The sequence below is a fragment of the Neofelis nebulosa genome, chromosome 12 (genome assembly GCF_028018385.1).
Source record: "Neofelis nebulosa isolate mNeoNeb1 chromosome 12, mNeoNeb1.pri, whole genome shotgun sequence".
NCBI lineage: Eukaryota > Metazoa > Chordata > Mammalia > Carnivora > Felidae > Neofelis > Neofelis nebulosa.
The window spans coordinates 70599197-70714020 of record NC_080793.1 but is presented as its reverse complement, the minus strand read 5'-3'; the positions used below and the strand labels follow the sequence as shown (position 1 = coordinate 70714020).

Genomic DNA, 114824 nt, shown 5'->3' with positions numbered 1-114824 from the left:
ATGGTGTAAGAAAGTTGTCCAGGGTCATTCTTCTGCATGTCGCGGTCCAGTTTTCCCAGCACCACTTGCTGAAAAGACTGTCTTTATTCCATTGGATATTCTTTCCTGTTTTGTCAAAGATTAGTTGTCAAAGATTAGTTGTCAAAGATTAGTTTGTGGGTCCATTTCTGGGTTCCCTATTTTGTTCCATTGACCTGAGTGTCTGTTTTTGTGCCAGTACCATACTGTCTTGATGATTAGAGCTTTGTAATACAGCTTGAAGTCCATCACTCCATACACTTCTAGCATGAGAAGAACATGCCCCAAAGAAACAGTGCCCTTTCAGCCTGAGCCCCAGAACAAACATATGTGGAGCAGGCCTAAACCCAACACACAGCCTGGCACCATGCCCAGCCAACCTATAGCCTTACTTAGAGTCTGAGACTAGCTTAGATCAGCTGAACAACAGCCAACATGCAGATTTGTGAGTGAGGATAAATGCTTTTGTAAATGCTACTAGGGTTTAGGAGTGGTTTGTTACATGGCATTATCATAGCAATAGCTGACTCACACACATATCAATACCACTATTGCTGGACACATGGCTAGCTCACTAGACTATTGTCATATGTCTACCTAACTGCAAGGGATGTAATTTCTTACCAATTAAATATAAACAGAAGTGTTAGATACCACTTTCAGATTAGAGCAAGACTATGAACGTACTTCCCCCTCTCTCTTCCCCCTGGTTAGAATCTAGATATGAAAGCCACTCAGCTTTGATAATTCATATGATGACAATGCCCTATATATAATGGAACAGTGACTTGTAGGATTCTGGGTCCCTGGATGACCACCAACCTAGACTGCTCACCTTGGAACTGTTACATGAAAGAGAAGTTCTATATTCCTTAAGCTATTGTATTTTGAGTGTCTTTGTCACAGTCATTTATTTTTACTGTTACTAATAGAGTCGGGAAATGCTGCCTTCTGAGAAATACTGTGGTGTTCTTCCTGGAAACTTAGCCCCAAGTCTGCTTCTCTTGCCCTCCCCTCCCCGCCCCCCCCGATGATTTTGTGAGCTACCCAGTATCCTTTCAATATCACTTCTTTTCTGGCTCATCAGTAGAGTTAGCTTCCAAAGCTTGCATGTGACAAAAAGAAGACCTAGAGAGAAACAAAAGCACTGTGATCCTTTCCTGTCAAGTTCATCTAGAAAAGTTCATGGCCAAGCTTCTGCTGAACTTCTTTGCAAAAGGCCTTCCAGACCCCACTGAACCTCTCTTCCTCACTCCCATTCTTCCTCACTCAGCATCTCATTCATGATGAACTTTTATGGAGTGGCTACTGTGCACCAGACACCAGGGTACAAAGACAAAAGTGTATCAGTCAGAATTTACTAGGTTAAGTCACACCATCAAATGACCCTGAAACCTTAATAGCTTTAAACAGCAATTTATATCTTGCTCATTCTGCATGACCATCACAGGTAATCGCCACTTCAAGACCCAGACTGACAGAACAAGGCGAAATACATGCTAGTCACCATGGCAAAGGGCAAAAGGAAAGAACAAGGCAGACCGCATTCTGGCTTTTACAGCTTCTGACTCCAAATGGTACACACCATTGAATTGGCCAAAGCAAGTCCCATTCCAAGCCTGACATTAACAGAGGCAAGTATAACAATAGTAGGGGAGTCATCTTTGCTGCAGACAAGAAGAGTGTATATTTGCAAAGAACAACACAGTCTACCACAAAGAGCTCGGTCTGTCCTCTTTTCCTGTGCTTCTGCTATATCTCTTACTTCTCTGTCTGCACTTACTGGGCTGTAGCACGATTAATTGTATATGTGTCCATCCCTTCTCCAGTATTGAGTTTCACAAGACGAGGATCACATCTTATGCATCATCCCAGCCTAGCACATTGCTGAGTACCAGGCAACTATTACTTATTTGGAGATTAAGGGAGTGGATGGGATTAAGTGCTCCTGGTCTACAGAAGGTATGAGATAGGCAAGTGGACACTCCCAGAATGGTCTAATACTTAGCAAGCATGAATGGAATGGCAGTGGCTTCTCCAATTCAATAGGCTTCTTCACCCAGAAAGGTAGGAAGAACATGCATAAGCAGAGATGAGAGTAGGCAGGTAGTTAGCATTTATGACAAGCAGGTCCTTAGATGCGTCATCCTTTACTACTTGAATTTGCTGTCATTCTTTTTTTTTTTTTTTTTTTTTTAATTTTTTTTTTTCAACGTTTTTTAATTTATTTTTGGGACAGAGAGAGACAGAGCATGAACGGGGGAGGGGCAGAGAGAGAGGGAGACACAGAATCGGAAACAGGCTCCAGGCTCCGAGCCATCAGCCCAGAGCCTGACGCGGGGCTCGAACTCACGGACCGCGAGATCGTGACCTGGCTGAAGTCGGACGCTTAACCGACTGCGCCACCCAGGCGCCCCGAATTTGCTGTCATTCTTTGAAGGAAGGTGGGGGAGGGGGAAGGAGGATGAAACCGCACCAACGCGAGCAAAGGCAGGGCAGCTGATGACGAAGCAGGCCACCACAATGACCTCCCTGATGGAGGCCACCCACACGAGCAGCTGGGAGGCTGGCACTCAGGCGTCAGCAAGCTGCACTCCAGGGACAGGACGTGAAACCTTCACAAAACCACAACCCGGGCAGACCACCACAGGGCATTCAAAAGCCATGCTCAAGGGGACATCAGCCAGAAATAAACACAGGAACGTAACACTCCACAGCTGAGCCACCTGGAGCTTGGTTCTTTTCTGTGTCTTAGTTGCCTTTTCCACCTCAAGTGGCTCCAAATAACTTTTAGCCATTTCCAAGTATTGAAAGCAATTTCTCAAGGCAAGAATTTGCTGTCATTGAGCCACAGGCTCAATGAAAAAAAAAAGGGGGGGTTTTCCTTTGTTTCTTTTTTGCAGGGGTGGAGGGTGGAAGACAAGATATCATGTCAAACTTGCTGTAATAATAGAACTACAGAACATCAGAATTGCCAGGAGCTTAGAGACCAATCACTTATACCGCCTCATTTGGGAGCTCTGGGCTGGAAGTTTCTAGATGACAGAGCCCATGTCCGTGTATATCCAGTGGCCAGCACAGGGTTTTGCCTATGAATGGTGCTCAATATAGGTGAAGAGTATGTAAATACCTGTCACATGAAAAATATTTTCATTAAAAAGTAAAGTCTGACAGGGTGAATGAATGCATACAACGTGGGAACTGTGACCCAAAGGGATGCAGCCTTCTGCCCAAGGTTACATGGTGACTTAGAAGCAGAGTCCTGATTATGAGCTAGGCGCCCCAGCACTCCAGGACCTCATACACCAGAACAAGACTGTGTTAACTGTCCCCACTGGGTGGGTGGGGGAGGTTCCCTGATGGTTTCCTTCACTCCCACCCCTACGCTTCCCAGGAGCTTCCCTCCACCCTCTGGGTGTCTAGAGCCCTACCTCCACCACTGTTGGGTTCACAGGTGTCACGAGGGAGTGCCAGGGTAAAGGGCTGACAGTCAGCACAGCCTAACAGTCCTGCTATGTAGCCTCTCATTAAAGTGCTGGTGGCTGTGGAAGTAAAGGCTTTAGAGACCCTGACAAAAAGCTGGGTGAGCCTGGCCCTCCTAGATAGAGGACATGCTCACTCAGGTGCCTGCCGACTTGGTTCCCAGCTGGCTCAAACCAAACCCACAAGGCCCCTCCCGGTGGCCTCCAATGGGCACTTCCCTGCTTGGTCTGTTCTCTCCAATGGATACCTCCCTCCTGGGTCTGATCTCTGGGCCACCCCCACCCAACCCCAGCCAGTTCCCAGCGGGAACCTCTCCTGGGCTTCCCGACAGCCACACCCCAATCCCCTCCAGCCAGAGAGAGCATGGGCTTTTGAAGAGCAAAGCCAGGAAGAAGCCTGTTTATCTCTGCTTCCAGCTAAAGCGGGGAAACCGAGGCTGGGGACAGGTCAGGATCACAAACATTATCCTGCACGAAGTGCTTGAGGGTCTTCAGAGCGCTTTCACTGCATTATTTTATTAGAATAAAAACAGATCTTCAGAAGGGGACTACTTGAGGGGGCGCCTGGGTGGCTCAGTCGGTTAAGCGTCGGACTCTTGATTTCTCCTCAGGTCAGGTTGCCGAGAGCCCTGGTTGGTGAGAGCCCCAGGCTGGGCTCTGTGCCAACAGCACGGATCCTACTCGGGATTCTCTCTCTCTCTCTCTCCCTCTCTCTGCCCCTCCCCCGATGGTGTTGTGTGGTCTCTCTCTCTCTCTCTCTCTCTCAAAATAAATTAAAAAAATAAAAAAGAAGGGGACTACTTGAAACAATAACGTGTTTCCTTGTATATATTCCAACACGTGTACTTAAAATTGCTCTCCTGGCAGTATTCCTCCTTAGCAGTGGCAGCTCAGTGTGCCTCCCTCTGGGGGAACTTCCCCGCCAGGGGCCCTTCCTTGGTCTTTACCAGTTTAAACTCACGGTTGGGATATTGAAAGGCTCTTGCCAGGGGTCTCAAGGCTGAGTCTCTGTCCGAGTCAGTCTTCAGAAATCTGGAAGTAGGGAGGCCACATCTAAAGTGGAGACCATGATCGAAGGCTTGTTAACTGACTTACTGTGAACGTTGCAAGCCATCCAAGTTTTTTAAAAAGCCACCTCCACTGTTGTATAGACCTCTAACTATCTCTACTTGCCGCCTAAATATTCCTCTCCAGGTTTACTTCCTGTAAGTATGAGGAAAGGGAAAGAGGGAGAGAAGAGTTTCTAAATCCCCAGTAAATGCCAAGCTCTGAATGGTCCCAGGGAAGACAGCAGGGGCAGGCCAGCAGTCTGTGTCTCCTTCTGCTTGCACATTTGCATGACTATGAAGTCTCTTGCAACCAGACTGTCTAAAACCTGACAGCTTAATGAAGCCCGATGGAGAGCGGTATGTGAATGCAAGGGCTGGTTTTCCTAACTAATGCACAGTAGAAGACGGACTTTACCCCCCTCTACCCCCACATTCTGGGAAAGCACATCTCTGATCTACCTCAGTTGCTTCAAATCTGCCTGTGGCCTGGTCTGTGTTGAACTGGCCAATGTTGGACCATTTATAAAGAGAGAAGCACACCCGCTGTCTGTGCTCAAGAGCTTTCACTTAAGTCATCAGGTAGCTCGGCTTGCTGGGACAAAATACACAGCTTTCTTTAAAAACTTCTGCTTCGCTTACCAAAGGGGGAGTTGGGGGATCTGAAGGAGGTACAGCTCAGAAACCACGCGGACCTGATTATTTGCTTTTTAACGCCAGGCCGGCCAACCCCGGGGGCACCGAGTGAGCCAAAGTTGGAAAATAATCACCTCAGAAGGCAGACGCAGATGTTGGAAACATGTTCTATTTAAGGCTTTGTGGCTTCCCAGGTGGTGCTGGCTGGTAGTCCGGCCACGGACACCAAGAACATTCAACTTCACTTTCCCCGCTGTAAACGCCGTGTGAACTCGCTAATTCCCCCCCCCCCCGCCCCATTTCCTAGGAACGTAATAATAATGAGACTGAATCGGGCACACAAGCGTTCTAGTTGCCTTCCTTACTCCACTATTCTGACATATTCCACAGACCAATGATGCTATTTTTGCAAAGGGAGCAGCAGGCAGAGACCACTGCCCATCACATAGGCAGCCGGCTCCTGCTCCTTCGATGTGCCAGGGCCCCACTAGAGCAGGGCATCACAAATAGATGGGAAAGTGCCCAAGATTGGAGATTGATTCTGATGTCACTTTGGATTACTAAAAGCACATGCAGAATACGATAATGAGGAACAGCAAGAGGAAGTTTTCTACGCAGAGGTCACCCCCAGGTCAAGACTCTTCTTCTTCTCGGAGCCTCACTGCTGGACATGGGGCTCCCCTGTCTGAAATACAGTCGCCCCTGCAGAAATACAGTCCACAACCCCATGAAAAACTTGACTGTCCCCAATCCCACAGCTGTCACATCTGGCACATCTGAGTGGTGGGTTGATCCACTATATTAGCTGGTGTCCAAGGAGTGATAGATGTTGATGTTTGTGCTGTCCCTCCAGATACAATAGCATGCATTTAACTGAAGCTTAAGCTTCAACCTGACTTTTGCTAATGATGGGGATTTCAGCCAATACAGCAGGTTAAGAGAGAAACGTTTGGAAATGAGTTGGGGAAAGGTCTCATTTCATATCAAATAAGCCACCAATTTATTCAGCTGACACGTGGAGCCAGCTCTGCACACCCCACCTGTGAGAGGAACAGAGGCTTTTAGGTGGGGTGCTACAACGCTATTTACAGCAAACAGTCCAACAGAAAAAATTATGTAGAAATATGCCAACATTCATTTTAAATTAGAATAATCGAGGGGCGCCTTGGTGGCTCAGTTGGTTGAACATCCGACTTCAGCTCAGGTCATGACCTCACTGCTCGTGAGCTTGAACCCCACGTCAGGCTCTGTGCTGACAGCTCGGAGCCTGGAGACCGCTTTGGATTCTGTGTCTCCCTCTCTCTCTGCCCCTCCCTTGCTCATGCTCTCTCTCTCTCTCTCTCTCTGTCTCTCTCTCAAAAATAAACAAACATGGGGCACCTGGGTGGCCCAGTCAGTTAAGCGGCCAACTTCGGCACAGGTCATGATCTAATGGTTCATGGGTTCAAGCCCCGCGTCAGACTCTGTGCTGACAGCTCAGAGGCTGGAGCCTGCTTTGGATTCTGTGTCTCCCTCTCTCTCTCTCTCTGCCCCTCTGCTGCTTGTGCTCTATCTCTCAAAAATAAATAAACATTAAAAAAATTTTTTTAATTAATAAATAAACATTAAAATTTTTTTAATTAAAATAAGTGAAAAAACTCAAAATAGTATCTCTACTATAATTGTACCCCTTTTTAAAGCACATAAATATGGATAACATTTGACACAGTGTCAGAAAATGTAAACAGCCCTATATGAGCAAGGGGTAGGATCATAGAACCAGTTTTGTTTTCTTAAAGTTATCCAGGTAACTTTTGTTACAAAGATAATAATCTAAGAAAAGGGAAGATACAGTAAAAAAAAAAAAAAAAAAAAAAAAAAAAAACTTCTAGCCTGTATGTTCCAGAGGCTCTCTGATGGTAGATCAAAGAGATATATATGCTCAGGTACTGAACTGTGCTGATGAAACAAATAGATATTTAATGCCATGTTTAAAGATTCGTACCACCTTTTTTTTTTTTTTTTTTAATTTATTTTTGGGACAGAGAGAGACAGAGCATGAACGGGGGAGGGGCAGAGAGAGAGGGAGACACAGAATCGGAAACAGGCTCCAGGCTCCGAGCCATCAGCCCAGAGCCTGACGCGGGGCTCGAACTCACGGACCGCGAGATCGTGACCTGGCTGAAGTCGGACGCTCAACCGACTGCGCCACCCAGGCGCCCCTCGTACCACCTTTTTAATGAAGCACGTTTACCTTAGATGGACTAACACTAGAAGAGAATGTTCTCTGGCACAAGAACAAACACTCAGATCAATGGAACAGAATAGAGAACCCAGAAATGGACCCACAAATGTATGGCCAACTAATCTTCGACAAAGCAGGAAAGAATATCTAATGGAATAAAGACAGTCTCTTCAGCAAGTGGTGCTGGGAAAACTGGACAGCAACATGCAGAAAAATGAACCTGGACCACTTTCTTACACCATACACAAAAATAAACTCAAAATGGATGAACGACCTAAACGTAAGACAGGAAGCCATCAAAATCCTCGAGGAGAAAGCAGGCAAAAACCTCTTTGGCTTTGGCTGCAGCAACTTCTTACTCAACCTGTCTCTGGAAGCAAGGGAAACAAAAGCAAAAATGAACTACTGGGCCTCATGAAAATAAAAACTTGTGCACAGCAAAGGAAACAATCAACAAAACTAAAAGGCAACCAACAGAATGGGAGAAGATATTTGCAAACGACGTATCAGATAAAGGGTTAGTATCCAAAATTGATAAAGAACTTATCAAACTCAACACCCAAAAAACAAAGAATACAATGAAGAAATGGACAAAAGACATGAACAGATACTTCTCCAAAGAAGACACCCAGATGGCCAACCAACACAGGAAAAAATGCTCAACACCACTCATCATCAGGGAAATACAAATCAAAACCACAATGAGATACCACCTCACACCTGTCAGAATGGCTAACATTAACAACTCAGGCAACAACAGATGTTGGCAAGGATGCAGAGAAAGAGGATCTCCTTTGCATTGTTGGTGAGAATGCAAGCTGGTGCAGCCACTCTGGAAAACAGTATGGAGGTTCCTCAAAAAACTAAAAATAGAACTACCCTACAACCCAGCAATGGCACTACTGGGTATCTATCCAAGGGATACAGGTATGCTGTTTCGAAGGGACACATGCACCCCAATGTTTATAGCAGTGCTATTGATAATAGCCAAAGTATGGAAAGAGCCCAAATGTCCATCAATGGATGAATGGATAAAGAAGAGGTGTTTTATATATATAATGGAGTATTACTCGACAATCAAAAAGAATGGAATCTTACCACTTGCAACCACGTGGATGGAACTGGAGGATATTATGCTAAATGAAATTAGGCAGTCAGAGAAAGACAAATATCATATGACTTCACTTATATGAGGACTTTAAGATACAAAACAGATGAACACAAGGGAAGGGGAGCAAACATAACATAAAAGCAGGGAGGGGGACAAAACATAAGAGACTCTTAAATATGGAGAACAAACAGAGGGTTGCTGGAGGGGTTGTGGGAGGCTAAATGGGGAAGGGGCATTAAGCAATCCACTCCTGAAATCATTGTTGCACTATATGCTAACTAACTTGGAGGTAAATTAAAAAATAAATAAATTATAAAAATAAAAAATAAAAGGAAAAAAATAAAGAAGAGAGCTCTCTCCTCTTGCAGATGGAACTTTCTAGATAAATAGTCTCTCCACCTCAGTCTAAAGGGCCCTCATCCATCCACAGGCATCCACCTGTCCTGGGGGCAGAGGGGAGAGCGGCTGCCAAGTGCCCAGCCTCTCCTCAGAAGCCTGTCGTGTTTCTTCCCTGGGTCCCACATTAGCCTCAAATGGAGGAATTGAGGAAAATGGCCATTTGATTGCTGTTGTTTCCCTTTCTAATTTTCTAAATTTGGCTAGATTTTCTGACCTGGTCATCTGAGAGTAAAATCCCTTAAGGGTATTCCATGCCAGTTTTTATTTTCATTTGTTTTGTGTTAAATCAAAAACATTTCAACACAGAAACTAAAATTCCCTAGAGTGCCAGTTTCTGGAAATGCCACAGTTCAAGGGCAGGTGCAGAACTCCTGGGTTTGTTGTTATTATTGTTTTATTTCCCACCAGATTTTTCAGCTTGAGGTTTTTGTCCAGCAAAGTGGTTTATGTTAATTCCCACTTCCTCCACCTACCTCCTCTGACATTTTACAAACATTTACTGAGTTTCTACTATTTGCCACACATCCCCATAAGCTTGGGAATATACAACATGAATGAAACACGTTAAGGTGTCTGGCCGTCTTCTAGTGAGAAATCACAAGTGAACAGAAAAACATGGTAAAATAGATGGTGATACATTCTTTGTGGGAAAATAAGCAGGGAAAGAAAACTGGGGCTTTCAGAGTAAGGACGGATGGCACAATAGGTAGAACTATAAGAAACGGTCAATGTGAAGGCCAACTGTGGCTGATTACCAGCAATTTCATATCATTCCATTTGCATCGGTTTTCTGTTGTTGCAAAACAAATTACCATAAACTTAGCATTCCTGGCAAAAAGTGCAGTGAGTGCAAAGATCCTAAGGTACCCTTGGTGTCACCGGAATGGAATGAGAGAGCAGGAGATTCATAGGATCCCAAGTCAGGATGCACTGTGGGGTACATAGATCATGTAGAAGCTTCTACGTAATTGAAAGGATTTTGACTCTTAGAGAGTTGGGAAAATGAAGGATTTTGAGCAAAGAGTAGGCATGATCTGACTTACATATTAATAGGATCACTTGTTAATATGTGGAGAACGGACTGAGAAAGTCAGTGGAAGAAGCAAGGAGACCAGTTACAAATGTTTCTGTAATCTAGATGAGACACTGGTGATTTGGAGTTAGTGGTAGCCATGAAGGTGGGGAGCAGTGACTGGATTCTGCATATATTTTGAAAGTAGAGCTGAATTTTTCTAATGAACTAAATGTGAGGTAAGAGAAAAAGAGAAAAGTCAAAGAGGACTCCAAAGTTTTGACCTGAGCAACCAAAAGGAGGAAGTTGCCATCATGAAAATAGGGAAGCCTATAGGAAGAGCAGGTTTGTGTGGGGGAGACCAGGAGCTCAGTTTGGGTCAAGGTGAATTTTAACTGCTTGCTGACATCCAACTGAGAGGTCATGTAGACAGCTGTATATATAACCTGGGGTCAGAGAAGAGGCCTAGCTAAGATAGAAATTTGGGGTCTGGAGGCAACACTTAAAGCCATGAAACTGGATGAAATCACCAGGAGTGATCTCCCCACAGAAAAAGTCCAAAAACTGAGCCCTGGGACATTCCGATGTTTAGAAATCAGAGAGATGAGAAAGTATCAGCAAAGGAGGTTAAGGACAATTAGCCAGTGAGATGAAAAGAGAAACCAGGATCCGTGATGTCCTGGACTAAAACTTTTCTTCTTTTCTTTTTTTCTGTCTTTTTTTTTCCTTTCTTTCCTTTCCTTCTTTCTTTCTTTCCTTTCCTTCTTTCTTTCTTTCCTTTCCTTCTTTCTTTCTTTCCTTTCTTTCTTTTTCTTTCCTTTCCTTCTTTCTTTCTTTCCTTTCCTTCTTTCTTTCTTCCCTTTCCTTCTTTCTTTCTTCCCTTTCCTTCCTTTCCTTCCTTTCCTTCCTTTCCTTCTTTCTTTCTTTCCTTCTTTCTTTCTTTCCTTCTTTCTTTCTTTCCTTCTTTCTTTCTTTCCTTCTTTCTTTCTTTCCTTCTTTCTTTCTTTCCTTCTTTCTTTCTTTCCTTCTTTCTTTTCTTTCCTTCTTTCTTTCTTTCCTTCTTTCTTTCTTTCCTTCTTTCTTTTCTTTCCTTCTTTCTTTTCTTTCCTTCTTTCTTTTCTTTCCTTCTTTCTTTTCTTTCCTTCTTTCTTTTCTTTCCTTCTTTCTTTTCTTTCCTTCTTTCTTTCTTTTTTTTTAAGCATTTGCTACTTTCTGGTACTACAAGATGCTATAGCTCACCTTGTATTTTCCTCACCCCAGCCCTAAAATCAGCCACTTCTTCAAGGGGTCCTGGTTTCCTCTATCGGGGAATGGTATTAGAAATCAAATCTAGACCTTGACTGTGCTCACTGCTACTGGGGTGCTCACTACTGCTTAGCCCCCTCAGCAGACAGGGCTAGTAATACAGGTAGCTCATACATGTATACACGTGTATCTATAGTTGTTTCTGTGTCTATCTGTCTATATGTGCACATGTTATGTTAAGCCAAGCCTAAGTCCATACTGCTGTCTCTTGACTCTACTCCAGCACCGTGGGGTCCACTGTAGTCTTCCTGTCTTGCTTCTCCCCAACTTTCCTCCTTGACAACAGCAATGTGGCTCCTAGTGGTGGAAGTCACTCTTGACCTTTTTGGAGCAATTTCTGTGGAATGCAGGGTTTTAAACCTTGCCTGGAATGTGTTTAAGAGAAAATGAGACGAGAGAAATTGGAGTCAGCAACTCTCAGTTAAACCATGGTTCTCAACTCTTAGCCTGCATCAAAATTACTTGGAAGGTTTGTTAAAGCACAAATTGCCAGGCCCGCCGCCAGAATTTTTATTCATTAGTTCTGAGGTGGGGCCCAAGAATTCGCATTTCTAGCAAGATCCCAGGTGATGCTGATGCTACATCTCAAAGTACTCTTTGGGAATCAAGGGACTCAAAGAATTCTGCTTGAAAAGGAAGGTAAGAAATGGAGCAGTAGGTAGGGGATGAAGTAGATCAAGAGAAGCTTTTAGGGTGTAGGTGCATGCGTGGGTGTGCACACACACGTTTATGGAAAGAAGTAAGACACATCTGTAGCCTAATGAGAAGAGTCCAGTAAAGAAGAAAATAATAGTGATGCAAGAGATGAAGGTGATAGGGGCGGCAGGGAATTGCTCGAGCAAAATCCTTGAGCTGGTGAGAGAGGAGAGAACCAGTGCCAGGAAAGAGCTAGTTTTCAAGAAGCACATGTTAAGTTCACTCATAGTAGCAGGAGGAGAGGCAGGTACGTTGGAAAAACGGAAGAAGATAAAGAGAGGCAGCAGGGGAGTCTTGTAAACTCTCTTCCGGTCGCCTCTCATTGCTCAGTGAAAGCAAAGGGGAGGTCATCCGCTCAGACAGAGGCTGGGGGAGACGGTGGTAGAGGCTGCAGGGCCAAGAACGAAACGATCACCTAGGAGAATGGGAACAGGAGCCCTTTCAGGAAATCCAGAATGACTGTTGCATAACATCAAGGGCCCTCACTGGGGCAGTGGTCAGGAATGAACCTGAGACCAGACAGCGTGGCTGGGTTTTTTTCTCCTGCCACATTCAGAAGCGCAGGCACGAGGCTGGTGTAGGAGAAAAGCTGGATTTGAGCAGGACGTGTTTAGGCAACGCAGCAGGAGAAGAGCAGGTTTGCCTTGTGGGCCAAGATGAAAGTGCTTCCCACTTCTGTCTGCCTTATGAAATATTCAGTTGTAGACACTTTCTAAATTTATCTTTTCCCATTATTGAAGGAATAATAGCAGTTTTGAAGGATGTGAACATCATGGGAACATATTTATAATACACTGTTTTTGAAAAAAAAACAATACAAAAGTAGGTCTGTCCTGGGATTAGACTTAAAAATGACGAAAGAATGTGGACGAATAGGAGTCCAGATGGAAGTGAAAAAGGTTTGATTCACTTAGTGGTGTGGTGGAATTTGGGGGGAATTCCTTTCTTACTTTCCTTTCTATTTATGTTCAATTCAGGTCATTAGACATTAATTGCATATCTATTTTTTTATATTTATTTATTTTTGAGAGAGAGAGAGAGACTGAGCACAAGCGGGGGAGGGGAAGAGAGAGCCAGAGACAGAATCAGAAGCAGGCTCCAGGCTCCGAGCTGTCAGCACAGAGCCCAAAGCAGGGTATGAACTCATGAGCCATGAGATCATGACCTGAGCCAAAGCAGAATGCTTAACCAACTGAGCCACCCCGGTGCCCGTTACTGCGTATCTATTGATATTAGGCACTGTGCTAGGCTCCAAGAGCACAAAAAAAGAAGGAAGATGCAAAAAAAAAAGGAAGGTGAAGATGAAGAAAAGGTGGAGAAATTATAGTTTTTTCACTGAAGAAGCTTAAAGGCTGAGAAAGATATTGCTATGTTTTTGTTTGTATAGCAAGTCAATATATTAAAAGTATTAATATAAGGGTGCCTGGGCAGCTCAGTCAGTTAAATGTCTGACTTCAGCTCAGGTCATGATCTCTCGGTTCCTGGGTTCAAGTCCCACATCAGGCTCTGTGCTGACAGCTCAGAGCCTGGAATCTGCTTCAGGTTCTGTGTCTCCCTCTCTCTCTGCCCCTCTCCCACTCATGCTCACACGCTTGCTCTCTCTCAAAAATAAACATTAAAAAATTTTTTTAAGTATTAATATCAACGTAGGCTCCTGAACACAATGCATTAGATAATATTCTCCTGGTTGAAAGTAAAAGAAACCTACTAAGATTAACTAAAGCAAAAAACCAGATCTGCACAGCATGGTGCCTACAGTTAATACTGTATTGCAGGTTTGAAAATTGCAAAGGGGTGCAGCCTGATTTCGATAATATGAACAAAAACCAGGGGTTTCATCCTAATCAAACCTCTGCCTCCAGTCAGCTTCACCAACACCTCTTACTGGTTTTCTCTCTTTTTCACGCAATGGGATGGCAAACATGACTGCCAGGAGCTTCGGGGCTTACATGTTACTGGTCTGTGTAACTAGAGGGAAAAATAGTTCTTCTTCATCTCTGGTCAGATGGACCAATCAAGGGTAACTGGGTAGTCTGGCTCACACCATCTAAGTGTGGCTAGGGAACTCTGTCACTATAACCGGAGAATGGGAGTGGGCATGTTCCCAGTTAAAAGGGGAATATATTTGGTCAACAAACACAACTGTATTCCAACACATTTAGATAACTTCAATGAAATAAAATCCTTGAAAGATACAAACTATCAAACTGACTCAAGAAGAAATAGAAAATGTGAATAAACCTGTAACAGATAAAGAAATTGAGTTAATAATTTGAAAACATCCCACAAAGAAAAGCTCAGGCCCAGATGGCTTCACTCATGAATTCTTCCAAGTGTTTAAGGAAAAAATTGACAATTGTTCACAAACTCTTCCAAAAACATAAATGATAAGGGGACATTTTCCAAAGCCAGACAAAGACATTATAAGAAAATTACAGACCAATAGACCTTACAAATATAGACATAAAAATTCTGAACAAAATACTAGCAAACCAAATCCAGCAACATATAAAAAGAATTAATCACTGCAACCAAGTAGGATTTAACCCAGAATGCAAGATTGGTTTAACAGCCAAAAATTAACATACAATATCATATCAATAGAATGAAGGACAAAACCACATAATAATCTTAACAGATGCAGAAAAAGTATTGGACAAACTAACACCTTATCAGAATAAAAATATTCAACAAACTAAGAGGGAACCTCTTATACTTGATAAAATATATCCACAAAAAACAAACAAAAAAAACAAACAAACCATTGTTAACAACATACTTTGGGAATGCAAGCTGGTGCAGCCACTCTGGAAAACAGTATGGAGGTTCCTCAAAAAACTAAGAATAGAACTACCCTATGACCCAGCAATTGCACTACTAGGTATTTATCCAAGGGATACAGGTGTGCTGTTTCGAAGGGGCACATGCACCCCAATGTTTATAGCAGCGCTATCGACAATAGCCAAAGTATGGAAAGAGCCCAGATGTCTATTGATGGAAGAATGGATAAAGAAGATGTAGTATATATATACAATGGAGTATTACTCAGCAATCAAAAAGAATGAAATCTTGCCATGCGCAACTACGTGGATGGAACTGGAGGGTATTATGCTAAGTGAAATTAGTCAGAGAAAGACAAAAACCATATGACTTCACTCGTATGAGGACTTTATGAGACAAAACAGATGAACATAAGGGAAGGGAAACAAAAATAATATAAAAACAGGGAGGGGGACAAAGCAGAAGAGACTCATAAATATGGAGAACAAACAGAGGATTACTGGAGGGGTTGTGGGAGGGGGGGTGAGCTAAATGGATAAGGGGCACTAAGGAATCTACTCCTGAAATCATTGTTGCACTATATGCTAATTTGGATGTAAATTTAAAATAATTAATTAAAATAAAAGCAAAAAAAAAACATATTTAATGGTCAAAGACTGACTGCTCTCTCTGTAAGATCAGGAAAGAACAAGACAAGGATGTCCCTTCTCACCATTGCTATTCAACATTGTGCAGGATATTATAGCCAAGGCAATAAACAAGGGAAAGAAAGAAAGGAAAGAGAGGAAAGGAAAGGAAAGGAAAGGAAAGGAAAGGAAAGGAAAGGAAAGGAAAGGAAAGGAAAGGAAAGGAAAGAAAGAAAGAAAGAAAGAAAGAAAGAAAGAAAGAAAGAAAGAAAAGCCATCCAGACTGGAAAGGAGGAAATGAAATGATCTCTGTTTTTGACATAATTTGATATAGAGAAAATATGATGAATCCACCAAAAAGCTATTAGAACTTATTTACAAGTTCAGCAAGGTTGCAGGGCATAAGAACAATATTTAAAAATCAACTGTATTTCCATATGCTAGCAATGAACAATCTGAAAAATTGTAAGAATAACTCGATGTGCAATATTATCACATAAAATATCTAGGAATAAATTGTTAGAAAGGGATACAATCTCTGGAAGTGTAACACATTGTTGAAAGAAATTCACCTAAGTGAATGCAAAGACATCCCATCCCATGTTGATGATTAGGAAGAACATGGTTAAAATGGCGATATTGACCTACATATTTACTTGCAATCCCAATCAAAATCCCAACTTGGTTTTTTTGGGGGGATGTGGGGGTTGGAAGGGAGAGGGGTAGAGAAACTGATGAGCCTATCCTTAAATTCATTATTCAGAATAGCCCAACCATCATGAAAAAGAACAAAGGACCCAGACTTTCCAATTTCAAAAAATACTACAAGTCGACAGTAATGAAAACAGTGTGGTAGGGACAAAGGAGGACCTATATAGGTCAACAGAATAGAATCAGAGTCCACACACCAACCCTCACATTTATGGTCAATTGATTTTCAACAAGGATGTCAACACAATTCAATGAGGGAAAGAATAACCTTTCAACAAATGGTGCTGGGACAAATGGCTATTTGTCAGTTCCTCAAAGATTAAACATAAACACTGTGTCAACGATCCTCAATTTTTTTTAATCTTTAAAAGATTAAACATAAAGGTACCATAGGATTCAGCAATTTTACTCCTAGGTGTTAACCCAACAGAAATAGACATATGTCCCTGTAAAAACTTATACACAAATGGTCATAGAAGCATTATTCAAAATAGCCAAAAAGTGGAAACAATCTAAATGCACATCAGCTGATGAACAGATAAAAGACAGTATGTTTAGGGGCGCCTGGGTGGCTCAGTCAGTTGAGCGTCCGACATTGGCTCAGGTCATGATCTCATGGTCCGTGAGTTTGAGCCCCGCGTCAGGCTCTGTGCTGACAGCTCAGAGCCTGGAGCCTGTTTCAGATTCTGTGTCTCCCTCTCTCTCTGACCCTCCCCCGTTCATGCTCTGTCTCTCTCTGTCTCAAAAATAAATAAACGTTAAAAAAAAAATTAAAAAAAAAAGACAGTATGTTTATATAATGGAATATTATTTGGCAATAAAAATAATGAACTGCTGATACATGCTAATGAATGAATCTTGAAAACACTGCACTAAGTGAAAGAAACTCATCACAAAAGACCACATATTGTAAGAACCCATTTATAGGAAATAACCATAATGGGTTGGAGAGAAATGGAAAAGACTGCTAACGGATACAGAATTTCATTTTGGGGTGATGGAAATGTTCTAAACTTGATTTTGGCAGTGATTGCACAATTCTGTGAAAAACCATTGAATTGTACATTTTTAATTGTATGGTATGTGAATTATAGCTCAATAAAGTGGTTATAAAATTAAAAAAAAAAAAGTATCCTAATCAAATCTTGAGACAAGAGCCAGACCAGAACAAGTTGAAACTGGGAGCATTCCAGGCTTAGTGAAAGGATATCCAGTGGCATTCAGGAAACTTTCCAATTCTTAAATTCAATTACAATGATACTGCATAGTTTATTTTCTCTTAAACTTGCTTTATTAAGAAACTTAGCATTGGTTTAAGTTTGAATATTTTAATAAAGAGTTGTATTTTTATTTTAAAATTTCAGGATGAGGGGGTGCCTGGGTGGCTCAGTCTGTTGAGTGTCCAACTCTGGATTTTGGTTCGAGTCATGATCCCAGAGCTGTGGGATCGAGCCCCATGTCAGGCTGTCCACACTGAGCATTTAGCCTGCTTAAGATCTCTCTCCCTCTCTCTCTGCCCCTCTGCTCTCACACACGTACACTCACTCTCTCTCTCAAAAATAAAACAAAACATAAAATAAAACTTTAGAATAAAATTTCAGGATAGGAAAAGATGTTAACTCTCCTTACACTAGGACACCCTCACATCACCAACTTTCACATAGGTGCTCTAACTATAAACTTGGATGAACTACAGAACTCTCCAGAATGGAACCTACTAACCTAAACGAACAAAAACACCAAAGTTACCCACGTTATAGGTCACTGATAATACACTTCATGTGAATTAAGTAGTTAAATGAAATGTTGGGGGGAGGCTATGTTTTAATTTCAAGGCCCTGGAACTGGTAGCATTTGGAGGGGTTCCAAACTTGATTTTACAGTGTCAGTGAGTCAGTTCTCCAACTTCAGCTCCTTTTGTGACTGAGAGCTGACATTAGGTACAATTAGTAAAAAAAAAAAAAAAAAAAAAAAAAAAAAAAAAAAAAAAAAAAAAAAATTCTGGAAGACATCCAGAAATCACTCTCAAATTATAAGAGAAATCACAATTAAGGTCAATAAGCCTGTAGCCTCTTTGCCCACAAAAGTTTTGAATGGGGAACTCATCCTGAGTCTTAACGAAGCAATGGGTTTTAAAAACTGAAATTGTTCCACTAAACACTATGCCCTTTTCAGGTGATACTTAGAGTCATCAGTGGCCATGACTTAGAGGATTCATTTCCAAAGCAAGAGTAATTATTCTCCATCGTAAATATTCTGTGACTTTCAAATCTCCTCCATTTTTGAGAAGTCATTTTAGCGAAAGTTTTCTTTCCTATTTGTACTGCCTTTTTTGTCCTTGTAAAAATTTCGTTTGCTTATATTATTCTTCTCCAAAAAAGAATATGCTGGCTAACTTTCACTTTGGAAAACTTCAATGTTAAGGACTCAACCCTACATCATCCAACTCAGTCTTGGTTTCCCTAAACATAGAACCAGCAATGCCTGATCCCAGCCACTAGAGGGAGAAGTAGAGGTCCTTTCTAGCCACACTGTCAGCAGTTTCAAAATGCAAAAGCTCTTTCTTCTTTTTCTTCAATTTTCCCACAATACTGAGCATATTTCTACCATATCTTTTCCAAAGGGAAAATACATTTTTATCATTTTTCTCAAAGAATAATTTAAATTGTGTTACCCGATCCACCGGACACGCTTCAGTCCACACCTGAGAAAGTTGGCAGCTCCCTTTGAAAGCTTTCTCTTTTTCTCCCACCTCTCTGGCCACGCCTCCTCCTTTGATAAAGACTCTTCTACCCGATTCTTGGAATTCCACAGGCTCTGTGCAAGATGGAGCTCTTGACCTTCCCCGTGCTCACCTTCCTCCTCCATTCTAACATTTCTCAGTAAATAGCATCTCCAAGCACCTGGTTTCTTAAACCAGAAACTGGGGTGTCATTCTTAACTCCTCTCTTTCCCTTACGGTCTCCACTTCCAAACCAATCACCCAATGCTATCTATCAACCTACCACCTAAATGCATCCGAAATGCATAAATTCTCTCCCCCTTCCCCTCCAACACCCAGGCAAACATCATGAGCATCCCAGAATCCCCCAACCCCAATCCTCCTTCACAGGGGCTCCTCTCCTCCTTCAGGCATCACATTCTCAACATCTTAAACTTTGAGTCGCCAACTTTAGTTTGCCTCTCTTTTACCCAATTGCTAATTATTCATTAATAAGTACGTAAATAGTTTCTGGTACCAATTCCAGTGGGGGGAGGGGGGTCCTCACACCAACAGCAAGCAATTCTCAGACGCCAGCAGGGTGTCAGAGAGTTCAGCCCAATTCTGACACAATCTACCTGGAGACAGCATCAGATTCCACGGGCTAGCTCAGTTAAGGGCTCAGTCCTACAAGATTGCCCACAGTCCACCCCCCCCCTCCCCACCTCCCACACCTCACCCAACTTCAGATACCAATTGCAAGCCCAAGCTGTCACCTGTGTTGTGACCAACTCTAAATCAAAGGTTTCCATGACCTCCTCCTCTGGTACAATTAATATGCTAGAACAGCTCACAGAACTCAGACATGTTACTTACTGCATCACTGGTTCCTAAAAAGATAGAACACGGAAATAGCCAGATGCACAGAGCAAGGTGGGGGAAAGGGGAGCAGAGCTTCCATGCCCCCCTTGGCACACCGCTCTCCCCACCTCCACGTATTCACCAACCCAGAAGCTCTCCCAGCGCCAGCCTTTGGGGTTTTTATAGAGGCTTCATTACACAGGCATGACTGATTAAACCATTGACAGCTGATGATTGAACTCAATCTCCGGCCCCTCACCCCCCACTTTGGTGCTTTCCAAAGGTCACTCACTAAGGAAAGACATTTTACCATTCTCACCACTTAGAAAATTCCAACAGTTTGGGGAGCTGGGAGTCAGAAACGGGGAGGGAGACCAAATACATATTTCTTATTATAAGCCATAATAAAACAAGGTGCTTTTTTTTTTTTTTTTGGTTTGATGATTGCGTTTTTCCCTATACTAGTGCTATCCAAGAGAAACAGAATGTGAGCCACGTGTGTGATTTAAAGTGCCTTAGGAGCCATGGGTAAAATTAATTTTAATACCTTTTGTTTAACTCACTAAATTCAAAACACCATTCTAAACTTGTAACCAGTGTGAAAATTATTAATGGAATTCTGTAAGTCTGTTTTTGTACGACATCTTCAAAATCTTTTGTACGTTTTACATCCATAGCCCTTCTCAATGTGAATGAGACAAATTTAAAGTTTTCAAATAGCCACTCGTGCCTAGTGGCCGCAATATTGGAAACTCACCTGTAACCTCCCTAATGATGGGAGAAAAAACTCTCTGAAGGCCCGAGCTAGGAGGGAAGCCATCTTAGAATTCTAAGTCAGCATGACTGTTCATAAACTTCGTTTAAGCCAAAATTCTGATTGATGGCCCACCACGCATGCATTCTACACTTGCTTTGTGAATGCGTAGCCTAAAGGAAAACCATCTTGTCCTAAGATACCGATCGATGCTTCTACTCCATGCATTCCTTCATGGTAAAACTCGTGATTCCTGTCTATCTGTAGGTCTATAATCTTTTGAGCTTTTAGAAGATCTAGAGGGGCACCTGTGTGGCTCAGTTAGTTAAGTGTCTGACTTTGGCTCAGGTCATGATCTCACGGTCCATGAGTTAGGGCCGCATGTCGGGCTCTGTGCTGACAGCTCAGAGCCTGGAGCCTGCTTCAGATTCTGTCTCCCTCTCTCCCTGCCCTCCCCTGTTCACGCTCTCTCTCTCTCTCAAAAAAAACAAAAAAAAGAATAAATATTTTTACAATTTTTTAATAAACTAAAAGAAGATGTAGAAAAGCATGTAACCCTGTAAAAACTGTTCATTCTTGGGGCACCTGAGTGGCTCAGTTGGCTAAGTGGCTGATTTCAGCTCAGGTCATGATCTCACGAGTTTGTGGGTTCAAGCCCCATGTCGGGCTCTATGCTGACAGCTCAGAGCCTGGAATCTGCCTCAGATTCTGTGTCTCCCTCTCTCTCTGCCCCTCTCCAGCTCATACTCTGTCTCTCTCTCTCTCTCTCAAAAAATAAATTCAAAACAAAACTATTCTTTTTTTTAACATTTATTTATTTTTGAGACAGAGAGAGACAAAGCATGAACAGGGGAGGGTCAGAGAGAGAGGGAGACACAGAATCTGAAACAGGCTCCAGGCTCTGAGCTGTCAACACAGAACCCGACACGGGGCTCGAACTCACAGACCTCGAGATCATGACCTGAGCTGAAGTCGGCCACTTTACCATCTGAGCCACCCAGGTGCCCCGAAACTACTCATTCTCCCAAGTACTTTCTTCCCTGTGCAGAGCGTGTTTCCCAGGCAGCTGTCCTAACTTGGGCTTGAATAAAACACTTTCTTACTCTTCGAAATTCTAAAAGGTTTGTTTGTTTCCGTGTCAACACTGAGAACAAAGACTGCGTCAGCTTTGCTCACCATTGTGGCGCCTGCACTTAGCAAGTGCCTGAATATAGCAAGTACGTGATAAGCGCTTATTAAATGAATGAATGAAATCTCCACGTACTTCTCCACAGGATTGCTTTCAGAGGAGTGCACGCTAATGTGATGTCTTTGCCCTTTCACTGGAATCACTCCCAGAAAGAATCATGTTTAATCTCCCCTCTGTATGTTAAAAGGCTGTCAAAGATACTGTCTGTTATCATGTCAGTATTTCTTGCAGGGGGGGAAAAGTCTATTAAGCTTTTCTAAAACTTCATTTTAACAATTGCTATGACTCACCCTGTTGTTGATAGCAACAACTCTACAATCTTCCTTCTATGAGGAACTTCAAGAAAGGGATGCCCAGTCATATCAAATGTATTAACCGTTTTGCTACGTTTTATTCCTCATTTCAAGGATCTTGGTTTTTCTAAATTTTTTTTTTAACGTTTATTTATTTTTGAGACAGAGAGAGACAGAGCATGAACAGGGGAGGGGCAGAGAGAGAGGGAGACACAGAATCTGAAACAGGCTCCAGGCTCTGAGCTGTCAGCACAGAGCCTGACGCGGGGCTCGAACTCACGGACCGTGAGATCATGACCTGAGCCAAAGTCGGATGCTTAACCGACCAAGCCACCCAGGCACCCCAAGGCTCTTGGTTTTTCTGCTTTTGCGTAACTGTGTTCCTTCTTGTAAACCATCCCAAATCTCTTTTTAAAAATTGTTTAGGGGGGCGCCTGGGTGGCGCAGTCGGTTAAGCGTCCGACTTCAGCCAGGTCACGATCTCGCGGTCCGTGAGTTCGAGCCCCGCGTCAGGCTCTGGGCTGATGGCTCGGAGCCTGGAGCCTGTTTCCGATTCTGTGTCTCCCTCTCTCTCTGCCCCTCCCCCGTTCATGCTCTGTCTCTCTCTGTCCAAAAATAAATAAAAAACGTTGAAAAAAAAAAAAAATTTAAAAATTGTTTAGGTAGGGGTGCCTGGGTGGCTCCAACTCTCGATTTTGGCTCAGGTCGTGATCTCACAGTTCATGAGATTGAGCCCGACATCAGGCTCTGTGCTGACAGTGCGAAGCCTGCTGGGGATTCTCTCTCTCCTTCTCTCTCTCTCTCTCTCTCAAAAGTAAATAAGTAAACATTTAAAAAATTAAGTTTAAAAATAAATAAATAAAAATTTAAAAATTAAAAATAAAATGTTTAGGTATAAATTTTTTTAAATAAACAATTACAAAAATTAAGTCACATGCTGGGGTTGTTTGGTTGATTTGCTCATCATTCCTTCTCCCATTTTACAGTAACAGCATCTGTTTGCTCTCAGGAACTAGTCTCTTCCTTATGGGTTCACTAGGGTATCTTGTCCCACCTGAGCCAAAGGGTGGGCACCCGACCGAAGTCAGGCCAATCAGACATCTTGTCCTTGGAGTCAGACGAGACCGACAAGGATGGGATCCATTTTCTCTAAGCCCTGCCTGAATTTTCCAGTGGTTCCTGCCCCCAGAGCCTTCTGGTTCCTCTGTTTCCCAGTTGTTCTCTGGCTGCCTGTGGATACTGTGGATTTCCAGCCACCCTTCCAGATTTCCTCTGAGTTCACAAAAAACTTCCAACTTAAATGTGTGCCCTGCAGTGTGAAACCTGGAGGACAGAGCCCTGGGGAAGGTGGGGGGTGGGAGTGCATTGGTCAGGCAGACGCTGCTTACCAGCGCTCACAGAAGCATTTCAGGACTTCGGTACCTGGTAAGCCCTGCAGTTGGAACCAGCCAGGTGTCAGCCCTGAATATATGCTCAAAGATAGATCCAAAGGAAACACCTTTAGATCTTAGCAGCAGATGCCTTGGGGAGAAACGGAGACTCATTATGTTCCGTACGGACCCATACCACTTGAATTTTTTACAACACACATATTCTACGTTGTGTGATTTTTCTTTTTTAACCCAGCAAAAATAGCAAAGATTTGCCGCTCTCCGTAAGCTTCCGGAAGACTATCCCAGGATCCCAGTAAATGACTAACCCGACATTGTTGTATAAAATAAGACATCCACACTTTCTTTGCTCTAGACCATGATGAGAGAGTACTTCAACTACCTACCTCTGTTTTGAGCTCAGTCTGTACTTTCTAATTAAAGTTCTTCTGCCCAGCTTATCTCTGAACTCAGGCAAATGACCCTGCGGGCAAAGCATCCCCTGATGGGAACCGAAGCTACCCCCTCGAGCGACAGGGACTGCCCTGATCCTGCATGATTGACCCCAAGACAATGATCCACCTGACCTTTGCCACCCACCTGCACGTACCCACCGACCTTTGTCCCACATTCTGCTTATATAAACCTTCAAGTATTTTTGGCACTTTGGACACCATCTTTGAGACGTTACTCATTAGTTCACTGCCTTCCCGGGGTTGGCCTCACTGACATAAACTCCTTTCTTGTTTTGCCACCACTGGTCTCTTGGCCTTTGGATTTTGTCCATGGTGAGTGGCCAAACTTGGTGTTTGGGGGACCCCTGGAACCGGGCGCTCTTGCATGCTTGGGCCCCAGTTACAATAGTACTAATAATGAAGACAAAAAGTGCAAGGAAAGTGCGGGGACAGGTAAGCACCGAATCCGTGTAACTTAAGCCAAGAAGCAAGATGTGGCAAAAGACTCTTGAAAACCGTCATCCTGACTCCTTTTCCTCCCTTCCCTCCGACGGAGGGATGAACAAGGGCAAATACTCGAAGAGTATGCCCACGGGGCTGGGCAATACTTGTAGTATTCCTTGGTCTCCTTGGAGACAATAGGGACAGGGGGCTCAACCCACAGGCCTGGCCACGCTTGGAAGGTCCGCCACAGCCTCGGGAAGCCAGGGCGGCCGCCGTTAGAGCAGTGCTGTGCTAAGTGTGGCCCCTGGACCCGGTACAGCAGCCTCACCTTCAGCTTACTAGGCTTGGGAATCCGCAGACCCCACACCAGCAGAATGGGCGAGCCAGAGGGGTGGGGCCCAGCACGCTGTGTTTTAACCAGCTCTCCAGGGCACTCTGATCCTTGTCAAGTTTGAGAATCTCCACCTGTCTGCTCTTAAGGGAAGCCTTTGCTGGAGGTCACTTGAATGGGAAGAGCCCTCTGTGGGAGGCAGGGAGCTCTTGACTCTTGAAGGGAAGAGAGTCTTCTCTACCTTCAGGGTCTCCCAGCTGGACTAAGAATTAAATTTACATGTGACAGATTACCAGAAGAAAAAAGTGTTATTACATGTTCACGGGAGGCCCAATAACACAACTGACCTAAAAAAATGACCAAGGGAGGCAGTTTTTATATTTCTTAGGTAAAGAGACAATAAGTCTGTGAGGAATTAACAGGACAAAGAAAAGTTAACTCTGGGAGCTTCCATTAGTAAGGAATCTTGAACAGAATTTCGGCTGGGGTGGTACATCAGGAAAAAGCAACAGGGCTGTTTATACAGCCTTCTGGGCTCTAAATCTCCCTTATCTGGTGATGAGAACGTCTCTGTCTCCTGGTACAGGGAGGGCACCTTCCGTAGGGAGAGATCTTTCCTGTTTTCAGGGGAACGGGGTGGAGGGAGGGCCTTAGTATCTCTTGAGTAACTCTTAAAATAACTACTATGCAAAGTGACACATTTTGGGGCAGCCTGCCCTTGGCCCCTACCCTAAGAGTAAATGAGCTTCCTCCTTGAAACCTGGCTGAGAAAGGGTATATCCTGGCTGCTGTTTGTTTGGGTATTCCATAATAACTGAAATCTCAGGGACTTTGAAGCTCTATCATTATTATTATATACAATAAAGAAAAATACAGATATTGTTTTGTTGTTGTTGTTTTTTTTAATCAGAGAACAATGTGGCTAGAGAAGGGCAAGAGAGAAGGCTGGATCCGGGATTGCAGCCAGGGCCCAAGGACGCAAAAGCGCTTGGCTCCAGGGGTCCCAAAAAGAACAGGTTTGACCCCTCACCACGAACAAAATCCAGACAAAATCCAAAGGCCAAGAGACTAGTGACAGCAAAACAAGAAAGGAGTTTATGTCAGTGAGGCCAGTGAGGCCCCGGGAAGGCAGTGAACTAACGTCTCAAAGACGGTCCCAAGTGCCGAAAATACTTGTAGGTTTATATAAGCAGAATGTGGGACAAAGGTCGGTGGGTACGTGCAGGTGGGTGGCAAAGGCCAGGCGGATCATCGTCTTGGAGTCAGTCATGCAGGATCTTGCTGGCATCTGGGCAGTCCCTGTCGCTCGAGGGGGTAGCTTCGGTTCCCATCAGGGGGTGCTCTGCCTGCAGGACCATTTGCCTGAGTTAAGAGATATGCTGGACAGAAGAACTTAATTAGAAAATGCAGACAAAGGTCAAAATGGAGGTAGTTGAAGTCCTCTTTCAGGATGACTTAGGAAGAGACTTTCTGAAGACACAACTCCCACCTGCAAACATTTCATCCACGCCTAAAATTCTATGGCCAGATCCCTGCTGCTTGGGCACCACCTCAGGGATCACCAGCTTATCAGTGTGGCAGCCTCAGTGATTGTCACCGATAGGCATGGCTGCCTTGGAGAGTGTCAGCCAATGGGGGTGTCCACCTCAGTGATTGCCAGCCAATGGGCGTGTCCGCCTCAGTGGTTGCCAGCCAATGGGCGCGTCCGCCTCAGTGATTGCCAGCCAATGGGCGTGTCCGCCTCAGTGATTGTCAGCTGACACCTCAGTGATGATGAGCTGGCATCTCAGAGCCCAGAGCAAGGTCCTCGGAGGAAGAAGGCGGGGCTGAGCTGTTGAAAGGGAAGGTGAGGCACGAGACGATAAGTGAAGTGCTTCTTCACTTCCCTTCGCTGTTCTTCCTAACTCTAACCCCTCATGGGCACGAAAGAGTGAACACTAGCAAGGAAGCTACAAAGTTATGTTGCTTGGAACCAGTGTCTTGGGAGACTTCGAGCAAGTTTCACTTTGCTTTCAAAATTGTGCCGTAACTCTTCCAATTTTCCTCAAGAGGCAATATGAAGGAGGACTAGTGATTCTCCCAGGACATGAGCTCAGGATCCTGCCACTTACTGGCTGTGTGACCTCGGGAAGTTACTTAACTTCTCTGGGCATCAGTTGTCTGGTGCGTGAAATGGGGCAACAAGGGTACAAGACACCCAGCATGTAGTGTTAGCTGTTATCATTATATCAAGACTTCTGGGGACGCCTGGGTGGCTCAGTCAGTTGAACATCTGACTTCAGCTCAGGTCATGATCTCACGGTTTGTGAGTTCGAGCCCTGCATCGGGCTCTGTGCTGACAGCTCAGAGCCTGGAGCCTGCTCCAGATTCTGTGTCTCCCTCTCTCTCTGCCCCTCCCCTGCTCTCTCTCTCTCTCAAAAATAAATAAACATTACAATTTTTTTCTAAAAAAAGACTTCTGTTATTGAATTAAGTAAATAAAGACTTCATAGCAAGTGACTGAAAGATAACAAGGGCAGCCTGGGAACAAGAATAATGCATTTCAATTCACCTTGTATTTATGTCTGAGTTTTCTTAAATTAAAACCACATAAAAACCCTGAAAAGCTCTACTTTTCTCATCTGGAGCCTCTCAGGGGGACTGGCAATATCCCATGTCCTCTCATGTTGTGTTTGTGAACTTTGCAGGGGGGTGGTGGGTGGCCTCACTGGCAGCACTGTCATTGGTAGGTGAAGGAAATGCAAGTTGGGAAATCTACGAGGTGGCCACAGGTCAGCCTCATGCTATACAAATTGCAGACTTCTCCCAACCAGGAGGAGTGAAGTGGTCCCTTCAATACAGCAAGACAAGTAAGTGGCCCAGGGTGGAAGACCTGAGGGCCAAAAGAACCCAGTAAGAAAGGGGGCAGTCTTGGAAGAAATACCTAATATAACACAGTAATAGAAACTGTTATATATATGCCCATATACAAATATTACAGTTCCCAGGATCCTTTGAGGTTGGGTGTGGCTATGCATCTAAAATTTGACCAATGGCATGTAAGCAGAAGTGAACTTACACTCTTATTCCCTGCTGCCTGGAACGTAGATATGATGGCTGGAGCTCCAAGCAGCCATATTGGACAAGGAGGTGATCTTACATCTAGAAGCCTCTGCTAATAGACATGAGCCTGAGTCCCTGACAATTGTGTGAAACTACTAGCCTGTCCTGAGCGGCCTACTTCCAGATTTGTTTTAAGATAAGAGAGAAATAAAATGACTATTTAATCCACTGTTATTTTTGGCCTTTCTGATACATGCAGACAAATGTAATTCTGACTATACAGAAATTTGACACAAGTAAGTTATCTAATTAAGATTTTAAAATTTATTTATTTATTTTGAGAGAAAGAGAGCAAGCGAAGAAGGGGCAGAGAGAGAGGGAGAGAGAGAATCCCAAGCAGGCTCCGTGCTGTCAGCACAGAGCCCAATACAGGGCTTGATCTCACAAACGGTGATCACGATCTGAGCCAAAATCAAGAATAGGTCACTTAACCGACTGAGTCACCCAGGTACCTCTCTAATTAAGATGTTTTAAGTTTATGTGATCAAAAAGAATGAAATCTTGCCATTGGCAACAATGTGGATGGACCTATACTGTATTATGCTAAGCGAAACAAGTCAGAGAAAGACAAAATATCATGACTTCACTCTCATATGTAGAATTTATTTTTTTTATTTTTATTTATTTTTATTTTTTTTTTAATGTTTATTTATTTTTGAGACAGAGAGAGACAGAGCATGAACGGGGGAGGGTCAGAGAGAGGGAGACACAGAATCCGAAGCAGGCTTCAGGCTCTGAGCTATCAGCACAGAGCCTGACGTGGGGCTTGAACCTACAGACCGTGAGATCATGACCTGAGCGAAGGTCGGATGCTCAACCCACTGAGCCACCCAGGCGCCCCTCATATGTAGAATTTAAGAAACACAGATGAACAAAGGGGAAGGGAAGGAGAAATCTAAAAACAGAGGGAAGCAAATGATAAGAGACTTCAAATACAGAGAACAATCTGAGGGTTGCTGGAGGGGTGTGGGTGGGGAATGGGCTAAATGGGTAATGGGCATTAAGGAGCCACTCATTATGATGAGCACTGGGTGTTAGATGTAGGTGATGAATCACTGGGTTCTACTCCTGAAACCAATACTACACTGTGTGTTAACTAACTTGAATTTGAAATAAATAAATTATGTACTATTAAAAAAAAAAAAAAAAAGATTGGAGCACCTGGGTGGGGCTCAGTCGGTTGAGCGTCCTACTTTGGCTCAGGTCATGATCTCACGGTTTGTGGGTTCGAGCCCCACGTCAGGCTCTGTGCTGACAGCTCAGAGCCTGGAGCCTGCTCCCGATTCTGTGTCTCCCTCTCTCTCTGCCCCTCCCCCGCTCTCTCTTCCTCTCTCCCTCTCTCTGTCTCTCTCAAAATAAATAAACATTAAAATTTTTGTAAATAAAATAAATAAATAATAAAATAAAAAGATTTTTTAAAGTTTATGTATAAACAACATAAGCAGGGAAACTAGATATTGACACTGATTTCTACAGAAAGGATAGAGAGTAACCCAAATGGCAAATGAGAGGTAAAGGGGGGGGGGACTTCTTTTCTTTCTTTTTAAAGTCCTGACCGCTAAGGAGCCTACAGCCACAGCAACTGGACAGGACCTTAGAAATGCACCTGTGTGCTCACCCCCCTGTGAGCCTCACCTTCCTTTCCTCGTTTTACTTCCCTTTACCCCATTTTCTCAGCGATTTCATTTTATCATCTCATACATATCTTTGGAGGCTGCCATAACTCCTCTTTGAAGGGTGTAGGTGGGGCATCAATAAATAGGAAAGGAGATGGACGAGGAAGAGGGGCAGTCCACTCAGATGGAGAAAGAGTGCAAAAAGTAAAGGCTGAATAGACATTACTCCAAAGATGATACACAACGGCCAGCAAGCATATAAAATGAAGCCTAATGTCATTAATTCATTTGGTAAATGCAGGTCAGAACCATAATGAGAGATCACCTCATACCCATTAGGATGGTTTCTATCAAAAAAGAAAGGAAGGAAGGAAGGAAGGAAGGAAGGAAGGAAGGAAGGAAAGAAAGAAGGAAAGAAGGAAAGAAAGGAGGGAGGGAGAAAGGAAGGGAGGGAGGAAGGAAGGAAAGAAGGGAGGGACGAAGGGAGGGAGGAAATAAATATTACCAAGGATGTGGAGAGAAAGGAACCTTTGTGCAGTGTGGGTGGGAATGTAAACTGGTGCAGGCACTGTGGAAAATAGTATGGAGGTTCCTCAAAAACTTAAAAATAGGGGTGCCTGGGTGGCTCAGTCGGTTGAGCATCCGGCTTCAGCTCAGGTCATGATCTCATGGTTTGTGAGTTCAAGCCCTGCATCGGGCTCTGTGCTGACAGCTCAGAGCCTAGACCCTGCTTCAGATTCCGTGTCTCTCTCTCTGTCTCTGCCCCTCCCCTGCTCACACTCTCTCTCTCTAAAAAAAAGAAAACCTTAAAAATAGAATTTCCATACTATCCAGCAATGCCACTTCTGGGTATATTTCAGAGGAAATGAAAGGTGGATTTTGAAGATATTTGCATGCCCCTGTTTATAGTAGTTTTATTCATAAGCTCCAAGAGGGGGAAGCAACCCAAAAGTCCATAAACAGATGAATGGATAAACAAATGTGATATATCTATGCAATGGAATATTATTCAACCCTAAAAAGTCACATGGATGAACCTTGAGGACATGATGCTAAGTAGAATAAGCCAGTCACAAAAAGACAAATACTGTATGATTCCACTTATATCAGGTGCCTAAAGGTATCAAATTCACAGAGACAGAAAGTAGATGGTTGTCCCCAGGGGAGGCGGGGAGGGGAGCTGTGTTCATTGGGTACAGAGTTTCAGCTTCACAAGATCGGAAGTTCTGGAGATCAGTTGCACAGCAGTGTGAATGTACCCAATACTGCTGAACTGTACACTTAGAAAGGGTTAAGATGGTCAATTTTATGTTGTGTGAATATTTTTTAATTATGTGTAATTTGTTGTTAAAGTAAAGACAAGAAAGACTAGCTTATCTTTTCACAAATTTGCTCAGTGTGCTTCCTGATCTCAAGTTGAAAGAAACTGGTGGTTTCATTTCATTTGGAATCTGTCCCATACCATTCCTCCCACTCAGGAGAGAGAGCAGGTATTTACATCCAGCCAGGGAGGGCAAGAGGAAATTCAATCACCTGGCTTGGATGTCCATAAATATTCAGGACTGGAGTGATCATTCTTCTTAGGTTTCCTTTCTTCCTAAGTAAGATTGGCAAAACTTTTTTATATATATTTTTAAAGTTTATTTATTTATTTTGAGAGAGAGCAAGTTGAGAGGGGCAGAGAGAGGTGGAGGGAGATCACAAGCAGGCTCCGCACGGTCAGTGCAGAGCCCAAGGTGGGGCTCGAACCCATGAACTGTGAGATCATGTCCTGAGCGGAAGTCATACCTTTACCTGACTGAACCACCCAGAGAGACAGAATGGGAGAGGGGCAGAGAGCAAGCGAGACACAGAATCCAAAGCAGGCTCTGGGCTCTAGGCTCTAGGCTCTGAGCTGTTAGCACAGAGCCTAACACTGGGCTCGAACTCATGAGCTGTGAGATCATGACCTGAGCCAAGGTGGGATGCTTAACCGACTGAACCACCCAGGTGCCCCTGCCAGAAACTTTTTAACTGCTCTCCTTGAATCATCAGAATCACATTTATGAGACGGGATTTTTTTTCCTTTCTACTTCACTCTCAACATCTACACCCTTATTCTTTCTTTTTTTTATGCTTACTTATTTTTGAAATAGAGAGAGAGCAAGAGGGGGAGAAGCAGCGAGAGAGGCAGACACAGAATCTGAAGAAGGCTCCAGGCTCTGAGCTGTCAGCACAGAGCCCAACGCGGGGCTCAAACTCCCGAGCTGCGAGATGGTGACCTAAGCCAAAGTGGAACGCTTAACCGACTGAGCACCCAGGCGCCCCAGTCTATCCCCTTGTTTTTATGTGCTTATGACAATGTACCTCCCACACACAACTAAAGAAGCACAAATTTTAAATGAAGTGTTTTTATACGCAAGATCCAGGTTACTTAACATGCTATGTAACTAATGCCGGCTAATGAGCTAAGCAGGGAATATGGGTTACTGAATCAACACTATGCTAGTTCATCTGAGGCCGAGCAGTCTTTTCAGATGATTCATGTTCCACTCACTTTTACTCAGTCACAGATGCTTTACTCTTCCTTTCAACCTGAAGGTCATGCTAGTGGCAATTTCCCATTCCATGGCTTTTTGCCATTTTGTGTAAGGTTAAAACATGAGAAGTTTGGTTCAGATGTCTGGTTTTACCGTCAAATGATAAAGGCCAGAAATCCAGAGACAAAACCAAGAAAGAACATGTAAAATAAACTGAGTTCCCTGTAAATTTAAAAAGGGAAAAGCCGCTTGTTCCACCTGACACACATCACTCCACACCCAAGTATAGGAACCAAGTTCAACCGACGTGGGGATCACACTTGCTCTGTGATCTTGGGAATGTCTTCACCTTTCATCTAATTTCTTCCAGCCATAAAATGATAATTAACACTATTAATACTATAATGCTTCTGACTTGAAACATCCAACTCTGTTTAAAAGAGAGAAGGGGACACCGGGGTGGCTGAGTCAGTTGAGCATCCAACTCGGCTCAGGTCATGATCCCAGGGTAGGGGGATCGAGCTCCAAGTTGGGCTCCTCGTTGAGTGTGGAGCCTGCTTAAGATTCTCTCTCTCTCTCTCTCTCTCTCTCTCTGCCCCTCCCCTCTGCTCATACACTCTCTCTCTCAAATAAAAAAATAAATTAAAAAAATAAAAGAGAGAGGATGTACCGAGGTTACCAGAAGCATGGAAAATGCTGTGTGGTAGACTGATGGGCTAGTAGAAGTCTTATTACCCAGGTTGACAATCAGGGCAGTCAAGAAGTCTCCCATTTTGTGTCCACACTGGAGACAGCTTCCATTCCATTTCCGTGGGGTTGCAAATACCATCCACATGCATAGGTGATCTCTGAAGTTCTACCAAGTGGTCTTTGATAGTGTGGTCGTTTCAGAAGACAATGTGATCCAAGCATTTTGTTTACATAGACTTCAGAAACTTGAAATGTAATATTAAACCACAATTCTCACAGGCATCCTATTACATTTTTTTCAGGCTTTAAAACTTTTTATTTGCATAGTAAAAATTATGCATTCCAATAATTAAGATCATTTGAACAACAACAAAATGGCAGTGAGGAAACTGCATTTTGCAGCCAGCAGGACACCTTGGACCGTTTTTACTTTACTTTTTTTTTTTGGTTTTTACTTTAAACTTCACTGTGGTGCCACCAACTTCTTGCTTCACCGACGTGCAGGCTCTCTTCCTTCCCCACCAGCCAGCTGGCAGATGGGAGAGCCGGGGGTGGCTTGCTGTCAGTGGTTCTCGATTCTTCCGTGTGGAAAGGGGTAGCACAGTCACACTCGATCCAAACTCTTTGCATCTTACAAAGTTAAACAGCTACAAGAAGTACACACAATGCCTGTGGAAGGTACTGTGCATGTTGGTGGCGCTCGCCTCATTATGATCCACCTGCTTGCTTCTCCTATTCGCTGGTTTCTTTGGAAGGCGGTGGGCTTCTCTCTTGCATTTCTGTTGCCTTCAATTTCGATTTGATGAATTTCTCAATCTCAGCCGTATTGGGTTTGTGAAACAAGGTTGCAGAGGAAGCAGAACACGGTGCCGAAGCAAGTGGAGTCCAATCTGTGCACCGGCCGCCACAGGGCGCCCATCCTCTTATATTCTTCATAGTAATATTTTTTAGAAAGTTCCACATACACTTCAAAGATTCTGTTTAATCTTGGAGTATTTTCACCTCAGTAGCATGTTATTCTTGATGAGTCAATAGTAATATGTACTATGGTAATATATAGTAATATAATATAGTAGTGTATACTACCGTAATATATAGTGTATATTACTATAAGTAACATGGCAATAGGTAATATAGTAGCTAAGATAGGAATAGACTTAACAATCGAACAATTTTCTTCTAAATCAGTAACTAATATATGCCTTCCTTTCAGCGTTTCTATAGCATTTTGCAATTTACAAATGCTTTCTGCTTCAACAACACTGGGCAGTAGATTGAACAAGTATTCTCCCATTAGTTAGAAGGAACTAAGCTCCCCAAATTTAAGTGGTGTGTCCAAGGTTGAGATAGTTCTTATTGTTTTTAATTTTTTTAATCTTTATTTACTTTTGAGAGAGACAGAGCATGACAGGGAGAGGGGCAGAGAGAGAGAGAGGGAGACATAGAATTGGACGCAGGCTCCAGGCTCTGAGCTCTCAGCACAGAGCCCAACACGGAACTCGAAATCACGAACCTCGAGTTCATGACCTGAGCTGAAGTTGGACGCTCAACCGGCTAAGCCACCCACCCAGGTGCCCCGAGATCGTTCTTCATCCATTCATGGTAGCTCCGTGAATGACATATCCTGCAAGAGAACAGAGAAACTAACATTTTTCTTACTGAGATGCATGATTTAGAAAACTTGGTTTTGGTTTTCTTTCAGGTCACTTTGTGGACTGAGGATGAGGAACCAATTTCATTTGAAGTGCCATCAAAAACTGATTTTGTATTTCATTATACCGATTATACTGTTAATGAATTAACTGAGGCATAACACTTTTCAAAAACAAACATCATTTTATGATACCAATAATGCAAAGTAAGGATTGTTTTTATCATTTCAATTGGCCTGTTTAATAGTCCTCAGGTTTATTGTCTTACCCATTCCTTCAGGGCTAAAATTTCTCAACTTTCAATGCAAAAAAAAAAAAAAAAATGCTATTGGAATATCTTAAGAATAAGGGACACACGTGCAAACAACGAATTGTGAAGTTGGGCTCTGTCGCCACAGTTAATGTTTCTTCATTTGTTTCAGAATAAAATCAATGGCATGTTGTTGGGCATATTGTCACACCACATGCAGATGCTTGTCGAACATGAAGAATAACTTTCCAGAACTGAATGAAGCTGGACTGGAGTAGGAATCCTTCTCCATGGCACCAAATATGGACCAGCTGGTTGGGCTGGCATCTGAATGCAGTCACCAGTGAGCTCCGTCCGCCAATTCTGTGCGATCCAGAACCATCTGACAGAACCCACAGCACCGGCCACCACCCTGACTCTTCGCTGTGAATCTGTATTTTCTAAATCCACAGAAGTCAAGTCTGAGGAAATAAACCAACCAGGTATTGAACTTGACCTAGAACCTAAGCTTTTCACAGAGTTGTATATAGATACCTCATGAAAGATATCAAAAGATGCCATCCCTCCCATCAATATGAAACCATTAACATTAATTTTTAAGGATTCAGCTTTATGTTTATTATTTTACATTTTGTGACAAATATATGTTTTAATTATCTGAAAATTTTGGCTTCATATGTTTCTTGGATACTCGTTAGAGGCCCTACAAAGAGAAAAAATTTAGAATTATGACATAGAGTTTTGCAAACGATGTTCACAAGAAATACTCATTTTCCCATAAGATGGGCCAACTAAAATCATACACTGGCAATTCACATTTCACCAATCCACAGAATTAAAGTTTATGAATGGAATTTTCTCAAGATTTTCTCCCACACATTTTCTTTCACTTTTTTTTTTTTTCAACTTTTTTTTTTTTTTTTTTTTTTTTAATTTTTGGGACAGAGAGAGACAGAGCATGAACGGGGGAGGGGCAGAGAGAGAGGGAGACACAGAATCGGAAACAGGCTCCAGGCTCCGAGCCATCAGCCCAGAGCCCGACGCGGGGCTCGAACTCACGGACCGCGAGATCGTGACCTGGCTGAAGTCGGACGCTTAACCGACTGCGCCACCCAGGCGCCCCTTCTTTCACTTTTTGATACATGCTAATCTTGTCTGTAAACTAGCAGTAAATGATTAAAATGATAAACTGACAACACAATATTCACTAAATCTTAATTGTGCAAGTTTTTTAAATGCTTATTTATTTTTGAGAGAGAGAGAGGGAGACAGAGGATCCAAAGCAGGCTCTGAGCTGACAGCAGAGAGCCCAAAGTGGGGCTCCAACTCATGAACGGTGAGATCATGACCTAAATCAACATCAAGAGCCCAACACTCAACCGACTGAGTCACTCAGGCACCCCAATTGTGTAACTTTTCTGATATGCATAAAACATTTTTCTGCTGGTAAAGTGATTCCTAGTTGATATGACAGAGATAAATATCAAAATATTGGAGCATATTATATAAAAGTGCCATGATTTCTAGTTTCACTCAAAAAAAAAAAACATTTCAGAAAATACGTTAGATAAAAATCTTAAGCTCCACCAGGTCAAAAAGAAAATACTATAAATAAAACAATAAAAGGCAAATTGGAAAACATATTACAAATAATACACAAAGAGGCTTTTACAACACAGTAAGAAAACGAAACAACCAATGGAAAATGGAGGAAGGGCATGAAGACGAGCTACAAATACACAGTCTCCAGTGATTCCGCACAGGAAATAGTGCACAATACAGAGTAACCAACTAGGGCTCATTAGACTCTTCACAGCTTGTGGTAAATATCTACTCAGCCCCTTCAATACTTTTTCGTTCTGAATCCATGCCCACCAAGCAATCTTCTGATTAATAATGGGTTTTGTCAGGTTTGGGGAACCTGACTAGAATGAGCTGAATTGTAAATCACAAATACATAAATTAGCTCTGGGACCTATACATCAGTCTCAGAGTAACAGAAACTAACAAGCCAGGGAACTGGGGAGATGTTAAAGTGTGCCTACTTGCAACTAGTAGATAAATAAGTCCTGGAGATCGAATGCACAGCACCGTGCTCACAGACAACAATACTGTATTATAAATTTCAAAGTTGCTAAGAGACTAGATCTTAATTGTTCCCACCACAAAAAAGAGATGGTAATTATGTGACATGATGGAGGTGTTAGCTAAGGCTATAATGGTAATTGTAATATATAAATGTATTTTATACACACACACACACACACACACACACAATGTTATATGTCGATTGTATTTCAATTTTTTAAAATTTATTCATTTATTTATTTAGAGAGAGAGAGAGAGAGAGAGAAAACAGGAGGGGCAGAGGGAGAAACGGAGAGAGAGAGAATGCCAATCAGGCTCCACACTGTCAGGGCAGAGCCCAATGCAGGGCTCCAACTCATCTACTGTGAGATCATGACCTGAGCCAAAACAGTCAGATGCACAAAGGCCTGAGCCACCCAGGTGCTCCAAGAAACTAACACTTTGTAACAGAAACGTATAGGTAACAAAATACTTTCACATTTGTTACCTATTGTGAGTTTCACCAAAATTACGTCTCCTGGACTAATCGACCCTGAAGAGACCAATAGAAATCAATATTATGGACTTATAAAGCCAGGAATCAAATCCTTTATTAGGAGAGTGTTGATTCCACGACGAGTAGGAATGCTATGGGATGTGCTCAGAATTTCACACAGGGACAGAGAAAAACAAGCTAACAGAATGGACTTGAGGGGGTCGAGGTGAGGAATAATAAAATTGCTTTGTTTGCAACCTTCTCAGTCGGGCTCATCCAATAAACCAGTTCCACTAGGGGTCAGGCTTTACTTGAAGTCTGTGTCTGTCCCTGTCAGTGAGGGATCAGCGCTGGGATCCCTTCCCCCTTCCTCCCACTCCCCCTTCCTCCTTCCAGCGTTCCTACCTTCTTTCCTCCTAGCTGGTCATTCAGCATGTGTATTTTGAGCCCTTGCTATAGTATCATATGTTAAAGATACAGGTAAGGCTCCCACGGTCATATAGATAAGAGTAGCATCGGACTTTAACAAAGTAAATTGTGGAAATAAAATTACAAACCCCATATTCTTGAATTCAACCTTGTTTAGAAAAGGTAATTAGAACAGAAGCTAACCACCTCATCAGTAGTTAATAATCAGCTCTTAGAATAGCAGTTCTCAAAGTGAGCCTCACAAAACCCTGGAGTACCTTGGGAGTTTGAGAGCATCCCAAGACTTAACGACTTTTCTAAATAAACAAACATTTTTCTAATGAGATCAATGGTGATCTTACAAAGGTAATTTTTAAATATATTTTATAGTGAAGTGTGTCAACATCTGGACAATTTGCATTCGTGAACTAATATTTTCTAAATAATCAGCGCATAATGTTATAAAACCATTGCATGGGTAAAAGATCCATTGAAAGGGTAAGACGGGTGGGGCCCCTGGGCGGCTCAGTTGATTAAGGTCCGACTTCAACTCAGGTCTTGATCTCTCTTGGTCCGTGAGTTCGAGGACCGCGTCTGGCTCTGTGCTGACAGCTCAGAGCCTGGGGCCTGTTTCAGATTCTGTGTCTCCCTCTCTCTCTGACCCTCCCCCGTTCATGCTCTGTCTCTCCCTGTCTCAAAAATAAATAAACGTTAAAAAAATATTTAAAAAAAGAAAGTGTAAGACGGGTGAAGGGATTTTAATGTAAGAGAATACAAAAAGCTCATTTGTATGGTTTCAGATTCCACATTGCTACTAGACTTTAAGAAACTCCCACTTATCAAGTTTCAATATGTTAAAGAAGAATATGGACAGCTCTCTTAAAAGATTGCAAAATAGCCCCACCTCCACCCCACCCACCATTTCTAATGCATTTCCATGTGAGGCCATATTTTCTTCATATACTTCAAACAAGAACAACATATTGATTGAATACAGAAGCAGGTATTCTATTGAACAGTCATCTGTGAAGCCAGACATGAAAGAGGTTTGCAAAAATATAAAATAATGTCATCCTTGTCATTGATAATTTTAGTTTCAGAAAACATATTTTTCTTAAAATTTATGTTAGCATGTAATGGGCTTATTATTTTCATTTTCATTTTTTTAATTTTTTAAAAATGTTTACTCATTTCTGAGAGAGTGTGTGTGTGTGAGCAGGAGAGGGGCAGAGAAAGTGGGGACAGAGGACCCGAAGCAGGCTCTGAGCTGACAGCAGTGAGCCCCATGTGAGGCTTGAACTCACAAACCGTGAGATCATGCCCTGAGCCGAAGTCTGATGCTCAACCGACTGAGCCACCCAGGTGCCCCAAATTATTTTCATTTTTAAACAAATTAATAAATATTTTTAAATTTCTCAGTGGTAATTTTTAATGCAGTTAATATCAATAGATACCATCCTTACATACAAAAGCTCTTTGGAGTCCTCAATAATTTCTAAGAGTGAGGGGCACCTGGGTGGCTCAGTGGGTTGAGCATCTGATCTCGGCTCAGGTCATGATCTCACAGTTCGTGGGTTCAAGCCCTACACTGGGCTCTGTGCTGACAGCTCAGAGCCTGGAACCTGTTTTGGATTCTGTCTCCATCTCTCTCTGTCCCTCCCCTGCTCACACACTTTCTCTTTCTCTCTCTCTGTCAAATGTAAATAAACATTAAAAAGTTTTTTTTTTTAAATAATAATTTCTAAGAGTGAAAGAGCCCTAAGACCAAATACTTTGTTGCAACACCATCTTAATGCAATGGTGGAGGGGGTGGGGGGAGCAGAGGTTTCTTCAGTCTCTGACTATAGGGAAAATAATTCAGTCATCTGTAGACAGCGGAGGAGGCTGTGGGTGGAGGGCGGTCTGATATTAGAGTAGAGACCAGAAAGTTTGAGACAGTTGCTACAGAAAAACAGGAGGGTGCTCTCAGGCTCCTCTTAAGTGCCTCCTTTGGCTGTTTCTGAGGCCAGTGGCCATGTATGCAGGGGCTTTCTGGTCTGGAGAGCTGTTTCCAGATGACCCAACACTGCTGGCCCTCACTGTTCTCACAAACCCAGAGCCAAATCTGCTGAGAGTCAAGCAGGGGTAGGCTGTCTGCTGGGCATGTCCTTTTCTTTTTCTTTTCTTTTTTTTTTAATATTTATTTATTTTCGAGAAAGACATACACACACAGAGCGTGAGCAGTGGAGGGGCAGAGAGAGAGGGAGACGCAGAATCTGAAACAGGCTCTAGGCTCTGAGCTGTCATCGCAGAGCCCGATGCAGGGCTCAAACTCATGAACCATGAGATCATGACCTCAGCCAAAGTCAGATGCTTAACCCACTGAGCCACTCAGGCGCCCCATCAGTCTTGATTATAGTCATGCTAGTGGGCATGAAGTGATATCTTAATGTCATTTTAATTTGCATTTCCTTTGTGGCTAATATGTGGAGCTTATTTTCATGTGTTTATTTTCCATTCGTATATCTTTTTTGGAGAAAGGTCTATTAAGATCTTTTGTCCACTTTTTAATGGGGTTATTTGTCTTTTTATTGTTGAATTGTAAGTTTTCTTCTTATCTTCTAAATCCAAGCCTCTATTCAGATATGTGACTTGGAAAAAGTTTCTGTCATTCTGTGTGTTGTCTTTTCACTTCCCTAATGGTGCCATTTGCAGCACAAAGCTTTTAATTTTGATGAAGTCCAACTTATCTTTTTTTTCTTTTATTTCTTGTGTTTTAGGGGCCAGATCTAAGAAACCATTCCCTCTTCCAAGTTCACGAAGATTTATGCTTATTGTTTTTTTCTAACAGCTTTTGGAGTTTTAGCTTTTACATTTAAGTCTCTGATCTATTTTGAGTACATTTTGTATACGGTTGAGGTAGGGGTTCAACTTCATTCTTATTCATGTGGATATCCAGTTGTCCCAGCATCATTGTTGAGAAGACTATTCTTTCCACATTGCATTGTCCTGGCACCCTTGCTAGAAATCAGTTTACAACGAGTATATGGATTTATTCCTAGACTGTCAGATCTAGTCCACTGGTCTATGTGAGTATCCTTATGCCAGTACCACATTGGTTTTTATGAGTATATAGCTATAGCATGTTTTGTAAATGGAAAGTGTGAGTTCTCCAACTTTGTTCTTCCTTTTCAAGATTGTTTCTATCTATATCCTTTGAGTGTCCATATGAATTTTAGGATCAGGTTGTCAATTTCTGCAAGAAGTCAGCTGGGATTTTGATGGAGATGCGCTGAATTGGTAGATCAGTTTGGGGAGTACTGCCATCTCAAAAATATGACATCTTCTGGGGCGCCTGGGTGGCGCAGTCGGTTAAGCGTCCGACTTCAGCCAGGTCACGATCTCGCGGTCCGTGAGTTCGAGCCCCGCGTCAGGCTCTGGGCCGATGGCTCGGAGCCTGGAGCCTGTTTCCGATTCTGTGTCTCCCTCTCTCTCTGCCCCTCCCCCGTTCGTGCTCTGTCTCTCTCTGTCCCAAAAATAAATAAAAAATGTTGAAAAAAAAAAATATGACATCTTCAAAACCATGAAAAGGAGATGCCTCCTCTCCAAGTCTCGATTTCTTCATCTATACAACGCCTATCCAGGAACACCCACTCTAGCTAAGTAGGAATGAAACAAAGTTAGTGCAGGGCTATTGAAACACTCATTAGATAAGCGCTCTATTGCCAGCGTTATTGTTTCGAGGAGGCGGAGCCATGTGGCGGGGGCGGGGCGGGGCGGAGGAGGGGCGGGGCAAGGCAGAGCCACTTGGCGAGGGCGAGGGCCAGGGCGAGGGCGAGGGCGAGGGCGAGGGCGAGGGCGAGGGCGGGGGCGGGGGCGGGGGCGAGGGCGGGGGCGGGGGCGAGGGCGAGGGCGGGGGCGGGGGCGAGGGCGGGGCACAGAGCCGGGCGGTGGGAGAGGCGGGGCCGTGCGGCGGGGGCGGGGGACAGGGTTCCCCGGCCCGCGGGCCGCTCGGTTCTAAGTGGCCGGGGAGGCCGGGCGGACGGGCCCCGGAAGGCGGCGGGAAGGAGCCGGCATCCGGGTCATGGCCGCGCCGGGCGCGCTGCTGGTGATGGGCGTGAGTGGCTCGGGGAAGTAGGTCCGGGAGGGCCGGGGGCGCGGGGGGCGCACTGGAGGAGGCGGCGCGCGCGGCGAAGGCCAGAGCCTGAGTCACCGTGCCGGACCCGCGGGGGACGCAGGCTTCTGGGGAGCCCTCCTCTTCCTTTTGCCGATGAGGAAGCGGAGGCCCGGGACACCAGCTCCCTGTCCCCACCCTCCAACCTGCCCGCCCCCGGGGGGTGGGCGGGTGGTGCTGGCCGGGGACCACATCCGAGACCCGGGTTCTCCGCCTATAAATCGAGAGGCTCTTGGCGAAAGCCCTTTGTAAAGAGGCACCTGCTGGGGCGCCACCCGCAGTGGCTCCTGCAGTCACAAGTGCCCGAGTTTGGGAGCCTCCGGTCAGAACAAGGCCCAAAGCACAAGGACAAACCTCTCCCTAAACAGGGTCCCAGTCTCCCACAGATCTTGGTCAGATCTGGAGCAGCAGCTCCCTCCTGAGAGGTGCTGGACTTTTGTGATTGGATTTTAGGAAGAGAATTTCACCTCCTAAACTGGAAGGAGTCGGTGTTAATAAGGAGTCACAAAACCCCCAAGGGTTTGCAAGGAGGTACACCGGATGCCACAAAGCCTCTGCCTAGCCCCGTCTGGCCAACGTGGGGACTGTGAGCTAGACTTTGGCTTCCTGATTAGACCAAACTCTACCTTGCTTTTTACCGGAAAAGGCAGCTACAGCAGCATTCCGCCCCAGGCAGCAGAAGACAGATCTTAATCAAGTGAATTATCATAGCTTCAAAGGCCTTATAATACCCTCCTAGAATTTTCTGAACCAGGAACTGCTTGTGTGGTCAAGTATATATTAAAGACTCTTTCTTGCTCCAGGTAGGAAAGTTTAGGTTTTCAAAATTATTGTGGCGTTTTTAGCCTGGTATCCTGAGAAATTAATTTGGGGGTTCTTGAAATAAAATAAAACAGGGAGTCAGAAAGTCCTTAGCTGTTGTATGATTTGAAGAAGAATGTAAGACTGCTTCTGTGGTGTGACGAAGTGGGTGTCTAGAGCCAGAGATCACACAGCTGCCTGGTTGTGTGAGCTTGGGCAATTCATGTACCCCTCTCTGCCTTGGATTAGATTGGGGAGGCTGGTGGCTGAACCATCTGACTTATGTGGTTATGATATTCATGCATTCAGTAAATATTTATAGAGCTCAATCCTGACTCTGTGTCACTGATATATATTGAATAGGACAGATAAAATCCCTGCCCTCAAAGAGTTCACATTCTAGTATGGGAAACAGACAGTAACTGAATAAATACATGTACATAGCGTGCCAGCAGTGGTCAGTGGGCCAGGGGAAAATAGACAGTAGAACAAAGAACAGCAGGCAGGATAGTGAGGGAAGGCTCCTCTGAGGCAGTGGTATTTTGCACAAGACCCACAAGAAGTGGGAGACTAAGCCTGATGGACAGCTAGGGAAAGATCATTATAGGCAGGCAGAATGGCAAGCACAAAGCCCAGGAGACTTGGTTTCTTGGTGGACTACCAGGGAAGCCATTGCATCTGAATGATGGGAGATGAGGTCACAGAAACAACGAAGGTGAAGAGAAGTGATCATATGCTGGAGATATTCTGAAGGTAGAACCAGAAGGATGTGTTGATGGACTGGATGTGGGGTATGAGAGAGGAAGAGAGGTGTTAAGGATGACTTCAAGATTTTTGGCTTGCGTAATTGGAAGGAAGGGGATTGCTATTGACTGATGGGGAAGCAGTAAGCAGAGCAGGTTTAGGGAAAAATATATCAGGAGCTCAATGTGGGATGTGGTGAACTGCCTATCAGTCATCCAAGTGGATTTGTCAAGTGGTTGATTGGGTATAAAGTCCAGAGTTCAGGAGAAGAACTTTAGAAATAAATGTAGGGATCCTTGGTACACAGATGTATTTAAAGACATAGATGTTGAGATCACCAAGGGAGTGAGTAAAGATAAAGATGCTGGCCAAGGCCTGAACCCTGAGTCCTCTGATGGTGATACACCAAGTAATAAAACGAGATGAGAATTGATTATGTTGATCAATGGATATAGCAACATTGAGTTCTTTGGTGACTTTTCTGAGCCCCTGATAGGGCCTTGCAGAATTTTAAATTACACTCTATAACATTTACAAGGAAAAAAATGGCTCAAGAAAACAATAGTCTCAAGCCAGAAAGATTGCAGTTAAGCCATTGTTAAAACAAAGTAATGTCAAATAATAATTTTACTTATTTACTATGTTTATTGCCTCTCCCTCCCCTATCTGGATGTAAGGGATCTGTTTTTTCCTTTTTGTTTACTGACTTATGTGTCTATAACAATGCCTGGCGTGTAGTAGATGCTTAGTAAATATTTGCTGACCTAATGCATGAATGAATGAACAAATGAATGAACGGAACTATTTGAGTAGGTGGCAATGTTAGTTTTGTTTATATGTTAACAGCCTTTGTGAAGCCACCCTCTGCTTCTTTCCAGGTTTCCTTCTGTTGATGACATGAGCTCAGGCCCTCTGAATATCTTTTGCATTTAATCTGTGCCCCCACCTACCGCCACGGTCCTACTGGTTTTTGTTTTGTTTTCAGTCTCCTTAATCCTGATGTACACCAACTCGCTTGGAGACCTTTGGGTCCCAGCCTGAGTTGTAATGCTTATTCCCGTGAGTCTTAGCTCTGAGCCGAGCACTGTGACTTATTCCTGCTGGGGAGTCCCTGTCCCTGACCGCTTTGAGTCCAGCTGTTCTCTGGTTTAGATTTGGATAGAGCAGTAGACAGTAGACTTTTCCTTTTCCTCCTATCTCCTCCCTACCAGTCTACACCCAAATCTAGTTAGCTCTTCTTTTAAATTGTGAGTGGTGGCCGACGTGTTCATTCCTGGCTAATCTTAGTCCTAAGTGTGACTTCCGTTATGCACAGTTCGGGCTTCTCTGGCTGTGGAGTTAGTCGCCAGTAGGCTGCAATGTCACCCTGTGCGGGCTTCAGCACAGTGAACCTAGTGGGACAAGTCCCAGTTCTCATCAATCCTTTGGTTACATCGGGGAGCAGGTCTCAGTTGGGCACACATGTATCTCTAACACCTCCCTGATACCTTCGTAACAAGAGACAGAACCCTGGAATCCAGCTAGAATGTGAGCAGGGTCTTATTTTAATTGTATACATCTTTTTGGTTACCTTCCATTTAAGGCAAGTAATGATGGCTTCTGGTAGGAAGGAAAAAAGTTTCCTTCTTTAACACATTCACTTAACTTTAAAAAAATGAAGCAATTAAATAAAACAAACAAACAAACAAAAAAAAACATCAAGTAGGGGCACCTGGCTGGTTCAGTCCAAAGAGCATACAACTCTTGACCCTAGGGTCATGAGTTGAAGCCCCATGTTGTGTTGTGGAGATTACGTAAATAAACAAAACTTTAAACAAACCAAGTAAATAACTGTAGAGAAGGGATGCAAAACTTCGGAGAGAGGGCATGAGGAAACAGTAGGAGGATAAAATCAAAATTCTGAAGGTGGTCCTACAATGACTGGCATTTGGGCAGCGGATTAGAAATTGAGGGAGGGGCGCCTGGGTGGCTCAGTCGGTTAAGCGTCCGACTTCGGCTCAGGTCACGATCTCGCGGTCTGTGAGTTCGAGCCCTGCATCAGGCTCTGGGCTGACGGCTCAGAGCCTGGAGCCTGTTTCGGATTCTGTGTCTCCCTCTCTCTCTGCCCCTCCCCAGTTCATGCTCTGTCTCTCTCTGTCCCAAAAATAAATAAACGTTAAAAAAAAAAAAAAAAGAAAGAAATTGAGGGCAAGAAGGGACTTGAGTTATCATGAACTGTCTGCCAGCCTGCACCCTGACCCCAGGGCGCTAGACCACAAGCCTCAGGGTGGCTGGGAGCACATGGCAGTGCGCCAACCATATCCTGGGGACTAGTAGGTGCTCAGTAAGCACTGGCTGAGTGAAATGAGTAGTGAGTGGATAAACGTAGCTCAGTTCCCCTGTTTTGCAGGTGATGAAAAGGGTTTGGAGGCTGACTTGCACAGAAGCACGTAGCTGTTTAGTGGCCAGAGGGAGACGGTGGCCAGACATTAGGTGCTGAGACCCAAGCCATTCTCACCAAGAGTGCTGCCTGGTAGGGTTCTAGCGGGACCTATTCAGATGCGCTGCACAGAGGACATTTCCCTCCAGGGTTGAATGAGTACTGGTGATTCTCATCCCAAATTTTAAGAGTGTGTCTCTGTTAACCCCCAAACAAGGTGTTAATGCTTTTATGAGCTCCTTGACCCTTGTCCTGGGAGGTTGAAACCCTGCCCCACACCCACCCCCCCGTCAGACCCCTCCTTCCAATATCCTCAGTAGAATCTTATCTTTATTCAGTACTTTTTCTCAAAATATAATTATCTATAGAACAGGGACCAAAAAGCTTCAGAAAGAACTTCAGTTTAATGAGATCTTATATACAGTAAAACCTTGGTTTTGAGCATAATTCGTTCCAGAAACATGCTTATAATCCAAAGCACTTGTATATGAAAGCAAATTTCTAGAACAATTGGTTCAGTTGTGATCATGTGATATTTAGCACCATGTACTACTAGGATTGCACAAGAGATCGCAGGTTTATCAAGTTAAAATTTATTAGAAATGTTTGCTCGTCTTGCGGAACACTCACAGAGCAATTTACTCATAACCCAAGGTTTTACTGTAATGCTTTTTGGAAAAGAAAATTAGTGGTAATCAGTAATTATGCCATTTAAAGGTTTTTTTTAATTTAACGTTTATTCATTTTTGAGAGACAGAGACAGAGTGTGAACGGGGGAGGGGCAGAGAGAGGGGAAGACAGAACCCAAAGCAGGATTCAGGCTCTGAGCTATCAGCACAGAGCCCGATGTGGGGCCCAAATTCATGAACTGTGAGATCGTGACCTGAGCCGAAGTCAGACGCTCAATGGACTGAGGCACCCAGGCACCCCAATTTTAAAAAAAGGTTTTTTTTTTTTTTAATGTTTGTTTATTTTTGAGAGAGAGACAGAGACAGAGCACAAGCAGGGGAGGGGCAGAGAAAGAGGGAGACACAGAATCAGAATCAGGGTCCAGGCTCTGAGTTGTCAGCACAGAGCCCAACGCAGGGCTCGAACTCACAAACCGTGAGATCGTGACCTGAGCCAAAGTCGGATGCTTAATCGACTGAGCCACCCAGGTGCCACCCCCCCCCCAATATTTTTTTAAGTTTATTTATTTATCTTGAGAGAGAAAGAGAGCACAAGCGGGGAGGGGAAGAGAACCCCAAGCAGGTTCTGTACTGTCTGCATGGATCCCAATGTGGGACTTGAACTCATGAACCATGAGATCATGACCTGAGCCAAAGTCAAGAGCCAGATGTTTGACTGAGCCACCCCAGTGCCCCAATTACGTCATTCAAATTCCTGGAGGAAACTAATGTCATGCTCTAGACTCCAGGGTCAAGAGCATTACTGTCACTGCTTCAGTATCATAAAGTTAGTGGGTTTCAACACAATGGGGCAGCCGCCTGTGTCCCAGGGCACCCCTGCATGGTGGGAGGCACATGCGGGTTGGGAAGGGCAGTCACCTGAACCTCTGTGTCCTCTCCACAGATCTACCGTGGGCTCCCTGTTGGCGTCCGAGGTAACCTGTTCTGATGCCTCCCAATTTCCAGTCCCGTTGTGCTGTCTCTTTGCTTCTCTCCCTTACGCACCCTTTCTTCTGGCCTGTTGGGGTTTGTCAGACAAACCAGGGGCATGGCTTGTGAAACCCAATGGAGCAATTTTGTTTTTCTCTATGGTGATCACCAATAGTGATGAATGAAAGGAGCAGCAGCCCTGGGAGCTGGGATAGTGACGTGGCATCAGGGCCTCCCTGCTTCTTCCCTCCCCCCACCCCAGCAGGTGGAGGGGAGGCTGGTGGGGAGCGGGGGGAGGGTGGTCCTTGGGCTGCTGGTGATGAAAAGGGTACAGGCTCATTTCCATACCTGCCCAGCGGTATTAGTGATGGTTGTCACATGGGCCACACTGCCTGCCACACACACCGTTTCACTTTGTTCTTAAAGTTAGGTTGGAAATTCTACGATGCAGATGACTATCACCCGGAGGAAAATCGAATGAAGATGGAAAAGGGGATCCCGCTGAATGACGAGGTAACGTTTGCCATCTGTTTCCAACACAGATGCTCCGGCCAGGGGCCAGAGGTGGAGATCTCGCAGCACCTGGCGTGGGAGAGTTCCTGCATGAGGGGACCCGTGCACAGTGCTCCAAAGCCAGGCACATGGGGGTCCTGCATGTGTCAGCTTTGGCCCTGAACTTCTCTCTGAACGCAGAGTCAGGACGATACCACCCTGCCAGGACACTTTGTTGCAGGCTTTTAATCTGCAGATTACATTCCTGAGAGGGCAGAGGCCCTCCTGTGCCCCAGACCTGTGCCTTCATCCTCTCTCCCCAGGGCCACCGTCACCAGACTCTTATCTACCCTAAAGCCAGAGTGATCACTACAGATTCAAATCCAGCCCTTTGGAAGTTTCCCACCCATCTCAGGGTCAAAACCTAAAGGCCTCAATATGCCCCACTCCTGTGGGAGTGTGCCCACCCTCCCTCTCTCCACCAGAGCCACCTTGGCCCCTTCTTCTTTTTTTTAATGTTTATTTCTTTCTTTTGAGAGAGAGCATGAGTGGGGGAGAGGAGCAGAGAGAGAGGGAGATAGAAACTCAAGCAGGCTCCTTGCTCAGCTCAGAGCCCGAGGTGGGGCTTGAACTCACAAACCCGGGAGATCATGACCTGAGTCGAAACCACCTGAGCCAGCCAGGCGCCCCAACGCTGGCCCCTTTCAGTCGCTTCTGCTACGCTCTTCCCCGCTGGGCCCTTGTCTGTAGTTCCCACTGTCTGGAATGCACTGCTGTCCCCTCTTCTGTTAACCCTGCTCATATTCACAGCTCCGCTCCCGTGCCGCCTCTTCAGGGAAGCTCTCCTGGACCTACTAAGGGCAGACCTCCTGTAATACAAACTCTCGCAACACCACAGCCCCCACTGCCCTGGTCCCATTTGCAACTTGGCATTTGATGGTGTGAGAACTTGATTAATATTTCTCTCTACGACTAGATTTTCCTTCTGAAAGGGCAAGGACTGTGTCCTATTAACCATTATAAACCCCCAAGGCCAGACACACAGTAAATGTCAGAAAATACTTGTGGCATAGTTGTAAGTGAACAAACGAAGGAGAGAAGGAATGAATGAATAGTAACCTCGTTCCTTTATGCACTGTCACGAGACCACTTCCTAAGGGTCCCTCTCAAAGCATAGGTACTAACTGTGGACTCACTGGTATAACCAGCTGTAGCCCAGGTGAGATGTGAGGGCCAGGTCCCCGCAGCAGCTGAGAGCAGGGCCCCCCCGCCAGGCTCACAGGGCAGGTGTGTCCAAAGGGCAGGAACAGAGTGGAACTGGCCAAAGACCGACACATTTTCACTTTCAGTGACCTTGGCCCCAGCCATGCTGCCACTATCTCACTGTCTGCCCTTTGTCCCGCCTTGAGGGACCGGGTCACTCTCTGTTTCAGGGAGTGTGACTTGAGTTGGCAAAGATTCAAACTTGGAACCATCAAAGTGAAACTTGCGGGGCGCCTGGGTGGCTCAGTCGGTTTAGCATCCGACTTCAGCCCAGGTCATGATGCCACACTTTGTGGGTTCGAGCCCCGTGTCAGGCTCTGTGCTGACATCTTGGAGCCTGGAGCCTGTTTCAGGTTCTGTGTCTCCCTCTCTCCCTCTGCCCCTCCCCTGCTTGCACTCTGTCTCCCAAAAATAAATAAATATTAAAAAAAAATTTTTTTTTTAATGAGATTTGCAACATTTGACTTGAGAAGACAGGAGGAGGGAACCATAAAAGAGATTCAGAGTCACAATGGAAGCATAATAATGGCATGACACTAGAGCTGATGGACACAGTGCAGACAACCTGTCTCCACCACTCAGCGTGTGTGGCCTTTGGCAAATGGCTCAGTCTCTCTGTGCCTCATTTTCCTCCTGCGAAATAGGGATGGTAAACAGGACCCATTTCATTGGGTTCTTGGGAGGATTAAATGAGGTAATACTAAAAAAAAAATAGTCACAGTGAAGTACACAAAGCATTCAGTAAGTTATCACTTACTTATTGTTGCTAATCTATCTACACAGTCTCGTAGGTATAACACAGACCATTTCTACAGTGTGTAAAATGGGACTGTGCCAGCATTATTTTTCTCCTTGGTGAGTGCAAGTAAAAGTTAAACTAAAGAACGAAGTAAAACAACCCAAATGGATGGATTCTAAAATGGCACTTAAAGAGCCTCCCTCTCGTCCACAAGTGAGGCTTGTTAGGTGGGCAGTGTGGGTGGGGGGAGGGAGTAGCATTCGGAAGAGTTTATTGTACAGAAGAAAAGGTTATGAGTTCCTGGACGAAACATAATGACTTGCTAAATATATTTAGAAGAAACGATACAAGTTGGCCAGACTTTAGACTTTCTGTCAGGGAGAGAAAGAGCTAGAACAGCAGATGGTTCACATTTTTAACGACAGCCCAGCCAAGAATGAAAGTGTAGGTCAGAGCTGGGCTAGCACCAGTGGCCCCTCCTGGTCACCTAGCAACCAGCCCCGCCCCCGTGATACCGAGATGAGGATCAAGTGGAAAGTCGGGGCAGAGGTTCAGGTTCCTCTGGGGAAGAGTCTCAGGAAAGCTTGGTTTTGTGCTTGGAGGGCTGAGGTTTGAATAGAAAGAACCCGAGTTGAATATTCCAAGGGCTCCGTAAGGCTATTTAGCTATAAATTAATACGAAATAAAATGTGAACTCCAGTTCTTGGGTTACACTGCCACATTTCAAGTGTTCAATAGCCACATGTGGCCAGTGCCTACCACCCAGACAGCACAGAGAACACTTCGATCATGACAGAAAGCTCTAGTGGACAGTGCTGGGCTAGAGAGAGATATGCCACCCAGGCTGTGATAGGATGTTAGTAGGAGAGTGATGGTGAAGTATTTGCAAGCTCTCAGTCTTCTCTATGTGCCAGGCCCGTGCTGTCCTGGCAGCCCACAGTGACACTTAAGACTTCAAAGTCTGAAGGAGGAATTTTTTTTTTCCCTTGAGAAAGAGACAGAGCGAGCGCGAGAGGGGTAGGGGCACAGGGCGAGGGAGTGAGAGAATCCCAAACAGGCTCCACACCCAGCGCTGAGTGCAACATAGGGCTTGACCTCACAACCGTGAGATTATGACCTGAGCCGAAACGAAGACGTGCCCCAAACGAGGGTTTTTTTGAGAAAAAATTTCCTGATTATAAATGTAATATTTGCCCTGTATAGAAATTTGGGGGGCACCTCGGTGGCTCCGTCGGTTCAGCATCTGACTCTTGATTTTGGCAGAGGTCATGATCCCATGGTTCGTGGGATAAAGCCCTGAGTCAGGAGCCATACTGACAGCACGGAGCTGCTTGGGATTCTCCCTCTCCCTCTCTCTCTGTCCCCCTGACTCCCCGCCTCATGCTCACTCTCTCTCTCTCCCTCAAAATAAATATATTTTTTAAAAGAGTAGGAATGAAAAGAGGGCTGTGAACAAACCGATGTTAGTAAATTTGAAGACTTAGATAAAATTAGACCGTTTCATAGAAAAATATAAATTACTGTGGGAAAATGGGCTTGAAGGGCAGTGATCTGGTGGCAGAGACTATTCTTTTTCTTCCCAAATGGAAACATGATCTTACTGATGCTGCATTTGGCTTAAGTATCAAGAGGGTCCTGGGGCACCTGGGTGGCTCAGTCAGTTGAACATCCAACTCTTGATTTCAGCTCAGGTCATGATCTCACGGTTGTGAGACTGAGTGCTGCGCTGGGCTCCACGCTGAGTGCAGAGCCTGTTTGGGAGTCTCTCTTTCTCTCCTTTTCCCTCTGCCCCTCCCTCGCTCCTGCACAGGCACCCTCTCAAAAAAAAAAAAAAAAAAAAAAAAAAAAATCAGGAGGGTCCAGAGATCTAATTATATGTGTAGTCTCTTCCTGCCATTTCAAATACCAAAACTGAATCAAGCATAGAAAACCTGGGGTGCCTTGGGTGGCTCATTCGGTTAAGCATCTGACTCTTGATTTTGACTCAGGTCATGATCTCAAGGTCTTGAGATCAAGCCCCACACTGGGCTCTGTACTGAGGGAGCATTGAGCCTGCTTAAGATTCTCTCTCTTTCCTCCCCTCCCCCAGTCGTGTGTGCATGTGTGCTCTCTCTCAAAAAGAAAGAAAGAATAGAAAAACTGAATATAACACAATGCTCATTTAAGAAGTTGAATCTGTAATCAGAGATCTCCTCTCAAAAAAAAAGGCCCCAGGCCCAGATGGTTTTTCAGATGAGTTTTGGTCAGTTTGGAGCACTGTAACAGAATACCACCAACTGGGGTCTTAAACAAGAGACATTTAGTTCCCACAGTTCTGGAGGCTGGAAGTCCAAGATCAAGATGCTGGCATGGTCAGGCTCTTGGTGAGGGCCTTCTTCCTGGCTTGCAGGTGCAGGGGGGTATGAGGGGTTGTGGCACAGAAGAGAGAGCACACATTAGCTCCCTAGTCTCTTCTTCAATGAGCACTAATCCCATCATAATGTTGCTGTGTGGAACCACCCAGTGACTTGACCCCACACCACAGCCTTGCATGTGGCTTGTTTCTCAAAACCACTAAGTTCTCTCTGGACTTTAACACTGATGGTCACCATTAACTATGTTTCTGTACAAATAAACAGTACCTGGAAAAGTCACTTTGTGTCTGCTTTAATTTCAGGACAGGATTCCATGGCTCTGCAACTTACATGACATCTTACTAAGGTAAGAGAGCATCAGGCCTTAAAGAAAACTCATCAGAAAGTAGAGGGGGAAAAAATACACTCTTGAAATCACTACTGACTGATGATAAAGGATCCCAGTAATGGAGTGCACTTCTGTCAAGTAACCAACAAGGATTTTAATCAACCAGAGACATATAATTTAGCTGGGTTCTAGAGACAGCTTCTAGACAGTTCCACAATTATCTGGGAATCTTGGCAGCCACTTGGGCTTCCATAAGCCCATTTCTTCATTTGAAAATGGGGATAAATATAGTTCCTACTCACAGATTATTGTGAGAATTGAGATGAGGCATGGGTGGCACTTAGAACAGTCTCTAAAAACGCAGAAAGTGCTCACAAGGGGATAAGCAGTGCTACCACTGTTACAGCCACATCACCACCATTTCAAGCTGTGGCCCAGCAGGGAAAACCTAGGGGCATTTGTAAGTCAACAGATAATTGGTCACCAGGATTGGAGTCCTAAATTGTCCTGCTCTATATCATGCTTCGCAGCAAGCGAGGTCCCCTCCACTCATCCATGGACCTGGCCCCCTGGGAATCCTGGTTGGGATGTAGAGGAGAAAGAAAAGGCAGGGAATGGCTTATAAATCTTGCTTTCTAAAATGAGGACGTAATTTCCTATTTTACAAACCTAAATCATCTGCACCATATGCAATTAGAATATATTTAAGATGAAAAATTCAGTTTACTTTTTCACACCGCACTGACGTAGCTGGCAAACCCTGTCTTGCATGGGCTTATTAGAGTTTAGGGGTTTAGGGATTCAGAGTTTGAGAACTCCCACCACTTGGGTCTCTATAACATAAATAGACTCGTCAGAGATCGAATACACTGACCTGTGATGGACACAGAAATGGAAGATCCTCAGGAGAGCAGAGATCAGATATCCAGACCCAGAAAAGACAAGCTCCTACCCACGGATTGTGGGTGGGAAGAGCCAGAAGGCTCAGATAGGAGTTCATATAAGTTCGTTGCTGATGATACACTCCATCCACTGGGTCTCAAGTGTCACTGGCCATAGAGCGAAAGCAGACCTCTTCAGAATTCTCAGTTGGGAAGCAAACATTCTAAGTGCCCAAGCCGGGGTTTACCCTTCACCTCTACTTGAGTCCCTTCCCAGCCCCAAAATGACTACCTCTCCTGACCACGGACAGGGGCGCAGCTGGGTGAATGTGGGGCTCACTTACTTTGTGCAGTCTCCGAGCACGCCGGCTTTCCCTCTTTGGTGCTTGTCACTCTGCCTGTATTTCTGGCTCAGATTTTTTTCTTAGCACATCCCTGGAAGCTTCTCATATCCTGCTCACCTTGACCACATACAGTCTGATACTCCCTTTTCTCCTTTCTCCAGCTCTGTACTGGTAACTTTACCAGACTCTTTCAGCATATTGTAGAGCAGGGATAGGGAGGAGCCAGCTATGAACTTCAAGTCACTGTGAACACCTGTGGAGAACCGAGGTGTGTGTGGTACCGGTACCCACCGGCAGCCACCATGTCCACATGCTGTGGCCGAGCCACATCCTACATTGACACCTACCAAGCACTTCTGTGTACTGGGCACCTTGATAAATTTTTCCTCCCCACACTTCTATGGACAGGTACTCTAAGTAGTCCCATCTACCAGACGATGAACTGACGCTCAGGGAGGTAAACTGCCCAGGATGGCTCAGTTCACTAGTGGAAGATCTTTACCTCAAAGCCAGGACTGCCTGATACTTGACCACCATTTTGTAATGCTTCCCGCTGGCCAGAGAAGTTAGGACTGGAGTCCTTAACCTGGAATTGACACCAATTATTTTAAATGACCTTATTCTTTAGTTACCGCTCCCCCCCCCCCCCAACTTTTTAACAGAGATGTAGCCTCCGGACAGCATGTGGTTCTAGCCTGTTCAGCTCTGAAGAAAGTGTACAGAGACATCTTAATACGAGGAAAAGATGGTGGACCTCTGAAGTGTGAGCAGATGCGGAAGGACAAACAGCCAGCTGAGGTGAAGCTCCTCGTGGTCTATCTGAGTGGGTCGTTTGAGGTCATCTCTGGACGCTTACTCAAAAGAAAAGGACATTTTATGCCCCCTGAGTTACTGCAGTCCCAGTTTGATACTCTGGAGCCCCCATCAGATCCAGAAAATTTCATCCAAATCAATGTGGACAAAAATCTTTCAGAGATAATTGCTACAATTATGGGAACTCTAAGATAACATGAAAACTGCTTCAGATCAGTGGTCTGGAACAATCAGGCAGAAATTTCTATCCCAACTCAAACTATGTTCTAGTATCTTTGTCAATACTGTATTCTAACAAACCATAGTGTACTGAGATATGTGTGTTTGTGTATGATTTGAGGAATCTGTGGTACTCTTGTCATTGTGCTCTGGCACACTGGGAGGAGACAGGAGGGAACTTTGAAAGTAAAGCTTCACAGAAACTCGAATATGATCAGAGGGAATTCTATAATCAATGCTGTAAATCACGACCTTATTTAGAACATTCTTGATCATGCCTATATTTGGACAAATAAATGAAACTTGGCTATCCTTGGCATCCCCTGGAAATTGGTCCCAGGAGCAGAAATGTACAAAATTGACCGCTCACCATCAAGTCACATCAGACCATCTGCTAATCCTCTCTCCCAAGATAAATAAAAAGCACATAAGCTTCATGGATATAAAAAGTTGCAAAGGTGGAACTTCGATGGATGAAGCATGGAACTCAGTGACCCAACTGTCCCCATTCATTTTATGGAGACACCATGAGACCAGGCTGGTGTCAGCCACCTGCTTTTCCACTGCAAAAACCATCAGCAGTGGACTCTAGGGCGAGGAAGGAACACCAGAGCTGCTGTGGCCAAGAGATGAAATGAACCTTCCCGAAGGTCAGGAATGTGTCAGGAGCAGCTGAGCTAGGTGAGGCTGCGCAGGGTGCATTCTGGGCCCCGGGGAGGGCAGCTGCACTCTGGCCTGTTTCAGCCTGTCCCCCAGAGACTCCAGAAAGAAGCTCCCTTATCCTTGTATCCTGACCGAGGCCACAGGATCCAGCTACTCTATGGGCCACTGATCAGCTCTGGCCAGAAAGTGAGCTTTGGAACCAGTTATCTAGTTTTTTTCACAAGGGCATGCAGTCTGTCTTGGGAACTGCAAGTAGAATATGTGCTTGGCATGCCAGGAGACTGAAAGGGCCCTCCTGGGCAGGCAGACTTTGCTTAAGGAACATGTGAAACCTCAGATCTTCCTCTCTGCCTGGATATCTGAGAGGCATCTCCTGCCTGACTTCAGTCCTCATTATTCACGGTCCTTCAAGTCGGCCAGTCAACATGCTCAGGCTGGCTGAGAGTCACCCCTAGTCACAGAGGAAAGACTCAGTCCACTGTACTCAGTGAGCCCACACTGGGTACTGGGATGGGCACTCTGCAGGGTTTGAGGATGCAAAGCTCTGGCTCTCAGGTAGCTTACGTGGGGGTGGAAAGACAGGGCATCTTGTCTCCTCTGGCACCAGCTAGAGTTCTCAGCGAAGGCAGTTGCTCACAAAAAGAATAGATTTTCAAATATCCTGCTGGACAGTCACAGAGGACCTTGAAAAGCCTGTTTATAATTATAGAGGCACAGAATCTATAAATAAAAATACTTTCGCAGTTGTAACATACCCTGAAATTTCCAAGAATGCCATAAAGGAACAACTGTATTCCTTTTTAGTTTTAATTTTACTTAGAGTCGTCCTTTCAGAAAATCATGGTGGGTTTTTCTGTCATGAATATAACACACCTACATCAATCTGTGTTTGTAATGCTTCATTCACAGTGATCCACCTACAGGCACAAGCATCCAGCTGCTCCACTGTGTTGGTCTAGTGTAACTGTGTCCAAGTGTTACACACTGAAACTCATTAACTGATTACAAGTTACTTTCCCTTTTTCTCATTTAGAGTTAAGGCATCCTATTTACTATTTGCTGGGTAAGTTCTACTACCAATCAGTTTCACTTCAAAGTGGTAAGGGGGGGGAGGGGGGGCGGGGGGAAGGCATTAGAAAACAGTTGTTCAAAAATAAAAAGGAGTGCTGAATCTGGTGGGGATGGGAACCAACCACTGCTCAAATCTTCCCCAAGATGGCCACAGGGATGCCAAGGTATGAGCCAGTACTGCCCTCTGGTGGCACCTCAGGGGGACACCGCAAGCACAGGCCGCTCTCCCACCCACAAGAACACCTGTGGCAGCCACAGGTCCTGCCCCTGGCTCCCCACCCAGGTCTGACCACCCTTCTGCTCAGCCTCTACGACCTGGCAAGAAGAGGCAGGTGAGACTTGTCTCAACCTGATTTTCTCAACCCTGCAAATAACCACTTAACCACCTGTCCCACCAGGGAGCAAGCTCAGGTTAAATATTTTCCTCTCCTATAAAACACCGCCCGCCTAATACAATTGGGAGAACAGAGACATGCACAGTGCAGAGACCCAAACTGACACGCCAACTGCTCAACAAATGTTGGCTCTTGTTATACTCATCACCCCTGGGAGTCTGAGGGAGTGTGGCCACAGGACAAACTCTCACTCCTGCTTTTTGGACTGTGGAGGAGCTTGTGAACCCCTGCTAAGTACGAGAATCTTGAGTCTTTGGGCTCTGATAGGTCTCCTTCCAGCCCTCCCCAGCTCTTGAGGCCTGACAGGATTCCAAGATCTGCGCACCAGCTTTGGAATCAGGAGGCCGGAAAGGCTGAGCTCTGGACACAGCACCGCCACACACTGAGTAACCACAGGCAAGACACCACTATGGGTGTCACCTCCAGGTGCCCCAAAGGTCCGGGAACTGACACCTGTCAGGCCAGGCCTCTCTAGAGACTGCTCTGATGAGCAAACTACCTGTCAGTGGATGGGAGTGCAAGAAGGGAGAAATTAAAACAGGGTGACTTGGGGCACCCAGGTGGCTCAGTCGGTTAAGTGTCCGGCTCTGTGATGACAGCACGGAGCCTGCTTGGAATTCTCTCTCCCTCACTCTGCCCCTCCCCCACTCATGCATGCAAATACTCCCCAAAATGAACTTAAATAATAAAACAGGTTGACTTTAAAAACAGCATCAACCAGAGATTTTCATTTTCTGAAACTATGCAAGTTTATTCTCCATTCACTCAATAGCAAAGCTGTATGTTCAAAATGATTGAAATTACAAAGTATTAACTGTAGTATGGGATTATGATTGCTTAGCGATTACCAAGGAAGTGGAATCTGATTAGATATCAGCCTACAAGCTATAAGCTGTGTTGGGCCTCAATGCAGGGAGGTGTTTCAACCTTTGCAGAATCTCAGGTGTAAAATGTATAGCCTGGTGCTGACTTCCAGACAATCTTCAATCCCTCCAGTGGAGATTCCCCCCAGCAATCCTAGATGCTGTAGAAACTGAATGTCACTTTTTGGGTTAAGGTTGGAAAATCATGGGCCATCACTCAGGAGGACCCAAGACCTAATGGTGAATATCTAACACATACCTTAACTAAGGATCCAATCAGATGGTGCTGGGGGAAAAATGTCCCCAAATCATGGCGATGGCAGGACCTGCACACTTGAATGCCCAGAGTGCCTAGCAAAAACAATAGCGGGATATGACAGACATCAGGGAGTGGTGAGGACCATGGCACAATGGAAAATGCATGCTTTATATAAATGCAGCCACTGCTCAGCGCTCCAGGTGATGCAGGAACATACATGCATTACACAGGCTGGGTCTGTTGCTCCTTAGATAAAGAAGAACACACCTTCAGAACTGGGGGGATCACAGGAAGAGGTCACAAAAGGACTTATGATTTGGACACATTAGGTGAACTAAGGGAGGATTCAAGGAAGCTGTTTAGGAAGTAGGGGATGATTGGGTACCTTAGTAAGGTGAGAAAATGAACTGAGGCTAAAGCTATCATTCATAAAGAAGTGTATTAGAACAGGGAGATACCTGGTTATTTTTTGCAGACTGGACAATGTTCATGTTCTTCTCTGTGTGCAGGCACAATTACAAAACGGGTCTTTTGACTTTGGTCACGGAGCAGTCTTGTAGCTATGTAGGTATTTTGCAAGATTATTCAGCAGGACAGAGACCCCACTTTTAGTAGCAAGTCAGCTCCTGGATGACAGGCATTGCTTTTCTTCCCTCTAATTGTCAGATTATTGTCACTAAGGTCTTTTAGGCCTAAATTTGAAGTAGCTGAGGACACATTTACCTCTTGAACACAAGCAGAACTCAGAGGGTTTAACTTGAACTTCTCTTCTTAAGAAGTGGGCATCTGGTAGGCTTTCCATCTTAAGTAAGGGTCAGGTTGCTGTAGTTGGTTTTACCCTGAGGTCAGAGGGTTGAGTAACAGGGAACTAGTGGATTAATCTCTCAGGATCTATACCACTTCCTTCTGTAGCTGGGGCTCCTGTGGTTAATCTTGTAAAGACTGCTGAACTGGTTTCTAGGTAGTGGCACCATTTTACATTCCCACCTGCAATCCTACTAATACTTGTTATTTTCTATCTTTGTGATTACAGCCATCCTAGGGGATGTGAAGTGGTACCTCATTAAGGTTTTGATTTGCACTTCCCTAATGATGTTGAACATATTTTCCTGTGCTTATTTGGCCATTTGCTTATTGTGTTTGGAGAAATATCTATTCAAATCCATCGTGCCTTGGGTTGTTTTTTCTCTTTTTATTGTTCTGTAAGAGTTCTGTGTCCTGGATACTAGATTCTTAACAGATACACAATCTGCAAATAGTCTCACCCATTCTCTGGAGTTTGTTTACTTGATCAACTTTGAAGTACAAAAGTTAGAGTCTGCTGAAGTCGAACTTATTTTTCATTGGCTGCTTGTGTTTTTGGTGTTGTAGCTAAGAAACCACTGCCTAGTCCAAAGTTATGAAGATTTACACCTGTTTTCTTCTAAGAGCTTTATAGTTTTAGCTCTTACATTTAGGTCTTGGATCCATTTAGTTTTTGTATCAGAGTATGCACAGGATCCCAGGTGATGTACGTGCACAACGATGTTGAGAAGCACTGCCTTCAATTACTAATAAATTCCCATTTCCCTTTAAGTAAGTTGTTCTAACCGTGGCAGCATATTACAGTCACTTCAGCTTTAAAAACCTATGCCCGACTTTACCCACAATAGAACAATTCCACTTAGTCTGGAGCAGGCTTATTTTGTCACCTCTACAGTTGCTTTTGATGTGAGGCCAGGGTTGGAACTGCTTCCTCTTCACAGATTACAGATTTCACCCGCATGCCTTTGCTCGGCTGGTTTGCACCTACTGTCTGCTTCCTATGTGACGTTTGGATTTCCAAAGGTACCACATTAAGACTGGGATTGGTGGTCACAGTGCATACAGTACACGAGACCATAAGCTTAGTGTCTGGATGGGACACAAATCACATTTTGATCACTGAAAGATGGAGGCCATACTGAGTGGCAGGACATGCAGACAGAGTGGAGATAGGTATGAGAAGAGGAAATAAAGAACTTTAAGACTGTTGTGAGAAAACCTAAGATCTCAGGTTGGCCAAGAGCACGGTCTACAACTAGCTACATTTTAACATCTAGCTGCCATATTCTGTTTGAGGCATTATTTGTCTTTGTTCCTTTTCTTTCTTTTTTCTTGAAAGAGAGGAATGGAAATTGTCAGAACTCTTGTCTTTCTGCTGCAAATCTAGAACCACAGAACCAATTCAGATGGGTCAATGGCCTATACATAAGAGCTAAATTCATAAAATTCTTGGAAGAAAACACAGGAGAAAAATCTTCATGACCTTGGATTTGGCAATGAAGTCTTTTTTTGTTTGTTTGTTTGTTTGTTTTTAAGTTCATTTACTTTGAGAGACAGACAGAGAGCATGGCTTGGGGAGGGGCAGAGAGAAAGGGAGAGAGAATCCCAAGCAGGCTCCACACTGTCAGCGCAGAGCAACACGTTGGGCTCGATCTCACGGCAGATCATGACCTTGAGCCAAAATCAAACGTCAGACACTTGATTGAGCCACCCTTGGCAATGGATCCTTAAATATGCCACCACAAGCAAAGTGACAGAAGAAGAAAAAAAAGATAAACTGGACTTCATCAAAAATTAAACACTTTTGTGCAAAAGACATTATCAAGAAAGTGAAAAGACAACCTGCAGAAAAGGGGGAAAATATGTGCAAATCATATCTGAAAAGATTTAATATCCAGAACATATAAAGAACTCCTACAACTCAACAACAAAAAAACAGAATTAAAAAGGGACAAAGGGCTTAAACATTTCTCCACGGACAACATACAAGCGGCCAATAAAAAAGCACAAGAAAAAATACTCATCACTAGTCCTTAGGGAAACGCAAGTCAAAACCACAATGACATACCAATTCACACCAGGAAAATGGCTGTAATTTAAAAACAAACAGAAACAGAAAATACAAGTGCTGGCGAGGATGCAGAGAAAACTGGAACCCATACACTGCTAGTAGGAACGTAAAATGGTGTAGCCACCGTGAAAATAGGCAGTTCCTCAAAGTTAAAACTGAAAATTACTACACATGACCCAGCAATTCCACTCTAGGTATGTATCCAAAAGAACTGAGACTCAAACTGATACTTCTATACCAATGTTACAAGCATTATTTACAATATCCAAATGGTGGAAGTGTCCATCAACAGATGGATGAATAAAGTGTCGCCTGTCCATACAATGGAGTGTTTGTTACTCAGCCACGACAGGGAATGAAGTACTCATACATGCTACAATATGGATAAACCTGGAAAACATATGAAGGGAAAGAAGCCAGACCCAGAAGCCCAAACATATTATGTAATTCCATTTAAATGAAATACCCAAAAGAAGTAAATCCAGATAGAAAACAGACTAGTGGCTGCCAGGGTTGTAGAGAAATGGTTAAGAGACTGCTTAATTAATGGCTATAAGGCTTCCTTTTGGGGAGATGAAGTTCTGTATGATTGTGATGGTTGCACAACACTGTGAATTTACTTAATACCAGTGAACTATACACTCTAATTGCAATAAATTTTACTGCATCTAGATTATCACAATTTTTACCAAACGAAACAAAAAAGAACCCAAACCACAGGCTTTCCCCACAAAGCAGAGCCTGTCTTGCTAACCTTATTACCATGCGCTAGGACAGCAGACCAGAAAAGGGGCTCAGTCAAGTGTACACAGTTCTTCTACAGTATTCTACACATAGGCAAGTTACTACTTCTTCCTTGGGAAAGAGTAAACATTGAAGAAAATTGTGCTCCTCTAACATTTTCCCCCTTCTGGGATCATAGTTATGGTAAATTAAGATAGTTACAAATCCTTTGACATTCTACACATCAAGAAGTGGGGCCTGGGACCGGTAAATCTGGCCAAGCTAAGAATGACCATTAAAATATGGGAGAAATGACACTAGACCAACTCAGGGCCCAGACCTTTAAAAACTGACAGCATTCATGTCTCTCGAAATACTTGATCTTGAAACCTATCAACCATGTTGTAAAGAAGCACAAATACTCTGTAAAAAGGCCCACATGGACAGGAAATGAGACCCCGACCACACTCCCAGGTGAAAGAATGTAGGAATTAAACAACGGTGGCAAGAAGTTGTCCTGAATGTAAGTACCCCAGCCCCTGTGCAGTTGCTCCAGCAGCATTCACCAAGTCCTACCCAAACTGTGGGGTAGTTTGTTACGAAGCAGTAGACAACACAGCACAGGGGGAAATTCCCTTCCCTCTCAGAGCAGCTTTGGAAAAAGAAAAAAGAAAGCTAACTTGAATACACAGAAGTACTTCAGCACTGACCTTTTAAGGAAAACTACTGGGACCTCTAACGTGTGCCTCGCTCTGTTTTAAGCACAGAGTGGCAAGTAAGACACACTGGTGCTGTGGATCTGGGACAGGCTACGTGTCAATCGGGGAATCTGAAATACAACAAATGTTCACAAGTTTAAATTGGAATTACAATCTGAGCGCGTGTTTCATCGCTGTCCAGCTCTGCAAGAAATCTCAACCTCATCCTCTTCCATCACACAAAAGCTGTGGGGCGGGGGGTGCTTTTGTTCACTTCTGAAAGGGCTGGCCACAAAAAATATTTCAGATGGGCTGGAACGTACCACTCCTAAACAAAGGAAGGGAATATGATGGCTGGAGAGACAAAGAAAGCCTTTCCCTCACACTTCAGCCTGTGTAACAAAGGGGCGCGTGCATGTGTGCTTGCTTATTTATAAAACCTATTCTGGGGATCACAAGCTAGTTAACTCCTTTCTCTTTGTACTTTTTGGTAGAAAACAATTACCCCGTGTTCTCCACCTAAATCAAGCTTTCCCCCACTCCAATCACTTGTACTGGAAGACAAATATGCCGTGGTACTTCCCATCTTAAAAGAATACAAAAGGCTAACTTCCTGCACACCACCACCACTCTCCTCGACAGCTGTGCCCCCATCTCTCTGACTCTCTTTACTTCAGACCTCTATGTCTGCTGATACCTCCTCGGTGCACTCTAACCAGAGTTTTACCCTCATCACTCCATAAGACCCCTATCACAGTCCCGAAGGGAGTAGCTCCTAATACTCAAACCATGACGAGTATGTAAAGCAACACAGTTCATTTACCATCTTCCTCCTTGTGAAAGCGTTCCTTCCTGGCTTTCAGGGCCTCTCAGTTCTACTTTGCTGGTTTCCTCTCATCTCCCTCAACTGGAAAGTAAGAGTAAACGAAGGCTCAATCCTCCCAAAGTGTGTTTATCAACACTCACTCTGCAATTCATCTGGTCAGGATTTCTCAACCTTGGCACTGTAACATTCCGGACCAGATAAATCTTAGTTGAGGGAGCCATCCTGTGTACTGCAAAATGTTTAGCTCACAGGACACCTACAGCAGCCCCAATCGTGATGTCAAAAAAATGTGTCTCCAGGGGTGCCTGGGTGGCTCAGTTGGTTAAGCATCTGACTCTTGAGGTCATGATCTCACATTTCGTGAGACTGAGCCCCATGTTGGTCCCTGTGCTGGCAGTGTGGAGCCTGCCTGGGATTCTGTCTCTCTGCCCCTCTCCTCCTCTCACCAGCTCGTGCGCATGTGCGCTCTCTCTCTCAAAATAAATAAATATTTTTTTTAAAGAAATGTGTCTCTATGGGGTGCCTGGGTGGCTCAGTCAGTTAAGTGTCCGACTTCAGCTCAGGTCATGATCTCACAGTTCTTGGGTTCGAGCACTGCGTCGGGCTCTGTGCTGACAGCTCCTGCTTCAGATTCTATGTCTCCCTATCTCTGCCCCTCCCCAGCTCACACTCTGTCTCTCTCTCTCAAAAATAAACATTAAAAAAAAAAAAAAATTGGGGCGCCTGGGTGGCTCAGTTGGTTGGGCATCTGACTTTGGCTCAGGTCATGATCTCGCGGTCCGTGAGTTCGAGCCCCGCGTCAGGCTCTGTGCTGACAGCTCAGAGCCTGGAGCCTGTTTCAGATTCTCTGTCTCCCTCTCTCTTTGTCCCTCCCCCATTCATGCTCTGTCTCTGTCTCAAAAATGAATAAACATGAGGCGCCTGGGTGGCTCTGTCGGTTAAGCATCCGACTTCAGCTCAGGTCACGATCTCACAGTCCGTGAGTTCAAGCCCCGCGTCGGGCTCTGGGCTGATGGCTCAGCCTAGAGCCTGCTTCCGATTCTGTCTCCCTCTCTCTCTGCCCCTCCCCTGTTCATGCTCTGTCTCTCTCTGTCTCAAAAATAAATAAATGTTTAAAAAAAAATTAAAAAAAAAAAATTGGGGAGCCTGGTTGGCTCAGTCGGTTGGGTGTCCGACTTCGGCTCAGGTCATGATCTCGCGGTCCGTGAGTTCGAGCCCTGCGTCGGGCTCTGTGCTGACAGCTCAGAGCCTGGAGCCTGTTTCAGATTCTGTGTCTCCCTCTCTCTCTGCCCCTCCCCCATTCATGCTCTGTCTCTCTCTGTCTCAAAAATGAATAAACATGAGGCTCCTGGGTGGCTCTGTCGGTTAAGCGTCTGACTTCGGCTCAGGTCATGATCTCACAGTCTGTGAGTTTGAGCCCCACGTCGGGCTCTGTGCTGACAGCTCAGAGCCTGGAGCCTGTTTCAGATTCTGTGTCTCCCTCTCTCTGACCCTCCCCCGTTCATGCTCGGTCTCTGTCTCAAAAATAAACATTAAAAAAAAAAATTTTTTTTTTAAATTAAAAAAAAAAAAAAAGAAAGAAAGAAAGAAATGTGTCTCTAGACATTGCCAAGAGCCCCCTGGAGGGCAGAATCACTTCTGGTTGAGAACCACTGGCCTAGTTCTTTGGCTTTCAATACCAGATATATACAGTGGCAGCTACACAACTTGGCCATAGCCTGAACCTCTCTTCCAACTGCCTTCCTATTATTTCCACTTATATGTCCTATCAAGTACATCCCACTTAACACATCAAAACAAAACTTCAGATTTATACTCCGCCCCATAGATGTCTGTACCTTGTTCACCCTGCTTGACACCTCTCTTGCTCTTAACCTCAGTTTTATTCATCAATAAATCCAACTGGCTCTGCCCTCAAAACATACCTCAAATCTGACTTCTTAATACCCTCCACTGCTACCAACCCAGTCCAAACCCATGTGATCTCTCACCCAGATTATTACCTCCTGTTTCCCTGCTTCCACCCTGGTTCCCCTAGCCCGTGGTTCTCACCTAGGAACTTGTTAGAAATGCAAATTCTCCTCCAAACCCAGAACCAGTACATCAGAAAACCCTGAGGATGGGACACAAAACCTGTGGTATTAAGCCTTCCATATCTGAGGCCACTCCCCTCCCCTCATGTCTCCAATCATATTCCCTACAGCACTGTCTCCCTTGCTCACCTTGCCCAGGCACACAGAACTCCCTGTGTTCTATAAACACTCAGAAAGCTCCCATCACTGGGCCATTTCATTGGATGTCCCTCTTCCTGGAAAGTTATTCACCCTCGCAGGTCACCTTCATGTCTCTATTTAAATGTCACTCTCAATAAATCCTTCTCAGACCACCTACATAAAATAACACCTTCTTCCTGAACTAGGCTCCTTACTCTGCTTAATTTTTTTGCCAGAGCACTGTTACTACCTAACCAAGCTAAATGTATAGGTTCTGTTTATTGGTGTCTCCCTACATTCTCCTATGTAAACCTCAAATGGACATGTTTTATTTACTGCTATACTCTGAGCAACTAGAAAAGAACCCTATACTTAACAGATGTCCAATAAATGTTAACTTTCTAAGGCAATGGCTGCCTATAGTTGATTAAAGGAATGATACACATGTGCAGTCAAGGAAGAACATTTAATATTACTTAAGTAATGAACAAGATTTCAGAGCAGAAAAAAAACACATTAAAACAAAACAAAACAATGAAACAAACACAACCACCCAAACCCAGAGCTGTAAGGCAAACGAGAGGGACAGAGTGCAGCAGTTGACACTAAAATTAATCACTTCAAATTCATCACTGGTGAACACGGCTTAGGAAGACTTCAGATCCGAGACCAGAAAGAACGGCAGGTAGGCTTTACATAAAGCATGATGACAGATACAATACAAGAAGAGAAGAGAGTACCACGTGCAATACCAGAGAAGTGCAGGTTTGCTAAGGACACTTTTCCCAAGGTGTGTTCGGTGAGAATGGATTGACAACTTTAAACAGATTTCTTTAATGCAGGGCTTCCTGGTGATGTTAACATGTTTAGTGTTAATCTCTAAGAGAGGAAGTAGAGTATGCAGCATTTCCCTGCCTTAACCACACAATCTTGTGTTTTGTACAAGCACAGACATGCAGCTACCCTTAACTTGTATTACTGTTAGTGACATTTTCATCCGTCTTATTTTGTTGTAATTTGCCTACTGAATTAACATAGTAATAATGTCTCCCCAAACAAGACTCCTTTCATTCGTATATTTAAGCAGAGTCTGCCGCTCCAATTCTGAACACACAGAGGCCAACTGCCATTTATCTGACTGTTCAACATTCTCTACACTTTGTTTACAGTACCACAAATCTTCCACTTGGGAAATAAGATTCTGAAATGTTATCTTCATGATTCCATTATTTATTCAATTTGCAATTAATAACCCAATATGAGAACAATGTAAGCCTAAAATATTTTAAGTGTTCTTAATGCTTTTGAGACTTTTTAAGTATTTTGAACTCCTAAAAAGGTATTTAGATCTAAAACATATTAGAACCAAACAACAACAAGATAGTACCATCGCAGCAGCTGTAAGGTACTCAAGAGATCACCCAGTCCGGTGTGCTGAACAGGCCTCACCAGCACTTTTACAGCAAAGATATCATGATGTCTTTACTCAAAGTCAAATAACAGTTAGGTACCAAAAGCAGCAAGCAGAGCCCAGGTCACCTGACATCCAGTTGGTTATCTTTTTAATACACAATACAGTGTATACTCATTTTAATTGGGGAAACTTAAAAACTGATAAAGAATGATTTAAGTGTGATAAAATCTGGGGTAAATCAACTTCAGTAGTCTTGAAGACATCTTTTTCTATCTACAAAAGAGGCAAGACAAACCAAGTGTAAAAGCTAGAGATTTATTGTTATTTTGTGATTAATAAATTGTCAAATTGGTTATGACACTACCCCACACTGTATACCACCATTCGCCAGTACAAAAGTTTCTTGACCACACTGAGGCATAAGGCAGAGAGAGCAAAGACACATGAATATCATCCTTAACAACGTCCTCTAGTCCTGCCTCTCCCTTGATCGTCATTCATGTTTTCCTTCTGGGGAAAGTGTCAGAACTGTGCACGGGCTGGTGGGCAACCTGGCCTCTTGACCTTTTTTAATAGCAAGCAACTTACAGAAGTAATGGAATTCAACTTGTATTTCCCTTGATTTTATTGGTCTGAACTCATTTTAGGTTACTTTAACATTTTAATTTCCTGTAACTGTACATGAGAGAATATAACGACCTAAGAGAATACTGAACCAGAGTCAGCCAAATATATTACTGACCCCAAAGTTATGTTTTAATTGGTCCTAAAGGAATGTACCACACCCCAACAGTTTGAGAGTTAGGCAAACAGAACTTCTTTGGGGAGGGAAGAAAAAGGCTGTAGAACAACAGCCCAATGAATTCAACATTGTTAAAACGGCTCTTTGTTTTTCACCCCTGAATGATACCTTTTTACTACACTATATGCACAGAAATCCTAACAGAATCTTGGTTGCCAGTACTATTTAGGCTGGCCCAATCCAGGAGAGACCCCCACCCCCCGCCCCCAGCTCCCCTTCTCTGAGGCTCTGAAAAGCACAATATTTAACTATTTCTTAATAGAACTACCAAAACACTTCAGAAACAAGTGGCTCACAAATCATTTTAAATTTATGTATTGCCTGTGCATGAGAAAACTGATAAACCCAAAAGATAGTTCTATTTTTATATGGCAATTAAAAATAACTGAAACATCAAGACACTTTCAGTGAAAGCAACATTTCAATTACAAATCGTAATGCCTGTTAAACTACCTATGGGAGAAGCTGAAGAGTCCTAGGCAGATGCACTTTTGGGCTGTACTACAGTGCCCCTTCAGTCTGCGCAAAGATGAAGGTAATTTACAGTCAATCTGTGAATGTTGACACAATGTTACATTATGTTGTCTGTACAATTAAATGTCCTTAGAGAAATAACCAGAATCAGCTTTTCTACTATATTTCCAACAAACCTAACCGGCACTTTTGCTGAGAGATGTTTATCAAAGATGCTGTAAGATTCTACACAATTAGGAAATACTCAGCTTTAAAGTATTTCCTTATCTCCACTTTTTTGGTTACAAGTGCTTTGCTCAGATAATCTATTGCAGTATGTTTCTAGAAATGCAATCCCAAATGTGCATACTATATTGTATACAAATAAAGCAAAAACTCTCAGTAGTATAAATCTTACAGCATTTTGTTTGCAAAACTACATGCCAAAGTCACAATAAGCAATATTGTACCACAAATTATAGAGCGCAAATGATTTGCTTCTTTTTAATGCTTTTATTCTACATAAATTACTACCATAGGCTAATGTTTAAAAGCAAATAAACTGGACAGATGCAGGACAAAAATCTGTTCACCCAACTATAAAAGGTGATGTTTTTTTTTAAAAATTACAATAAATGCAGAGTGTTTGATGCATGCAGTAGCCTTAAATGAAAAAGCATTGATTCCCACCGTTAAAAAAAAAAAAAAAATACAGAGAAACCCACACATCTTACTGCACTCCACCTTAAAATGCATCATATTGGGTTTGTTTATAGCACAGAATTCCAAGAGTCAAAATGAAATAAAGCGGGTATTTTAAAGATTTAAGAGCCGTTATCAAAAATAAATTACATTTTCTCAAGATACAGAAATGCTGCTATGATGGCTGGGAGCCCAGTAACCTTTCAATAGCGGCATTGATATCACCTCCTGTTGCTATTAGCGCTTGCAAGTTTGCTTCACGGTTCAAAAATCCCATTGCACTGAGCTGTTCCAGTTGTTGCTGAAATCTGACTTCTGGATTCTGTAGCTGTTAAAGGGAAATAAAAAAGAAAAAAAAAAAAAACTAACCAAAACTCTAAGGAAAATCAGTCCGTGTCACACCTAAATAAATTCTAAAGTTCTAATTGCTTTCTTACAACATATGCTGCTCTACTAGGCTATAAAAGCACTGGCTCTCTTGAAACATGGTCAACATATTTAAAAGTCCATTAGCACTTAATTTTGTTACTTTAAATAGTCTTATTTATACTTAAATGATCCTGTCAGATAAAGCACAAAACTCTGCTTTAAAAAAAAAAAAAAAAATCGCTTAATAAACATCACCCATTAGATATATTTAAGAAGCTGAAAAATATGCAGGAAACGAAAGTATATATACAAATTAGTTCAGAATTAATGATTTTATTTTGTACTTATTGCCAGTGTCCTCACATACACAATTCTAAAGTTCGAATGTGGCTTAGAATGGGCACCGGATGCCTGCACTGGCCAGTCACGTGTCCAGGACAGCTCGAGGTCCAGGCCCACGGAATACACAAACAGCTGCACCACATCTTTTTCCAGAAATGAAGACAAAAATACACAAATGATCAATCAATCCTAGCTGATGTGATAATTAACGGGGAGGCCTGTAGACTGTTCAACTTCTATAACAATTCTGTCCAATACCTAAAATCTTTTCTTCTTAATAATTCCATGAATATTACACCGAGCCAGAGGCCATATATTGGGAATACAAATACTCTATAAGACAAAACCCTGTCCTGTTTCTTTAAAAGGCTTAAAATCAGAAAGCATGCTGTATTACTGCCATGTGGAATTATGGGGGCAATCTACTGTAGCGGTTTGAAATGGCCACCATCTTCGTACGATGGCAGATTCTTAGTAAAGCTAATAAATGTTTCTAGATGTAAGACATTATTAGAAGTCTACATTTTTAAGCCGTATTTGTGAGGTTTACGTATATTACACAAGTTCCCAGAGGAGATGGTAGTGGGTAAGGTGAGGTGGGATTTTTTTCTTTAAGTCAAAATACAAGGACTAAACAGAACTGTAGTTACCGTAGGTTTAGGAGGTATTTGGGATAATCAAGTGTCTGTTCCTCCCTGACAAACGTTTATAAAATACAACAAATTTCAAGTGATTTCCAAAGAGGGACTCTAAAAAACGCATTTTTAAAGGCAACTTCCAAATAAGGCAAAGTTGCAGCATTTCTTCCCTACAACTTTAACGTTTCATTCAGTGTCTAATAGTACACCCAAGTCATTCATTTTCGTAATGCCTGTTTTATAAGAGTGTGCTTTTTATGACATTCTAAACCCTGGAGGACTGTCTCTTTCTGTTTTTGGTTGTTTGCAGAAATTTCTAAATTTCCAACAAGGAATATAAAATGTGAGCAGAAAAGAATCTTTACCTGAGGATTTACTCCAGCGAGAGCCTGCAGCATTTGTTGGATGAACTGCTGGTGTCCAGGTTCAGTGGCTCCTGTCGTGGGACTTGGGTTGTCACCAGGTGCAGAGTTAGACCCGCTGCTTCCTGAAGAGCCTCCAGTGCCTCCTAATGCCCCCAGGCCAGGAGTAAACCTAGGAAAGCACAAATTGGTCATATACCCTAAGCTCCTGCAACAGGAAGCCAGACCAGGCCAGCTGATGGTAAGCTGTTATCTTCTTAAAATGAGCATTTTCAACTTTGAAAATTAGGTCTTGAAAACAATCCCAACAAAAATAGGCACAACGATACCGAAGTATGAAATGCTCAGAGAGAAGAAATAACCACTATGCACTTTCAAAATCGCCCCCAAATAAGCATACCCTGGGATCAGGCCGGGGGCTTCCGTTGCTAATGTCTGTAAACCCTGTTGAATCTGTAACAAGGCCTGCATGGCTCTAGGATTTGACATTGCTGATAATGTATCCGGATTCTGCATCTAAGGAAGAAAGAAAACAGGTGGTTAACAAGGGAATTAAAATCAGTGAAAGTAAAATTTAAATGTTTCTTTGCTGTGTTTCTGGAGAAAATTTACAACCTTACTCCCAGACACTGGTAATCCAGAATTTCTTTCCCCAAATAAACACAAGCACCTCCTCCTTGACAACAAACCTAGTATGCAAATCATTAACTGACTTCCTCCCAAGTCCAGCATGAAAGCCATTTTTCATAATGAAAGACAATCAGGAGCTACGCTCCCAAAGCCACAACTGTTCCCCTTCTCCAACAGAAGATAGAAGTGTTATTTCTAAGAGACAACCTCCAACTGCACAAGTTTATTTAACGTGGTAATATGGTGAAAGCCACCTATTCCTCCTGACCAAGCGTTATCTGTTGCCAATGTAACAATTTTACCAGTAAGATACACTCTAAAACAATAGTTCCAAATTTGAAGTTAATATGTGTGTCCTGAGTTCAGTTTCACTACTTCCAAATATACACCACCTGACTGACCAAAAAAGATAGGCTAACATTAACATCATTACAATAGATCAAAGACAATAACTAACCTTGGATAATGGCTTACAGGCCTGAGATCATTTGTATGTTTAAAAGCCCTAGAACTACCAGTTTCAAAACACCAAGACTGACTTCTCTTTTGTCTTTTTAAATAATAAAATACCATTCCAATCTCAAGTATTTTTTTATAATAAAACCTTCCTTATAGAACAACTCTGCCAATTTTAATCTTGCTAATTCCGAGTTTGAGGAAATGAGATCTACCCCTCAAAAAGAGACATTCCATTATTTGTAGGAATTAAACATTACAAAGAAACCAAACCTGTAAAATAGGATAGGGTAGTGCTCCTTCCCATTACTCGAGATTAGTTAAACCATAAAGCATAACATGACACAATGAAGCACTTCAAAGTTAGTAAAGTGAAAGGAAATGGTTTATGGCATTAACGAAGCATTCAGAATCCTAAATCCTCAAAAGCAAAAACAAAATGGTCCTCTCCTCAGAATTTATGTTTAAGAAATATAAGCAAAAGGTCAGCAGTGAAATGGGGCTCAGTTAAGATCAAGCTGAATTCTCTGTGAATTGACAGCATTATCAAACTAACTTCTATATTTTGCTATCAGCCAGAGAAGAGCAAGGAAAATGTTTATCATCAAACTTTTTCAAGCAAATCATTACCGAAGATAGCTAGCATCTTTTCTTACTCACTTGTTGGAGGAAAGTTGGGAGCTGTTGTCTCATTTGTTCTTGAAGCTGAGGATTTCCAGCAAATAGGGGATTATTCAGCATCATCTATGGGGCAAGTGTTCAAACAATTTTAACTGGAAATATCTGAAACAAGTAATGTACCTTGTTTAATAGTCTATCTTCCCCCAAGTGCCTAATCTGGCACTTACAGGGAGGAAGGTAGAACATGAATAAAAAAGGAGAAGGGAAGATACTGTCCACAAGAGGGATCTCCAGAAAAAAAAAACAAAAATAAAACCAAAACGAGGCATCTTCTCTCTCAATGAGAATGGTGATTATGATAATGACATGCAATATCCTAAAAAATAAAAACAATCATTTTCTTAGGATTTTCCTTGAGCAAAGGTGAATATTTGCCCTTAAAAGAAAAATGGGGGTAACTGGCATTCAGGAGGATACATTTTCTGCTACACTGACAGAATAAACATAAGCATCAATACATGAAACAATACATGGCTTGCTTAGACACCTCAACACACAAGTGTTGCACAGAGAACAACCCAGATCTGGAACCACTAAATCTACCTGCCTACTGCAAGACAGCTAATATTAGGTCCAGAAAAATAACACACTGCAGAACAGCAACCAACTTGCCAGAGAAATGGAGCTGCTAGGTGAAAATCAGCCCATGACTAGCACCAACAGATCTCTGGGGAAAGTATTAAAATACGTTAAGACCCGAAAGATGTAAATCCATTTGAGAACACCAAGGTTAGCCTCTGGATTTCACCTCACTACCACCAGAGATGAGAAAAGTGGCATACCTCCTATCATTCAAATAGGTGTTAAGAATTAAAGTCAGGGTCAATATTAACATTAATACCTGAAAATAAGATTACAATACACAGCATAACCAGAAACTAATTCTCCTAGCTTTGAAAAAGACAAAAGTTTTATCACTTTCCCCACATGGAATGAAAAATCAACTAACAATGATTTACTGATCGCCTATTTACCAGTCCAAAGTCTGGAGGGTAAAGTGATCCTTGCCCTCAAGTAGTTAACCATATTTGAGAGCAATTAACTATATGTACATACTAGAAGTATAGAGAATTCCACTTTCCCTCCTCTGCCTATTATTACAAAGTGGATTATTTAGTTAATTTCAACAAAATAACTAAAGCAGAAAGAAGCCAGTGTTTTATGGATATACGATATTCATTTCAAAGTGACCAATAAATTCACAATAAATAAAATAATACCTACTTGAGATCAACAAACCTGCTTCTTTATTGGCTCCAGTAAAAAACTTTTTATTACAAACAGATTAATCAAGTTATCACATTTATCTTTCAGGATTCAGGTCATTTAAGAAAGCTTGTCATCTTATATGGAATCATTCTTTCTCAGAAAATCATATCTCATTTGATTAGGATATTTCTCCTAACTTACCTGACTATACAACAATACAGTTTTTATACTCACACTTTTTTGAATATCTAAAAATCAAAATCAGAATAAACTGCAAACTTTAAACCTTTTGATAACCAGAGTATGTTGTAAATGTTTCTAAACTGTCTACAGTATCTAATCTTCTTTGTTACCATTTTGCTTTAGAGTTGAAAAAAACAATACATGAAAGTGCTCAAATGACTCTATAGTGTTGTTAGGTCAATTAAATGGCTGAGAATGTGCTTATTAAAGTCAAAAAACTTAAACGAGATGCACATTCAATGCTAATTAGTCAAATAGACATTTAAAAACATATAAATATGATCACTCAACATATATATTTTTCTACACTTATTTTTTTTTATTTAAACACTTTTTTAAAAAATATGTTTAATTACTCACTTTCCCAAAGCCTCTGTGTCTGAAGATATTGAATACACACAACCACAAGAAAAGTTAACCAAGCAGTAAAAGAAAAGCAATGATTGAGAAATATAACTGTGTCCAAAACTCCATCTGTTTAAAATCCTAGAGACTTGGGATATATATGACAAAAAATCACCACCACCACAATCATCAAGAAGTATCCCACACTTATTTTAAACAAAAGTGCTGTGAACACAGTAAGCGACACCATTTAATACTAATAACTCAGAATACTTTTACATTAATAAGAATATACAAAAATTCACCTAAAAACTTGTTCTTTATTTCCAATTCCACAAACATTAAAGAGGGCAGAAGTTATTGCTGAGGACTGTAACTCAAAGCTATCTGCCATTATGTACTTGAAATCCATATAGTTCCAAAATTTAGAAAATGAAAATCATTCCATTTGACATAATGAAGAAAGTGATTACTTTTTTAAAACAATTTTTTAGTGTTTATTTTTGAGACAGAGCATGAGTGGGGGAGGAGCAGAGAGAGAAAGAGGGAGACACGGAATCTGAAGCAGGCTCCAGGCTCTGAGCAGTCAGCACAGAGCCCGATGTGGGGCATGAACTCACAAACCCGTGAGATCAGGACCTGAGCAAAGTCAGACACTTAAACCGACTGAGCCACCCAGGAGCCCTGAAAGTGATTACCTTTAAAAGCTTTTAGAATTTTGCAAGTGGGTATACACTGTAACAGAAAATCTTTAAAATCCCTAATACTCTACACAGTAAATATGAACTATAGATGATCAAGGTTATTTAACAATTCTCCAATGTTTTTCAATTCCAATGGTTCTTAACCTAGGGGCCCATCAGAATCACCCAGGGAACTTTGGGGATAGAGGAAGTGCAATGTAATTACATAAAAGTCTCTCAGAATGGAGCATGGTTTTTTGTTGTTTTTTTTAAGCTCTCAAAGTGATCCTAAATGTTCAGCCAAGGTTGAGTTCACTAATTCCCTTAGTTACGATCTCTTCAAAATGAGTTAGAAAATTAGTAAATTAATAAAAGACCATTATACTAACTTCGGGGGCAGAAATTTATAGCAGAAAGAATAAGAACACTGTCCCTGCAAATTTCTGCCTGTAAAATAAACAATATCAGGCTATTTTATAACTGCTATTTTGAACCTATTACTCAAAATCTATGTGACCTAATAAATAAAAGTATTCCAAGAAATGTATTAACACTTCTTAATCATTTCAAGATCTACATTTCACTAAAGAATACATCTTCCAAAGGGTGAGCAATCTAAAACTTTTGTAGTCATCTCCTAAATCAATATAGGTAGATACAAAGTAAACCTACACTTCTTTCTAGCCAATGAATAGCAGAGATGAAGCTGTTTAATTATATATGAAGAATTAATTTACAGCAAAGAAACAAACTGTCCAAAATATTGAGAGATACAGTTTACCTACTTTTCTACAGCTAACACAACATAACACAAATGTATCAAAATCACAATTATTTGATTATGCAATTTCAATTCACAGTGCACAGTCCTCTTGAATACAATTACCAACTCACCTGTGCAGCAAGGTCAGGGTTCTGGCTTAGGGACTGCATCATGCTTCTCATGTAGGGGGCAGACAACATGTTCTGCATAAGTTGTGGGTTTTCAGTTATTTGTTGCAGCAAGCTCTGCATTCCTGGTGTATTGAACATACTAGCTGAAAGTTTGTTTAAAAAAAAACAACACATTGTATCAAGGAAAAGACAAACTAAAGTGAAAGTTTTAAAATATATACTGTGCATAATTTTAGGAACTGCAAATGAGCATGCAAATTCCTAATCAACTGAACTAAAAAAGAATTTTAAAACTAAGATCTCCAAAACCACATGCTCAACATATACCAGTAAAGGAGAGCTTATGTTTCTTTTTTTTTTTTTTTAATTTTGAGAGAGAGTGTGCCTAAGTGGGGCAGGAGCAGAAAAGAGGGGGATAGAGAGAATCCCAAGTAGGCCTCATGCTCAGCAAGGAGCCCGATGTGGGACTCAATCTCACAACTGTGAGATCATGACATGAGCGAAATAAAGAGTCAGAAGCTTAACTGAATGAGCTACCCAGGTGCCTTACGATTTTAAAAATTCTGGCTGTATTTACAATAAAATCACATCTAATGGAAAGGCTAGGTTCTAAAATCAATTTAAGAGGCAAAAACTAGATGTGGTCAACATTGCTATTGAAAAATCCCCATAAAGTGAATGAGTCTTGGCCAACGTTTCCAAACTTTCTCTGAAAGTTTCTTTGAACTTTCTTTGAAAACTACTTTGTTAAACATGTATCGAGATTTTCACTTGCTGACTAGATATACTCAAACTCAAATATACAGTAAAACCTTGGATTGCAAGTAGCTTGCTCTAGCAGTATTCCACAAGACGAGCAAACATTTCTAATACATTTTAACTTGACAGGCGATGTCTTACAACACGAGTAGCACATGATCACAACTGAGCCAATGATATTCATTCTCTCTCTCTCTCTCTCTCTGCAGGATTGTAAGTGATCGTCTCCTATGCTTGAATGCTTAGTCTCAGGTCACAGTCAGTGTTTGGGAGAAATCAATGATTTTTCAGAAGGTTGGAAGGTGCCCACAACTGGCACCAGTGTATTTTTGTCACTTCAAAGCACCTATGGACAGTCCTTTGCTTTTCCATACAAGAATAAGCTTAGAAATGCTTTGCTTCATTCTAGGTCAGGCTGCCTGCAGATATAGACACTTTCCTCTGCTGCCTTATTGCCAGTTATATCAAATACATTATATGACAAGAGTTATACTATACTGATGTCAGCATTGATGCCAAGCGTATACAATGGTTCTCATGCAGAAAAAGGTTGAAAAGAAAGGCGTTAAGGAGGAGATAACAGTGAATGTTAAGAAGGAAATCACAGAGAAGTACAAATGAGGTACGCAAGTGGCTGAAATTGCAAGGTTTTATAAGAAGTCTACGTCTGTATCTTGTCTGCAGAGGAGGAGAAAAAGGTGGAGGAATCCCTCATTTCAAATGAAGACTAGGAAGATATATAAAATGTGGGAATCTGCAACATTTTGTAGAAAAGCACACCCAGGGATGCCTGGGTGGTTCAGTCAGTTAAGCGTTCAACTTCAGCTCAGGTCATGATCTCCCCGTTCATGGGTTCGATCCCTATGTTGGGCTCTGTGGTGACAGCTCTAAGCCTGGAGCCTACTTTGGATTCTGTGTCTCCCTCTCTCTGCCCCTTCCCCTACTCACGCTCTCTCACTCAAAAATAAATAAATAAACATTAAAAAAAGAGAAGCACCGGGGTGCCTGGGTGGCTCAGTCGGTTAAGCGGCCGACTTCGGCTCAGGTCATGATCTCACGGTCCGTGAGTTCAAGCCCCGCGTCGGGCTCTGTGCTAGTGGTGACAGCTCAGAGCCTGGAGCCTGTTTCGGATTCTGTGTCTCCCTCTCTCTCTGACCCTCCCCCGTTCATGCTCTGTCTCTCCCTGTCTCAAAAATAAACGTTAAAAAAAAAAAAAAAAAGAAAAGAAAAGCACCACCCAAATAAGGCAATGTCACATTGCCACAAAATCCTGAAAAGGAGACAAAAGCAAGGATCATTTGATAGCTGCATGAAAAAGATTCCACTGAGCCAGGGGACAGTGATTCTGTTAGTGATAGTGAAAGTGGTCCTACACAACAACCCTCCTCTCTCGTCTCCCTCACACCAGCCACGGTAAGTACAGGTTAATTTGTTTATTTTTCTCTGTATTTTGTATTTTATTATATTACGGCATTGTAATCATTTATTTATATAAGTATTTTGGGTTGTGGAATGAATCATCTGAGCTTCCATTATTTCTTATGGGTAAATTCACTTTGATACACAAGTGCTTTGGTTACAAGCATGTCTCTAGAATGAATTATGCTCGCAAACCAAGGTTTTACTGTATTCTCAGATTTATTATATGCAAACTTAACTCATTAGCTTTTTCATTTCCCTTCTGCCCTCACTCCATCCAGTGTAATTTGATCAGGCTTAAAACATTTGACACTGCCTGTTTACCTTTCTAGTTTATTATAATTCTGCTGGGGGTGGGGGTTGGTAATAATTCTTTTTTTCCTATTTTCTCATGTTGTTTCAGTTAGGTAGGTTATTTTCCACATCCCGGAATCTAAGAGTATTCTAACACACTAAATAGTGAACCCGATGCGGGGCTCAAACTCATGAACTACAAGACCATGACCTGAACCAAAGCTGGACGTTCAACTGACTGAGCCACACAGGTACCCCAGGTTTTTACGTTTTTAAATGGTTAAAGAAACAAAACTAGGGGCGCCTGGGTGGCTCAGTCGGTTAAGTGTCCGGCTTCAGCTCAGGTCATGATCTCACAGTGTGTGAGTTAGAGCCCCGTGTCGGGCTCTGTGCTGACAGCTCAGAGCCTGGAGCCTGCTGTGGATTCTGTGTCTCCCTCTCTCTCTGCCCCTCCCCTGCTCATGCTCTGTCTCTCTCTGTCTCAAAAATGAATAAAAAACATTTAAAAAAAAAAGAAACAAAAAAAAGAAACAAAACTATTTTGTGAAATGCGAAAACTATATGTAATTCAAACTTCAGCATCCATCCACATTTTCTTAGAACACAATCACGCTCACTCATTTACAGTCTATGGCTGCTTGTGCACTGCAGGCACTGAGTTGAGTAGTTGTGACAGGGCTGTGTGTGGCACACTCCTGCCGCTCCAGACTGCTGCTCAGTGCACCACAGACCACTATGACTCAGTTATGCCTCACACCACACATATTGCTGTACCATGTTATTATTTTATTTCTATTTTTTACTACCAGTACATACCAGTCACATAACAACTAGAAGAAAAAGGGAGAGCTGGACTACAAACATTGTGTTTTTAAGGGACAATGGAGCATGAATTATTTTATCAAATGAGATGGCAAAATACTGTATTTTTATGCAATGATACTAAAATACAATATACTCTAATGCTGCTAGACTAAGCACTTATCGCAGTATTCCCAACTTGGAGGCAAGCAACATTCAGAAAAATACAAACTTTAAAATGCAGTCCTCTCATCATAGCCAGATTTCCTTACGAAGTTAAAAAAGTGAAAAATAGGGGCGCCTGGGTGGCTCAGTTGGTTAAGCGTCCGACTTCAGCTCAGGTCACGATCTCGTGGTCCGTGAGTTCGAGCCCCGCGTCGGGCTCTGGGCTGATGGCCCAGAGCCTGGAGCCTGCTTCTGATTCTGTGTCTCCCTCTCTCTCTGCCCCTCCCCCGTTCATACTCTGTGTCTCTCTCTGTCTCAAAAATAAATAAACGTTTAAAAAAAAAAAAAATTAAAAAAAAAAAAGTGAAAAATAAGGCTACAACCAAGTTAAGTTTCCAAGTGGCTTGTTAGCCAAACAAGAAAAACAGTGTATTAGTGGTAAGTGGCATGCTTAATGAAATCTTGATCACAGCAGCCAAATAAATGTGTCCAGAAAAAATAAACTTGTTTAAATCTATCAGCCTTTCAAGGAGAACAGTTTCTCAAGAGTTAAGGACATGGGATTAATATGGGCTCAGCATCAATATTCAATTAAAAAACAATACAAATTAGGGGTGCCTGGGTGGCTTAGTCAGTTAAGTGTCCAACTCTTGATTTTGACTAAGGTCGTGATCCCGGGGGTTGTGGGATGGGCCCCAAGTCTGGTTCTGCACTGAGCGTGAAGCCTGCTTGGGATTCCCCCACACACCCCCCGCCCGACCCAGCCCTCTCTCCCAATCTGCACCCTACCCTCTCAAACACATGTGCACTCTCTCTCAAAAAAATAAACAAACATTAAAAAAACAACAGAGTCAAAAAAATACTAATTCAATACAACCTGAAATAGAATCAGCTAAGATGTGTATATCTGATGATAAAAACACATGGAGGATTGAAAGGATTAGACAGATACAAAAAGCTTATAAAAATATAAGTTATTTAGAAACTATGGTTATTCATGGTCTCATTCATCAGCAGGCACTCTGGAAAGTATTTTAAACTACGATGTTATTCAAGCAGTAGGAGTATAAATGGTGAACACCATTTCACTCTTGTGAACTGTGTGCTCTAGTTAATTCCATGAATTTTTATCAGAAATATCCCAACTTGCCCAACCACAGAGCAGCAGTTTGATGGCTTGGCAGAGGTAAGGTTTTTGTTTTTTAAGAGGTAAAATTCTACTGCAATTTTTTTTTTTTTTTTTTTTTTTTTTTTAGCTCAAGGCTAAGATTGAAATTCTGAACCACTTAACCACTATTCCCAAACACTGAATGACTTGGGAGATTACCTTTTGCTAGAGAGTTGGTAATGTTTCCCAATGAATCCAACGCAAAATTACAAGGCAAACAGCACGGAAACATGTGAAACTCATACTGTGGTAAAGTCATTTTGACAATAACAGAAATTGTTGAAATGACAAGCAATGCTTTATACATTCTCTTGCTGTCAGAAATTAAAACAAGATCTCCATTCCCACCAATTTGCAGTAGATATGTTCTTAGTTCACACTACTGTTACCACATTTTTTTTTTTTTTTTACCTCAGTGCAAGTGCAAGGAAAACTTCCACATTTCAAAATTCATTTAACTGTTTGATTAAGGTCCTACCACCTAACCTTCAATTGGAAGTGATTAATCTGCAGTAGTATGTTGAAAGGAAAGAAGAATCTAACAGAATCCTATAAATGCTTCCAACTGATGACTAAGCTATTAAAACCATATACTTCTGGAATAAATAACATCTCATTACATATCACATTATTAATAGATGAATATACGATTTGGCTTTGACAACAGGAAACAATGAACATCAATTAAGCAAAATGTCATCCCTAAAAAAGAATTCCATTCCTATCATTAGTAAATACATATGAAAAAGTACTACACTCAATTATTACGTTTTTATTATTGTAATGTATTTTCTCTCATATATAATATTCTCAACTTTGTTCTTGGCCCACAAGGCGTAAAGAATTACCTGGCCTTTTGTAGGAAAAATGTGCCGACTCCTGCTCTAAGATTTCCTCACCTTCTAGAATAAGTCCTTGTAGAGTAAGTGTTGAAATCAGAGGACCACCCACTTCTCCCAAAACCATCTTATGAGAATATAAAAACATAAAACTGACTCTGGAAATCTTCAGTAACCCTTCCCACTATAACACACACAAGTGTTATACTAATCATTACATATTTAAAGCTTCCATTTAAAAGCTTCCAACATGAAAAGATAACTCCTAAAAGCTACTTGTCACACACACACACACACACACACACACACACACACACACAGAAGCACAAAGAAGAACAGTATAAGAAATGCTTTCATTATTCACATAAGTGAGGACAACAAAGAAAAAAAGTGTGAGCTGTTAGGAGCCTACCTCCTACTCCAGGCCCCAAATTTGGTGCAGATGAACTTTGCCCAGCAGTGCCACCGGCAGCACTGCTACCAGTGCCCCCCACAGCGCTGTTGGTGCCACTGGAAGAAGATGAACTCTGGGAAGCCTGTGGAGCCCATGGATTGGGTAATGGATCTCTATTTTCTGTACGAGAAGGCTGACTACCTTCACCTGAGGATGTATTGCTCACTAGGGAAGCAAATGGATTACCACCAAACTGTAACAAAAGACACAAAAATCATGAAGAATAAGGTTTTGTTTTAAATAACAGACATGGAACTCTTTTTTAATGAAAATCATATTCCCCATATAAAAGTACCCTTCAATCACACACATATCTGTGTTAAAACAGGAGCTCCCCTTGTGCCCAAGCCTTCGGGCCACTGTTATCATCACCTGCTCTTGTGCAGCACTCAGCATTGGTTCCTGAATATCCGTGTACATGCGCCGTAAAGCATTGTATCCCCCTGGGATGCTTTCTAGGTTGCTCAAGGCTCGGTCCTGGTTTCTCATCATTTCTTGCATCATTGCTGGATTCCTGGCGAGTTCCAATGTCTAAGAAAAAGATATCCGTATAAAAAGGCACCCAAAATACACATCAATTAATTTAGCTGTTAGCGACCACAGCTGATTTTTACAAGTTTTCTAATTCCATGAATTAGCAGTTTTCAATATTTAACTCAGAAAATTATTTTAAATAATTCCTGATGGAGTTCACCTCAATGTAACATTCAAATAACATCAAGAAAGAAGCACTCTGTTATTAAGTGAATGCCTATCTCCTGAATCAGAATTGTTTTCTTTTTTAAATCTGCAAAATAATTATTTACAGTGGTCTTTAAAATATAGCAGAAAATGCAAAGTTCAAACAGTCCAAGTTAGTGCATTGTTGAGTTTTCCTGAATATTGGGATTTCTTTTTGCAGCTTAGCCATCTATAAAAGGCAAGCTCCTTAAGCATACAAAATTAAATAAGAAGTAAGTACATAATTCTTTAGCTAAATGAACTGAAGTAACTTTCCACATACTTGTCTCATAATATCTGGATTGTTCAGCATATGACTAATTTCTGGATTTCTCTGTATCAACTGCTGCATTTGCGGATTGGCCATAATTAACTGCCTCATCAGGTCAGGATTTGACAGCATGCTCTGGACAAAGGGATTCTCCATAATCTGGACCATCATTTCAGGATTGGACATAAGTTGCCGCTGCATCTGGCTTTGTAGTTCAGAGAAGTTAGTAGTATTCAGACCCAAGCTACTCAGACCTGCAAGCCCTCCAAGGCCACCTAAGATAAAAAGAAAAAGACACATAAGTGAAACTCAGAAATTTTATCATTAACATGATTGTGCTAAAATATGAAAATGCAAAACTGACTCAGTCCATAACAGAAAACCATTTTAAAGCAAAGAGAATTCCTATTACTTTCATAAATACGTGTTTGATTTCTGTAATTAAAATTAGCCAGAAATTTATTCACTTTGATATTTAAGTTGAAATGATACAACTAAAATATGAATTTCCTCTGTATGGTATAACACATTTTTGGTCTTTATCCCAGATTCCTGGCACAGAGATCCTAAATGCCTTAGAATTTCCAGAGTGAAGGGAGAGTCTTGTTACATATTATAAGCCCCTTTAGATCACACACCATTTATGCTAAATAACATTTAGGGTGGGGCACTTAGCCTCAGAATGGGTGGTGGCCAGAAAGACCAAGTTACAGAAGAGTTGATACTTCCAGACCCACCCACCAACCTCCAGGAAGGAGAGGAAAAAGGGATAGATTAAAGGCTGAGTTCTGTAAAAACTCTTTAACTGAGTAATGAGATTCAGAGAACTTCCATGTCGGTGAACACTTCTAGGTGCTATTAGGGTGATATGACCAGACCTCCCCAACTCTCCCACACCCCCATACTTTGCCCTATGCTTCTCTTCCATTGTTTATTTCTGAAGTGTACCCTTTATAATAAACTAGTAAACATAAGTAGTGTCTTCCTGAGTTTTGTGAGCCATTTTAGCAATTATCAAACCTGGAGGGGAACTGTGAGACTCCCCAATTTATAGCCTGCAGGTCAGATCAACAGGTGGTCCAGACCTAGACTGGTATCTGAAGCAGAGGCAGTCTTGGACTAAGTCCTTTAAATCTGTGGGATCTGACACTAGCTCCAGGTAGTTACCATCAGAACTAAGCTGCTAGACACCCAGATGGTATTAGAGAATTGGCTGGTGTCAGAGAAACACCCTAGAATATGCCCTATTAAAGAAGAGATGAAAAATATATACCGAGTTATACTTCTAAATGACCTCTTTCCAGAAAACTGGTTTAAGTTTAACAAGTAAACCTATAAACCACCTATAAAACTCTGGTTAGAACAGAGCTGTTGCCAATCAAGGAGACAAAAGGCCAGGTCATACAATGGAAACAGATGTCTCTTTAGAGGAATTAAGACATGGAGAAGCCTAATAGATCCAAGAAGATGACTGAGTGCTTATCATAAAATGCTAACTTTGTAAAATTATATAACCTACCAAATGCATTCATTCAAGGAAGTCAAACAGGGAATAACTGCATGGGGTGGGATAGAAGAAGAGGTATGGAAAGAGATTTAGTGGGGGACAGGCAGTAGTTTGAGAGGTAAAATAAGAGTTTCTGCATTTGTTTTCTTTTGTTTTCTGAGGAAACACAGACTAACGTACTTAGAGAACAACATCAGGTAATATCGAAGAGGAGGGTTGAACACAAGACGTGGAGTTCAGAAGCGCTGAAGGTCTTGACTTAAGAGTCACCAAGACACAGGAGGATAATGTCACTTGGGTAAAATAAGCAGAGTAAGAGAAGACAAGACAGGACTCTGGAGAACAATAGCGACCAGGAAAAAAAAAAGACCCACAAATGAGACAGAAAAAAACCGTCAGAAAATTAACCAGGGAAAAACAGTATCAGGAGTTAAAGGAAATTTCAAGAAGAGACTGGTAAGCTTTAAAAGACTAAATTAAAACAAAACTATGTCACTAAATTTGGCAAGCTAAGTAGTCAATGGTGACCTTATCAAAGGAATTTTCAGTAAATTGATGCGGGAAAAAATAGAGCACAGCAAACTTAGTGAAAGGGAAATACACACAAAACAGAAAATGCCTCTTCCAAAGATGGCTAAGAAGGAAAGCTAAGGAAAGGGCAGTGGTGGCATTCTGTAGCATTTACATCCAAGATAGACCTTGGTGAGAACAGGCACCAAAAACAGGCTAACCTATGATATAGGCTAAATGGAATAACTGATGAAGAAAAGCAACTGAGATAGGAGGAGTAAGAATGAGAATGGAAATGAAGGAAATGGGGAGATATATGGCCTCAAATTAACTAAAAGCTGGTCTGGGCTTCAATTTCTTTGCCTTTAAAATGAGGAAAGAGGAGAGAGATTTACCTCAACAATACCTTTCACGACTCTAAACATGTAATCATTTCATCCTAATCTCTCTAGAATTGTTCATGTCAATAATTTTGCCATCTAAAACATACCAAAAGAAGACACATTCAACCTATGATCATTTTTAGAAAACAAGAGCAGCAAAAATGTAAAAGTTAAGAAAAAAAAGAAAGGCAAATGTGAATCCCTGCCATGCCCTAAAATGTTTCCAACATAGTTGGCAAAAAACTGAATTATTAAGAAACTTTTTCTGGATGAAGCAAAGGTATAATCCTTGATAGGTAAAAACTGTATATATTTTTTTAAATGTCATTTCAAAGTACTATTGTATTTATCATACAACTTAAGAACTGAAAGAAGCATCGTGCCATTTATCTATCTAGTTCAACGTCTGTTAGTTTCTAATACTTGTTTTTCCCCAACAAAACCTTCCACAGAACCTCAGTATAAAACTAATGTAAGAAAAGTGGTTTTGGGGGCACCTGGGTGGCTCAGTTGGTTAAGCAACCAACTGCTGATTTCAGCTCAGGTCATGATCTCACAGTTTGGGAGACTGAATCCCATGTTGGGCTCTGCACTGATAGCAGCAGGGCCCCTTTGGGATTCTTTTTCTCCTTCTCTCTCTCTGCCCCACCCCCTGCTTGCACGCTCTCAATAAGTTAGTAAGTAAGTAAGTAAGTAAATAAGTAAGTAAGGGGGCCTGGGTGGCTCAGTCAGTCAAGTGTCTGCCTTGAGCTCAAGTCATGATCTCACAGTTCATGGGTTCAAGCCCTGCAGAAAGCTCTCTGATTTCTGAGCAGAACCTGCTTTGGCTCCTCTGTCCCCCCTCTCTCTACCCCTCTTCTGCGAACACTCCCTCTCTCTCAAAAATAAAATAAAATAAAAAAATAAATAAATAAACATTAAAAAGAACAAAAGGGAAAGGGAAAATGGGAGAAGAGAAGAGAAGAGAAGAGAAGAGAAGAGAAGAGAAGAGAAGAGAAGAGAAGGAAGGAAGGAAGGAAGGAAGGAAGGAAGGAAGGAAGGAAGGAAGAAAAAACGGTTTTGGCTGATGCAGGAGCTCCTTAGCCAACCCACTTACTCCCAGGCCCCAGCCCTCCTCTGTGTGTTCAAGACACAGATGCAGTCTGAGTCCTTCACTTTACAAATAAGAAAATTAGGGGCGCCTGGGTGGCGCAGTCGGTTAAGCGTCCGACTTCAGCCAGGTCACGATCTTGCGGTCCGTGAGTTCGAGCCCCGCATCAGGCTCTGGGCCGATGGCTCAGAGCCTGGAGCCTGTTTCTGATTCTGTGTCTCCCTCTCTCTCTGCCCCTCCCCCGTTCATGCTCTGTCTCTCTCTGTCCCAAAAATAAATAAAAAACGTTGAAAAAAAAATTAAAAAAAAAAAAACAAATAAGAAAATTATATTCAGGGGGTTAGCTTATGATGAACAATTAGCTCATCTTCCTCAGATTCAACTATGTGGCAGATCAGGTACACATTTACTACATTGCTTTCATTATTTAAAAAAAAAAATGCCACTTATTTACCATTTGTTAAATGCAAACGTAAGCTATCCAAGCGTATCTGTATTCCTAACTACTTCTTTAATACCCACAATTAAAGAAGTTATAGAAGTTATCGTCATTGTTGTGGAAATGATTTAATGTTTCATTCTATTTTATCCAAAATTACCCTTGGTGAAAAGGAGTTTTTTTCCCCTATCCCTATAAAATAACTAAAGACACTTACCTAAACCAAAAGGGTTGCTAGTGGCAGAACCAGATGTGGAGTTAGTTGTAGGAGCTGATGACGTGGTAACATTGCTTCCACTGGTATTTGTTTGTTGAGCTGAATGATCCTGAGGCCTAGGAAAAGTAATCATATCATGGTGTATACAGTGGAGCTAATTATTTTTAAAAGAATCTCTGAAATTCCAGAATTCTCAGAAATAAAAGTGTAAGTTTTCAGACCAATTCAAATTACAAGGTAAATACCCTGAGATAACAGCATTAAGAACTATAATGAAACATAGTAAAACCTAATACAATTTAAACTACCCTTCAACTGCCCCTCCTCCTCCAGTATATGCACCTAAGTATTTCATTACTTTCAATCATGATAATGTAAGATATGGAGATAGGTCACCTCACAGAAGAGAAATCAACGACCAGTCACACCACAAAGCTTGACTACATAAGCACCTTTTTAAAGTTTATTTATTTATTTTGAGAGAGAGAGACAGACAGACAGCCAGCACGGGGAGGGGAGAGGTGGGGGGGGGGGGGGGCGGTGCAGAGAAAGACTATCCCAAGCAGGCTCTGCCCTGTCAGCCCGATGAACCTCAAAGTCATGACCTGAGCTGAAGCCAAGAGCCGGATGCTTAACCTACTGAGCCACCCAGACACCCCCATAAGCAACTTTTTATGTACCACCTTCTAAGTTCTTGAGGAGGTGGGGGGAGGGGCAGTTCTACTCAGCCTCTTGAAATTGTTAAAAGAAATAAAGAGACCTCACCAACAACAGGCTGAAAAATCAATACCAGTAATAACTTGCATGGATATAATTACTTAATATTATCTTCAGGTAAAAAAATAAAGATACTTTATAGGAAACCTCTTCCATGTGATACCAGAGTCCTGAATTCACTCACTGCTTCTTTCATTGATTCTAAGATGTACATTTTTTTCATTATAACGCTTCTGAAATCAAAATCTGTCCTACAATTGCTGACAACCAGTCATCAATTGCCATGCCTGCACATATGTATTCTGTAGGACTTCAAATGAATGATTATACCAGACATGCTGTATTTAATACCACATAAAGTGTCTTCAGAAAGATTTCACCATTATTAAATGGTACTAGTGAAGTTACTGTGTACACAGAAAAGCCTAGAAACAGGAAAAGAAGGAATGAATTTTGTATCAGTGAAGCAAATATTTGCTATGGGGGGGTGGGGGGTAGAAATCTAGCATAAAAATTTGCAGAATGGGCATCAGTAGTTTGGAAGAAATTCCTGGAGAAAATACTGTAGCCATCTTTTATGAAATGCTGTACCACAAACTCCACACAGTACAGTTTCATCACACGTGCAAAAACCTGAACGCTTACGAAGTCAAAATGTGATTCAAAAGAATCACTCAATGTGATAGTGTTAGGAAGAATTTAACCAATTTATCTCACGTATATTTTTTCAGTATGTACGCAGAAGAGTGATATTGATAAACTACCATATCCAAAAATAAGTCTAAAAGAGCTCCTTCACTAAATATAAAAATTTCAAGTGAAAAGAAAATCCAACAGATTGATTTTGGCAGTATTTTTTCTTAGTGATACACAGTAAAAAGGTCTCTTAAAAACTGATAGTGAAGGGGCGCCTGGGTGGCGCAGTCGGTTAAGCGTCCGACTTCAGCCAGGTCACGATCTCGCGGTCCGTGAGTTCGAGCCCCGCGTCAGGCTCTGGGCTGATGGCTCGGAGCCTGGAGCCTGTTTCCGATTCTGTGTCTCTCTCTCTCTCTGCCCCTCCCCCGTTCATGCTCTGTCTCTGTCTGTCCCAAAAATAAATAAAAAACATTAAAAAAAAAAAATTTTAAAAATTAAAAAAAAAAAAAAAAAAACTGATAGTGAAATATGGCTACTCATTTGTGGTTTGCCAAGGAGATGAGACACCCCTGAACTTGTCCAAAAATCTCCCTTAAAACAAAAAGCATAGCTAAAAACATAATTTGTTCTGTAATTCAAATAATTTAGATATGACTGAATACTGAGGAAGTTCCTAAAGTATCAAATGTGTAAGCATCAGCATTATTGAATCACATTCATTTTTTCTTCTTTAATTTGTTACCAATAGCAGCAAATAAATGAATTTTAAACTATTTGAATAGTAATGGCAGAGAAAGCCATTTAAAGACTGGCTATTTTTAAAAAAGAAATACAACTGATTCTTGAACAACACAGGTCTGAACTATATAGATCTTATTATACTTGGGTTTTTTCCAATAAAGGCAATACAGTATTATAAATGTATTTTTTTTCTCTAGCTTATAGTATAGTATGAAAGAAGTATATAACACGTATAACATACAAAACATGTGTTAATCAACTGCTGATGTTACCAGTAAGGCTTCCAGTAAGCTATTAAAGTTTTGGGGGAGTCAAAAAGTATACTCTGATTTTTGACTGCTTAAGAGTTGCTGGCCCTAACACCTGCATTATTCAAGGGTTAACTGTATAAACATTTTTTCACAGTTTAAAGCTCTGTGTCTTCTAAAAACATACCTGTTTTGCGTTTTGATGACAAGGTGAACAGTAAGACCATCGTGAATTCCATGCTGACTCAAAGTATCTTGATCTTTTAAAATTTTTCCAGCAAATATCAACACAAGTTGTTCAGTATGTGATTTGAAACGTTTAGAGATTTCTTCCTTGAACTAAGTAAGATAAAAAAACAAAGTGAATATTATTACAGGTGTTTGCATAGCACCACCCAGTCTAGTAACTACTGGTACCTCAAAAAGGCCCCTACTACAGATATGGCAGTAATTCAAATGATACACAGATACATCTTTTCTCTGTCAGTATCTTGATCCTAGTGGGAAATGAGCATTAACATTTCACTCACCTCTAACACCAAGGTTCTACTGTAAGTACACATATCCTATACTGAACTTTCTGCTAAGTCCTAACAGTTCATTTCTTCCCAATATCCTTGTTCTCTCTGTATCAGTGGTACTAAATGTAGTTCAAGTCACACATAGCTGTTACCCAGTTTACAATAATCTATGCCTCAAATGTCCATTTCCAGTCCTGCTCCTTTCTAGTTGAATACATATAGAGCCACCGTCATATTCTTGGCATTCCATACTTACTTTCTTCCCCAACTTTTTCATTCAACATTTATTAACAAGAAGTATTATCCACACACACACACACACACACACAAAGTATTATCCATATGCAAAGATACAGAGCAAAAGTCTTTCCCTGAACGAAAACAGTTCCGTAGCGTTACTCAAATAAACCACAAAGTACAGAGAGAGAGGAAGCACAAGGGCAGTTAAAGAAAGCTTTCCAATGAATAAAGAGATTTGGAAGTAGCCAAGAAAACCTGAAGAAAGGATTTCCAGGGACAAGAATAACATGCAAACACAGAAAAAAGATCTTCATACCACAAAAAAACACCCTTATTTATTCTGTTAGATCAGTGTTTTCTCATATTTTTATAAAAATCACCTGTGTGCTTAGGCTTTCCTCCATTGTCCAAATCAGGACATGTGAGTAGGCCAAGGAATTTACATGAACAGACTACCTCAGGGAATCACTCCAAATTTGGAAAAGAATTACATTTTAAGCCACTCTACCCCAATACCCTACAAAAGTGGGTCTCAACAGATGATGGCACTATCACCAAGGGAAGTTTTAGAAATATAAGGGGTATTTTTGGTTGTCATGAGTGGGACGATGCATTAAATAACTTTTTTAAATGTTTTATTTATTTCTGAGAGAGAGAGAGCATGAGCAGAGGAGAGGCAGAGAGAGGGGAGACAAGAGAATCCGAAGCTGACTCTGCGCGGACAGCACAGAACCAGACGTGGGACTCAAACTCATGAGCCATGGTGAGATCATGACCTGAGCCAAAGTCGGCCACTCAACCGACTGAGCCACCCAGGCACCCCCACGTTAGATAATTTCTGAGATTTTATAAGATCTTGCAGAAGGCAGGGAAGGGAAAGCGTACAGGGATATAAATAAAACAAGATAGGCTGTATGTCCATCATTGTTGAAAATGAGAAGTTCGTATCACACTCTACCTTTGTGTATGAATGAAATTTTCCATAATCAAGTTACAACATTCAGTGTAAGCAACTGTTTTTTTTTTTAATTCATAAAGATAATGCAAAATTATGCTGCAGTAAATATTTTGGAGCTTTTCCATCTGAACTCTCCTTCATTTGAAAATATATGACCTTTAATCCTTTTATCTACAATAAGTAATTTCCAAATTACTAAAAAATCTTTGTTAAAACACCATTATCAATAATTCGGCCAATCAACAATTTAACCATTCTCCTATTACTGACACCTCATTTCTCCCTTTGGTAGCTACTAGAAATAATAACAATACAATGAGCAGAACATGTGGTTTTCTAAGGACTGAATAAAAATGCACATAAAATGCAAGTATCAGGCACACTGACAGGGGTCAATAAATAGTAGCTACTACTGCTCTAGCTTTTTTAATCCTCAATAACTCTGAGATAGATGGTTTTTAATCCTATTTCAGATACTGAAACAAAGGAAGGTTAAGGTTCTAATATGGCCCTCTCCTCTCATGCATGACTTGGCTAATTAACTGCCAGGTTAGGATTCAAACCTAAGTCTGACTTCAAGGACCAATCTACCCAGCTAAACAATAATCTATTTTATATGTAAAATGAGATTAATTTAGACTTGTGTTTCTTAACCTTGAAGAAAGTCTTACCTTTTCAGAATCTTTAATATCCTTCCAATGTCATTCTGAAAGTTTGTCTAACCTATAATTATATAGCATTTTAGCATATTTTAGGATTTGAAGGTAAGGTGCCAGACTAAAAAAATACATCTATATTTACATTCTGTCAAATCCCCACTAAAATAGTAAAGGATTTTCCAATGCTTTAAGGAGGTATAACTCACATAGCATACAATTTGCCCATTTAAGGTGTACAGTTCAGTGGTTTTGAGTATATTTACAGATATGTGCAATCATCACACAATTTTAGAACATTTTCATCTTCTCTAAAAGAAACCAGTACCCTTTAGGTATCACCTCTCTATTCCCTCATCACTGCAACCCTTAGGAAACCACTAATCTACTTTCTATAGATTATTCTTGACATTTCACATAAATGCAATTATATAATATGTGGTCTTTGTAACTGGCTTCTTTTACCTAGCATAATGTTTTCAAGGTTCATTCATGTTGTAGCATGAATCAATATTTCATTACTTTTTACAGCCAAATAATATTCCATTGTATGGATATATGACGTTTTGTTTATTCATTCATCAAATGATGGGCATTTGAGTTGTTTCCACCTTTGGGCTCTTATAAAATAACGCTGCTATGAACATTTATATACAAGTTTTTGTGTGGACATAGGTTTGCATTTCTCTTGAGTATATACCTAGATGTAGCATTACCAGGTCATATGGTAACTCTTTGTCTTAACCATTTGAGGAACCACCAGAGTGTTATCCTAAGTGGCTGTGCCATTGTACATTCCCACCAGTAGTGTATAAGGATTCAATCTCTCCACATCCTCACCAATATTTATTACCTGACTTTTTAATTATAGCCATCCTGGTGGTGTTGATTGGCACTCTCCTGATAGCTAATGACAATGAATATCTGTTCATGTGCTTACTTATATATTTTCTTTAGAGAACTATCCAAATTCTTTGCCCTTTTTGAAACTGACTTGTCTTTTTATTAAGGAGTTACAAAAATTCTTTATGTAGTCCAGATACAAATCTCTTTCAGAGATAGGATTAGCAAAAAGAGATGACAGAACAAATTGAGACCTTTTAGTCTCAAATGGAAGACAATTTTAAAGCTGGACACCTGGGTCAATTAATTTAGCAGACCCAAGAGAACTGAACCCTGAACTGGCAATGCAGAAAGCTAATAGCTAGATCAGTCCCCAGCATATGCAGAATTCCCAGAAGACCAATACTGGTACCCCCAGAAGCTGAGGGCAGGGGGTAATGAAGTGAGAGATGCCTAAGGCTTAAAACAATGAGGATTACCTTCAAAGCCTCAGAAACAAGATGCATACTCTAAGCAAGCAATTGCTTCCTCAAGCCCAACAAAAGACTGGAGGATTTTCTTCCTCTCTAGAAAGGGAACAAAGTCCTTGGACTAAAGAACGCACAAGGCACACTGAAAGCAGGAGTACATACTAAAATGAAGACTAAACACAGACATACTACATGCTCAGTCTTTCCCCCTTCACTTCACATCCATGAGACAATGCAGGGAGGGGGGCCTTCACCATCAGGCAGGAAGACTATAATATTATAGTGTCTCCAAGGAGAATCTAACTATTATAAAAGAAAAAAACTTACAGATACGGACATAAGAGTTCTTCCCAGTTACCCTGTAGCAGTGGTACCCAATGGGGGTGAGTGTCCCTATCAACTCTGGGACACATCTGACAAATTCTGAAGACATTTCTGCTTGTCACAATAAGGGTCAGTACCACTGGCGCCTGGTGGGTAGAGACCAGACATGCTGCTAAACACCCTACAATGCCCAGGGCAGCACCAACAACAAAGAACTATCCAATTCAAAATGTCACTAACGACAAGGTCGCAAAACTGCACCAGGGCTATAGTTCTCAAAGTTCTGTCCGCAGATGAGCAGCATTCACTAGTACTAGGTTAACTTGGTGGAAATGCACATTCTCAGTCCCCACCCCATATTAACCAAATCAGAAACCCCAGGGATGGGGCTCAGCAATCTATAATCTAACAAACTTCCCAGATGATTCTGATGTACACTTAAGTGTAAGGACCACCGCCTGCTCTAGGTATAACAGATGCTCCCCAAAAATGTAGATAAAGAAACATATTAAATGTCATCAAAAGGATACAACCACACACACATGCAAAAAGTCCTCAACAAATAAGTTGCTAAGGAGGAAAAAGCAAAGAAAAACCTGTAGATGAAATTTTAAGTACACAAGGAACACTCCCAAGATAGACCATAAATTGGGTAATAAAAAAAACCCTGGAGGGGTTCCTGGGTGGCTCCGTCGGTTAAGCGTCCGACTTCAGCTCAGGTCATGATCTCATGGTTCATGAGTTCAAGCCCCTCGTCAAGCTCTGTGCTGATGGCTCAGAGCCTGGAGCCTGGTTCAGATTCTGTGTCTCCTCGCTCTCTGCCCCTCCCCCGCTCATGCTTTGTCTCTCAAAAATAAATTTAAAAACATTTTAAAAATTAAAAAAAAAAAGGAATAAAAGGGAACCACTTAGACCTGATAAAGTGCATGTAGGAAATATCTGCAGTTAACATCATACTTAACAGTGAACAACTGAATGCTTTCCCACTAAGATCAGGAACAAAGCAAGGATGTCCCCCCCCCCCGCCCCGAATCACCACTACCCCCCACAATCACCACTACTCTACTCAACACTCAATCACCCCTACTCTACTCAACATAGTATTGAAAGTCCCAGTCAAGGCAACAAGGCAGGAAAAGAAAGAATGGCAGATACTGGAAAAGAAAAACAACAAAAACAAGCAATTTATCAGTCCCTTGCAATGTATGAGCCTTACCCACATCCCACTTCAGAAAGAAATCTCTTTATTTATTTTGGGAGGGAGAGGGGGAGGGGGGGGAGAGGGAGGGGGGAGAAAGGGAAAGGGAGAGGGGGAGGGAGAGGGAGGGAGAGGGAGGGAGAGGGAGGAAGAGAGAGGAAGAGAGAGGAAGAGAGAGGGAGAGGGGGAGGGAGGGGGGAGGAAGAGAGAGGGAGAGGGGGAGGGAGAGGGAGGGAGGGAGGGAGAGGGAGAGAGAAAGACAGCATAAGCTGGGGAGAGGCAGAGAGAGAATCTCAAGCAGGTTCCACACTGTCAAGGTCAGAGCCAGACGTGGGGCTGAAACTCATGAACCAGGAGATCATGACCCGAGCTGAAATCAAGAGTCAGACACTTAACCGACTTAGCCACCCATGCGCCCTGCAAGAAGTCTTTTTAAGCAAATGAGAAAACAAACCAGACTGACAAAAATTATCTGCAAAAGATCTATCAGATGAAGGACTGTTATCCAAAATATATGAAGAACTAAAACTCAACAGTAACAACCAATTAAAATACCCCAATTAAAAAAAAAAAAAAAAGGGCAAAGACTTTGATACCTCACCAAAGATGATAATACAAAATGCAAACAAGCCTGTGAAAGATATTCCACATCATATGCTATTAGGGAACTAAAATATAAAACAAGGAGATCGCACCATACTCTCATTGCAAGCAAGGATGTAGAACAGGAACTCATTCATGCTGATGATGTACCATTTGGTTTAGTCACTTTGGAAAACAGTTTGGCAGCTTCTTATAAAGCCAAACAATACTCTTACCATTTGATCCAGCAATTGTGCTCCTTGGCATTTACTCAAGGAAGTTAAGAACTTATGTCCACACAAAAGGAGAAAATCAGAAGCTAAGAAGTATTGACAAATGATAAAAGCTGCAAACTTATGTCCACACAAAAAACCTGCAAAGAGATGTTTATAGTTTTATTCATTACTGTCAAAACTCAGGAACAACCAAGATACTCTTCAGGTGAATAAACAAACTGTGGGATATCCAAACAATGGAATGTTCTTCAGTGCTAAATAGATATGTATTTATAAAATCATGAAAAGACATGAAGGAAACTTAAATGCATATTAGCAAGTCAAAACAGCCAATCTGAAGAGGCCACATACTGTAAATTCCAACAATACGACATTCTAGAAAAGGCAAAATTATGAGGATCAGTGGTTGCTAGGGGTTAGGAAAGGAAGACGGATAGGCAGAGTACCTGTCATTACACATTTGTCAAAACCCACAGAATGTAAAAACACCAAGAGTGAGTCTTTTAAACTACAGACTTTAGGTGATACGTGTCAGTTGAGGTCCATAAATTGTAACAAATGTACTACTATGGAGTGCGGGGGTCAGGGGGAGCAGGGGTTATGGAACATTTACTTTCCACTCAATATAAAACTGCTCTAAAAGATAAAATTTTTTGAAAAAAGTAAAAAAATGTAATAAATTCATGCTATCATTATGCTAAAAAATCATTTTGTGACAACAGGGAAATTTTGAACTGATTAAATTAAGGAATTATTCATTGGTAAGGCAGGATAATGTATTGATGTCTTTTAAAAAGGTTCCTTATTTTTTAGAGATACATGCTGAAATATTAAGGGATGAAATAATATAATACATGAGAGAGGCATCAAAATGATGAGGAAGAGGGAGGTACTTTAAGGGAAAGTATACCTGAAACAAGACTGCCTTTAAGATCAACAGTCAAAGCTGAGTACAGGATTCCTGAAGGTGTAACTTATTGTTGTATCTACTCCTTTGACTTGAAATCACCCATAATTTAAAAAATTAAAAATTTAGAAAAGAAAACTGTAACAGGCCTAAAACTTTACATACAGAAAAAAAAAATTCCCTCAAAATAAAACATTTTCAGACACACAAAAACAGATTTTGTTTCCTGGCATACACAGACTACAGGAAATGTTAATGTGTTCCTCAGACAGAAGAAAATGATCCTAAATGAAGGAATAAAAATTGGAAAGGATATATACACCAGTAAATCAAAATGAAAATTGGTTGTATAAAGCACTAATAATACAGCCTTGTGTTAGAAGAAAGTCAAGTCTAGTCCAGAGGTGCGTTAAATGGAGTTCAACTGTTCTAAGGTCCTTGCACTAACTGGGAAGAAGTACAAGTACTTAACAATTTAGACATTTTATAAATTAAAATGCATAAAATAATCTCTAGAATAACTACTAGAAGAATAGTAAAAAAGGCTTACATCTACCAACCTAATAAAGGGGATAAATGAGATAATACAAAAGAAAAAAAACAGTATAAAACAAACAGGAAAAATAAAAATCAAACAGTATAATGGTAAATGTAAACCAAATTTAGCAGCAATTACATTAACAGACAGTATGTTAAAAAGACAACCAGACTGGATTTAAAAACAGCTTCATATTGGGGCACGTGGGTGGCTCAGTCAGTTGAGTGTCTGACTTCAGCTCAGGTCATGATCCCGTGCTTTGTGGGTTTGAGCCCTTCGTCGGGCTCTGTGCTGCAGCTCAGATCCAGGAGCCTGCTGCGGATTCTGTGTGTGTCTGTGTGTGTCTCTCTCTGCCCCTCCCCTGCTTGCACTCCATCTCTGTCTCCCCAAAATAAATAAATATTTAAAAAAAATGTTTTTTAAACAACTTCACGTTGCTTAAAAGTGATATACCAAAACTGTAAAGAAAAAATATAAAGAATGGGTGTAACCAAAGAAAGTTACTGAGGCTATTCTAATCAACAAAACAGGCTTTAATACAAAAGCAACTAGGTCATTTCAACATGCTAAAGTGTTAAACTCACAAGATAAAGCTTTAAAAGTATAAAAGAAAAACAGACAAATCCAAAAGTAGTACAATAAGATCTCAGCACATTTACCTCAGTAACTGATAGAAAACAGGCCAAAAAAAAAAAAAAAAAGTTAAAAAGATTTGAACATAATTAACAAATGACCTAACTGTAACACAGAGAACACTGCACTCAACAAATGCAGAATATACATCCTTTTTAAGTAAATTTATAAAATTAGACCATATACTCTGCCATAAAGCAAGTCAACATATTTCAGGTTAAACCAAGCATGTACTATGACCACATGCAAATTAAACACTATCGTGCAGGGGCGCCTGGGTGGCTCAGTCGGTTAAGCGGCCAACTTCGGCTCAGGTCATGATCTCGCGGTCTGTGAGTTCTAGCCCCGCGTCGGGCTCTGTGCTGACAGCTCAGAGCCTGGAGCCTGCTTCATATTCTGTGTCTCCCTCTCTCTGACCCTCCCCTGTTCATGCTCTGTCTCTCCCTGTCTCAAAAATAAATAAACGTTAAAAAAAAAATTTTTTTTTAAAAACACTATTGTGCAATAAAATAGTACCAACAAGAGAAGTCAATAAAGTTCTGGTACAACTGTAAAAGATTTCCTAAGTGGTACCCAAAAAGATGTAACCATTAAAAAAAAAAAAAAAAGGCAGGGGTGCCTGACTGGCTCAGATGGTTAAGCACCAGACTTCAGCTTGGGTCACAATCCCACGGTCGTGGGTTCAAGCCCTGCGTCGGGCTCTGTGCTGACAGCTCTGAGCCTGGAGCCTGTTTCAGATTCTGTGTCTCCCTCTCTCTACGCCCCTCCCCTACTCATGCTCTGTCTCTGTCTCTCAAAAATAAACATTAAAAAAGAAAAGGTAAAATAAATTGAACTATCATTATCAGATAAGCAACAGAGAGAAAATACCTAAAACACCAACAATCAAGAGAGCTTGAATCCAGACTTCATACAGGACGTGTACAAATCAACAAGTCAAAACCCAATTAAAAAATTATCAAGAGACTAAAATGAGAACTCACAAAATAAAAGCTAAATGGCTAACACACAGGAAAAGGTGCTTATCCTAATTAATTAACAATCAGGTAACTTCAAATTAAAACCAGTGATACACTCACAGGATGATTCGACTCAAAAGGCCAGGAAAGTGTTGTAGAGGATGTGGAATCCACATACATTACAGGTAGAAACATAAATTGGTATGTTTTGGAAAAATATTTTGAAGTAGAAGCTGAACCTACGCTTACCCTACTGACGCAACAATTTCACTTATGGTATTTTATCTAACAAATTATGTGTCCACAGGTACACCAACAGACATGTTCAAGGAAGCTCAAACCAGTATTCTTTGTTATTAGCCAAAAACATTACACAATCCAACTGTGCTTTAACTACAGAACTGTGGTATACTTAAGATATTACACACAATGACAACAAATGAACTACAGCCACATGTCATCATGAATCCCTCAATGCAGAGCAAACCCAATCACAAATAAAGATAAATTGTGTGATTTCATTTATATATAAAATTTTTATAAAGGGAGAGACAAAATCCATAATGTCAAAAGTGAGGATAGTAGTTACCTCTGGGAGGTGGTGGCTATAAGGGATCACAAGGTGACTTCTGCGGGATTGGACCTTTGTGCTAATACATGGAACTGTACATTCATGATGGGTGCATTCTTCTGTACTATACATCAATTAAAAATAGGTATAATAGTTGATTGTGAATACCCTACACTAAGAAACAGAAAGAAATCAAAACACAGGAGACCAATTTTCCTGGGCACTCCAATTTCAAATGACTCAACTGGCCAGGAAGCTAACATAACTAACATATATACCTTGTCTGTGGTAGGTTATCTGAAAGGAAGTGAAGATGAAGATGCTCTAGTTTTAGGTAGTGGACCAGATACAAGACATGGAAATCACAACAGAGACGATCACCCCAAAATAAGACATGGTGTTGCCTGTGAGTATCATATCTGGCAGAGACAGTTAAGACAGGTTATACAAAACAGCCATAACCTCAAAAGCTTAAAGAACAGCAGTGAATAGTTCAGTTGAGCCCTTAGTAATATTTAAGGATTGGAATCCTCCTAATGTCAGTATCTGAAGGATAATCAGAGCTTTCTGGACAGACTAAATGCATGACACACAGTTGAAAAAGCATTTACATGAATCATTATTTGATTAAGCAGCGAAAATGTGCCTGGCACTATATACACATTATCTCATTCAATCCTCACAACAAAACCTCCAGAAACCAAACGAGTCCTGACAGACTCATAAAAAAACACTTTCTCTTACAGAATTCCAGCACTGTTGAAATAGGATCCTCCAATCTCATGGAACTCTTGGTTCTCAGGGGCACCTAAGGCAATTGGAGTAGGAGTTCATAGCACTTCATAGTCAAACTTGGAAAACATCATGTTAGAAATGGTGACAGAGTTCAACTATACCTCTGGTACTAGACAAAGGGAAACTGTAGAATCTATCAATTATAATCCAGTTCTTATAAAAATAAATTGTAAATTTTGAACCAATGTCAAACAACTGAGACATCAGAACCACTATGAACCCAACTAGAAGACTAATGTAATATTATAGAAGACTGAAGTGACTATTCTGAGTAAATTATCCACAGCTTGGAATAAACTAGCAAAACCAAGGAATTAACAATTCAATTCAGCTGCCTGCCATTCCATTTAAAACAAAAGTGAATAAACCTTACTTTTAATTGTACCATTTCAAATAGATATGATATGCTTTTCCAATACTCTATGCTGTATTTTAGAAAACTTTAATCCAAATATGATCAATGTAAACAATGTTATGTTTTTATAGAAAGGCCCAAACTCTGCATACTTCAGATTTCCTTAAACTCTTATTCTGAACCATTGAGGTAGAGGGAAACAGTTTCAGCTTATAGTGGCTTCAAAATTTCCAAAACCATTTCTAACATTTGAACTTTTACCTCCATGTCTGTTTTATTTATTATATCACACTTTTACTGAACAAGAGAAAATCAGAGACTAAGCACTATTGACAGAAAAAAAAGGGGGGGAGGGCGCCTGGGTGGCTCAGTCGGTTAAGCGTCGGACTTCGGCTCAGGTCATGTTCTCATGGTTCGTGAGCTCAAGCCCCATGTTGGGCTCTATGCTGACAGCTTGGAGCCTGGAGCCTGGAGCCTGCTTCGGATTCTGTGTCTCCCTCTCCCTCAGCCCCTCCCCCACTTGTGCTCAGTCTCTGTCTCTGTCTCTCTCTCAAAAATAAACATTAAAAAAAAGAAAAAAAAATAGCAATCTTGAAAATTGTCAAAGCTGTTTTAGACAGTCCACAGATATTATTCCTCTGCAGCAACATAAAACTTATGCAACAAATTATATAAAATGTTTCCATCTATCTAGGTAAGAATCTTAACCATAAAGGAAAGATTTTTGTAATTTCCTTTAGTTATTTCTAAACTAGATAGACAGATATTCCTATTTTTGTCCTTAGGCCCACGTGGCAACCACTAACTCAAAATGAAAAATATATGCTAGAATAGGCCTCTAAGGATCCATATTTCCTGTAAGTTTCCTATTCTGTTCTTGCACTGACAACCTACAGTAATAACCAATGGGCCAAACAGTTGAAAACCTGAAGTACTAGACATTTTCCCAATAACCAGAAGAATCAAAATCAAATAAGTAATTTAAGTTAATGGTTTGAAATCAACCCAGCATGTACAAAACAGTCGGGAGCCACTTCTCTCAACATCATCCAAAGACAGATGTTATCGATTATCCAGCTAACCGAAGTTTACCCGTGTGATCACCAAAATCATTTTACATTCTACTGAATATAATGAAACTTTTTGATAGTGCTGAGTTACTGCTGCATATATCAATTGCTGTTCTGCAATACAGTGATACTGTTCCAGATTCACTCTTAAGGTGTCCTGTATCTGCTTTTTTACCAGGCTGTCAGTTCTTAGCTTGACAGCATACCTCCTCTTCCCTCTAAATTTGCTATTTTTAAGGGGAGCAAGAGGCAAATAGGTAATCAAGAATTAGAAACCCATATAAAATAGAATGCTGAGATAATCTGAAATGAAAATGTATGCTTTAGTATATCAACTTTTATGAGAACAATCTCAGCTGTTCAGGGCCCACTTCACTTGATTCCCTGTTCTTGACTGACTGGAGGAAGAAAATCTCACTCTCTCTCTCTCTCTCTCTCTCTCTCTCTCACACACACACACACACACACACACACACACACACTGGAGGAAGAAAATCTCTCTCTCTCTCACACACACACACACACACACACACACACACACACACACACACACACACACACTTGCAGTGAGGGGAGGGAACAAACCGGTAAGAAACAAAGAATGTTTTTGAAACATTTAGACCTGAATTCAAATCTTGGTTTTGCCACTTACAAGTTGTTACCTTGAGGACACTCTGACCCGAGGTTTCCTTATCAGTAAAATGGAGGTAATATTTATTCTGCAGGGTTGATGGGAGAATTAAGAGATATATGTAAAATGCCTGGGGGCAGAGTACTCACACACGAACACTCTACATTCTAACCCAATTATGTGAGTATAAACTGAATTATAACCATTTAAAATTAAGTTAATCTGATTTTAAGTTGGCTAAAAGAAAAACTATCATCCTTTACAAATATCCCACAATTGAACCTTGCCTTTTACTGGGGGGGGGGGGGGCAAGTAGAAACACTTTGCAACCTTTACAAAGAAACTCTGAATACTAAAACATACATATTAATTGTATTTCTTGCAGAACCACATATTAATAGCATTCAGCAAGAATTTTCTAAATAGTTATCTAACAATATACTGCATTCAAACATTTGCTATTTGTTTTCTAAGTCACCAAGTCTTGCAATCAGTTCCTCATTCAATATTGCTAAGATCTCTTGAAAAAACTCCATATTCAATAAATCATCTTATGTAATAGCTCATCCAGTTATCTCTCCAAATACCTGATGTCTGTCTGAGTAACCTTGTTAGTATTCTCATTAAAAAACATTGCATAAATCTTACACAAAGATGTCAAGTATGAGAAATAACGACACAGACAACTACATAGGAAAAGGGCAACTTCTTATAAAATTGAACACTCAGCCATAAATATTATGATACATTATCCATAAAATATACATAAAATATTTTTAAGAGTCTCTATGATTTAAATCTGACAAAGAATAGCAAACTAAATGTTCAACTATTCACATGCTAGGATACTATTAAAGCTTCCTTCTACGGTAAAAAACTAAGACTCCATTCACTAGCAAACAAAAGGGTGAAGGAGGAATGAAACCAATACAAGTAGAGCATGTAACTCTGAGCCAGGTACTTTATACATATTATCTCATGAAACCCTCCAAACAATCTAGTGAAGCAAGTATTATATCACATGTTAAAAATGTTGCCAATGATGTGGATGGAACTGGAGGGTATTATGCTAAGTGAAATTAGTCAGTCAGAGAAAGACAAAAATCATATGACTTCACTCATATGAGGACTTTAAGAGACAAAACAGATGAGCGTAAGGGAAGGGTAACAAAAATAATATAAAAACAGGGAGGGGGACAGAACAAAAGACAGTCATAAATATGGAGAACAAACTGAGGGTTACTGGAGGGGTTGTGGGAGGGGGGATGGGCTAAATGGGTAAGGGGCATTAAGGAATCTACTGAAATCAGTGCTTCGCTATATACTAATTTGGATGTAAATTTTAAAAAATAAAAAATAAAGTTAAAAAAAAAAAAAAAATGTTGCCAATGAGGCTCAAAGGTAAAAGCACCTTGCTCAAAGATCTCTCCAATTCCAGAGTCCATGTTCTCTCCAAACTGCAGACCACATTTCAATATACTTACATTAATATGCCAACATACATTTCCCCCTTTCTCAAAATACTAACAAAACTTTTATGAATAATAAATAAATAGTGGAATAAGTTCGTTCCACATATGCCAATATGGAAAGACCACAAACAAGTGAAGACAGTAAAGTGTGGGTAACGATCCATCTGCCTAACAAGAATAAATAGAATATTATATATGAGTACACAGATAAATACTTTTCTAGGCAGAATCTCCAAGAGTTTAAAAGCTATGAAATTTTAAAAATTTTTTTTTTCAACATTTTTTATTTATTTTTGGGACAGAGAGAGACAGAGCATGAACGGGGGAGGGGCAGAGAGAGAGGGAGACACAGAATCGGAAACAGGCTCCAGGCTCCGAGCCATCAGCCCAGAGCCTGACGCGGGGCTCGAACTCACGGACCGCGAGATCGTGACCTGGCTGAAGTCGGACGCTTAACCGACTGCGCCACCCAGGCGCCCCTAAAAGCTATGAAATTTTTTACCAAATCCATTTACACCCAAGTCTAGACTCTATAGCAGCTGCTTAACCAGTAAGTAAGTAAACCAAGCAGTCTATGTTGTCATATCTAGAAGACATCAAACTAGCTCATAATAGCAAAATCTACCTGGAACAAACAGAGTTCTGATCTTCTAGGGTAATGAAAATATTCTGCAAATCAAAGGAACACACATATACACATTATCATACCTATAATGAATGGAACGTTCTGTATGCTAACCCAAAACTTTTTGCATCAAACAGATTTACAGATGATATCAACTTTAGTCCCTAAAAAAATTCCAATCCGAATTTAATGAAAAATATTTTTAAGTAGTGGAAGCTGTTCTCACAGAAAAAACTGAAATAATGCCATTAAACATTTAATTACACTAAAAATAAACATCACGTTTTTGTAAACAAATCACAGTTAAAAATATCCTCAAATAAGTACAAAATATTGCAAATAAATCTTTAAAACACTATTTGCTCACTCAATAAATACCAGTATTACTCAGTATGTGCCAAGCACCATGGGATTAGGAGGTAAGCAAGACAGCCCCTACCCCTGCAAATTCAGTATGGGGTAGGGAGGATAAAGTCCATATAATCACAAAATGGTATCACAAATAATTGGTAAGTTTGATTGGTAAGTCCAATCAAACTCTGATAAACTGGTAAATCCAATCAAACTCTGATAAACATTTAAATAAATTTTAATCATTGTATTGTACACCTGAAACTAATAATATGTTAACTAAACTGTATAGTAACTAACTGGAATTTAAATAAAACCTTTTTAAAATATAAATAAGTAAACTTTAAGGCTCTAAATCCAGCCAGAGAAAAGTCAAGGCAGCCTGGAGTAGTGGTTAGGTGTGAGCTCCAAAGTTAGTCACTGGGTTTGAATCTAGGCTCCACTATTTAATAGGTAAATGAATTTGATCACATCAACCTGAGTCTGTTTCTTCATTTAAAAAAAAGGGGGAGGGGGTAAATAATACTTTCATCATAAAGTTGTGAAACTTGGGGCTCCTGCGTGGCTCAGTGGGTTAAGAGCCTGACTTTTGATTTCAGCTCAGGTCACAATCTCACAGTTCGTGATATGAAGTCCCATATCGGGCTCCAAACTGACACTTCAGAGCCTGACTGGGATCCCGTCTTTCTGTCCCTCCCCTGCTCGGTCGGGTGTGCACAGGCACCTGTACTCTCTCTCAAAATAAATAAATCAACATTTAAAAAATAAATAAAATAAAGTTGTGAAACTTAAAAAAAAAAAAAAAGGTACTGTATTACACCTTGATAAGCCTAGAATACTAGCTATTATGTTACTATCATTAGCAGCATTGTTAAAGGCCCAGAGAGGCAAAGAGCTAGTGAGTGATATTTGGGGTAAGAAAGACATACAGATGGCTGAAATGCAGTGAATAATAGAGAAGAGATTGGCAGGGAGCAAAACATGAAGACTCTATTAGCTGTGCTATGTGATTCAGAAGTCTCTAGCCACATGTGGCTAGTCCAAATTGAGATGTGCTGTAAGTATAAAATACACACCAAATTTTGAAGTCTTAGTATGAAAAAAAGGTAAAATATCTCATTTTTAAAGTCTATTTACATGTTGAAATGATATTTAGGATATACTGGATTAAACAAAACATATTATTAAAATTACAATACCCAAAAGGTAGACCAATGCAAGTGTCCATCAACCGATGAATGGATACACAAAACGTGGCAAGTACATACAATACAGTGTTATTCAGCCTTAAAAAGGAAGGAAATTCTAACATCTGCTACAACAGTGATGAAACTTGAGGACTTTATACAAAGTGAAATTTATGATTTCACTTTTATGAGATACCTAGAGTAGTCAAATTCAGAGACAGAAAGTAGGATGTTTGTTGCCAGGGGCTGGTGGGAGGGGAATGGGTAGTTATTGTTGAATAATATAAAGTTATTGTTTAATAAATAAGGTACAGTTTTGCAAGATGAAAAGAATTCTGTAGACGGATGGTGGTAATGGGTGTACAAAAATGTCACTGAATTACACACTTAAAAATGGTTGAGTGTATTTAAGGGGTGCCTGGGTGGCTCAGTCGGTTGAGCATCCAACTTCACCTCAGGTCATGATCTCATGGCTCATGAGTTTGAGCCCCACGTTGGGCTCTGAGCTCAGAGCCTGGAGCCTGCTTCCCATTCAGTGTCTCATTCTTCTCTCTGCCCCTCCCCCACACATAGGGGCGCACGCTCTCTCTCCCTTCCTCCCTTAAAAATGAACGTTAAGAAAACCTATTTAAAAAATGGTTAAGTGTATTTTAACCACAATAAAAAAATTTTTCACTGTTCTTTTAAGTGACTATGAAAAATTTAAGTTACATGAGGCTTACATTAAATTTCTACTGAACAACACTATACTTAAGCCATGGTAAAATTTTCTAGTGAGAAAGGTTTTGAGCACTAATGTGACAAGATCTAGAACAGTAAGCCCTAATGCCTTAAGGCAGAAGTCAGCAAACTTTCTGTAGAGGGCTAAAGAATAAATATTTTCAGTTCTGTGGATCATATGGTCACTCTGAAAGCAATCATTAATAATAATATAAGTAAATGGACATGAAGGCCCAGTATAGTTGCGCCTCCAATTATATATAGAGATACCTTAAAGCACCATATAGACACCTTAAGGCAGGTATCCATATAACTTAAGGTTATCTATCCACTGTAATCAATAGCTCCTACCAGCTCAGACTGCTAAGTTTTCAGGAATTTTGAGAGCCAGTTTTAATATTGGTAGCTTAATTTCTGACAGGGTAAGAGTATTTACACCATGATAATCAGCAAACACTACAATTCAGTGCTGACTTTCCTGAAGAAGTGGTTGACAAACATTTACCAGCACACCACTGACTGTACTAACTTCTTTCCTATGCATTTAAAATTGTATTACTTATGAACAATCTTTGAGAAAAATGGATAATCACACGACAGCCATTCTGTGTTCTGTGGTTCAGATGGAGATGATCAGCTGAGAAAAGCTATTCTAGAAGAATTACGTTCCAGCAACCAGAAACAAGTGGAACATTCTGAAGCACTCAAGAGTTGTGCTTGGAAACTGGTAACCTAAGAGAAGAGCAGTTTAAGACAAAGCTGTGAGAAGGGCAGGAAGCCATGAGGTTATATATATACTGCACCCAATAAAGGCTCAATAACTGGCAGCTATTATTAAATACCTATTATTGTGCATAATGGTCTAGATTCATTTGTAAACAAATATTTACTGAGCCCAAACTATGTGCTAGGCTTTGATAACAATGATGAACAATCACACATTAGTCTTTAGTTTTAGTTTTAGAAACAAGCATTAATCAAATAATCACATAAATACTAAATTTTGATGAATTACGACCAAAAAACAGAGTGCTGTGAAAAAATACAACAGGGTATACCAATCTAGTCTAGACAATCAAGGATACTTCTCTGAGAAAGTGATCTTTGCATGGAAATTAAGGGATGAGTGGGAAGAGGCAGAGTAGGAGGCATTCCAGGTAGCAAGAACAAACTGCAAAGTCCTGAGGCAGGGAAAAAATATAACAACACGGTCAAGGAACTAAAAAGTCGGTATGACAAGAGTCAAGCTACCAAGGAGGAAAGAACACATCAGAATGGAGAGGTAGGTAGAACTCAGATGTTGCTGACAATTGTGGAAGAGAAAAATCCCCACCTGACCATTTCCTACCAACTCTGGGTCAATGAAGAGTATAAGATCAGGGGTGTGCTCTCCTGGCAGGAGAGCACATAGGGCCTCAAGGCCATGTTATGAAAGTCTAAGATCAATGGGGAGCTCTAAGTTTCAAGTAGAGGGTAACATGATCTGATTAAAGTTTTTTTCAGAGACTGCTGTAGGAGTGAATGAATGTCTGGGAGGGAGCAGCCAGAGAAGTGGGGAGACTCACCAACAAGCTACTGTAAGTTTCTAGGCAAGAGGAAATGACAACTTAGTGGAGTCAATCCTCAATGTTGTACGTACCTATTTAATCTATTACATGCTCTCCTTCTAACAATTTTTGGTTTAGGATATACCACTTTGTAAATGTGAAACCTGAGTTTTTGTTTATGCAGGTTATATCTACTGATGTTTGCTATATTAAAAATTAAAACTGAGGCATCTTTAAATATTCATTTAAAAATAATAAATTCATTACATGTCAATATAAATAACATTCTTATAAAAAGTAACTCTATTTCCCCAGTGTGAAGAGTAGCATAGTTTTAAATTTTTGCAGATTACTTTAGTCTCATAACAGAAGACAACTGGATTTTCACATCTGTTGCAATATCCCACATCTTACAGCTTCTGAAAAAGTGTTGTTGATTTTTGAGAGAATGAGTGAGAAATACAAATAACAGAAATCTTATGAAAACAGTTTTGATATCATGATCCTCTTAGAAGGGTACTGGGGACCCCCCCAGACCACACTGAGAACTGCTGTTTGCGCAATAGGAAGCCAAGTAATCACGATGAGATACCACTTCACAGCCAACTAGGATGGTGATAATCAAAGACAGACAATAACAAATGTTACAGGGAATGGAATCCTCATGCATAGCTGGTGGAAATATAAAATGGTACGGCCACTTTGGAAAATAGTTTGGCAGTTCCTCAAAAAGTTAAACATAGAGCTACAACATGACCCAGCAGTTCCACTCATAGGTACACACTCAACAAAAACAGATGTCCACACAAAACCTTCTGAGTTATTCACAGAGCATTACTTAGAATGGTCAAAAAGAACAACCCAATGTTCATTAACTGATGAATGGAGAAATAAAATGTGATATATGCCCACACAGTGGAATATTATTCAGCTATAAAAAGGGAGAACTAATAAATGCTTTAACATGAAGGAACCTTGAAAACATTAAGTGATAGAAGCCAGGCACAGGTTTTCAAAATCTGCTGTATTTTAACACTTCCAGCACATTCCAAAACAGTTCAACCATATTTTAAGCATTCAACAGCCAGATGGGCTGGGAGTACCAAAGTGGACAGCACAGTTCTGGACCCATCATAAAGTATAATGTTCAATGTTTATAATAATGACCCTGATACACTGCAATTTCCCTTAGCAAGATAAGGCTCAATTATATGCAATACAATATTTATGTTACACTGATAGTTTTCTAAAAGTTTCAAGTGATGAAAAAAATTAACTTTATTTTGCGAGAGAGAGAGCACGCATGCAGCCGCATGTGAGCAGGGTAAGGTCAGAGACAGGAAGAGAGAGAATTCCAAGCAGGCTCTGCGCTGTCAGTGCAGAGCCCAATGCGGGGCTCGATCTCATGAACCGTGAAATTACAACCTAAGCCAAAATCAAGAGTCAGACGCTTAACCACTGAGCCACCCGGGTGCCCTGAAAATGTTTTCTAAAACTTGAATATAGGCTGCCTGAATATTCCAGGTAACTGTATTTCACCATCTTACACTACAACCTAGAGGGCTTACAGAATCCCAGAACAAGCTAGTTAGATGTTCCCTGGAAGCTCCTGTCCATTCTCTGCACTAATTTTAATGACTCACTGACACACACACACACACACACACACACACACACACACACACACGTGTGTGCGCCCCCGACCCCCATTCTGGACTTCATCTCACTTGTTGACATTTGGAGGTCCTCAAACTATTTCCGATAGCAGAAAACGAATAATTAATAGAAAAATAATCTCATACACAGGGACTTTGTGCCACTATACACTTAAACTATTTTTTTTATCTACTTATGTAAACCCCTATTAACAAAACCACCTTGAAACACACAGGTAAGTTCACATTCTAACTACCTTTAGTTAGAAATCTAAACATTACTCAATTGACTGCTCGCTGAAAAGTAAATGTCCCTTTAATTTTAAAAAAGTGTTATCGGGGCGCCTGGGTGGCGCAGTCAGTTAAGCGTCCGACTTCAGCCAGGTCACGATCTCGCGGTCCGTGAGTTCGAGCCCCGCGTCAGGCTCTGGGCTGATGGCTCGGAGCCTGGAGCCTGTTTCCGATTCTGTGTCTCCCTCTCTCTCTGCCCCTCCCCCGTTCATGCTCTGTCTCTCTCTGTCCCAAAAATAAATAAAAAACGTTGAAAAAAAAATTTAAAAAAAAATAAAATAAAATAAAATAAAAATAAAAATAAAAAAGTGTTATCAACCCCAAACAAGTAATATTAAATACCAACTGTATTAAGGTATCCTGTTTCTGCCTGTTGGTTATACACACTCAAACAGAACCTGAGGGCAAAACAGGAAAATTAGTTACTACCTGACAACATATTTTACAACTGACCCAGAAAGCTTAGTTTTATCCAATTATTAGAACATTCATATAAATACCATTTCAGCATAATGTACTAACATAATTTACATTACACAGAAACACTTACTGAAAAAGATTCCAAATTGTAGAATACGGAATTTGCCTGACAGAAAACCTATGCCTTCAATGCTCTCCTTTTAGAATTCTATCTTTATCTCTAAGATTAAAATTTTCAGTTTGAAATATTTCCCAATTTTTTACTGAACATGGAATCTTAGTATCATCAAATATATTTTAATGACAAATTTTAATCTGTAACATATAGTTTAAATCTATTAAACCCTCTAAGAAAAATTTAAGGTACAAAATGACATACTTTATTGTGCTTCAAGTAGAATTTTACAAATCATCTGAAAACTGCTTTTCTTATACTCACATATTTTCTTGTGTTTTCCTTAACACATATAGTTAGACCCCACAAGACAGTTTAACTTGTCTTCAGGTTCTTGATGCAGTGTCACGTGTTTTTTCTCATGTTTTCTGCTTCAATATAAAGCATTTTTCAGAATAAAAATTCCACTGCCATCAGAGTAAGTTGCTTTGGAAAAGCTTTAATTTTATCAAAATTTCACTTTGGTGACAGAATAGAAAAATTAAAATTTCCACAGAATTTGGAGCACCTGGGTGGCTCAGTAGGTTAAGCATCTGACTTGGGTTCAGATCATGATCTCATGGCTCGTGAGTTCAAGCCACACGTCAGGCTCTGTGCTGACAGCTGAGCCTGGAGCCCACTTCAGATTCTCTGTCTCCTTCTCTCTCTGCCCCTCCCCTGCTCACGGCTCTTTCTCTCTGTCCTTCAAAATAAATAAACATTAAAAAAAAAATTTTTAATAAATAATAAAATATCCACAGAATTTAAAATTCTAACTTCACCGTCACAAGATGTAAAAACAATCCTACAGACAGAACATCATCAAAAGACTTAAATGATTTTTTCTATTTATAAAATACTGATTTTTTTTCTTAGCTTATACAATAAAATGCTGAAAGCAGGTAGGAAGGTAGAAACCTGAACTAGGAATCCTAGAAAGAAGACCCCAGGGCTTCAAGAGATAATATGGCTACACACACACTAGAAAAGCTAAAATGAAAAAGACTGACACTATCAAATGCTGGCAGGGATGTGGAGCAACAGGAACTCCCAAGCACCTTTGGTGGAACTGTAAGTTGATAGAAGCTCTTTTTAAAAACATGGCTGCTTATAAATCTAAAGCTACAACTATCCTATCACCCAGTCATTCCACTTCTAAGTATTTTACAAGAGAAAACGCATCTGTCCAACAACAACAAAAGTTGTACATGGGTGTTCACAGCAACCCACCACAAGCAACCCAGGTAGTCCTCAACAAGAGACTGCAGAAATTATGATGTATTCATACAGTGGAAAACAAAGCAATAAAAAGAAATTGAAAGCATACACAAGAATTAATCTCAAAACATTATGCTGACTGAAAAAATCTGTGAAGTTGCAGAACAGGGAAAACTAATGGCAAAAAAAAATCAAAACAGTGGTGGATGGAGGGGAGTGACTGAAGGGACTGGCAAAGAGCAAGAAGGAAATTTCTAGTCAATTATAAAGTTCTACATCTTGAGAATTATAAAGTTCTACACCTTTGAATGACACAGGTGTATGTATGTGTGAAAAGCATTTAATGATATTTGCAACTTACTCTGAAATGCATCCAAAAAATAAAAGTGACTATTAAATGATTAGTTGTGTGATAGAGCAAACACAGCAAAATGTCAACTGCAGGTGACGAACATCAGGAATGTTCACTGTACAATTCTTTCAACTTTCCTGTATGTTGGAAAATACAAAAATGTTAAGGGAAATTTTTATAGAATACAAAAAAAAAAAAAAAGCTCATTCAGAGTAGGTGATAAAAGTTTCTCACTTGATGACACAGTCTATTTACTGCTTTACAAAACACACCACCTTTCAGAACTATATAAACCAATATCCCAATCGTTCACTGGGGGGTAGGGGAGGGGACTTATAGGTACATTTCAGGAACTGGTTCCTCAGAACCTGTTCACATTATCTGAGATGATCAGGGATCCATTCGACAATTATGGGAAATACTCTGAGATGTATATTCAACAAAAAGCTAAAACGAATTTGTTGAATTCTTCAAGATTCTTAATTAAACAGCAAAGTTTGTATACCTGAACAGATTTTACGTAGTAAGTTATTTGGTGATATTCTCTATTAACTCCAATTTTGTTCTTTTATTCGATTGTAACTGCTAGTATCTGCAAAACGTGGCTATCATCCCTCTAAAAGCAAAAAAAAAACCTTCCCAACGACTAGCACCTAAGGGATGATAGATAAATATACTAAAAAGAAAACAGCAAGTCATCAATGAAAGTCATCCACCTTTCTCCTCAAACCTAGTACTATTAAGATGTGAGACTGAAAGCGATTTCTACGTCACGGTTAATTTTTTTCTTGAAGATTGAAAGGTAGCAATTGCAGCAATCAAAACGCAAAACTAAAGGTACACGTGCTCCCCACCCCAAAATCTGCCTAAACCCGCAGGCAGGTAAAACAATGAGCACTCCACCCCCACCCCCCTTTTTTTTTTAATTCATGAGACAAAACCGCAGAGGAGGCTAGAGCGAACCCTCGCCCTAGCCCAGCCTCCACCCCGCCCGGAGCCCGGCGGTGGTCCCTTTCCTTTGTGAGGAGCCGGAGGGAGGCGGCGGGGGGCGGGGAGCTGGGGGAGGAGGCTGGTGGTCGGCGGACGCTGGAGCAGGAGGGCGCGGAGGGAAGCGGCGTCGGCGCGTCCCACAAACAGGCCGCGGGGCCCCGCCACAAGCCTCTGCGGTGTCCCAAGAAGCACACCCAGACACTTGGGTGTGATCTAATTCGGGAAGACACCCGCGAGAGGGGCCGAGCGCACCTCGGGGGACGATCCCTTCCCAGGCCCTTCCGAAACCGTCTCCTCCCGCCGCGGGCGGAGGTCCTGCCGCCACCCCCACCCGGGCCCGAGGCCAGGGCGGCCCTCACCTGCTGGACGGAGCTATTCTCGGGCACGGCGAACTCCTCCTTCTCCTTCGGGGTCTTCACGGTGACTTTCATGATCTTGGGCTCCGCGGAGGCAGCGGCCGCGGGGGCGCCGGCACCTTCGGCCGCGGCGGCGCTGTCCTGGGAGCTCGGAGGGCCGCCGCTTTCACCACTCTCGGCCATGGCGGCGGCGGCGGTGACTCAGGCGCGCAGGAGGGAGCGGGCGAGCGAGGGGGAGCCAGCAGACGGCAGAGCCGGCCGGCCCGGGCAGTGGAGAATGCTGGGCACGCCGCCTCAGTGACAACGGGTGCAGGGCCGCCCTGGCAGGCTAGGGGCCGCGGAGCTCGGTGTAGGCTCCGGCGCAGGCCCGGGTCGGGCGCTCGGCAGCCGCCGTGTGTTCAGACGCCGCTCGGTCGCAGCGACATCCGCAGCCGCCGCCGCTCTTCCTCCTCCCCGCCCCTCCCCCCACGTCCCTCGGCCGGCGCCGCGCGGGGCACGCCGGGTAACTCAGCTGGCGGCGTCGCCGAGTCATGCCCGGCCGGCCCTGCTTCCAGCTCCGGCTGCTTTACTTTCCCTCTCCCGCTCCATTGCTCAGACGGTGGGCGCAGCGAGAATGGAGGACTAAAAGCAAATTGGGGTGGGAAAAGTCAGTTCTTTCATTTCATTCCCTTCGCCAAAAAAATTAGGTAGGGGGTTCTGGGAAGCACTGTAACGGCGCGCTGTGATGACCTCACGACTAGCGAAATTACTAGAAAGGGGGCTCGACCACTGGGCGCTGTAGCCGCAGGTGCGCCTGCGCGCTGGTGGTCCAGGTCGTGTCCCCCGCCCCCTTCATACCCCGCGGTGGCCATGCCCAGCCCCTCCCCGCGGCGTCACGCTCGCCTCACCGGTGCGCGCTGCCGGTACCTCGACGGGTGGGGAGTGAAAATGCAGGCGAGGTGTGCTGTTACATCTTTCCATTTGCCTACTTGTAGGATTTAAAATGCTTGATCTTACTGCCCCGTGCGCGGGAGTTGGAAGCTGAGTTAATGGAAGAATGATCCTCTTCATAACGAAAGGGAAAATGGAGTAGAAGCCGTAGCCACCCTGCGCAATCCTGCGGAGTCATTGCTCCACCGCCAGGGCGTCCCGCCCTCGGGTCAGCCCGGTTTGGTCTGGCGATCAGGCCACCTCTGTTGACAGTGGCCTCTCCTGACAGCCCTGCGCGAGCGCCCCAAATTCTCTGTAAACACCAGCCCTCAAAAGATACGGGACAGAAACAGGATGGTGCCCCCGGACTGCCCACCCAACTGGGGCAGTTTAATGTAGCCGAGATGTTCAATTTATAGTCTGTCAAATTAGATTAAGTTAACTGCTGCAGTTCCGACTCTGGTTGTCAGTAAAAGCAGTTGGGAAATTGTTTTCAGCATGGTATGGGTACAAATAAGAAATATGTTTATTATTTTTACCGGGAGAATTCTGATTTTGAAATGACGTCATCATTTGTCTTTAAAGATGACTTGTAAGGAATATGGAACCCAGGACGTTAACTTTATTAATCAGTACTGCGCAAATGGAAACCCTGACAGCCCTCTGTGACTCAACTATACAAAGACATTCTGCATTTCTGTTTTTAAACAGTCCAACTCATCCGGGGATAAACAGCCACGTGAAGACTACCTTTTAGCAGAACCCCTTTGGAATGTGGGCGTAAGAGAAGTTCTGAAAGAATAAATTGCAATGTAGACGTCATTTGACATCAGCTAAATTTCTGGCAGCATTGTTCAATAAGGTGAGGAGGTTATTCAAGGCTCTCTGCTGAAGGACACCCACTGCTGAAGGGTGACTACTTGCATACGTCTAGGTGTGAGGTAATCACTACTTCTCAAGGTAGAAAGTTCCATTGGACAACCAATCACTATTTCTAACCCTGCACTTATGAACTTGCTCTGTAATTATCTATGTCTAATTTCTAAAAAATGATGTATGTGCACAATTTATGAAATAAAATAATTTATTTCTAAGAATATACAGTATAATTATTCCACTTTTTAGAGGTAATCTTACCTTTGAAAGAACCGTTGGCAGTGGGGGTATGAATAGGGATCAGTAAATTTTCAGGGAAGACTAGATAGTAAGTATGTTAGGCTTTGCAGGGCATACATTCTCTGCCTCTGCCCTGTAGCACAAAGCAGCCATAGACAATACACACGTGAATAAGTGGCTGTGTTCTAAAGCCACTTAACAAAAACAGGCATAGGATCTGATCTGAACCACAGGAAAGGATCTTATTGGAACCACAGCGTCTACATGCCTACTTGAGGTATTTTCTTCTAAATAATTTTTTTTAATTAAATGGTCAGTCTAGAGAAAAATTACATGAGCATATTTCATTTATTCTATAAATATTAATTGCGCATGACTAATGTCCAAATAGTAT

The 114824-nt window shown here is 41.8% G+C and overlaps 2 protein-coding genes and 1 pseudogene across 8 annotated transcripts; 1 reads left to right on the top strand and 2 right to left on the bottom strand.

Annotated features, from left to right (window-relative positions):
• Window positions 1-32822: 32822 nt before the first annotated feature.
• Window positions 32823-63616, bottom strand: LOC131492012 (thymosin beta-4-like; annotated as a pseudogene).
• On the top strand, window positions 41179-54705 carry IDNK (IDNK gluconokinase). 6 transcript variants are annotated; one of them, XM_058695601.1, is made up of 5 exons: window positions 41179-41358; window positions 46935-46965; window positions 47387-47473; window positions 52111-52154; window positions 54024-54705. In XM_058695601.1, the coding sequence occupies exons 1-5, from the start codon at window positions 41309-41311 to the stop codon at window positions 54367-54369; spliced, it is 558 nt and encodes a 185-aa protein (XP_058551584.1). In that variant the 5' UTR covers window positions 41179-41308; the 3' UTR covers window positions 54370-54705. The 6 variants fall into 6 exon arrangements, with proteins under 6 accessions (XP_058551584.1, XP_058551586.1, XP_058551589.1 ...); XM_058695603.1 differs by having other exon boundaries at window positions 41194-41358; window positions 47391-47473; XM_058695604.1 differs by lacking the exon at window positions 41179-41358 and adding an exon at window positions 41892-42201.
• Window positions 63617-66694: 3078 nt separating the features above from the next.
• UBQLN1 (ubiquilin 1) lies at window positions 66695-113154 on the bottom strand. 2 transcript variants are annotated; one of them, XM_058695599.1, is made up of 11 exons: window positions 112409-113153; window positions 88768-88919; window positions 86239-86354; window positions 82105-82367; window positions 81474-81632; window positions 81060-81294; window positions 75203-75345; window positions 71808-71891; window positions 70462-70577; window positions 70065-70233; window positions 66695-68678 (listed from the first exon to the last, which is right to left on the bottom strand). In XM_058695599.1, the coding sequence occupies exons 1-11, from the start codon at window positions 112586-112588 to the stop codon at window positions 68526-68528; spliced, it is 1770 nt and encodes a 589-aa protein (XP_058551582.1). In that variant the 5' UTR covers window positions 112589-113153; the 3' UTR covers window positions 66695-68525. The 2 variants fall into 2 exon arrangements, with proteins under 2 accessions (XP_058551582.1, XP_058551583.1); XM_058695600.1 differs by lacking the exon at window positions 71808-71891 and having other exon boundaries at window positions 112409-113154.
• Window positions 113155-114824: the final 1670 nt, after the last annotated feature.

Coding starts and splice junctions, on each gene's coding strand:
- IDNK (XM_058695601.1), top strand. CDS start 41,309: ATGGCCGCGCCGGGCGCGCTGCTGGTGATGGGCGTGAGTGGCTCGGGG. Junction 41,359..46,934: donor GGCGTGAGTGGCTCGGGGAA/GTAGGTCCGGGA, acceptor TCCTCTCCACAG/ATCTACCGTGGGCTCCCTGT. Junction 47,474..52,110: donor GGATCCCGCTGAATGACGAG/GTAACGTTTGCC, acceptor CTTTAATTTCAG/GACAGGATTCCATGGCTCTG.
- UBQLN1 (XM_058695599.1), bottom strand. CDS start 112,588: ATGGCCGAGAGTGGTGAAAGCGGCGGCCCTCCGAGCTCCCAGGACAGC. Junction 70,234..70,461: donor GCCCCCGGCCTGATCCCAGG/GTATGCTTATTT, acceptor GTGCTTTCCTAG/GTTTACTCCTGGCCTGGGGG. Junction 68,679..70,064: donor TCGCTGGAGTAAATCCTCAG/GTAAAGATTCTT, acceptor TCCCTTTAACAG/CTACAGAATCCAGAAGTCAG.